A 144,179-nucleotide genomic window follows, 5' to 3' on the forward strand; every position below is an offset into this window, starting at 1 on the left:
GACCCAGGAAACATCAAAAGAAGAATGAAAGAATACACAGAGCACTGCACCAAAAAAGAACTGTTTGATGTTCAACCATTTTAGAAGGTAGCATATATCAAGAACTGATGGTATTGAAGAAAGAAGTCCTAGCTGCGCTAAAGGCATTGCCGAAAAATAAGGCTTCTGGAACTTATGGAATACCAATTGAGATGTTTTGACAAATGGATGCAGCGCTGGAAGTGCTCACTTGTCTATGCCAAGAAATTCGGAAGACAACTACCTGGCCATCTAACTGGACAAGATCCATATTTGTGCTGATCCCAAAGAAAGGTGATCCAAGAGAATGCAGAAATTATTGAATAATATCTTTAACATCACATGCAAGTAAAATTTTGCTGAAGATAATTCAAAAACGGTTGCAGCAGTACATCAACAGGGAGTTGCCTGGAACTCAAGCAGGATTCAGAAGAGGACCTGGAACGAGGGATGTCATTGCTGATGCCAGATGTATCTTGGTTGAAAGCAGAGAATACCAGAAAGATGTTTACCTATGTTTTATTGATTATACAAAGGCATTCAACTGTGCAGATCATAACAAACTATGGTTAACATTGCGAAGAATGGGAATTCCAGAACACTTAATTGTGCTCATACGGAACCTGTACATAGAGAAAGAGGAGTTGTTCAAATACAACAATGAGATACTTTGTGGTTTAAAATCAGGAAAGGTTCCCATCCTTTCACCACATTTATTCAATCTGTATGCTGAGCAAATAATCTGAGAAGCTGGACTATAGGAAGAAGAACAGGGCATCAAGATTGGGGGACTCATTAACAACCTGTGATATGTGGGACACAACCTTTCTTGCTGAAACTGGAAAGAATTTGAAGCACTTACTGATAATGATTTAAGACTATAGCCTTCAGTATGGATTACACCTCAATATAAAGAAAACAAAAATCCTCACAACTGGACCACTGAGCAATATCATGATAAATGTGGAAAATATTGATGTTGTCAAGGATTTCATTTTACTTGGATTCACAATCAATGCCCATGGATGTAGCAGTCATGAAAGCAAATGGTATGTTGCCTTGGGCTCGTCTGCTGCAAAAGACCTCATTAAAGTGTTGAAAAACAAGATGTCACTTTGAGGACTAAGGTGCGCCTGACCCAAGCCATGGTATTTTCAATTGCCTCATATGCGTGCGAAAGCTGGACAATAAATAAAGAAGACTTTAGAATCGATGCTTTTGAATTATGGTGTTACTGAAGAATATTGGAAATCCATGGACCTCCAGAAGAACTAAGAAATCTGCCTTGGAAGAAGTACGGCCAAAATGCTCCTTAGAAGCGAGGATGGTGAGACTTTGTCTCAAGTCCTTTAAACATGTTATCAGGAAGGACCAGTCCCTGAAGAACGACATCACACTTGGTAAAATAGAGGGTCAGTGATAAAGAGGAAGACTCTCAACGAGATGGATTGACACAGTGGTTGCAACAATGGGCTCAAACATAGCAATGATTGTGAGGATGGAGCAGGATTTGGCCGTGTTTTGTTGTGTTGTATGTAGGGTTGCTGTGAGTCAGAACTGACTCGACAGCACCTAACAACAGCAATTAAGTGGCAGAGCTAGAAGGTAAACTCAGGCTGCCCAAGTCCCTAAGTGACAAACTCAAAACCCCCAGTTTCATTATCATCTTTCTTAATTTCTGGCTGAGTAACATCCTTAGCTATTCTCTATTTCTTGAAACTTGAAACTCTTCCCTTGGGTTCTGTAACATTGTGAACTTTTGAATTTGTACTTTTCTCACAGCTCCTCCATCCGTGAGGAATTTTCTAAGCAACTCTTCATGGCTCCTTCTCATCTCTTTCTATACTTTCTCCTTAGGCAAATTCATAGACTTCTACAGATTTGGATATAGTCAGGCTGCATAGTTTCTTAACCTGGGATTCTTTGGCCACCCTCCCCAAGGGATTTATGGACAGAATTTAGGGTGTTTAGGATCTTGAATGGAGCCCTAGTTGCTCAGTGGTTAAGAGCTATCCAAAAGGTCGGCAGTTTGAATCCACCAACCGCTCCTTGGAAACCTTATGGGGCAATTCTACTCTGTCCTATAGGGATACTATGAGTCAGAATTGACTTGACAGCAATGGGTTTGGTTTTGGTTTTAGGATCTTGAATGAGAAAAAAAACTACACCTTTGTGTTTTCACTAAATTCTAAACAAAACGTAATAATTCCTTCAATTACGAATGTAGGCAACAAACCACTGTAATAGCAGCAGAGACTTTGTCACCAACAGACATCACAGGTATTTTCATATTTACAATTACTGCAAATATCTCAAAATTTTATTTTTTTCCCCCCATACTACTTCAAAATCATAGTGGTTATTAAACCCATCACTAGATTTTGGTATTTAATGCATTAATAAAGAAGCATTTATATTACCATATCACAAATTTGCAGGTTTTATATTTTGATAACTGTTTTTCGATATAATTAGTTTCCTTTGTAATTGTATGTTTTTAGTTTTTGAGTTTAAAATATACTTTTCTAAGAAAGGGTCCACAGATTTCACCAGACTGCCAAGTGTCTTTGGCATGTACAAAAAAGACTAAGAACCTCTGCTGTGAGACACTCTGGCCGCATAACCTACCACAGCTTCTAATGGGGATCAAGTCTTGGGCAATACAGGAGCAACTTCCCTAAAGCCTAATGACCTCAGTTCCCTGAGTTAGGTCTTCAAGTTTCAGCCACCCTGCCCTATCTATAAACTTGACTTGTCAGATTGGCATCTAATCTTGTCTATGGTGTGATATCCTGGCGTTGATCTTGGACATCTAGCTCACATCCCAGATTGCTTTTCTGCTCTCGGTCACTCTTCCACTTTGTTTGCTGACTCTGGGTCTCAGCTTTGTACCAGCCTTGGTGGGTTCCTGGACTGTTACCTGCATACTTTGTCCTGCACATAAGTTCTAGAGGTGAACTGTTTTCTCATCCAGCATGGAAAAATGGAGCTAAACACTACCAGAGTAATCTTCTTGAAGTACAATTCTGATCATATCCTTCTTTTCCTCAGAATGCTTAAAAATTACGTACGAACTTCTCAGTGCACTTCTGGATGCAGGAAACAGAAACCCATTTTAGCTGGCTTAAGCAAGATGAGGATTTTGTGATATGGATACAGGGATATCACACAGGCCTCAAGAGCAAGGATGTAGGAACAGGTTTGAACCATGAAGAGGAATCGGCAATTTTTTTCTGTAAAGGGCTAGATACATTAGGCTTTGTGGGCCATATGGTCTCTGTCACTCTGCCATAGACAATAAGTAGAGGCTCCATTCCAATACAACTTTATTTACAAAAAGCCAGCCAGCTGGATTCGGCCTGGTAGGTTATAGCTTGAGGTCCCCTGGCTAAAGCATTACCAGGACTCTATCACTCATTTCTGTCACCCTCCATTTGTCTGCTTTGTTGTTCTTTGCCTACTGACTAGCTTCTTCAGCTTCTCTGGCTCTTATGTTGGAACATAGGCTTCTGAAACCTTCCATGTCTCAAGTTCAGGCCACAGAAAACTTTCTCCTTCTCCAGACGCAAATTTAAATTTTAGGTTTGGCATATTGTTTGGCCTTGGTTGGGTTAGGTGCTTACTCGTAGACCCCTAGCTATGGCCAGGGAACTGGGTCTTGCTGTCTGAACATGGCTGTGGAGCACCACTCTACAACTTTTTGGATCAGAGCAGGAGGAGCAGATCCCAGAAAAGAACAAGGAATTGGGTAGACAACCCACTGAGAGTCCTTTGCTGTATTCATTCAAACCTACTTTCTCAGCATTGTCTCCTACTGGTCCCCTTGTATCCTGAAGCCAAACTGACTCTGTTGTTCTCCTCACATACAGTTTTTTTTTTTTTTTTTTTTACACTGCATCTCCCCTGTCTGCCAACTGAAATATTTAAAGTCCCTTTTAAAAGGTCATCTTTTCCCTCTTTTCCTTTATATCCCCACAGCACTTGATTGGTACAACACGTCTTGTTCTGTCCTTACTTCTGTACCCGTCTTTTTTTTTTTTTTTTGCTGCACAACAGGTGCTCTGCTGGCCAAAACAACAACAACAACAAAAATCTGTTGTCATTAAGTCGATGCCAATTCATAGTGACCCTGTATGAAAGAGTAGAACTACCCACGTAGTTTCCAATGCTGTAATCTTTATGGAAGCAGACTGCCACATCTTTCTCCCATGGAGTGGCCGGTCGGTTCGAACCTCTGACCTTTCGGTTAACAGCTGAGCACTTAACCACTGTGCCACAAGAGCTCCTTCACTCTGCTGGCTGAAGACATGAACTCTTCAATTTTTTATCCAGTACGGTATGTTTCACAGAGTAGGTGCTGAGTACCTATTTGCTGAGTTTACCTGCATTGTCATAGCTGAATAATTCCAAGCTGAAGAAAATGTTGACTTTTATAAAGACTTACATTTATACAAGAAATATGACATCTATCTTTAAGGAAATTATATTTTATAAACATTCATTTCCACATTTCTGGTAACAAAATTAAAGTTCATTTGCAGAGTGAGATTAACTACAGCAAACTTATATTTAAAAATTTTGAATATTAAGAAGAAATAAAGTCCCATAAGGACTGCATCTTCTGTTACTGTACTACATTTAAACAGAAAACTACAGAAATGACTTTTTAAACACAAGCAATAGGAAGATTATAAACGTGAAATATTCAAAATCGCTCTTTAAAAGTACTACTCCAGAACGATTACTATTTGCGCAAGAAATTAACCAAAGGGCCAGAGAGCTCATCAGGTAATTTCTTTCTTTCTAGAATATTAATTAACATTGTTCTCAGAATTCTGCTAAACTCCCTGCTGAAAGGAAAAAAGTAAATACAGTACTGCATGGAAAACTGGTTCATTTCCACGAAACTGTGAAAGGCTTGCGCTTTTGTCAAATATAAAATACCTGCTAAAGAACTATTCCTAAACCATTAGCAACTGCATAAAAGCTTTTAAGAGCAGTCTCTTGGGAGACTGCACTGGAATGTGCAGCAGTTCTGTTTAAAAAGACACAGATTTGGCTCAACTGTAAATATTAGGTGAACAGAGGCGAAGCCATTGTATAGGATGGGGGTGGGGTACTGATTCCTCATGTCGATAAAAAATAGGGATTCTAATTTCACTTGGTATTTTTCTACTACAATTACAAAAAATATCCGATGTGCTCTCATCTGGTTTTTAATTTTCAAGGTCTACAGAAAATCTCTCATTTACCTAAAAGAATCATTTTTTTTGCAATCTCCAGAGCAGCTGGGAAACCAGGAGAGCCCAATCCTCCCACCGCCACCTCCTGAGAACCGGGTCCGCCCTAACCCACCGGCGGCGGATCGCTGGGCTCGCCCTGCGCGCAGGTTGCCCTGAAACGACGGGTCTCTGCGGCACGATACGGGTCTGTTGGGGTTCCTGTGTGGGCATGCTCCAATCCAGTAAACCACAGCACAGAACCCAAGCTTGGACTTTGAACCAGGCTCTTTTGTCTAGTTTTCTTTTTCCTTGTCTCCTCGGGATCTTCGCCGCCCCATTTCACAGCTTCTCCCTGGCCCTCCGACTCCCCTTCAGCCACCTTCGCTCTTAGAGGGTTGACAGGGGGTTGACACACAGAGAAGAGGAGACTGCAGAGAGCTCAAGACACCAGCCACTCCGGGGAGAGACCGAAACTACAACTCCCATCAGGCCCCGCAGCCGGTGTCCTCCTCCTCCTCTCCCTCTACTGGAGGCCGGGCGGAGCTGGGCTTTTATCCGAGGACCCGGCGGGAGGGAGCCAGATCCCCGGGATCTTCCCCGACGGGTGTGCTCTGCCGGGCGGTGGCGGCTCTGAGGCGGGTTCTGCTTCTGTGTCCGCACCAGCCCGAAGCCCCCGGGGGCAGAGGGTCGTCCTGGGCGCGGCAGAAGGATGGTCATCCGCGTGTTCATCGCCTCCTCCTCCGGCTTCGTAGCGGTGAGAGCTGCGGGAGCCGGCGGCGGGCTGGGGTCGGGGCTGCTGGGACTGGGGGCGCTGGGCGCCAAGCGTGCGTCCTGCGGTAGGCGCCCGGCGCTCGCTCCGGCGCGTCCCGGCGCGCAGCTTGTCTGGCCGCAGGAGCTGAGCCGGGCAGGTGATCCACCAGTCTTGGACTACAATGAAAAGGGACAGGAGACGAGGTGGTGGGGGACCCCTGGCTCACCCACATGCCCATCCTGCGTGGCCTGAGAGGGAGAAAGTGGAGCGGGAAAGATGGATTCCGCGGGAGGACGCCAGCTCCTAGCTGTATGGCTTGGGAATTTGGGTAAGGGGTTGTCCGAGAGCTTCGGGGGTCCAGCTTCTCGAAGTGTTAACTCTTCCTGATTTGGGACGTTCAGCCTGATTATTTTCTGTACTGGAGTTTTTTCAGCTGCATGATTTTGCTAACCTAGCTCCAAACGAAACAAGTTTAAGTGGGAAATTGATCTCCACCCTCCCTTCCCCGCCCCTAAATACATTTGTTTAGTTTTATACTTGCTCCAAGAGAAGGGTATACCAGATTTGGCCTGGCGTGGCAGGAGTTTTTGTTTGTCACTTTTTTTTTTTTGCCTACTGTGCTATAAATATTTTTACATCTTTATGTAAATGTGTGTTTTCTTTCCCCCAGTAATACTGTGGTCAGTCTTATCTTGAGGATGTATAAATTGGGGTCAGTTTATTTATTATTATTTTTAGATGTTCTTGAATTTTTTATGAAGAATTTTCTTTTAGAAAGATGAGGAATTAAATAGCCAGAGATTTCAGACTTTAAGGAAAAATTAAGTATATACGTGACAGCCCACTGAGTTAGACATGCAGCACTTCTATATGTTGCATGATTGAGACTTGGTTTCCTTAGCTAAGGAAAATATAGCTTTAAAAGGCCTTTTGGTGACATATGTCATCAAATGCATCAAAAAGTGCAGTATTGTTTGCTTAAAACTTGGGCTGGCCAATTCCCTGCCCAGCGATTCAACCTGATTGTCCCACAGTTTGTTTCTGAAGCAGGGGGGTGGAAGATGGAGTAAAATGTTGTTTGCAAATCCTTAGAACCCATTGAGATTTTCTAATTTAAAAAGAAACCAACATTACAGTACAGAGATCTCCTTCTATATTAGGAACAATAGGCCGGAAATTCCAATTTATCTTTATATACAGGCTGGGCTGGTCCACAGACTCCTGATAGTTTTTGGTGTTTCTAGTTCTTTGTGGTTGCTTAGTCATACCTGCCTTTTGTAGGTTTCCACTAAAGCTACACTTCATCTGTTTGGAAACCCATAATATTTCATGGATAGAAATATTTTTTCAAATGCACTCCTTAAAAGAAAGCTTTTGGCTTCACCACCAACTTGCGTGCTTCCATAATTGTTCCAATAGCACATTATTGATTGTGGAAGAGATGCTTTAAAGTATTAAAAAGCCTAGGCTACGCTGAGCAAGTCAAAGTCAAAGCTTGAGAGAATTACTTGACTTATCCTGTCAGTAGGTAGTATATCAATATAGTTCTGGAACCCTGCATCTCTCTTTCCTGAGTTCCATTAACAAATATTTATTGCCTGCCAGCTATGCGCCTTTTTAATTTTTAAATTTAATGATACGTGCATTGCACATGAAGCTAGAATTAAGGCACCGAAGTTTTAGTGCTGGCTCACTAGTTGTGTAACCTTAGATGAGGTGTTCCATCTCTGCTTGAATTTCTTTTTTGTAAAATGGATTTTGATTCATAAACTCCGAATTACATTCTAGCTTTAAAATGCTTTAATTCATCAGTTGGGTAAATGTGGATGTAAGTCCTTGTTATGGCTTCTTTTCGTTACCAATATAGATATTAGCCTCAAAGTGAATTTTTTCTTTTCCTTGGCATTTTACTGTGATGCCTCAGGTCCCCTCAGTGCCCTGCCTGGCAGTATATGTTTTTACATGGTTTGATTTGAGCTGGAAGGCAAACTCGGTTACCATATACTTAGAGCCCATAAAAACTAATTATCTGTTTTAACGGTCAGCTGCTTGCAGAGCCAGTCTTTTCAGGGCATTCACTGAGTCTCCCCAATTGTGGTATTATCTCCTATAACAATATGCAATGATGTAATATTGGCACATTTGGTGATACTAAGTTTATGCTTATATGCAAAAATTAAGGAATAATAAAGTTTAGGTCACCTGTTGGGCTGGAGAGGTTACTGGGGTTTATAGCATTAAGCTATATTAAGATTCGATGGCAGAGCCATAAAAAATTGGGAAGTCAACTCTTAATATTTTCTCTCCAGCAGTGTTAAGTTGACCATCGGCGCTGCTTTATTTGGTGCCGAACCCTGACCAGCAAGCACATGAGAGAACAAATAATTTGATTCCCAAGTCAGTTTGGTTTGAAGTTTATTAAACCAGCAAGGAAGGAATGTGACTAGACTTAGCTAAGTTAGTGCCCTCTGTCCTATAGGGTCGCTATGAGTCAGAATTGACTCGACGGCACTGGGTTTGGTTTTTTGGTGGAAGTAAGCGTCAGGAATTTCCAAATAGATTCTCTAGCAATATCTATCCAACCAGTGGATTTAAACAAGCAACTCATTTAGACAAAATCCTCCTATCTTTTTCTGATTTCCCTGAGCTCTCAGCTTCAGCTCCTAACAGTAGTAATTGAAATAACTACCACCAAGGTATCATTGTCCTATACTGCCCAGCTCCCTCTGCAGTCTGGTTTTACTAGGAAATGAAAAGGATGTGTCATTATTATGCTGTGGACACCTGAAAATCAGATTTCTTATGCAGCTGATAATATTGCTGTCCTCACCTTGTAGGGAAAGACATTTTGTTTTAGCTCTAGTAGAGTCATATAAATGTCATTTTTAAATTTAATTTATTGTGGGTATTCACCCAAAAGAGGAGATCCTGGTAACTTTGTCCAGGAAAGATATTAATATGACTTTTAACTTAAAAAACATTGAAAGCAGTCAATTAAAGTCATTCATTCATTCATTCAACAAGTATTTTTTTAAGAGTGCTGTTTGCCCAGCTTTGAATAGAGGGTGTGGTCTCTGTGCTCAAGGAACTCATAGACCGGGTGGAGAGATAAGATAGGAAAGGTAAAACCAGCAGTAATAAAGTACAGCCCAAGGACACCTGCCTCTTTCAGGATGGTTCTTACTGGGTTAGAAATAATATAGGTGGCACGGGAGTGCATTGCAGGATGTCAGATAAGGAGGAAATGTGCCAGAAATCATAAAATATGCATGTGGGAGCCTTAGGCAGATGGCAGGGAGAGGGGTTGGGTTAGATTTGAAGTCTGGGAGATGAGGGAAGAGTGATCCCACCTTGCTCAGGTTGGAACGGGAGAAGCTTTGGATGGGAAAGGGCAGACAGCAGAGGTCTCCGTGGACCTCTTTTGAGGACAGGGTAGACTCTAGGTCCCTGACTCCATAATGCCTGGCATCTCAGAGCTTTCTTTAGTATCTGCGGTGTGTCCTCTGCCACCTGGAGTTTTTTGTCCCTCAGAGAACAAGGTGCTGTCTGGCAGGGTGTGTGATTTCAGAAAAATCTACCTCCCTGCTTGCCTTGATGAAAATGTCTCAAAAAGCAAATAAAGTCTTTCACTCTTATTTAAAGTTCTTGGGTTGAGTTGTTAGAGCTGGAAGGAAACCTGAAAGAGATTTTCAAGTGAAGACCAACTATTTTACAGAGAAGGAAATTTGGGCACAGAAATTAAGTGGCTTGCCCCTCGGTCATTTCTGTCAGTCAGTGCCGAGGTGAGATTTGAATTGGAAGACAGATTTCCTGACTCATGAATGCATTAATTCATGCATTCATTCATGTGTTCATCAAGCAGTCATGGAGAACCTGCTATGCACCAGGCTCTGTTAGGTGCTAGGTGTGTATCAGGAGAACAGACATGAACTCTCTTCATAGCACAAATCTGTGCTGACCCTCTCCACATCAAAGACTTAGGATGCAAACCATTTCCTTAAAGAGAATGAGGACTGATGCTGGCTTTGAGGATGTTTCCAGGGGGCAAGGGGAAATGAGCTAGACAGCAGTATATTCCAAGATACTGGAGAAGGGCAGCCACACTGGGAGCAAAGGATAGAAAGAAATGTGAAGCAAAGTTGGAAAACGTAGAACTTTGCCCAGGGCTGAAACTGTGCTTTCAAGAGGGGGTGAAGTGAAGGAGAACACATAGAAATTATGCTGTTTGCCACAGTAGAATGCAGATTCTACTGCCACGGTTTATAACTATTTTAAACATGCAATTACCAGTTAAGGAGTTGCAGCCCTGCAGAACGTAGTCCGTGAAGTTCACTGTGTAAGGTAGCTTCAGAAAAGAGTTCCAAGGGAGTTAAAGTCAGGCTGTGATCATTTAGAAGACTGGGTACTAACTCCTGTGGTAGAGCGAGTGAGGGTAAGCCTGGGATCTTTAGGGTCTTTAACTCATTGATCCTAAGAGCCACATGGTGAGATAGTTATTTATTCACATTTTGTAGATGAAGAAGCTGACGTTAACTGACGTATTTGAGTTCATACTCAGTAGATAGTGGGACCCCAAGTAAAAGCTAGGTGGGTGAGTATCTCCAGAGCTCAAGAGGAGAGGTTCCCCACTGTGGTCATCGTTGCCCCTTGGGGTAGTAGGGGTAGGGGTACCAGGGATGCTAGACAACCTGCACAGAAAACTGCCCATCCAAAATGCCCATGGTACTGTACCGTTTTTGAGAAACAGTGCCGAAGGGCGTTGACAGGAGAGGGTTCATGCGAGGTTAGGAAAGGGGTGGGAGCGTACAAGAAATGATTATGTGAATAGGTTGTGGATGCTGGAACAAGGATGTGATTTAATAGAAAGTAAAGCTGGGAAGGCATGCAAGATGAGGGTTGAAATAAAAAGACAAATTGATGGAAAAGTGTTTTAACTAAAATATTTTTTTCCCTTAATTGGAAAGACTGTGGACAAACTTGAATCTTAAAACTCAGCAACTGGGTATGGAATAATATGGCATTATAGTCTATGTATTGTCTATGCAGGGGCCCTGATGGTGCAGTGGTTAAGTGTTTGGCTCCTAACCAAAAGGTCTGCAGTTCAAATCTCCCTGCTGCTCCTTGGAAGCCCTTTGGGGCAGCTCTACTCTGTCCTATAGGGTCACTATGAGTTGGAATTGACTCTAAGGCAGCAGATTTGGTTTCCTTTTTTTTTTTTTTTTTTTTAAATAGTCTATGTAACAAGGAGCCCTGGCGATGCCGTGGTTAAAGCAGCTGGCTGATAACCAAAAGGTCGGTGGTTCAAACCCACCAGCCTCTATGCGGGAGACAGGTGTGGCAGTCTGCTTCCATACAGATTGATAGCCTTGGAGACCTTATGGGGCATACTGCTGTGTCTCACAGGGCTGCTGTGGGTCGGAATCGACTCAGCAGCAGTGGGTTTTATAGTCTCTCTTTATAAGGTCTATTGCTGAAAAAGTTGATTTATCAACGTCCCAAGTAAAGTTACGTTTTTCTCATTCCACAGTAACATTTTAAGCTTATAAATATAATCAGGGGCATAGAATCCTTTATGAACTTAGGGGCTTTTTATCCATTTGCGTTTTTAGTTGCCACTGAGTCACTTCTGAGTCGTGGTGATCCCATGTGTGTCGGAGTAGAACTGTGGTCCCTAGGGTTTTCAGCGGCTGAATTTTCGGAAGTAGATTGCCAGGACTTTCTTTTGAGGCACCTCTGGGTGGACTTAGACTTCCAACCTGTAGCAGCTGAGTGTGTTAACTGTTTGTACCACCCAGGGTTTCCTCATTTTCATTCAAAACCTAAACCAAACCTGTTGCCATCCAGTAGAACTGCCCCACAGGGTTTCCAAGGCTGTAATTTTTATGCAGCAGAGTGCCACACCTTCCTCCTGTGACCTTTGGACTGGCAGCAGAGTGCTTAACCACTGTACTACCAGGCCCCTGGGGCTGCTGTGATGTGTGTTATCTTGGCTGCGGTGTTACTTAGCTAGAAACTTGAGTTATTGCGATTTAAATCACATTCCTCTATTCATTATTTTTCTGTCCTTAGTTTTATATCATACTATCTAGCCATGATGCAAAAAAGTACCTTAGCTTTCCAGATTGGAAAACCAAAAAAAAACCAAACCCGGTGCCGTCGAGTCGATTCTCCAGATTGGAAATGTAGTGATAAATTTGCTTTTTTTCCTGTGAAATGGTAAATGCTTATTAAGATTTGAGGGAAATTTCCCACTTCTGATTATGTACACTTGTCTTTTTTTTTTTTGGTTATCTTTCTAGTCGAAGCTTTATATTCAGTGTATTTTAAACTAATTATGATCTTTGTACCTTTACCTAGTTCCTCGGGGTGGTTGGGGTTGGCTATGAGAGGTGAGGGTAGGAGGGAAGAGTTGGAGATTGGAAACCTCTACCAAGTAGCAATGGAGTATTTGAATTGAACTCAGTGCAGAGTTTCCCTGCACGCAGCTTTTCTTAATAGGCTTATCTGAGTTTATCTGCCAGCATTGGCTAGTTACTCTGGAACTGCGCTAAGGTAATTTAAAGGGTTAGTGTTTTCATTGCTTTTATGTTTGCTTTTTTTGCCCCCATACTCAAAAGAAATTAACCTAGGAAAAGCACTTAATTGAATGTTTCCCTTCCGGACTCATGACAGCTTTGCAGAGGACAGAAAGCTGAACCTTGGAGCCAACGTGCAGGCAAGTGGGTTCCCACCTACCTGCAAACCTGCTTACTTATAGGCTGGTGCAGTCCCTGGGAGACCCTGGAACAACTTGGTTGGGTCCATCAATCTGGTTTCCTTTGTAACCGTGAACGTGGAAGGCAGGGTGAGGTGTACCTCAGGGAGTGCTAACCTTTTGTGGGATCTTTGCAGGCCCTCTGCCAGCACTGCTTTTGAGCTCCTGAACAGGAAATGGAATGCTGGCTGTGACTGAGAACAGGGGGCTCTACTTCTTCAGGATGCGTTTTCCACTTCCTGCTGATGATGGGCCAAATCGGGAAATAGCCTTTTTCATCTTGGACCTACTGACTTTGGAATAGTGGGCTGAGAGTATGAGAGACCCAATTAGGTGACTTGTTTGACTGGTCAGTTCCGTGGTATTTGGTAAATGCAAATATAGTTAAAAAGTCAGCAGCTCTTGCTGCATACAATCCAATATTAAAACACAAAATAAAACAAAAACCCAAAGCAACAACAAGCAGCTTAGCTTTTGAGTTACATAGTTTGTTTCTTTCCTCTTGGTTACATAAGAACTGGGAATGTGGTCCTGTTTATTCATGACATTCTCATATGGGTTGAAGATTGCTGGTCCTCTGCTTTAGTAATTACCTTCATTGGGACAGTTCTTTTGAATGGAAACTGGCCACCTCTATAAGCCTGGATCCACAACTAAAAGAAGTTTTGAGCTACATTGTTTTTTATGATAAACTACTTACTAGCCGAAGTAGGTGTTTGGGTTAAATATGTGCTGATTTATTGAATTTTGGAGTCAGTTTATATTCAACCCAAACACCATCTGCCCCTGTCCGTGGATTATGTCATTGGAGGGCAGTATAGTATAAGGCTAAGGCAGGGTCTGAGAGTCCACATCCTAGCTCTGCCACTTCGGAGAGGCATGACCTTGGGCAAGTAACCTCAGCCTCTTCCTTTGTAAAAGTGGACCAGGAATGGCACCTTATGTGTAGGATTGCTATGAGCATTGAATCAGTACATTATTCTACGTAAAGTGCTTAGCGGAGTGTCAGGCGTGTAGTACTCAGTGCATATTACTTATTATTACTATTATATCATCATCATCGCAGTCTCTAGGTGGTGCAAATGGTGGGCACGTGACTGCTAGCCTGAAGGTTGGCAGTTCACCCAGCAGTACTGCAGAAGATAGGCCTGGCGATCTGCTTCCATTAACATTACAGCCAAGAAAATCCTATGGAGCAGTTGTAGTCTCTAACACATGGAATCACCATGAATCGAATCAATGGACGGCAACTAACAACAACAGTCATCATCATCAGTACTAAAGGTAATAATAAAAAAATCATGACCGTGGATCATGTGAGCTCTTTAATCATTAAAGAAATGATATAAAATATGTATGACTTAGTAAAGTCAGGAACGTGTGCTAGTATAACTTAGGAGAGTTTTTAGTAAATATAAGTATAAAGGGTTTTCTACTTTAACGTGAATTGATAAGAACATTAGAATTTGAGTAGCTTAGTCCTCAAACATATCGCATAATTAGAGTTCTACTGTAATGTTTGAACATTTTATAGGTACAAGCATGTTGTACATGAGTTAATCAAATATGTTTTCACTTCTTGCAGAGCTCTTAGAAAGATAGCTCCTGTTGAGTCAGCTCTGGCTCATGGCAACCTTATGTACAACATAGTGAAATATTGCCCAGTCCTGCATCATCTTCCCGATCACTGGCATGTTTGAAATCATTGTCATGGTTATCGTGCCAATTCATCTAAGAGAGTCTCCCCTCTGACCCTCTGCTTCACCAAACATGATGTCCTCCTCCAGCAGTTAATCCTTCTGATGACATGTCTGAAGCAAGTGAGCTGGACAGTGTTCTGTTATGACCTATAGGGTTTTCATTGGCTAATTTTTGGAAGTAGATTGCCAGGCCTTTCTTCCTAGTCTGTCATAGTGTGGAAGCTCCACTGAAACTTGTCCACCATGGGTGACCCTGCTCGAATTTGAAATACTGGCCGCATAGTTTTCCAGCATCTAAGTTAACAGGCAAGCTACAACAGTATGACAGACTGACGGACGGATACAGAGTGCTTACTACTATGCAAATGATCACCATTCTTTGCTGTATGTAGTACAAGTTTTAGAGTCTTAGCGTGATTTAAGGCTTTTGAACCTTGGCAAATATTATTTCACCCCAAATGATAGCTCTGTCTGACTAATGGTGGCTGCCTGGAGAGTTGGGAGAGGGGTTTTTTTTTATTTTTTGTTGAGTTACCTAAAACTAAATGTATGATTTGCCTCTAATGTGATTTTTATCCTGTGACAAAGGTGAGTAGAACTGACTTGATGTATGAAACTGGAGGGAGCAGGATGGGATGGAAGGGTGATGGGGAAATATGGGAGAAAGAAAGGTTGGCTGGGGTGGCTGGAACCCAGGGATGGTGTTAACAGCTGAGAGAGAATTATTTTTGACTTTTTGGGCAACATGAAATTTACTGGGGAAAAGTGATGATGGTGGAAGTAGTGCTTTCATCCTTCCTGTTTCGGACCCTGGGTTAGTGGGAAATTTTTCTTCATGAACAAATCGTTCCTTGTTTTCTACTCTGCCCAAAAAAAAAAAGTGTCCTTTCAGGCAGTGCTATGGATTGAATTGTGTCCCCCCCCCCCACCCCCCATATGTGTTGAATTCCTGGCCTTTGTACGTGTGGATGTGATCCTGTGTGGAAATAGGGTTTTCTTTTTTTTATGTTAATGGGGCCATAACAGTGTAGAGTGAATCTTAAACCTAATCACGTCTGAGTGATAAAGAGACACACACATGGGAGGGGGTGAGGTGGGGTGTAGTGAGGTCCTGTGAGGAAGGTCTACAAGCCAAGGAATCAAGGCATGATGCCCAGGGCTACTGACAAAGAAGGAATCAATAGGACTGAAACTCTGATTTAGACTTTTAGCCTCCAGAACTGTGAGAAAATAAATTTCTGTTCTTTAAAGCCACCCATTTGTGGTATTTGTGTTACACTCAGCCCTCAGAAACTCAGACAGGTGGTGGGAGTTCATCGGTATACTTATCAGTGTATTGTAGCCTTCTGTCGGAGTTAAATGCAAGGGAAGGAGCAGAAAGTGAGAGGCGAGAGTCAGGCTGTGGGTGATTGGAGGTCAGGGAAATGAGGGCCTCTGAAGTGCAGACAGCTGTCAAGTGTAAAGGGAAAGCTGCGCTTAAGGTGTGCTGGAAGGCAGAAGATCCGCAGGAGTGGGGCTGCGAAGCTGCAGTTCATAAACTTCATCACCCAGTTTAATTATTCTAAGATCTTTGTGCCTTGTTCATTGCTGGACTTCTCTCATTCTAAAATCAGATTCTTATAATTTACTGAGAGAGCCCCATAAACTTGGTAACAATTGCTGTTGAGTGGATTCCGACTCACGGTGATCCCATGTGTGTCTGTGTACTCCATAGGGTTTTCAGTGCCTGATTTTTCAGAAGTAGGTTGCCGGGGTCGTTCTTCCAGGGCATGTCTGTGTGGACTCGAACCTTCAACCTTTTGTTTAGCAGCCAAGTGCATTAACCGTTTGCAGCACCCAGGGAGGCAGATGAAAACTGACAACGAGCTGTTGAGTGGAAAGAATGTGAACGTAAGGAGCAGGAAGACCTGGGTTGCATGATGGTGCTGGCACCCTCACTGGCATGGTGGCTTTAGCAAGTCCTTTAACTTCTCTCAGTCTCAGGTCCCCACCTGTAAAGTTGTTGGAACTTAATTAAACAGCAGTCATTATTATTATGAGCATTAATTCCCTGATCTTTTATTTTTTCAGCTTTAAATGAGCCATTAAGATTTAATTGAGAAAAAAAACAAAAAAAAACTTTAATCAAACTATTATTCATACCATGGTCAGGAAGTACATTGGGGACTTCGTTATTTTAGTAACTATGGTAGCAATTCCTATTCTCTTTCTCTCTCTCTCTTTTTCTAATAGATGAAGAAACGAAGTTCAGAAACTATAAATAATTTGCCTTGTCATATAACCCAGATCTCTGCCATCCTTCATCCTAAGGACCATGTTCCAGATGAAGGAATCAGGAGTTTAAGGAAAATTAGAATAGGGAGTTCAGACTACCAATGGTAGGTCCTGAGGTAGGTGGAATATTACCCTAGGAAGACCTAACACTGACATTGTTTATTAGGGTTAGTGTAGGCCAGAGGTCACAGTCTAGTTGCGGAGTATGACACCCCTGTCTTTTTTGGGTTGACACAGTGTTTTAAAATTTTTTGAGCAAATGTTTTAAATACTGGGAGATGTCTATCTCTCTCTCTTACACACATACACACACAATATCATTTTCCATTCTTCTTGAGACATCTAAGACCTCTATCTCTCACTCCAGCATGACATTCATCCACCAGAGAGCTGCGTGGTGACAGCCCCTTTAGTCAGAGCATGTATCCTCTGGGATTTTGCAGCCCCCCACCATTCCTACCATCTTCCCAACTCTAAGCCATTTGTTATTGAGCTTGTGCTATTTTTTTTTTTTACAGTAGAAAGTATTTCTGTGTTCTGTGTTTACCAAAAGAAGTCAGTGGTTCAGTGGTAAAATTTTCACTTTCCATGTTAGAGACCCTGGTTGGATTCCCGGCCAACACACATCATGTGCAGCCACCACTCTCCTGTCAGTGGCGGATTGCATGTTGCTGTGATGCTAAACAGGTTTCGATGGAGCTTCTAGGCTTAAGATATACTAGAGATTTACTTCTGAGAACTAGCCAGTGAAAATCGTATGGATCACGATAGTCTGATTCACAACCGGACAGTGTTTTGTTCTGTTGTGCATGGGGTCACCATGAGTCGAAGCTGACTCCGTGGCAGCTAACAACAACACATAACTAATGATGTTGCTGATGTTTTTCCAGAACTGGTTTAGATTATTTTTTAAAATATCTGTTCTAGCTCTTAATTTTTTCTTCTATTCTGTACACAAACCAATACAAATAACACAGTATTTATTTATTAAAAAATTTTTTTATTATGCATTAGGTGAAAGTTTACAGAGCAAATTAGTTTTCCATTTGATAGTTCATGCATAAAATGTTCCACTACATTGGTTGCATTCCCCACAGTGTGTCAGCACTCTCCCCATCTCTGTTCTAGGTTCCCTGTTTCCTTTCATCCTGGTTGTCTGTCCCTTCCTGCCTTCTTGTCTTTGCTTTTGGGTATGTGTTGCCCTTTTGATCTCGCATAATTGATTGTTCTAAGGAGCATGGGTGTTATTGTTTATTTTATGGGCCTGGCTATGTTTAGGCTGAAAGGTGGTCTCCGGGAATGGCTTCAGTTCCAGTTAAGAAGAGTGTCCTAGGGTCATAGTCTCAGGGGTTCCAACAGTTGGCGTCAGACCAGTAAGTCTGATCTTTTTTGTGAATTTGATATTTTATTCTACAATTTTTCTCCCACTCTGTCCAGGACCCTCTGTTGTGATCCCAATCGGTAGTGGTAGCCGGGCACCATCTAGTTTTTCTGGTCTCAGGGCCATGTAGGCTGTGGTTCATGTGGTCAGTTAATCCACTGGACTATTCACTCCCTTGAGTCTTTAGTTTTTTTCACTCTTTTTTGCTCTGGACACTAAGAGACCAATACATGTATCTTAGATGGTCGCCTGCAAGCTTTTAAGACCCCACATGCTGCTCATCAAAGTAGGATGCACAACTTTATATGGTGTTGAAATAGCACCATATTTAATCTTAAGGGGATATATATTTTTACCGTATGTTTATGAGTACCTTTTATTGCCTAGAGCTGTGTCCAGCCATGTTCACGATGCAGAACAAGTATAAGGCATGATCCCTAGCCGTTAATAACTCATGATCTGATTGGGGAAGAAAGATGAACACAGAAAATGGAAAACAACACAGGGTCATACAGACTATAATGCTGAAGCTGCCTAAAACCACTCTACTGCCCACTGCCTATCCTATAGGTAAATCATGAATGAAGGCAAAGACAATCATATTCAGAGATAGAAAAATTACATCTCTTGAGTTGGGGGCAGTGACTCTTTTTAAAGATTCTAGAAAATTTCAGTTAAGTAAAAGGCTCCAGTGGAATGTTAAAAGACTGTTTTCCAGAATATTTTGCACAAGGTTGTGAATGGGAACAGATGTCACCCCAGTTCTTTTTTGTCGAAGAAATGAATTTCATTTGTATATCTGGGCTGCCCTTTGTTTTAGACTAGATGACTCCTTTTCCATTTGTATTTCCTGTGGTGTGACAGTAAGACGAATGGATCCTCTCTAGTTAGTTCCACAACGATGTTTTAATAGTGAACTTAGTTCTAAAAGATAATTAACAGAGATGAGATGATTAATAATTCACTTTTTGAATTCCTTTTCTATTAAAGAACAAAAAAGAATCATCCTTTCACAAGAAGGAGTCTGTGTCTTAGGTTCAGAAAGCCTAGAGATTCTACCTCATTGCCCCTCAGAGCTGACACCCTCAAAGCCTAACTTCTTGGCCCAGTGTTTGGGGTCCTCTGTGAGCTGATTCTGACCTCCCTTTACAGCACTTACTCTCACTACTCTTTTGACTGCTTTATAAATGCACTATGCTTTTCTCCCTTCCTCCTGTGCCTTTTGTCATGCCATTTTCTTTGTCTAGAATATTTGTGCTCCCCCTATACTACAGCTCTTCGGATTCCCTTCTTTTTTTTTGAAGTCCAGTGCCAATGCCCTTTCTCTAAAGCTTTCCCTGATCCCCTCCCTCCTTCCTCTCCCTTCCAATCTGGACAGACTCTGCTTCCACAGCTTTCCGTGGCACTGCCTGTGGCCTCTGTACTGTCCACCCTTAGGTATAATTGTTTCGTATCCAGGTTGTTTCGCTGCAAGTTGTAAATTCTTAGAGGCCAGGGACTGTTTCCTTCACCTTTCTATACCCCCACATTCCCTATTAGAGAACTTGGCATGTAGTACAATTTATTGAATGAATGAAAAAGAAATGTTGTTGCCTCCACATCAAAAATAATCCAGGGTATAAAGCCAGTCAAGAGTTTTTGACCCTGCTGAAGTGGAACAGGAGCGGAGTATGTTGATGGAAGTCTGTTTTGGAAAAATGCTGTGAGGGACACAATGTATTTTACTGCTTCTTAAATAAGTGGCATGGAGAATCCTGTGTTGTTAGAGATAATTTTATTATAGTATCACTTCTTTTATCCGGATATCAGAATTCTCGAATCTCTGCGTAAAATGAAGCTGTAAGCCTGGAACGACACAGAACCACCCGTACAGTGCAGTACATCTTGTAGGCCACAGGGGCTGCCCTGTAGGGCCTCACCCACACAGCTGTGAAGAAAGTAAGGTCCAAGTGAGGGAGTCACAAGGGGAACTTCTGAGAAATAGCTGCCTCCTGAAGGTAGACCTGAAGAGCTCCAGAAGCACAGTTTTGGGCTCTGTTTGATACAGAGTAAAACAATAGGCTTTTTACCTTTAAATGAACTCTGTTGAGTCCACAGCTGAGAATTGACCGAGGCAGAAATGGGAACAAAATATTCCGCAACACTGAGTTGCCAAGCGGCATCTCCGGACATTGATACAGGCACAGCCTTTGGCTGAAGTCTTGTGAGTTTTGCTGGTGGAAACTACTATCCTCAGCAGGATTTCCTCCTTATCACAGCGGATTTTGACTATTAAGCACATTTTGGGGAGTATCTCCTACACAGTATCCTCTAATTAACAGGAAGCGTGTGTATGAGCAGCTGTATATAATTTTCAGAGAGAATCTCATAAAATCATGGCACCCTAAATTCATATTTTATGTTTGGCTGACTTTTTTTCTTTAAGAAAATAAACATGTCATCTTGACAAGGAATGTAAAAACAATAAAATCAAACCACCCACATTTCTCATTCTACGTTTCTGCTAATGCTTTACAACTCTGAGTAACACAGAGTTTATTTATTTATTTATTTTTGGTAATACAGACTAAAAGGAGTTTGTTAATACACGTGTTGACAGAAAAACTAGGTAGAAACATTTGCATTGCGTTAAACAGATGGGAAAGGAAGTAAATCAGCAGACAGGTATATGATGAGCAGCTCCTGTAAAGCTTTTGTATACTAAGCCCCAGAGGCGAAAGAGCGGAGGGGAGAAACAGATGTGATGCAGCTATAGTCTTCATCCACCGGAGAAATTTATGGCTAAGTTGGGAAACAAGGCTTTGAACCAAACAACTGTTGTTAAACATTGCCAGGCTGGGTATCATAAGATGCTAGATTGATGGTGACCATGGGTATAACGGGAACCTGGTGAAGGGGATGATCTGGGAGGGCAGTGGTTTGGGTAAGCCGGGGTTTCTCAGCCTTGGCACTGTTGACATATTGCACAAGATGACTGTTTTTTATGACAGGCTGCCCTGTGCGTTGTAGGATATTTAATAGCATCACTGGCCTCTACACGTTAGATGCCATTAGCACCCCCCATTCCCAGTTGTGACAACCAAAAATACATCTTAGCCAAATGTCCCCAGAGAGGTGGGGTATAAAATCACTATAGCTTTAGAACCTTTGGGTAGGCTTAGTTGAGGATGTGGATTTGGGGCTGAGCTTCGAAATATAAGTAGAACTTGGATAGGAAGTGTGGACAGTATATAGGCAATTTTAGTTTAGAGGAACCACTTAAGTAAAGACCCAGAGGTGAGCTGGAACAGGAGGTGTCTGGAGCAGGGCTATGCAAAGTGTGGTCCATAAACCAAGCTTTGTTGCTGGTGTAAGTACACCAATGGAGGGTAAACATTTAGAAACTTTTTTTTTTTTAATAATTTTTATTGCGCTCTAAGTGAAAGTTTACAAATCAAGTCAGTCTGTCACATATAAGCTTTTACACCTTACTCCATACTCCCACTTACTCTCCCCCTAATAAGTCAGCCCGCTCCCTCCTTCCAGTCTCTCCTTTCGTGACAATTTTGCCAGTCTCTAACCCTCTCTACCTCCTATCTCCCCTCCAGACTGGCGACGCCAACAGTCTCAAGTGTCCACCTGATACAAGTAGCTCACTCTTCATCAGCATCTCTCTCCAACCATTGTCCAGTCCCTTCCATGTCTGATTAGTTGTCTTCGGGAATGGTTCTTGTCCTGGGCCAACAGAAGGTTTGGGGACCATGACCGCCGGGATTCCTCTAGTCTCAGTCAGACCATTAAGTCTGGTCTTTTTATGAGAATTTGGGGTCTGCATCCCACTGATCTCCTGTTCCCTCAGGGGTTCTCTGTTGTGCTCCCTGTCAGGGCAGTCATCGGTTGTGGCCAGGCACCATCTAGTTTTTCTGGTCTCAGGATGATGTAAGTCTCTAGTTCATGTGGCCCTTTCTGTCTCTTGGGCTCATAGTTATCATGTGACCTTGTAGAAACTTTTATAGCAACTTTACAGAGTAATTTTATGTCTATTGAATATAATGATGAAAACTTTGGGCTTCTACTTTATATGTCTTTGTTATTTCATTTTTCTAGATGTCAGTTTTTATTTTATTATATAAAGGTATCAGTCTGTGACAGATTGGAACATCAGTACAACAAGAACAGCCACAGACTGGTCCTTCACTACTGGTACTTCGAGAAGCTTGGAGGCTCTGACTACAGGATTTAGGATGAATGGTAGGGAAATAAGATGGGCTAGATATGGCTAAGGAGCTCTGGTGGTGCAACAACTGTTAAGAACTCAGCTGCTAAAGTAAAGGTTGGTGCTTCAAACCTACCCAGCAACTCCATAGGAGAAAGACCTGGTGATCGTCTTCTGTAAAGATTACAGCCAACAAAACCATATGGGACAGTTCTCCTATGTCATTTGAGGTCAGTATAAGTTGGAATCAACTCGACAGCACCCAACAACAACAACAGATATGACTAAGATGGACCATGATGTCATATTGGCTTCCGAGGTCTGTCAGGGTGCCGAACACCTCATAGGCCTAGTACTCAGGTGTTTTCAGGATAAATGAATGCTTGGAAAGCCTTCAAGCAGAGGAGAATGGACCTAGGAGTATGGAGGAGGGATCCAATGGAAGATGATGTTATGTCATTTTGTCTCTGTCTGTGCTTTTAGTCTTTCAGTCTTCTGATTAACCCCCTTTAGAGACCTTCTCTAATTGGTTGCCCTTTGACCATAATTTTGAAGTGATAGTTGCCCATTGGAAACTGTAATATGTACATGTTAGACCTTATGTGACAAATCATTTGTGTCCCTGCCTCTTGGGATTTGTAAACTTTGATGTCTTTGGCACAAAGTAACTTTTGTGATTATTTGGCAATGCTTATAGCTATCCTGTAAAGAAATAAAAGAGAGTGCGTTTTGGTTCATTTGCGTTTTCTGTGAGTAGAAAAAGGTTTGTGTCCTTGGTACAGTTTTTATAAGGGTGTTGATGGATTTGTTTTGTGCGTCTCTGCTCTTGATTTGGATTCCTGTTTGGACCTGTGGATGCGGTGGTCTGAAGTTGTGAAGGCTGATTGCTTAGAGTTGTGACCATGGGCCTGTGTCTTTGCCTTCTTTGGAAGCTTTGAAGGGTTTAGTGTGCTGAGATTTTACCTGTCACCCCCTTTTCTATAGTCCATCTTTTATTTCTTTGAACATATTGAATTTGCTTATTTTATATTTTGTCTAATAATTTTGGTGTCTAAAGTGTTTGTGGTTCCCTCTGTCCCCCCACCTACTGTTTTTGCAACTGCAACTCATGATGCCTGGTGTCCATCCTAATATCTTGAAACCAACTGCTTCAAATAATACATGAAGCTTAAGCCTTTGTATTTTCATTTAGGATAAAATTTACAAGATAAGAGTTCTTGATTTCCCAACCCTTAAATGCCAATCATTTGGCAGAATGGGGAAGTGGACATTGGACAGACAGCTTGTTAGGTGATCTGCGTCCAGTCCTGACTACTGTTCTCATGTTGAATTCTCATGGGCAAGTTACTTTGCGAACTTCTCTGTATCTCAGATTTTTTACCTTGTTAAAAGAGTGGGTTGATAGGTCATCAAATAGCTTTAGGACAAATGACCGATTTCAGGATCATGGTCTAGGTATTGGCAATTTCATGTCCACTATTTCTGCAGCTTCATCCTTTTCTGAGGTAGTGTGTAAGATACTTAAAAGGCAGAGAGGTACAGCATATATTTTCTGCCCTCCAGGATTTAAGATTACTTAAATAGACAAAAGCCAGTAGTCCTTAGGCAGTAGCTAAATGAATACAGGTGGCTCTTTGTGGGCAGGTAGCAGTGAAAATGGAGAAACATGGACACGTTCAAGAAAAGCAGAAAGGCCAAGACTTGATGATTAACTGCATTATCAGGGAGAGTCAAAGATGAAATCCTAGTACTGGGTTGAGCAGGTGAGTAGGTGGTGGTGCCGTCATTAAGATCTTCTCAATGTTCTGGTTTTTTCATATGAGTGGATAAATCTTCATTACCCATTCATCCCTCTGGAACATACTCTTTCAAGCAACTCCCAGAGACAATGTATTGGTTGACATTTGAGTATATACTACGTGGAACATACTCTTGAGAAGACATGCCACACACAGTTAAAACCATAAGTAACAAAATATTAATGCACGTGTGCACACACTCAACCAGCAGTAACTATACAAAAATAAAGAATGCATAAATATAAATGTTGGAGAAGGTGAAAAATATAGGTGTAGCCAGTGTTTGGACTCAGGTGTGTACGTAAGAAATCTTGTCAGGACTTCCAGTTTAGAAAGAGGAGATGGAGTGTTTTGATCAGAAGAGAGAAGAGATTTGGGGTTGCAGCTGATTCTAAAAGAGCCTATGGTGTGAGCCGAGGTGCAGTGGCTAGAGATGAAGATCCAGTGCACATCAAGATCCTTCGACTCTGAAGGTGAGAAGAAAACGATGCATGGCTGGTGAGAGGAGACTGTGGGGCTGGTGTGGCAGTGGAGTTTTTTGTTTTTTAAATCAAGATTCAATGAGGAGTTGTTGTAAAGTCTTGAAAAGGTGGTGATGTGTGCTTCAGAAGCGCAGCCTTGTCTGCTTTTAGATGGAGTAGGTAGGGCAGTAAAGAAACATATGGGTAGCAGTGGGATGGGAGCTGTAGAGATGGGGAAATTAGGTAAGATATGAGGAATAATAGAATTCCTAGAACTTGGCAAATGAAGAAAAGAGAGTGAAGAAAAAAGGTAAGAAGGAGATGACTTCATGGTTACTAGGAAACTGGAAGAGGGTATGGCTTTTGTAGCTGGTGGTGTGGTGAAGTTGTGGAGAGAGAAGGGCTGTTGGAGACACTAATTTTAGTTTTTTAACATGAACAAGTAATTAAAAAAAATTACATGGAATTAAATATTTAAATGTAGTTTTGAAAATAAAGGTTGTTAAAATTTAAGGTTGCAGATTTGATAGACTTATTTATCTTTTTAATTTTCATTCAGTTTTAGTATTATACTACTTAACTGTCCTTTTCAATTATACAAAAGAATTAGAAGCAAATATTGTTTCAGTAAGTTGTCTATGATATGGAATGTGACAGGAATTCAGTAAGCTATTCTGAAAATATTGTTTCCCAACAGAAAACACATATAAGTAACATTTTTGTTAAAGATAGATTAGATTTGAGTTTACGGGAAGAATCATTGTGCCAGCTGAAAGCCGGTAATAACCTCTCTTCCATCTACTCTGCAATATTCCTTTAAACAGAACAACAGTAGACCATAAATTCTAACACCTGCCCAAGTAACAGGTGAATTTAATTACACATTAACTTCCTGATCTTAATCTCCACTTCCAAAAGAGACACAGCTGACCGTGACCCAAAAAGAATAGATTGTTTAAATTTGTTAGGATCAGTTTAAAAATATACCAGGACAGACTTTAAGTCCTAAGGGGACAATCTTGGAGACCTTTGTTAATTCCTCTTTACTTTGCTGAAATCTCTTGTTCTCCCTGTTCCTCTTTCTAGTTTTAACTTTAATGTCTCTTTTCTCAGCTCCAGTATGCAGCAGAGATGGAAAACCAAAAAGGTTACTCTTGTGAACACACGGAAATGCATACATAGCTCCTGCTTGTTCCTGGGTTTGGCTGTATAGACGTGGCAGTTGATTTCCATTCTACTAATGACAGACCTCTGTGCAAGTCAGTCAGCTCCACACACGGGAGACCCTTTTCTGCCCTCACCTCTTTTCAGTCTGATTTAGCACTGCCTGGGCCAGTGGTTAAGAGCTCAGCTGCTAACCAAAAGGTAGCAGTTTGAATCTACCAGCCATTTCTTGGAAACCATATGGGACAGTTGTACTCTGTCCCATAGGGTTGCTATGACTCAGAACTGAGTTGATGGCAACGGGTTTGGTTTTTTGGTTTGGGCTGGGATGGGAGTGTGGCCAGGTTAGCATAAACCTGGTGGAAAAAACCCCCTAAAAACATGTTCTGCTATTATGCTCATATTTAAGAGGAAACCCATTCTTATAAATTTATATGTCCCAGAGGGTGAATCATCTGTCTATTTAAATCAAGCTTTATACAGTTTTGGCACTGTCGGTACTTGAATATTGACTCGCAGTTTGTAACTCATACTCTCTTGGTGACAAGCTTAAGTAAGACAGTGGCAGGAGTTCTCTGTGCACCCCCTGGTGCCTTGAACAGCATCTGGCACCTGCTAGACCCTCAAAAAATACTTGTGGAATGAATCATTGAGTGAATCCATAATGAATGAAGAGAGGCAAAGTGGCAGTGGATTGATTAATACTGGGCCCAGATATCACCAATTACTACAAGATTATAAACATTGCACAAAGAACTCTCAGTATTACATCATTTAATTTTCATTGCTGCCTTCTGAGCTGAATTACTATATATACTTCACAGATGAAGAAACCAAGGCTTTGACAGAATAAGTAACTTGCCCAAGGTGACACAGATCCATCCTTTCTGACTATGTAGCTTATGATCTTAATGACAGCTCAGTACTAGGACATAAAGCTAACTAGCTTAAATCTAACAGATGTTCTAACCAGCAGAGCAAACTGCTCACAAATGAACAAAGGCCCCACACAGATCTCAGAATAATACTTGCAGTGGTCAGGCTTACCTTCTGTCCAGAGTTAGTCAACCTGCAAAGTTTGAGGGCACGGTCTTCATACAAGACCATCCTCACTTTTGACACAAGCAACAAGGAGTTTTGGCCAACTGTAAAGTTAGAGGGAACAATTCCCGAGACTAACTGTACTGCTGACACCAACTGCAAATTTGAGGGGGTGGGGGTGGGGTGGTTCCCAAAGCCACCTTCAGGTTCAATAATTCACTAGAAGGACCCAACACACTGAAAACTATTATACTCATGGTTATGGTTTATTACAGAAAAGGGTGCAGATTAAAATCAGCCAGAGGAAGAAATACTTAGGACAAACCCTGGAAGGGTTCCAAATTCAAAGCTTCCATTGTCCTCAGGATGCATATCTTCTTAGTAGCAATGTGTGACAATATGCTCAGAGTATTGTCAACCAGGGAAGCTCCCCTAAACTTTTTTTTTTTTAAATAATTTTTATTCAGCTTTAAGTGAATGTTTACAAATCAAGTCAGTCTGTCACATATAAGCTTATATACACCTTACTCCATACTCCCACTAACTCTCCGCCTAATGAGTCAGCCCTTCCAGTCTCTCCTTTCGTGACAATTTTGCAGTTTCTAACCCTCTCTACCCTCCCATCCCCTAAACTTTTGATGTCCAGAGTTTTTATATGAGCTTCAGTACCTAGGCGTGATTGATTGACTGCCCACATGGTTGCTCCAGGTCAACTGATACCCTGTGACCCAAAGCCCTACCCTAAATCATATGGCTGTTCTTTCTGGCAGTGCCAGCCCTCACCCTAAGAATATTAGGTATGGCCAGTGCCATTCGAAGATCCTGTGTTCAGCCCTTGCCCTAAACAAAGATACTGCTATCTTTGGTATGACATAGATCAGTTCCCAGAAACTGAAGGCAAAGGCCAGACCTCTTTCTGGGCAAGGACAAATTCTTTGTTAGACCCCTTTCTGCGTTCTCTACCTTGTCCCTGTTGTAGTGCTGCCAAACTGAGCACAGGAGAGGCCTTCATCCAGATTAATAACCTTTGTGTGTATATGAAGGTTTTCGTTTAGGTAGATTATTTTTGTGATAGTTTTAAGTTTTGAACTTATAGACAGTTCTGTTGTGATGCTGAGTCATGGTGACAACAAAATGGTGGTATTGTTAATAGAAACGGGAAGGTCAGGAGGAGATGGGTTGATGGATTGAGGGTGTGGCAGCAAGGGTTTTTGCTGTTTTACCAGTGAAGTTTGAAATGTTGGTGGAACAGTTAGGCATAAATTTCTAGAAACCTTTGGAACTATGGTATTGGCCCTTGTAAAAGAGGGCAATTTTGAAAGACATATTTTGGATACATCTTTGTAGAGGTGGTAGCTGATGTCCTGGAAGTATGTAATATCTTCAAGGGCAAAAATATTAGTATGAAGAAAAAACAGATTATAAAGTATTTTGGAAGCTATTATGTCTCTAATTTGCCTGATTCGGTACATTAATATGTGCTAACTTTTTTTTTTTTTTTTTTAAACATTATGGTCTTTTCTGCTTCTGGATTTATTACCATGTCTAATTTGTTTTAATTTGTAGAATATACATTAGCATCACAGTATACTTACATATTCACCGGGAAACTCTGGTTAGTTTTCTAGAGTTTCTTAATCAGTTTAGTAATTTCCTCTCTCACAGGTATGCTAGAATACTTCTAAGTAAAGACTATTAAGATTTATGTCATACTTTTAGAAAATATGGGGGTTATCTTTTTTCCTCCATTTTTGCTGGTTTTGCAAACCAGAAATTATAAAAACTGACTTTTAAAGCCTATTATAAGAAAAAAAGCAATGGAAATTAAGGAAAGTGGCATTTAATATCTCGCAAGTGTTTGGAACAGAGATTTGCCTTCTAGCTTGGAAGTAATTTTGACTTTAATATTACAAAGGAAAGTAACATATAATCTTGTGTGTGTGCTCACTGGTTTCTTCCAGCTGCCACAGTTCTCTGGTGTAGTGGTCTTCAAAGTTTTTTTGTTTTGTTTTGTTTTTAATTTTATTATGGTAAAAACATATATAGCAAAAAGTGTGCTCTTTTAACCATTTTTAAGTGTGTAACTCAGTGGCATTAATTATATTCACCGTCTTGTGTACCTACCACCACTATCCATTTCTGAAAATTTTCGGTCATGCTAAACAGAAACTCGGTACACTTTAAGCAGTAACTCTCCATTCACCTCTCCTCCTAGTCCACAGTAACCACTAATAACCATTTGTCTCTATGGATTTGCCTTTTCTAGATATTTCACGTAAGTGGAATCATACAGTATTTGTCCTTTTGTGCCTGACTTATTTCTCTCAGCGTAATGTTTTCAAGATTCATCTGTGTTGTCACATGTATCAAAACTTCATTTCTCTTTATGGTTGAATAATATTCTCTTGTATTTATATAATAGATTTTGTCCATTCATCTGCTGATGGTCAGTTGGGTTGTTTGTAACCTTTGGCTATTGTGAAGAGTGATGTAATGAACATTGGTGAACAAGTATCTGTTTTAGTTCCTCCTTTCAATTGTTTTGGGTATATACCAAGGAGTGAAATTGCTGGGTCATAAGGTAAAAATTTTCTAATTGCATACTTAATCAGTAAGTAAAAAAAAAATCTTTGTGCATATGTCCCAAATATATATGTATATTTTAAATAAATTTTATACATATGTCACTGTTCTAATATGTGCATTATAAAATATATACGAAATAAAAATTAAGATGATAAGTTGAAACAATATTCTTAAGTAATACAAAATTCCTTTTTTTTTCCCTTCACCAAAACCATTAATTTTCTTAGTGAGAACCATGAGATCTAACATTTCACAACACCATCCCTTGCCGTCCAGTGGATTCTGACTCACAGTGACCCTATAGGACAGAGCAGAACTGCCCCATAGGGTTTCCAGGAAGCAGCTGGCGGATTTGAACTGCTGTCCTTTTTTTGGTTTGCAGCCGAGCTCTTAACCACTGTGCCGCCAGGGCTCCATACACAACATAGCTGTGGAAAATAGCAATCAACATTTGTAGGTTTCATTTTAACAGTTGCCATTGCTGCAAAAAGTACTTCACAAAAATGCATACAAATGAAGAAAGAGGATTGTTAACAGTTACAGAATAAGGGTAATCATTTTTCTGATCTCATTCATCAGTTTTGGAAAAGTTTTCATTAAAATTTTGATAGTTAAAATCATGCTGTCTTCCCTGATATTAATTAGTTCTTGAAAATAGAGCAAAGATATTATATTTTCATATTTTAAAAAATCACTGAAATTCTTCATTTGAAAGATTTAGAAAATTGTTTCTAGGTATTTTGGATTGAATTATGTTCCCCCAAAATATGTGTTATAAATTCTAACCTCTATGCCTGTGTTTATAATCCCATTTGGGAATGGGTCGTCTTTGTTATGTTAATGAGGCAGGATTAGTATAGGGTGTATCTTGAGGCTCTCTCTTGAGATACAAAAGAGATTAAATAAGCAAGCAAGAGAAGCAAAGATATGGGGAAAGAGATGCCAGGCCACATGATGATTGTCCAGGAGCAGAAGCTATAAGAGATAAAGACCTTCCTTCAGAGCTGACAGAAAAGGAAAGCCTTTCCTTAGAGCCGGCACCCTGAATTCAGACTTCTAGCCTCCTAAGCTGTGAGAAAATAAATTTGTTAAAGCCATCCATTTGTGGTATTTCTGTTATAGCAGTACTAGATAACTAAGACAGAATTTGGCACCAAGAAGTGGGGGTGCTGCTCTAACAAATACCTACAGTGTGGAAGTGGTTTTGGAATTAAGTAGTCGGTAGAGGCTGGAAAAATTTTAAGGTGCCTAATTTTTTTTAATAGTAAGAGCCCTGGTGGCGTAGTGGTTAAGTGCTATGGCTGCTAACCAAAAGGTCGGCAGTTCGAATCCGCCAGGTGCTCCTTGGAAACTCTATGGGGCAGTTCTACTCTGTCCTATAGAGTTGCTATGAGTCGGAATCAACTCGACTGCAATGGGTTTGGTTTTTTTTTTGGTAATAGTAAAAGCCTATATTGCTTTGAAGAGACTGTCAGTAGAATTATGGACGTCAAAGGCAATTCTGATGAGGGCTCAGAAGAAAGTGAGGAGAGCTTATAGAGAAAGTCTCGTTCGTGTTAGAGAATACATATGGCATCAGCAACAGAATGTTGTTAGAAATGTGGACATTAAATGTGCTTCTGGTGAGGCTTTAAAAGAAGATGAATATGTGATTGGACAATGCAGGAAGGATAGTGCTTTTTATGCAGTGGCAAAGAACTTATCTGAATTATGTTAAAAAATGTTTGATGGAAGGTAGAACTTGTAAGTGATGAGATTTCTAAGCAGGAGCTTAAAAGGGTTGCAAGATTTCTCCTTGCCACTTAAAGTAAAATGCGAAAGGAAAGAGATGGACTTAAAAATGAGCTATACAAAATGAAAACAGAACTTAAAAGATATGGAAAACCTGGTAGTACAAACTAAGGACATGTGTCATAGAGTGTTCACCAAGGACATGGCTACACAATCGTTTGTTAAAGAGATTAAGCCTGTGACTGCTGGATCTAACCAACTACCACAGCAGAAAACCCATCAGCTTAGATTGAAGAGGACAGAGAAAGAATGAAAAGAAAGAACATAGTCTCCCTCTTGGAATTCTACAGGCAGGAAACAAGCCAAAGGAGCTACATCTTTTGGCCTTCAAGAAAAGAAAAGGACCATCCCTGGAGCAACTCAGAGGTCAGCAAAACTATTGGAAGGAGCAAGGGAATCAGGGCCTTCTTGGTATCAAAGGATGGGGCCATGATCTCCAGAATCTCAAGGGGTAGGTCCATAGCCTTCTACGTTTCAAAGAGCCAGATCTTCACTAACTTGATTCTGGAGTGTGAGGCTGCTGTTAAGCTGTGCCAGGGGGAAGGGGCAACTGCCCAAAGCTGAGGGAGCAGGGCTGCCATGCCCAGGGGGGCAGGGGCCTGCCAGGATGTTAAGGGGTGGGGTGGCCTCTCAGATGGACTAGTCTCCCTCCAGTCTCTTCCATTGGTAATGGAAATCCCTTCTTTGCCTCCAGTCTCTACTTTGTGTCTCTTCTACCATTGTACTCAGAAGCAGATAACTTGTATTCTAAATTTCATAGGTTCACAGATGAAGAATTTTGCCCCAGGATGGAATATTCCTAAAGTCTCACCCATATTTGATTTAGATGATTCAGAAGATGAGATTTTGGACTTGGAGTTGATTTAAGACTTTTGAGATGATGTGTTGGGATGAATATGTTTTGCATGTGGCAAGGACATGAGTTTGGGGGGGGCAAAGGGTGGAACGTTATGGATTGAATTATGTCCCCCCAGAACATGTGTTGTAGATCCTAACCTCTGTGCCTATGGTTATAATCTCATTTGGGAATGGGTTGTCTGTGTTGTGTTAATGAGACAGGATTAGTGTAGGGTGTATCCTGAGTCAGTCTCTTTTGAGCTTTAAAAGAGATTAACACAAGCAAGTGAGAGAAGCAGAGATGGGTGAAGAGAGATGCCAAGCCACATGAAGATTGCCCAGGCCGGAAGCTCAGAATCTGACCAAGAGAGAAAGCTTTCGCCTAGAGCCAGCACTCTGAATTCAGACTTCTAGCCTCCTAAACTGTGAGAAAATAAATCTCCGTTTGTTACGAAGCCATCCACTTGTGGTATTTCTGTTATAGCAGCACTAAATAACTAAGGTACTAGGTTTTTGTAATGACAGTTTTTCTAGACAACAAACATTGTTTTTAGTAACAAAATAATAGCAAATGTTTCCTAAATCATATTTCTAGATGCTTACCTTTAAAAATATAGAAAAAATAAAGAAAGGTACCTTTAAAAATATCATCTTTAGCTTAAAGGGGCAGATCAAGAAGCAAGACAGTCTGTGTATGTGTGTGTGTGCAATTGATTGATAGCCTATTACTGATAACCATTTGTCATCATGAAAAAAAGACTGTAAATTTGAAAACGTTTTCTTTTTTTAATAAAATAAAAATCTTCAGAATGCATCTAAATTTCCAATGTTAAGATGTTTTAGTTCACTAGAGTCAGTACTCACACAGTGATAAAATACATAGATGAAAAACACAGCTTTTCCCGTTATTAAAATTTTATTGTTTCAATTTACAACGTATGACAATGATTTTTTCAAAAATTGTCTTTTATAACTCATCTTTCTGGTACACTGATTCCCTAAGTCCCAAGCTTCAATCTGTTGAAAGACAGCCTCTTCTTTTGTTATCTTTGGCTTGGTAACTTGGTATTTGCTTTCTAGTAAGATAAACTGAAATAGAAACCAGAAACACAGCACTTTACGTGTGTAATCTCATGTTTAGTTAAACAGCATTAGAATGTTGACAGTTAGCAGATGGTTTCTTGGGGTTTATTGTACACTTGTGCCCTGCCCCCCAACATAATACATATACAGTAAATGTTTCCGTTAGGAGTGTGTTCATCTGCAGGTAACAGAGAACCTGACTAAAGTGAGCTTAAACAAAGAGAATTGTTTTGTCTCTCTTGGTAAGTCTGGAGGTGTGTGGCTGCTCTTGATTGTAAAGCCAGACTTGTTCCTTTGGCCTTTCCCTCATGCCTGTTGCCTCATGATGGGAAGGCTGCTGCTACCTCTAGAAAGGAGCCCTGCTGGCTCAGTAGTTAAGCACTTGGTTGTTTACTGAAAGGTCAGTAGTTCAAACCCACCAGCTGCTCTGCGGGATAAAGATGTGGCAGTCTTCTCCTGTAAAGATTACGGCCCGTAAAGAAACTCTACTGGGCAGTTGTACTGTGTCCTCTAGAGTCTCTATGAGTTAGAGTTGACTCGATGGCAGTGGTTTTATACTTCTAGGCCTCACATCTATATTCCAAGCAAGAAGAATGAGGAAGAGGCCCTTTGTGTTAGTTGCCGTCGAGCCGACTCATGGTGATCCGAGCCGACTCATGGTGATCCTATGTGTGCAGAGTAGAACTACTCCATAGGGTTTTCAAGGCTGTGACCTTTCAGATGCAGATCACCAGACTTGTCTTCTGAGGTACCCCTGAGTGGGTTCAGACAGCCAACCTTTTGTCTAGTTGGTTGAGTACTTAACCGTTTTCGCCATCCAGGGACTCCATCCACAGACTCTGCTCGCAACTCACTGGCCAAAAGCCAGAAGCTGCCTGCCACATCTTTCTCCTGCTGAGAAGCTGGTGGGTTTCAACTGCCAACGTTTTGGTTAGCAGTCAGTCACTTAACCACTGCACCACCGAGACACCCCGTAAGGATTATAGCCCAGGAAACCCTATGGGGGCAGTTCTAGTCTGTCATATAGTGTCTCTTATGAGTTGGAGTTGATTTGATGGCATACAACATTTTCTTGTTTAATCCTCCCAGCGAACCTGTGAAAAAAGATACTGGATCCATTTCACAGATTTGGAACCTGAGGCTGAGGGAGAAACTAAGTAGTTTCTCCAAGGCTACCGAACTGACAGTATCAAGATTAAAACGAGGACAGTCAAATATTTTTTCAATCTTTCTTATTGTCTTCCATCTGTGTCTCATTTGTCTTTAAACTTGCTTTCCCACCATTACTCACATTAAGTCTCACTTAAAAAACAAACAAACAAACAAACAAACCTGTCTTATTCAACTTGGTTATGTCTCTTAATTTACTAGTGAGTCCCAGGGTCCCAACATCAGCTATGTACAGCCCAGAATTCAGACGTGACTATGTTGCTGGGTGAAAACCCCAGGTGTTGTTTGGTGTGACTTGTTACAGCCAATAAACAAGAGGCTGAGGTGGGAGGTCAGAAAGATGCCTTTATTTCCTTGAAAGGAGTAACCAGGGCTGCTGCCTCCAAGAGTGCATACAGGCAGCTTGGGGAGAAGGACTTTTACAGAGAGCAGACAAGGAAATGCAAATTCATCATGAATATTCAGGATTGACCTTCATGCAAGCAGTCAGAGCTTGGGGATGACTATACATTTTCTTTAGACAAGGGTTTGACACCCCCCCCCACCCATGGAGGAAGAGATGAATTTTTCATCATTAGGATGTTAAGTCTCCACCCAGACGCAGGTTGAGGCCATCTATGACCTGTTCTGTGGTTATCTTGTTAAGGACAATTTCAGAAGAAAAGGCAGCTTATTTTGTAGGAGGATAAGTCAGAGCAGGTGTCTCTTAGAAGGGTCGGGCTCTGAAGCTGTCCGTCTCAACTAGACATGACGGGAAGCCTATGGAAAGAATCTGGCAGCAGCTGTTTAGTTACATAACTGGCAGCCTCACCTACTAAAGGACTAATCCTAAAAGGAGAGAGCATGGAGGCATACAAGTTTACTTAGAGGTCACTGCTACAGAGTAGAGCCCTGGTGGTGCAGTGCTTAAAGCGCTTGGCTGCTTGCTAATGAAGTGTCAGCGATTTGAACCCACCAGCTGCTCTGCAAGGGAAAGGTGTAGCATTCTGCTCTGTAAAGATTACAGCCTTGGAAACCCTATGGGGGCAGTTCTGACCTGTCCTATAGGGTTATGAGTTGTAATGGACTCCCTGGCAGTAGGTTTTGTGTTTGCTGCAGAGTAAGGTGTAGGTCTGAGTCAAGTGCTGTCCTCTAATCCAATCCCTAGGGAGACCTGGAGCCAAGAGCTTGCCAGTGAAAGCAGTATGCATTCTTCATTAAGATTTCCACGGGTCACTGAGTGTTCAAGCTGTGTCAGCAGACAGCGCATCAGCCCAGACAGCTGCCGCCTGGGCTCCTGTAGGGGTGGGTCACCAGTGCTTGGGTGCAGGCATTGGGGTCCTCTGCAGATTCAGGTTCTGTATAGTCTGGAGTAAAAGGGTAAAAGGCTTATCCACACGGTGGCCAAGAAAACAGCTTGGAAGCACATCTGAAGAACTTGCTTCAGAGTTCCTGGAGGTGTTTGGGGAAAGTGGTTGAGGGTGATAGAGCCTTACAGTAGCAATTAGAAGCAGAGTCAGAGAAATACCAACATATTTGCTTAATTCTAAATTGCCATCACTTGCAAATATAGCAACAATTTAATAACATTTGGGCAAGATAACACTACATTACGGTTGAGATTTTTAAAATTGACTGACAACAGAATTTATTTAAACATACAATCACAACTTTTCTTTTTCAGTATCATTACTGCATCATAATATAGTAATTCTGAAGACAGTTTAAGTGGCAGTTAAGAATTTTATCAGATAGCATTACATTTGTAAGAAAACTTGATAATGAGTGGCATAACTAGGGAGTCTGTTTGTCTCACACAGAAAGGTTTTGAGTAACCTCTACAAGACTGGTGTGGCAGCTGCAAAATGTCACTAAGGACTTAGGCTCCTGTCTTTCTGCTAGACCATTTTAAGCATATGGTGCTTGTTTTCAGATTTGGAAAATGGTTGCTGTACCTCCAGGTATCACCTCTGCATCTCTACAAGGAAGGAAGGAGAAGGGCCAAGGGCCAAAGGGGCTTTGCCTTTTCAGGAAGTAGAGCCTTCCCCAGGAATGTCTGCCTACAGTCTCATTGCCAGAACTCTGTCCTGTGATCATCTCTAACTGCAGTGGAGTTTGGGTAAACATGAAGGGAGTATGGGTAAACAAGTTTTTGCAGCTGAGCACGTTGGTTTCCTAATGTGTCTGCCACAGCTTCTAAGTTTGTTAAAAAAAAAAAAAGAAAAGAAGATGAGTTGCGGGTACCATCTAAAAACAAAAACCATCTACCTGTGGATAAATTGACATGGGTGAAAGCAGCAACTGTTGCTCCACAATTCGCTACTTCTATTTGCTTTTTTTTATTTGCTTAGCAAATTTCTGTTGTTATTGGTTGTATGACACATTTCTTTTCAGAAAAGGTGAAACATGGGAAGAAGGAAGCTTTTATGTCAAAGAACTAATTGCGTTATGTTATTGTATTTGGAACCTGGATTTGTGCCCAACATCTGATGTGCCCTTGAGGGCTTCCTGTTGCCACATGGGAAACTTTTTTTACCTGGGAACCCACCCATCCAAGTCCCTACCTTCTGAGCTGGCCTGTCCCCCTGCCACTCCCACAGTTCCAGTCTCACCTTAGCAGGTCTTATGAAGCACCTGGTGGCGTGACTCATCTTCCTTCCTGATGGTAATGTCATAAACGTCCACTTGAAAACTTCCTTCTTTGGGTTAAATTTCTCTGACCTTGTTTATATGGGTGATTTGCTATAAAAAAAAAAAAAATAGTATTAGCTAATTTTGTGAGCATTATTAGAGTGGCAATGATTCACATGAATTTTAATATTTTAATTTTCAAATACTGGCTTTGTGGAAGGGTTGGACACAGATACTTTGAGACACTGTTAATGGGAGTGTAAATTGATGTGGCCTTGCTGAAAAGCGATTCAGCCTGTGTCCATTAGAAGCCTGAACAATGCCTGTGCCCTTTGAAATAGGGTTTCCTTCATACAGGTTTGTCCTAAAGCGGTATTGAGAGATGCAGTCAAAATAGAGATGTTTACTACACAGTGTTATTTCTAGTGGTGAAATTTAGAAGTATCCTAAATATCCAACAATAGATGGAATTGGCCAGGAAGCTACTAAAATCTACGCTTTTGAAAAATTTTTAACGATGGGGACAAATATGGTACTTTTTTTAGTAAAGGGGGCAAGATACCTGTTATTTTTACCGAGTGTGATCCTCTGAAAGGAAAGACCAGTTAACTCTTCCTAATACACAGTGAAGTTCATGTCTCCAGTTGAGCTGTAAGAGATTGTAGTCCAGTCATAAATGTTATAGGTGGTGTGCATATGTGTGTGTGCACACAGAGCGAGGGAGTGGGGAAGTAAGGAGGCTGTGTATGTATTTTTGATCAAATCCTAACATTGAGAATGTATGAGTTTTTAAGTAGTCGTATTTTGGAATAGGAGTGCATGTTATGTGTAATTAAATTAAGGTTTGCCTATAGACCAGTTTCATTTTTTATCACTGTAATGAGCATTTGAAATGCGTTAAGTACCACAGAGTTCTACATATGGATGGAAAATCTAGATGCTTCTCGCTAATTAAATTTCGACAGTGGTTATCTGGGCAGAGTAATTGTAGGTACTTTTTTTTTTTTTTAAACAATTTCTGATATTTAAAAAATGCAAATGAACTGCTTTTATAATGAAAGGGGCTGGATCATGAAGAACACTGAGGTGTGCTGAGGAATGTTTGTGCTCTCCCAAGGGCAATGGGGAGCCACAAAAAAAAGATTGTAAACTGAAAAATGACGTGATTGATTTGACAAGAACACACACTAGCTGTAGTGTAGGACCTTGATCAAAATAGGTAACCACTTTCGACCTTCTCAGTTTCATATTCTGTAAAATAGGAACAATAAAATCTACCTTGCTTTAAGGGGAAACTAAGTAGGATGGTACTTTTTAGTATGCTGTAGTTTCAAAATATTACCACATTTCTGAAATTGTATATCAGTGAGGAAAAAACGTTAACTTCTTCAGGCATGAGAAATGACTTAATTCAAGAAATTGAAGTAATGCCAATATCAAATCAATTACTGTAGCATAACCATGTAGTAATAGTCTCATTTGGAAATATTACTCAGTTTACGAATGTCCAATTTTGCTAGCTTTTCATTTCTGGCCATACTAACCACACCATCTCTGAAGGCATTCATAGACATCAACCCATCTATCAGGTCTCTTGTCGAATACCGTGTATCAGATTTCCAGTCCCAGAGACACATCTCATTGAGGCTTTTCCAGGGAAGGGAGAGGGATTGATGGGGAAAGTCAGTTAGGTAAAAGTGTTCTTCCAGCACTGCATTTTTTTCTTTGGGCCACCTGACCTCAAAGTGATTCTTTTCTCTGGACATTGTCAGATTTACTTCACCATTTAAGTTTGTTCTTTAAGCAAATTTCCAAGAATTAAAAAAAGCAAACCTGTTTTCTCACGTTTTACGTACTGTGTTTAAGACATTGGATATTGTCACCCACTTAAGTTATATGTACCATTAAGTGCTCAGCAGCTAACCAAAATGTCTGCAGTTCGAACCCATCAGTCGCTCCACGGGAGAAAGATAGCGCAGTCTGGTTCCATAAAGATTTGTAGCCTTGGAAGCCCTATGGGGCAATTCTGCTCTGTCCTGTAGGGTCACTGTGAGTCAGAATTGACTCAATGGCAATGGCTTTGCTTTTGGTGTCAATATGTACCATTAAATTAATAAGATAGGTAAAATTTTGAAAACCTAGTTTTTTTTGCAGCTCTAGAAGAGCATACCTGACCCCTAGTGCCTGAAGAATGGAAGGTGATAGATCAGAGGAATGAAAAGGGCTAAGAAATACAGAGTGCAAAGTAAGATGGTGTGTGTTGCTTACTCTTACCTGAGAAGTGGAGAACATTTTTCTCTTGTGAATTGATGAAAGGATGTTTTCGTGACATTGGCTACAGCTGTGGAAATGTCTCAAAGAGGCTGCTGATGGGAATAAAGATGTTGCTGCTCCTGCGAATCAATGAACTGTTGACATCTCAGATGGGCTATACCTGGTTTTCAAAGGGTTTGGAGCGGAGGAAGCTTTCATAATTGTAAATGTCAGCTTTTTGGGAGTGGGGGGAGGCATGAGTTATGGCCCTCTGAGAACCAAATAAATCTCACCTCGTGGTCTGTTCTTTTTAGGCAATCTGAGTTAATCCCAGAGTTCTGGGGAGTCCAGGTGAAGAAATCACTGTGCAGGACTTCCTTAGTTCTCTTTTGGAGATCTAGTGAGTGGGCAGTGCATGTTGCCTGAGCATACATCACCTCTTTTTGTATCAGTGACCTCTGACAATGAGAAATTAAATGTAATTCAATTTGGAAATATAGACATACTATTTCTGATGAGCATTTCTCCTGATTGGTTGTCTTCTCTCTTCAGATAAAGAAGAAGCAGCAGGATGTGGTTAGGTTTCTGGAAGCCAACAAGATAGAGTTTGAGGAGGTGGACATCACAATGTCAGAAGAACAGAGGCAATGGATGTACAAAAATATCCCCCCAGAAAAGAAACCTGCTCAGGGCAACCCTCTGCCCCCTCAGATATTTAATGGTGACCGATACTGTGGCGTGAGTAGCTCAATTTTTATAACAATGTTTGCATTACTTGAAACACATAGTCACCTGGGGTATATTTGGGTTTTTTCAGTGAGGACTGTGACCTCTTCACCCAGTGTCTGTTCAGTCCTCAAATCCAACAGAGGGTGAAGTTGAGAGGGGATGTGAGTCCAATGTCCAAACAGTGTGCATGAGCGTGAGTGGTTGTGTGGTGAGTGCCTGTGCATGTTTGCCTATCAGTCTACCTGTCTCTCTGTTTGCTTTAGAAAAGGGGGTAGGAAGGGAAGCTGTGTATATGTTTTTATTGCATTCTAAAATTTTAAAGCATATATATATTAATATTTTCAAAGTTTATCTCATTTATTAAGCAATAGGAATGTGACCCCAGATACTACTTCTAAATATTTCAGTATATAAACTACAGATCATAATGTTAGCAACAACGTTTATGTAGATTCTACTGTTGACTTTTGCTTGTTCATCCAGCCTCCATCATGTTACCTATAGGTAACTTCCAAACGAGAGATCAGTTTATTTTCAAATATGAAATCAGGTCGATATTTTAATTAATATGTTTTGGAAGACAGAGTAGAAGGGATAATTATTCTTTTTTTTAAATAATTTTTATTGTGCTTTAAGTGAAAGTTTACAAATCAAGTCAGCCTCTCACACAAAAACCCATATACACCTTGCTACACACTCCCTTTTTTTGGTTTTCGGGTCTAACGAGACAGCCCACTTTATCCCTCCACTCTCTCTTTTCGTGTCCATTTCGCCAGCTTCTAACCCCCTCCACCCTCTCATCTCCCCTCCAGGCAGGAGATGCCATCATAGTCTCAAGTGTCCACCTGATCCAAGAAGCTCACTCCTCACCAGCATCCCTCTCCAACCCATTGTCCAGTCCAATCCATGTCTGATGAGTTGGTTTCAGGAATGGTTCCTGTCCTGGGCCATCAGAAGGTCTGGGGGCCATGATCACCGGGGTCCTTCCAGTCTCAGTCAGACCATTAAGTCTGGCCTTATGAGAATTTGGGGTCTGCATCCCACTGCTCTCCTGCTCCCTAAGGGGTTCTCTGTTGTGTTCCCTGTCAGGGCAGTCATCGGTTGTAGCTGGGCACCATCTAGTTCTTCTGGTCTCAGGATGATGTAGTCTCTGGTTCATGTGGCCCTTTCTGTCTCTTGGGCTCGTAATCATCTTGTGTCCTTGGTGTTGTTCATTCTCCTTTGATCCAGGTGGGTTGAGACCAGTTGATGCATCTTAGATGGCTTCTTGCTAGCATTTAAGACCCCAGACACCACTCTTCAAAGTGGGATGCAGAATGTTTTGTTAATAGATTTTATTATGCCAATTGACTTAGATGTCCCCTGAAACCATGGTTCCCAGACCCCTGCCCCTGATACTCTGGCCTTTAAAGCATTCAGTTTATTCAGGAAACTTCTTTGCTTTTGGTCTAGTCCAATTGTGCTGACCTCCCCTGTATTGTGTGCTGTCTTTCTCTTCACCTAAATTAGTTCTTATCTACTATCTAATTAGTGAATACCCCTCCCCTGTCTTCCCTCCCTCCCTCCCTCCACCCTCTCGTAACTGCAAAAGAATGTTTTCTTCTCAGTTTAAACTATTTCTCAAGTTCTTATAACACTTGCTGGTCTTATACAATATTTGTCCTTTTGCAACTGACTGATTTCACTCAGCCTAATGCCTTCCAGGTTCCTCCATGTTGTGAAATGTTTCACAGGTTCCTCACTGTTCTTTATCGATGCGTAGTATTCCATTGTGTGGATACAGCATAATTTATTTATCCATTTATCCGTTGATGGGCACCTTGGTTGCTTCCATCTTTTTGCTATTGTAAACAGTGCTGCAGTAAACATGGATGTGCATATATCTGTTCGTGTAAAGGCTCTTATTTCTCTAGGATATATTCCAAGGAATGGAATTGCTGGATTGTATGGTAGTTCTATTTCTAGCTTTTTAAGGAAGCGCCAAATCGATTTCCAAAGTGGTTATACCATTTGACATTCCCACCAGCAGTGTAGAAGTTTTCCAGTCTCTCCACAGGCTCTCTAACATTCATTATTTTGTGTTTTTTGGATTAATGCCAGCCTTGTTGGAGAGAGATGAAATCTCATTGTAGTTTTGATCTGCATTTCTCTAATGGCTAATGATTGTGAACATTTCCTCATATATCTGTTAGCTACCTGAATGTCTTCTTTAGTGAAGTGTCTATTCATATCTTTCGCCCATATTTGTCTTTTTGCAGGTGAGTTTTTGCAGTATCATGTAGATTTTAGAGATCAGGCGCTGACCAGAAAAGTTATAGCTAAAAAATTTTTCCCAGTCTGTAGGTAGTCTTTTTAATCTTTTGGTGAAGCATAAGTGTTTGATTTTTAGGAGCTCCCAGTTATCTAGTTTTTCTTCTGCATTCTTTATAATGTTTTGTATACTGTTTATGCCATGTATTCGGGCTCCTAACGTTGCCCCTATTTTTTCTTCCATGATCTTTATTGTTTTAGATTTTATGTATAGGTCTTTGATCCATTTTGAGTTAGTTTTGTGCATAGAGTGAGGTATGGGTCTTGTTTCATTTTTTTGCAGATGGATCTCCGGTTATGCCAGCACCATTTGTTAAAAAGACTGTCTTTTCCCCCATTTAGCTGTTTTGGGGCCTCTGTCAAATATCAACTGCTCGTATGTGGATGGATTTATGTCTGGATTCTCAGTTCTGTTCTATTGGTCCATGTATCTGCTGTTGTACCAGTACCAGGCTGTTTTGACTACTGTGGCAGTATAATAGGTTCTAAAATCAGGTAAAGTAAGGCCTCCCACTTTGTTCTTCTTTTTCATTAATGCCTTATTTATCTGGGGCCTCTTTCCCTTTGATATGAAGTTGGTGATTTGTTTCTCCATCTCATTAAAGAATGTCCTTGGAATTTGGATTGGAATTGCTTTAAATGTATAGATGGCTTTTGGTAGAACAGACATTTTCACAATGTTAAGTCTTCCTATCCACAAGCAAGGTGTGTTCTTCCACTTATGTAAGTCTCTTTAGGTTTCTTGCAGAAGTGTACTGTAGTTTTCTTTGGGTATAATTACAATTGAATCTTTATCCATGAATAGTATAAATAACTTCTAAGAGATGATTCTAAACCACACTTTCATTTTTTTAGGAGACTGATAGATCATTATGAACATCTAAACTATATTAGTTGCCTTCCTAGTATGTGTAGCATACAAGAAAATGAAGTTACTTTTCTATCTTCTTTTTCTCTCCTTATGTTAAAAAAAAATCGAGGAGCTTCTTTCTAATGTGTACTTTAAGACTTGCCTTTGACATAGCTCTAGTCTATAAGTTAGTGTTCATTTGGGGGACCTGTACTATAGTTCTTTAAGGATGGCCTGGAAGGGATTGTGGTGCTGAGATTCTCAAGAGGAAATTAATACCTGGGTTGTCATTGTTGTTGTTAGTTGCTGTCAGGTTGGTCCCGACCCTACATACAACAGAATGAAACACTGCCTGGTCCTGTGCCATCCTCACAATTGTTGTTATGCTTGAGCCCATTGTTGCAGCCACTGTATTATTTCATCTCATTGAGGGTCTTCCTCTCTTTTGCTGACCCTATAGTTTACAAAGCATGATGATCTTCTCCAGGGACTGATCCCTCCTGATAACATGTCCCATATGTGAGACAATGTCTTATCATCCTTTGTCATTAGGGTGGACAAAAGGGAGAACAGAGTGCTTTTGGTGGCATGAAGGGGAACAGTTCCCTTTCCGTGTGTGTTTAAAGGGAAATGAAATGTTGAAACATGAAGCCATGAATAGATTGTGCTGACTTCTTACCTACACGTCATGAAGAGAACCCTGAATGTGGTACTAGGCATCACTTTGAGTTCTAGTACTACCTTGTGTTGGCTGTGACATCTTTGGAGTCATTTATCTCTTTAAGCCTCAGTTTTCTCATCTTTAAGCAAGGGATGAAAATATCTGTCTTCACAGGATGTTTGTGAGTGTTTCTAAAGCACTGCTAAAATACATGGATTATACAAAAATAAAGATTATTTTTGTGGAGTTTTTTACTATCACAATGTCATGTTTCATTAGAGAAAGTATGTAGTAACCAAGGGTGTATCCCATGCGTGATTACAGAGGATAGAAAAAGTACTTTTGTGTCTGCAAACCAAAATGTGGTAGTAGTTGAAAATGTTTGTACACTGCAGTTCAAAATGAAGGGGAGATAGTAGTAAAATAAAGGTCCCTGGGTGGTACAAACAGTGTGTACTTGGCTAGTGACTGTAAGGTTGGCAGTTTGAACCCACCCGGTGGCACCACAGAAGAAAAGGCCTGATGATCTGCTTCCATAAAGATTACAGCCAAGAAAACCCTATGGAGCAGCTCTACTCTGTAACACATATGGTCATCATGAGTTGATACTGACGTCATGGCACAAGACAACAACAATAGTAAAATAGTGCTAGAAGGCTTAAAACAAAAATCTAGCAGTTTTCTGTCCCTTAGACTTTGCAGGTGTGGAAAATGCTTTATTTTGGCTTCATAGTTGAGTGATAGTTTGGCTGGGTATAGAAGTCTAGGTTAGAAAGAATTTTGATGGAATTGCTTCATTATTCAGTTTCTAAAACAGCTGTTCAGAAGTCTAATGTCATTATCCTTGACCTTTTGTATGTGATAAGTTTCTTCTGTGTAAGATTTTAGGATCTCTTTTTCATATGTGTGTCCTAAAATTTCACTGTGCTGAGTGTTCAGTGGGCCTTTTTTGAGCTAAGAATTATATGACTGAGTTATTAAATATGTTATTTCTTTGGAAGTTTTCTTCCCAACTTTTTCCTTGTTCTCTGAAGTGCCTATTAATTCAATATTGGACTTTACATTAATCCTCTAAATTTCTTATCTCCTCCCCACCCCTCCTGGTCTGCCTCTTTGACTTTTTATTCTACTTTCTGGGAGATTTTAGCTTTACCTAATAATTCTTTGAGTTTTTTTATGTAACCTTTTCCTCCCTTTCTTAGTCTCTGATTTTCTTCATTGTAATAATTTGTGTTTTTATGATACAAATGTAAAATCTTTGCTCAGTGGAGATATTAAATGCTATTTCTTTGAATTTTTCCTCTGTTACCAATATTGCTTCTGTATCTACTGATTTTCTTTTTTTCCCCTTTGTTTGTTTTGCTCTTTTCTTTCAAGACTGAAGGGCTTTCCTCACATGTCCAGTGATCCTTGTCTTTTATTCATTTAAGACATGAGGCGTAGAAAGCTGACTAGAAACTGTGTGTGTCCCTGGTGAGCTTCACTGTGGGATGACTGGGTCACCTGTTAGCTTCGTTGCAGATGCTGATGGTAGTATTGTAGGTCTTTTCTCTGATAATGGTTTAATTTTTCCAGAGAATGGTCTTTTAATCTCTAACTTTGGAGATATCAGCCTGGTACTGGAGTTCTGGACCTGTAGGGTGAGGGAGCTGGAGGGTCTCACATTCTAATATGCACATTTTCACTTGGCCTTCCTGTTTTCACTCCCAAGCTCTTCAGTACTGGTGTTTATAAGTTTGTTGCTTCCCTGAATACATGTCTATTAATAATATATTTTTTAGCTCCTTTTACAGGGGGAGGGAGGTACCCTGGGAGTCTACCTTTTTAAATGGAGTTTCAAGTAATCTATTTCTACCTTTCCTCACTCACCTCACCTTCGCAATGCCCGATGCCTCTAATTCCTGGCCTTTTCTGGGCCCTACAGCTTGCTTTTTGTTGATGCTCCCTCTGCAGATTTGAGGTTTGACCACTTTGCTGTCTAATGTCCCTCAACATTTCTCCACCCATTTTCTGCAAAAGTGTGGTTTAGAGCATAGATGTCTCTTAGTTTTATGAGGGGTGGAGTTTCTTTTTTTCATTCTCCTTTGTAGTTTTGTTGACTTTTCAAGTGAGAGGGGGTAGAGACATCTTTGCTCTATTGCCATAAAAGCAGAAACCTTTAGAGCCCTTTGAGTAGAAGATTGTGTTCAAGAATGTAATGTAAAATGAAGTTAACACCTTATTTTCCCCTCTTTATGACTTTCTAAATCCCTATGTATCTTTGCCCTGCAGAGTCTATGGAAATTTTTCAGGTAGACTGTCTGGGAGCTGGCTAGAGGCTTACCTATTGATTAAACTGTTTCCAGTAAGTAGCATCTTCTCTGCTTGAGCAGTGTTAGTCCCATGGTGGTGATGACAGCAGCTGCTGGTGTATGTACTATGTCATTATATCCTGTTCTGGCAGGGGATTTGAAGGCCATGTCTGTTCTTATTAAAGTCAAGTAAATTTCACTTTGACAAAAGCATTAGAGAGCAACTAACCATAGACCTCATTCATCCCACTTGCCCCATGTACCTTGCTTTACCCAGTGATAGTTTGTGAGTGGTCTCATCAGCTTGGTTAACCTGTGGGAACCTACGACATTTCAAGTGACAAGATTCAGAAAGTCCTGCAGAGTCTCCTATTTCTGGTAACTGGCTGGAAATTTACTACTTTATTTTAAACTGGATGAGTTAGGCTTGTGAGACAAAGAGTAAGCAGCTGCTAAACTACTTTATAACCAATGTGGACAATTGCTTTCTCTCTAACCCCCGATGCTGTCGAGTCGATTCCAACTCATTTAGGATTTAAATATCCTGCCTTTCAGGAGGAATTCCCTGCTGCATGGAAGCTCTGTGGCATGACCAATCTGTTGTTCCCACCCCAGAATTTGAGCATTGAGGGCGGGTGATACAGAAACAGGGTCAGTTGGAGGTTATTAGTGGCAGTGAGTATCCAGAGATGTGCTGGGGTCAGTGGAAGCAGTGGCTGGTGTCCTGATGAGGTTGATCCTGGGGTGGGCTAGAGTTTGTTCTTGGCCACTTAGGCACTGAGGCTCCTGTCTGTTTTCAAAACTGGTTCTCCAGCGTAATCGTGGATTCTGTGAGTATCTCAGTATCCCTCCAGCAAATTCCTTTTATCTTAAGTTGTTAGTGTCTCTTGTCACCTGTTTTCAGTCAAGAACCTGGACTGACTCGTCTTGTTCATTCCGTGGAGTGACCCATCATGAGTAAGACTCTCCTCTTAGAATGGGCTGATGAGGTCCTAAAGGTCAACACCCCAACACCTAGGCTTTTCTGATTTGGATTTTAGAAAGCTTAGGACCTCATGTTCAAGGTTTTACAACTTTATTCTCTCTTCGAAGGATCCCTGGTAAGACTTTTGAAAAGATTGTTTGAGATCATAAATTTTAAATGTTTGGGAGTCTTTTTTTTTTTTTTTTGAGCATGGAAAAACTACCCCCTTAATTATCAGCTTCTACAAATCACCCTGATACATAAGGTTTCATTCAAAAACAAAAGATTATACACCTACTTCTCACTTATTGCTTACTTTGTATCCGACCTTTTGCATTTATGACAGTAGAAAAAAAATCTGACTATTGTGCTTATTAATGAGGAGCCAGAATGAGTGGAGGCAGTGAGGTTTGTGAGAGGGAGCGAGGCTGCATGGGCCATCACATCGTCAGTATCACCCAAGTCAGGTGAAGGAACTGGACCGGGCCCAGAGTGCAGGGTGGGCGGCTGTGAGGAGGCAGCGGGAGCTAGGGTTGCAGGAGGTGGGTGGGGGGCTCAGTAGTCTCTTCTTCCAAAGAGGCCTCTCTGCCACTTCCAGGGCTGGGGAGCAGGATGGTAGAAAGGCAAGGGGTAGGGGTCTGCACAGAGGCCTGGAGCACAACCAGGTAATGGTGGGCCCCTGCTATTCTAGAGGAAGCAGGCATCCCACAACTATAACCAGCACCACCCTCAACCTCCCACCCAGGTGGTGGGGAAGGGGGCTTATCGCACCACATGCATCACCAGCCGCACCGGTGGCTCCTGACATGGAATAAGCAACTGGGGGGACCCCACCACTGAAGACCGGGCATGGTCCCGACTGGCAGGATGCTGATTTTCCCATAATGACCTGGTCTTTGGAACCTAACCATGTTGATAAGTGAGGAGTAGGTGTACATATGTTCTTGTAGTCAAGAACCTGGACTGATTGCTCTTGTTGTGTTTTTTTGTAAGTGCTCACACACAAACATAAGAAACAGTCTTCAGTCAAAGGCCTCACAAGAAGTTGGAAAGAGATGGTTAACGGTTTTCATACTGAATTAATTGATCGTCAGCAGTATTTTATTATTAATGTTTCTTTTTTCCAATATTAAAACAAATACACTAAGTAGAGAAAATTTGAGAATGAGAATAGGAAAGAAGGGGGAACACTCGGTTTTGCTTTTCAAATAAGGTTGCCAACATTTGGTATATACCCTTTCTTTTTCTTATAAGTAGCTTTAAATTTTTTAAATCAGTTTTTGATCTACTATATATAGCACTTGGTGCCCTGCTTTATTTTTTAACAAAATTAGTTTCCATGTCATTGTAAACTTATTTTTTAGAGGTTGCATATTATTCCCTTGAGTGAATTATCATAATTAACTTAATCTTCTCCCTACTGTGGTCTATTTAGTTTGTTTCCAGTCACTGGAAACAAAGCAAGCTGTTCTGTAGAGTGACTAAAATGAATGCTATTTTAGGAAGTGCATTCTCATTACAGGCTATTCCCACTCCTCTTCCTGTCCTTAGGGCCCTCTGTCAACAAAAATGTTTTGGGGTATACTGTTATTGAGATACAAAGGGCTACTACTGGCAGCCATGGAATTTGGGTTCAAGGTCAAGAAAAAGTTAGTGAGATGAAAACTAGTAAAAATTAAAACAAGATGATTATATGTGTCTCTGGTAAAACCAGGTTTTTCAGTGTCTGCGAATGCCCAAAGTCATAGAATAAAGACGCCTGTCTTCCCAGAGTATCCATTTGAAGATTTGTGTGAAATGATCACACCTACGAAATACAATATTTTTAATAGCAAAACACTGTATTGTGGGGTGAGATGCAACTTTTCCATAGATAAAATAGAAGGCTTCAAAGAAACTTGATATTTGCAGGGGCTGCTTCAAAATATATTCTCCAATCCTGTAGATCAGGGGGTCAGGCCACCTAGTAAATATTTTAAGTTTTGTGGGTTATGTACTTCTCTGTCACATATATTCTTTGTTTTTTGTTTCACTCTTTGCTGTTGTCGTTGTTAGGTGCCTTCCAGTCGATTTTTGACTTACAGCAGCCTCATGTGACAGAATAGAACTGCCCTGTAGGGTTTTCTTGGCTGTAATCAACCCTATAAAAATCTTAAAACTATTCTTAGCACTTGGGCCCTATACTTTTTCCCCTGTTCTAGACAGTCCTTTTCTATTTTCTTTTGTCTCTGGGGGCTCTTTGGTAGCAACATTTGAGAAACGCTGGATTAGCTGTTTCCCATATCTCCTTCATGAAAATGAGGCATATCTTCTGGGAGAATAGAGTAGAACATAATGATGGACAGAAACTTTGACATAAGTTGTAGCCCGACAGTCTATAGTCATTATGTGTTAATAGAACATTCGTGGTACATTTAGAATCAAGAATAAAAAAAGGGAAACTAAAGTGTCAAATTTTCCTCTTTGTCCACATGATACTTTACATGGGCCTTGAGGCAGAGCCTTGAAAATCACCCCCACACCCATTTTCCTCACCTCATACACCCAGCTGGTTATCAGAATTTTGACCTCTTACATAATTCTGGCCTATTTTTCTCTCAAAACTCAATTCAGACATGCCTTGTTATTAAAAAAAAAAACTGGGCCATCACCCACCTGTCAGTTTATCATACTGTTGTAGCTTGCATTTTGCTATGATGCTGGAAACTATGGTACCAGTATTTCAAATGCTAGCGGGGTCACCCATGGTAGATTGGTTTCAGCATAGCTTCTGGACTAAGACAGACAGGAAGAAGGGCCTGGTAATCTACTTTCGTAAGTTAACCATTGCAACCTTACGAATTACAACAGAATGTTGTCTGACTTGCTTGCTTTGGACCTGTCATCAGTAAGGATCAATCACTAGAGGAGGACATCATGTTTGGTGAAGTAGAAGGCCAGCGAGGGTGAGGGACACCCTTGGTGAGATGGATTGGCACAGTAGCCACAACAATGGGATTGAACATGCTGGCAATTGTGAGGGTGACACAGGACCAGTCAACATTTTGTTCTATTGTACGCAGGTCACCATGAGTTGGAGTCCACTCAATGGCAGCTATCTCTCTCTCTCATATCACCCTCCCCCAGTTCCAATACACCTGTGCATTTTTTACTGCTATTATGATTTTTATCTTCATGTACTGGAATTTATTTGTTTTTACATGTCTTTGTCTTCATCTGGTCTCTGAATGCCTCGTGCTCACCTTCAGCAAGTTCTGTGGCCTATTTCATCTTCCTATCTTCAGTACCCAGAAGAATACTGGAACATGGAACTTGCTTCACAAACCTCGGTTATGTGAATGGGTGAATACACACACAAATATTTTCACCTGAGCAGATGGCTAGCCCATTCTATTAGGTCGTGCCTTGTCAAAGTTCTGAGCATTTAAAGCCTGTTAGACCTGACCATGCTGCATTCCTGTTTTATTAATAAAGGTCAAAACTGAATGTGTTAAAAGCAAGGTTATTGAACTGCCTTCTAAACGTAGATACAGTGAAACCTATTTGGGAAACTACCCGTTAGAAGCTCATCTATCTGTCCCACAGGTAGAATTTTCTTTGGAAACTTTTGACCTGAATTTAAAAATCTATATTTCAAGGCCTTCTGTCTAAAAGATCATTTATCTAATCAAGGAGAATCTTCTTCAGGTGTCTTCCGTGAATGGCATATACAGTGAAACCTGTGAGAGCTGGAACTTGATGGGACTCATTGTTTTTCCTGGTCTCACACGTTTTCTGCCCTTGAGATGGTAGTCTTACTACTTTTCTATCACTTGCTTTAGTGGAAAATATTTGCTTTTTCCTTCTCTGACTGGTATGTGGCTTTCGTAGGTTTTATTACATAGCCTTATATGGCATCCTCACAGATACCAGAAAGGGACATATAGGGTGGTAGGAAAGGTGGCTGGGTGGCGTGAACGGTTAAGCGCTCAACTACTAGCTGGAAGGTTTGTTATTCAAACCCATCCAGAGGTGCCTCAGAAGACAGGCCTGGCAATCTGCTTCTGAAAGGTCACAGCCTTGAAGATCCTGTGGAGCAGTTCTGCACACATGGGGTTACCTTGAGTCAGAATTGACTCAGTAGCAACTAAGCACAGCCACAGGAAAGGGTTGGTGTAGATTCCGGTTTGTCTCTGATTGCTGATAAGCTATGTGCCTGAAAGCATAACAGTTTAATTAGATATTCTTTGCAGTTGTGTCTCTTCTGTATAACCCTGGGTTTTATTCTTTTGTCTGTAATGTTTAATGTCTCACTTTCACCTTTACAGAGATGTTTGTCTGTATATTCTTTAGTGATGAATCACCAAAGTGTGTGTGACTTTTTCTAAAAATTATGGCTCGTGCTGTGAATATTGAAAACCTTCAGCCAGACAGTTTGCGGCTACCCCAATTCCATGCTTAGCAGTATAACTTAATACCTAAATTTGCCAGTTTTCTTTTTGTTAAAATTTTTCTGTCTCAGCCTTATGCAGTTAAAGTTAATGAGAAAATAGCAAACATCTGTTAAGACAGTAGAACCCTGGTGGTTAAGAGCTCTGCTGCTAACCAAAAAGTCAACAGTTCCAATCTACCAGCTGCTCCTTGGAGACCTGTGAGGCAGTTTTCCTTTGTCCTGTAGGGTCGCTATGAGTCAGGATCGACTTGACAACAGTGGTTTTTTAGATTAAGACAGTAAGGCCTGTTTGACACAAAGCTAGTGAGAAACGGTTTTAGATTTCTCAGCGCTATTGTTAGGAAATAACAGACCTTATGCTAATATTTGCTTACATTAAGCTTCAACTTGGTATAAAAGACAGAATAATTACAGAAGTTTTTCCTCACAGGATTAAATAAAAATAGAGGAAAGACATGTGCTTGTCTTGAAATGCATGTGCATTATTACAGTATGATATTTTCTTTCTTCTTGGGATACTTTCTTGATAGAATAATGGAATAGTGTTAGAAATTATTTTTTTTCTATTAAAAAAGCTTCCATTCAAGACTTTAAAAAAAGGAGCACAATAATAAAACTAAGCATTGCAGTGTTTTTGTTTTGTTTTATAACACTTTAAAAATGTAAAAACCATTCTTAGTTTGCAGGCTAAGGTGGCAGGTCATGAACTTTTTTTTTTTTTTTACTCTTACAAGTTAAAAAATGTACTGGTTTTATTTGTTTTAATTACAGTGATACCTTCTCATGGGAAAAAGAAAAACAAATTTAAATCCTGTAAGAGGGTCAGAAACCCTGGTCGCGTAGTGTTTAAGAGCTATGGCTGCTAACCAAAAGGTCAGCAGTTCGAATCTATTAGGCGCTCCTTGGAAACCCTGTTGGGCAGTTCTGCTCTTACTGTAGGGTTGCTATGAGTCAGCATTGATTTGACGGCACTGGGTGGTTTGGTTTTGTAGGAGGGTCAAAAGCGAAAAGTCAGTTTCCTTCTGCTCTATATATATGGCCTCTCTTTCAAGAGGTTCTGTTTTGTATTTTTCTAGTTATTACCATTCTGTGTTTCATATATTAACATCTGTATTTCTTGATTTTAAAATTTGTATTTATTTACTTTTTTCTTTAAAGGGTGAAGAAAAATTGGCATTTTTAAAGCTTCTCTTATTTCTCCCCTATTTTGATATAAACACACACATGATAGTTTATAACAGCCACATTCTCTTCTGTCACTGTAATAAGTTGTCCATGCTTCACTTACAAAAAGCTTTTCAGATTTTTAAACTCAATAAAATCAGCATTTACACTGTTACATAAATACCATTCCCTAAGAACTAGTTAATAATGTGAGCCCTTGGAGGAGGACATATAATCCTATTATACTAAACCCCTGTGGCTTACAGGAGAATGACACAAGTGTCAACATCCAAGGGATTCTCTTAATTCATATTACCCTTTTTTACTTACTCCACATCATACTCATTTGGCAAAGATATAAGAGACATATCTTCCCTTTCTTATATTTCTTGCTTATTTGCTTGGACTACATCCTGGAGGGAAAAACTAACATAGTGTGCCTATGCGCTAAACGTTCTGAATGCTTCCATTAAAAAAAAAAAAAGTCATTATTTTGCCGTCATTCTCAATGGATAATTTTGCTAGATATAAAACTACATTTAAAATTAGTTCCCTTAGGAAACATTACTCTTCTGTATTGGTGGTATTGATCTAACAACTTAAAGTCTACTTGATTCTTATAGGTAGATTATTTTATTTTTTCTTTCTGGAAGGTGTTATAATTTTCTTGGAGTTCTGGAATTTCATCAGGTTTTTTTTTTTTAGTTATTCTGCCAAAAAAATCCGTGGGATATTTCAATCTAGAAACTTTTTTTTTTTTTTTTTTCAGTTTAGAGAAATTTTATTCTGTTATTTCTTAGAATTTTTCCCCTCTTTTCCATTTATCTTTCTGTAGGATTTTTTTTAATGAACTTTTTGCTGTCATGTTCTGACTTCCGTTACTCTTAACTTGTCTTAATTTCCACTTCTTGGTCTTGATGCTCTAGGTTCTGGGAGGCATTCTCAACTTTTATGTTCTAGATCACCAGCTTGGTTTAAAGCCCTATTCCATTCTGTTATTTAATCTACTTACTAAAATTTTCGCAGTCAAATTTAATTTCCAGGATCTCTTGTTGTTTGGTTTCTTGCCACCCCTTTCAAGATAGGCTTGTTCTTGTTTTGTGGATGCAGTGTCTTTAATCTCTCCAAGGAGAGTAGTAATTAAAAGCAGTTTTTAAAGTTTATTAAGTTCTTTGAATTGTTTCTTTGCTTCCCAGAATCAGTTTTTTTTTTTTAAATGTATTTATTGTGCTTTAGGTGAAAGTTTCAATCAAGTCAGTCTCTCATACAAAAAGCCATACCTATCCTGCAGTGCACTCCCAGCTGCTCTCTCCGTAATGAGGCATCACACTCCTCTCTACCCTGTATTCCCCATGTCCATTCAACCAGCTTCTGAGCCCTCTTCTCATCTCGCCTCCAGACAGGAGTCGCCCACATAGTCTCATGTGTCTACTTGAGCCACAAAGTTCACTACTTATCAGCATAGTTGTCTGTCTTATAGTCCAGGCCAATCCCTGTCTGTAGAGTTGGTTTTGGAAATGGTTCCAATCTTGGGCTATCAAAGGGTCCAGGGACCATGACCGTCAGGGTCCCTCTGGTCTCAGTCAGACCATTAAGCCTGGTCTTTTTACAAGAATTTGAGATCTGCATCCCACTATTCTCCTGCTCCATCAGGGATTCCCTGTTGTGTTCCCTGTCAGGGCAGTGATCGGTGGTAGCCAGGCACCATCTAGTTCTTCAAGTCTCAGGCTGATGTAGTCTCTGGTTTATGTGGCCCTTTCTGTCTCTTGGGCTTGTATTTACCTTGTGTCTTTGGTGTTCTTCATTTGCTCCAGGTAGGTTGAGACCAATTTATGCATCTTAGATGGTCGCTTGCTAGTGTTTAAGACCCCGGACACCTCTCACCAAAGTGGAATGCAAACTGTTTCCAGAATCACTTTTGTTGTTGGTTTTTTTCTTCCTCTTTTTGGACTCTGGGTTAGGTTTTCTCCAAAGTTGTGCTGGCGTGTTACCCTTTGAGTATACACATATACCCATTGCTGTCGAGTCGATTCTGACTTATAGGGACCCTATAGACAGAGTAGAACTTCCCCGTAGGGTTTCCAGGGAGCACCTGGTGGATTCGAGCTACTGACCTTTTGGTTACCAGGCTGTCTCTTTACCACTGCACCATCAGGGCTCTACCCTTTGAATAACAAAACAAAACAAGGAACCCTGGCTGCTAGGCTGCTAACAATAAGGTTGGCAGTTCGAATCCACCAGCTGCTCCTTGGAAACCCTGTGGGCTAAATAAGACTGTGTAAGTGGGTGAATGGTAGCAGAGAAGCAGGCTCAAACCCCTCGGTGCTAAAGAAAGGAGAACCTTAGACAGCAAAAGACTTCGATGTGTGTCCCTCTAGGATCAGTTTTCTTTCCATCTTTTCCCCTTCTGTATCTGATGTGAAGGAGCTCTGGTGGCTCAGTGCTTAGGTGCTTGGCTGCTCATGGAAAGGTTGGCAGTTCTAACCGACCAGCTGTTCCATAGGAGAAAGATGTGGCACTCTGCTTCTGTAAAGATTACAACCATGGAAACTGTGGGGCAGTTCTGTTCTGTCCTGTAGGGTTGCTATGAATTGGAATCGACGGCAATGGGTTTGGTTTTTTTTGGGTGTCTTTTGTGGGGCCCAGAGTGATCACAGGCTCTTGTCTTCTCTCAGACCCCTAGAGCTTCTTGGGGAGTTTTCAGCAGGTAGGCAGTCAACATTCTTTTGAGAGCATTTCTTGGAAGCTCTGTCTACACTGGGGAAAGGACTGACTGGTGTAGCCATTACATTATACTTCTTTATCACTTTGATGATTCCCCCATCACAGCTGCTCCAGTTCACTGTACTTATTATCTCAGATTTGCAGTTTCTTTGGGGATTCCTTGAGAAGGTTGCTCTTCTCTTACTTTGGGCTGTGGTTTTCCCCTGCTTTTTTCTCTATTGGTCTAGTCCTGTTTGTTTTATGTATTCCAGGTATTAAAAATTTTTATTGCTTGTTCCATTTCCTGTGTTTAGCACAAAAAATTTCTCCACTCTAGTATCAATTGATGCTTGGGTGGGAGGGGAAGTAGATGATTTGATTACTCTGCCATCTCGAACCAGTATAGTCAGAAATACTAAACATGAGTTCCAAAAAAATAAAAAAACAAACCCGTTGCTGTCAAGTCGATTCCGACTCATAGTGACCCTATAGGACAGAGTAGAACTGTCTCCCACAGGGTTTCCAAGGAGCAGCTGGTGGTTTCGAACTGCGGTTTTGGTTTGCAGCCAAACACTTAAACCACTGCTCCACCAGGGCTCCTAAACATGAGTTAGGAATTTAAAATCCTCAGCTTTCAGCTTGCTCATATTTTTGCCATTTGGCAGAAAAATTGCTGAGCGAAGCTGACAACTACATCTTACCTTTCCTGCCAGGATTGGAACTGTCAACTATTTTTTCCTTCAGTATCAAGATTTCATAAAATAGAATATAGCATTAATGATCCTTAACCACTAAATCAAGAAATTCTGTTCAGAGGCTACCCTCAGGCTTGAAAGAAAACTAAGAAAGAACTTCTGCCCATTTTAAGCAGCAGCAGCAACTCTTACAGGCTTCAAAAAAAATTTTTTTTTAGGTTTTCATCTCTTAGGTAAACCCAGTTTACCTTGGCCCATTTAGAACTGATTGCTGCCACCTTTCCTGGTAAGCCACGTGTTGTTTTTGTTCCCCGCAGCCTTCTGTTTGGTTATGCCTTTGCCTTGTGGGAATAATATGGTCTGTCACTTAATTGTCATCAACTTAGCCGTGGGAAGCAGTGCAGCTTTTCAGAGTGACTACTGTGGGTTTTCCTCACTGTTCTTAGGGAATAGTAAAAGGGCAAAGAGCTTTTAAGGTCTTTGTCTCAAATGCTCGTCTAGTCCATAATAGTCTAATCGGAGTGCAGGAATAATGTCCTTAAGTGAGTTTTGTGGAAGAATGAGACTATTGTTAACTGTACCTGTTATAGATCTTAGGATAAGCTTATGAATGTCTCTAACATTGGTTTGCACTGGAATACAAACAGGAGTATAGGTGATAGAAGCTTTTTTTCCCCTTGTTTTAATTTATTTTTTAAACAGCTCTTTAGCTTGCTTTGACCTTAATATTACAGTATTCAGATGAGTATTACCTTGGTGAGTAAGTGCTGGGTTATATTAATATCTGTACAGCTCGTAAAATTTTTCTTTTCTAAAGTTGGCACTAGAAACAGTATATTTTTCGCCCTTGGTCTTAAATGTAGTGAAAATATCCCAGCTTCTGAAACTGGGTATTTTTTCTTGAATATGATTTGTATATTTGTACCCTTCTCCAAGAGTCCCTGGGTGGCATATACAGTTAAGTGCTTAACTACTAACAGAAAGGTTGGAGGTTTAAATCCACCCAGAGGCACCTTAGAAGACAGGCTTGTGATTTGCTTCTGAAAAGGTATAGCCTTGAAAACCCTATGGAGCCGTTCTGTTCTGCACACGTGAGGTCGCCATGAGTCAGGATCAATTCAGTGGCAACTGGTTCAGGTTTTTTTTTCCCCTTTTCCAAAGGAGATATTAACTATTCACATTATATTCTATAGTTACAGACAGTTGATTGTCCTGAAATGTGTAATTTGCAGACCTGTATTTACAAACACTTCAGAGTGCCTTTGACTAGAAGGAATTCAGCAAACTTATTTAGAAACTTTATAGTGAGTTTTTAATATGCAATGCTTTTATCCTTTTGGTAGGAACCCGATGTATTTAAAAAAATATAAACCTGACAAGTGAAACAAATTTGATAAGAAAGCAGAATATATTTTTTAATTGGAGAATGTCTAAAGCTATAAGAACTTACATTAACAATTTTAAAACTCCTAACACTACATTGCTTTTAAATTGTTTCACATCATACAATTTATTGTCTCTGAAAGGAGCTATTAACGATTAAGAAGTCATAGATTTTAAGTTACCAATCACCTACTCATTGCCTAAACATTACAAAGGAAATAACTTCTTCTCTTGCATTCTTTAGGATTCATCAGGCCAATCAAAGCTTTTGATTGGACCAAAGCTTTTTTTTTTAAACACAATTCTTTAAAACCAGTAGGTAATAAAGTAAAAATAGGATTCACTCAAATTTATGTTACTAGACGGCACTGGGTTTTCTGGGAGCATACTATTACCTAAAACATTGGCATTAAAAAAAACAAAAACAAAAAACTAAACCTGTTGCCATTGAGTCGATTCTGACTCATAGCGACCGTATAGGACAGAATAGAACTGCCTCACAGGGTTTCCAAAGAGCACCTGGTGGATTCGAACTGCCAGCCTTTTGGTTAGCAGTCGTAGCACTTAACCATTATGCCACCAGGGTTTCCAAACATTGGCATGTTAGTCATTAATTAGCAAGCACATCTCATTCATCTACTTCACAAATATTTGTATCTTTGTATGTACCAGGTGGAAACCCTGGTGGTGTAGCGGTTAAGTGCTACCGCTGCTAACCAAAAGGTTGGCAGTTCGAACCCGCCAGGTGCTCCTTGGAAACTCTACGGGGCAGTTCTACTCTGTCCTGTAGGGTCACTATGAGTCCGAATCGACTCCACGGCAGTGGGTTATGTGCTAGGTATTGTTCTAACATTGACTTTTAAGAATGATATTCTTTAAATCGCTCTGCTTTTAGAGTTAATTACTAAATTTTTCTATTTGTAACTTTGGAAGGAGTTGGTTACCTTAAATAAAAATTTCTAAACTGACGAGTGGATCCATTTCAAACATGCAGGTAAGAAGCCCCCATACCAGTGGTGATGTGACACTGAGTTAAAGACTTATAGAGTAAGAGCAGTTTTTATAAGTAAGAAATGTTGCCATTCTGAGATTACTAAGTATCTGAAATTTCAAAATATCTTTGTTGGTGACTTAAACTTATGAGAATAGTTTTGTTCAATGTGGATAAGTGCATTACTGATAGTGTTACATATTTTCTCTATATATTATACATATATATACACACACATATATGAAACTTGCTCATGAGAGTTCATCTTATTTTCAATTTTGTGATTTGAAGATGCAGTGCGATGGATCACTTTTATGTGGCCTTTCTTGCCAGGGTTTTGTAACTTCCTCCAAAGTGATAGGGCGGGACAGTGTGATAGGGTAATTGTGGCCCACCAAAGGGATAGGTCAGCTTTGCTACCCTGCCGGGCTTGAAATGAGCCACCCCAAAGGTGGTAAAGAGAGGCTCCCACCACCACCAAGGAAGAATAGCCAGAAGTGGAGAATGTGTCCTTTGGACCTGGATCTCTGTGCTGAGAAGCCCCTGGAACCAGAGATCCAGAGAGAGCAAACTGTAACCCTGAGGACAGTGAGAAGCAGTGGCAGGAGAGTCTGGCAGGAGACCACACAGTGGGCTTCCTGGCCCACAGAGTGAGAAAGCGGAGTGCCTCTGGGGACTTATTGGCAGGGGCTAAAGAAGTTTTTAAGACTTGCCCGAGCAGGGCATAGGCCTAGGGCCAGAGAGAGGCGTACCTGCGAGCACAGCTGAAAAGAGGCTGTCGTGTTGGAAGAACTGTATCCTGAGTGTTGCTGAGCCTGAATTTTAACCTGTAATTTTTCTAATAAGCCGTATAATTGTGAGAATTATCTGTGAGTTCTGTGTGGACATTGCAATGAATTATCCAGCCCAGCAGAGGTAGTAGAGGGTGGGAAGGACGGTTGGTGTCAGATTTGGTAAAGACAGTGGAGAGAGGAGGCATGTCTGACTTCTGCCTTATAGGAATCAGCCTTCGGCTGTTGGTCTTGATTCTCCTTCCCCCTTATGAAGTCAGAGGAGGTCAGACACGTCCCCCACACTGTTTTTACAGAGGAATTGTTATTATTTTAAGATTGAGATTTTTAATATAAACATTGAAACCTGAAATACAAAAGCTAAGCTTCATTGTAACTTGCCTTTTGCGCTTTCATATGTATGTTATTTTCACTTTACCACTTCAGTCTTTTGAAAGTAAAATTCAGACTTATTGAATGAGCCCATGTTTCCCATTTTTTATTTCTTACATTATTAGTTTTTTCATTCCTGCATGTCAGACTGACATCAGAGATTATTAATCAAGTTGAGATACATAAAGGCCTTTCAAAACTCAAGAACAGGACCAGCATTTTAATGACTAAGTCACTAGTCTCAGTTTTTTCCTCTCATGTTATCTCTTCCCTTTCCTGTTCAGTTAAACAGGAGAGGGATAAACTTTTCACACAGGTATCTCTAATAACAGGAATACCTAGGCTGGCCTTCACACCTGAGCATAGCTAACAGTCAGTTTCAGAGCACCTCCACTGGATGTCCATTATTTCATAGTACTCTGGAGCTTCATGGGACTTTGGTGATATCTGATACAGAGGGGAAGAAACTGAGTCTGAGGAGGTTAAATAAGTTGATCCAGGTCATATAATTCATGTAGCAGACTGGTGGACATCACATTCACAGTTGACCGAGCATGTACACCACTCGGTTTCCCGGAAATGAATCTGGATGAGACAATGTGTGGTACAGGTAGAGGTATAAGATCCCACTTCTCCTCGATCCTGATGAGTTAGTCAGGGCCACATCATCTAAGGCCTTTGATACTACAATAAGGGTTTTAATCTGTATTATAAGAGTAATGAAAAGTCTTAAAGGGATTTAAGCAGAGGGCGATGTGATCAAATTTGCCTTTTAATAAGATCTCTCTGTCCTTTCTTAGGATAATGATTTGGAAATACATGCGATTTGACCAGGGCTGAGAAGTTGGAGTACCCCTGTGGAGGTGTAGCCTGTATTAGGGTGATGGAGACAGATGTAGAAAAATGGAGAGGTTAAAAGGATATGTAAGATAGTTAGGTCTCTGGTAGCATAAATGCTTAATGTGCTTGGCAGCTAGCCGGAAGGTTGGAGGTTCCAGTCCACCCAGAGGTACCTCAGAAGAAAGGCCTGGTGATCTACTTTGGAGAAATCAGCTATTGGAAACCCTGTGGAGCACAGTTCTACTCTGGCACGTGTGGGGTTGCCATGAGTTGGAAGTTGATAGCAATTGTTTTTTAAGATATTAGCAGTTGAGGAAAGAGAGGAGACCTGTGATGCCTTGGTTTCTGGCCTATATAGTCGGTTAGATGGTGGTGCCATTCTCTGAGAGATCGAGCTGGTGGGGTGGAAGATCATGAATTATGGTTTAAAGTTATATTTAAGAGTCTATCAGCAGATGCTTCTATGGAACCAGAGCTCAGAGGAGAGGTGAGAACTAGAGATACGAATTTATTTTGAACCGTGGCTGTGAATAAGATTTCAAAAAAGTATTTAGTGAATACTAAATTCTGAATGGAGACAGAATATGTTACAGAGAGGAACAAGCACACTAATTTTCATATATAAAAAGATGGAATAAATGTAGCTGGAGTTTAGCTCTCTTCTGTTACCACATTCAATACAAACAGCAAATCACCAGGTAGAGAAAGTATGTATTGAACAGGATTATTCTTGAACCCAGATCACTGAGATGTAACTCAAGTATTTGGAAATAGCTTTGTAACAAAAAAATGCTTGTAACGGTATTTTCAGTTCAAGGGATTTTGCCTATACTGTACATCAAACAAGCTCTGGTGACACAGTGATTAAGTGCTCAGCTGCTAACCGAAAGGTCGGCAGTTTAAACCCACCAGCCACTCCGCAGGAGAAAGATGTCGCAGTCTTCTTCTGTGAAGACTGGAGTCATGGAAACCCTCTGGGGCAGTTCTACTCTGTCCTATAGGCTTGCTATGAGACGGAATCAACTTGACAGCAGTGGGTTTGGTTTTGTTTTTTTCCGCTGACCTTTCGGTTAGCAGCCAAGCACTTAACTGTTGTGCTACCAGGGCTCCTAACATCAAACTTAGACCTGTATGATTTGTGACATAGTTAGGATCATAGTTTTTCTTTTCTGTCTGTTGCTGTTGAGTCGACTCCAACTCCTAGTGACCCTGTAGGACAGAGCAGAATTGCCTCTTGGGGTTTCCAAGGAATGGCTAGTGGGTTTGAACTAACAACCCTTTGTTTGGCAGCTGTAGCACTTAACCACTGCGTCACCAGGGGTCCCTTTTTCTTGTCGTTGTTGTTAGGTGTTGTCAAATCAGTTCTGACTCATAGCAACCCTATGTACAACAGAACGCAACACTGCCTGGTCCTGTGCCATCCTCACAACTGTCATGTTTGAGCCCATTGTTGTAGACACTGTGTCAGTCCATCTTGTTAAGGGTCTTCCTCTTTTTTGCCGACCCTCTACTAAGTATGATGTCCTTCTTTAGGGACTGATCCCTCCTGATAACATGTCCAAAGTATGTGAGACATAGTCTCGCCATCCTTGCTTCTAAGGAGCATTCTGGCTGTACTTCCAAGACAGATTTGTTTGTTCTTCTGGCAGTCCGTAGCATATTCAATATTCTTTGCCAACACCATAATTCAAAGGCATCAATTCTTCTCCTGTCTTTCTTATTCATTGCCCACCTTTTGCAAGCTTATGAGACAACTGAAAATACCATGGCTTGGATCAGGCACACCTAGTTTTCAAGCTGACATCTTTGCTTTTCAACACCTGAAAGAGGTCTTTTGTAATAGATTTGCCCAGTGCAATGTATCTTTTGATTTCTTGACTGCTGCTTCCGTGAGTATTGATGGTGGATCCAAGTAAGATGAAATTCTTGACAACTTCAATCTTTTCTCCACTTACCATGATGTTGCTTTTTGGTCCAGTTGTGAGGACTTTTGTTTTCTTTATGTTGAGGTGTAATCCATACTCCAGGCTGTAATCTTTGATCTTCAAGTCCTCTTCACTTTCAGCAAGCAAGGTTGTGTCATCTGCATATTGTAGGTTGTTAATGAGTCTTCCTCCTTTTCTTATACTTGATATAAAATGATATGAGACTCTACTATCCTAGATCACATGCCTAATTAGAAGCCTCCAACTGTCCAGTTGATATCTTCTCCAGTCAGATGTCTCATACAATTTCTCAGACTTGTCCAAACTCAACTCCAATCTTCCCCTCAAACTTGCTTCTTCTCTGGTCTTTTCCATAAAGTCAGTAAGCTCAGGGCTATTTTAATTCTTTCTTCCTAGCTTCCCACACCAAATCCATAACCAAGTATGATTAATTGTACCTTCAGAATATATTTCAATCTGTCCACTTTCTCTCTGCTTCCCTCCTTGCCCTCCACCTCCCCAAACCATTCTCCACACAGTTGACTTAAGTATTTTCTTAAAGGAAACTAGACCATGGTGTTCCCTTGCTCAAAATCCTTACATGATTTTCTTTTGTACTTAAGATAAAATTCAAAATCTTTTTCTTGGCTGACATATGCCAATCCTTGGTAAACCTGCCAGCTTTGGTCTCCACCAGGGCTGAGCCCCGCCCTGAATGACCTTGTCTAAACCCTTGACTTGGGTCACTCTACTCATCCTTCAGATATTAACTTAAATGCCATTTTTCATAGAGATCTTTACTGAGCCTCCCTCTTCAAATGCATTGTTCCTTCTTGGCATGGTCACGGAAGGCCTCTCTGCAGGGGTGACTGGCATTAGGGCTTATCCTGAGTGACAGAAGGAGGGAACCATGTGAAGATCTGTAGAAGGAGCAGCCAGTGCAAAGCCTCAGGCTGAGGTGACTGTGACTTAAAATCACAGTGGCATTCAAAACCACATGAGACTCAATGTTCTAAAACTTTTGGACAAGAGAATCTCTACACCAAATCAAATAATTCAAACATTTTTAATCAAATGGGGCATGCTTTGCAAGAAGCAAATCTTCACATGGCAGGTGTTGACTCCTATACAGAATTCAACTTGTGATGCTTTTGGCTTGGTTCAGCAATGGATTCTTAGGGCTCAATGATTCTGGCATACAAATAGATCAATGAATGGTTGGATGGGTGGATGGATAGATGGATCCTAAAAGCAGTAATGGGAATAAAATGTTAATTACACAAGGGAAGGAGATAAAAGAAGTGTTTCTGGTCATTTGAAATATATATAGAGAGGTAGAGTCAAACAGACTGAATGTGGATTGGTTGTTACATGTGCCCTTTGTATCAGTGATTGCCCATGGTAACTCCTTTTACTACGGAACTAGAGAAATACCGGGACAGTGGCAGACCTGAAGAGTGCTGTTTCTATAAAGGAGTGAGTGGCCATGGATAAGGAGGAGTTGATAACACAGGCAAGGTTTATTTTCTGATTTTTCCACAGAAATTTTTTTCTCAGGTCTGCCATCTTCTTGTCATCATGGCCTCTTGACCGAGGCACGTGATAGAACCTCGATCAGAGATGCTGGAGTACCACCCCAAGGGCGCTTTTGCATCTCAGCAACAAGGAAGCAGAAGCTTCTGCCAATGTTTTCATTAAAACACCATCAAAAATGAACAGAGAGGAACACACCATTTTGTACAGATTCTGTTTATACAACCATAAAGTTATAAAATGAATTAATACAAATACCATCTTTGCACTACAGAAGAGTCATTCACTCATTCAGTTATTTGTGCACTATTTATATTTACGTGCCAACTATGCATCTAACTCTGTGCTACGTGCTGGTATTGACAGCTAGAAATGGACCCTGCTCTTATGGAGCACATGTTGGTAGGTCAGAAACACAAATTGTTGCAGTAGGTGCTACAGTAGTAACAATACTACACACACCTGTGACACAAAGGATGAGGTAATTAGCTGTATCAGAAATTATAAAAATAGGCGTAGCAATGTAGGGAAATGTCACTAATTTGGTACTTTCATTGTGTATAAAATATATGCTATATACTTTTATCATATTCATATGCTTCAGTTATTTTAATGACTCAAATAATGAAGCATTACAATTTATGCAGAGGCTGAGAAGATTTATATTGAAAAAATTATATCCTTAAGTATTGTGAGCTTTTAAAATTTATACATCTATTATAGTTTCTAAGTGCCCTGCATATACGAACAATGTTACAAGCAAATTTCGGGAAATTTAAGTTTAAATGCAATTGTAAAAATTTACAATTTTATTTCAACTTTAAGAAATATTCTGTACTGTCCCCAGTTGAGTATAGCTCAGTAATATGGTATTTTAACTTTCGATATAAAGGACTTTCTTCAAATCTGGGTGTCCAATACCTTGTTTCCTCTTGGGCAGTATCGTAGAGTTCAAAAAAGCATGAATTTTGAAGTCAGTGAGACTTGAGCCCAAATCTTGACTTTCCCACTTATTGACTGTGAAACTTGGGCAGCGTATTTCTTTGCTGTGAGCTCACCTGCAAACCTGGTCAGCTGTGGCGGAAATTAAATGATGTAATGTTTATGAAGCACCTGGCACAGAGCAAGTGCCTAATAAGTGCCTGTGATTGTTGTCTGTTTACGATATTCAGCTTTAGAATGAAGTTGTCCAAAGGACTTCCAAGAAATTTTAAGGCTGCTCTCTGTCAGCTTAGAAACTGTGCAATATTATACATGCAAACTTTAAAAGAAGAAACATTTGATGAACCAGAATTCATTCATTGCTTATTTTATGAAAGTAGGAAGAGGGAGGAAAAAAAAAAAAATTCCCTGTTTGACCCAAAGGTAAATGTTATATAATAAAATCTATTAAAAAAAATTCTGCATCCTACTTTGGAGAGTGGTATCTGGGGTCTTAAACACTGGCAAGTATCCGTCTAAGGTGCATCAATTGGTCTCAACCCACCTGGAGCAAAGGAGAATGAACGCCAAAGACACAAGGTAATTATGAGCCCAGGAGACAGAAAGGGTTGCATAAATCAGAGACTACATCAGCCTGAGACCAAAAGAACTAGATGGTGCCCTGCTACAACCGATCACTGCCCTGACAGGGTACACAACAGAGAACCCCTGAGGGAGCAGGAGAGCAGTGGGATGCAGACCTCAAATTCTTGTAAAAAGACCAGACTTAATGGTATGACTGAGAGTAGAAGAACCCTGGAAGTCATGTTCCCCAGACCTTCTGTTAGCCCAAGACTGGAACCATTCCCAAAGCTAACACTTCAGACAGGAATTGGACTGGATAAGATAGAAAATGATAACTGGTGAGGAGTGAGCTTCTTGGATCAAGTAGACAAGTGAAACCATGTGGGCAGCTCCTGTCTGGAGGAGAGATGAGAAGGCAGAGGGGGTCAGAAGCTGGCTGAATGGACATGGAAATACAGGGTGGAGAAAAGGAGTGAGCTGCCTCATTAGGGGGAGAGCAACCGGGAGCATAGCAAGGTATATATAAATTTTTGTGTGAGAGACTGACTTGTAAACTTTCACTTAAAGTACAATAAAAAAAATTTTTTAAAAAGATAAATATTATAGGGACTATAGTTTCCTCTAGTTTTATTTGCTGTTTTTTATTCTCTCTGAAGACATAGTCTAAAAGAATGTAGAAAACTTCAAAAGCAGAAGAGATACATTGACACGTGGAGACCTTACGGCTTTCTGTTTATCTAGTAATTTTTTTTTTTTTTTTTTAAAGCCCTAGATAACAACATCAAGAGTGGACTTGGGAGGCAGCCTTCCATATTGAAATCCTAGAGTAAAATAATAGGTGATTCCACATAGATAAATGTTAGTTTGGCACACAAAGGGAAAGGAATGTGTTTCTATTTCATTTCTGTTGTCCAGTGTTTTACATTTTAATCCTGTCACAAACCTTGCATTAAAAACATGTTACATTCATCATCATACTCAAAACAATTTTTAAGCTCAAGTAGAGTAAACCCAAGATGTATGTAGCTCTTCCCTAGTCTGGGCAGAGCAATGGTAAATTTTTTTAATTTCCAGCAAGAATTTGTTGAAAACTCTAAAGATAATTGTTTGCTTTTGTTTATTGATTTTATTTTCTCCTCCCCATTTTTTAGGATTATGACACTTTTTTTGAATCAAAGGAAAGCAACACAGTCTTCTCGTTCTTAGGCCTGAAACCTCGGTTGGCATCTACGGTAAGTAAATGTTTTCTTATTCTCATTTTAGGATTCATCTTTCTTGAATTGTTCTTAGGGTTGAACATGTCAATGCGATGCATTTATAGTCTCCTAAATTTTTAGCTTTAACTTTCTGAAATGTATAATTAGAGACTGTCTAATGTGAGTCCTGATGGTGCAATAGTTAAGTGCTTGGCTGCTAACTGAAATGTTGACAGGTCAAACCCGCCTGGTGGCTCCATGGGGGAGAGACCTGGCGATCTGCTTTCATGAAGATTACAGCCAAGAAAACCCTATGGGGCAGTTCTTCTCTGTCACAAAAGGTCCCTGTGAGTCGGAATCAACTCAGTGGCAAATGCCAATAGTGTTAAAACACACAAAGAAGCCTGTTTTTTCCTTCACTCTTGCCATTTTTTAATTGTTGCTGCATATTTGAATATTAGTTTATTTATGATTTATACCCCACTCTTTGAAGAAGAATTTAAGGTAGCAAAAAGCAGTAGGTACTTTCTGTTTAAAATCCTAAGTTTACATTACTTTACATTTTTTTTAAGTAGCAGAATCAAAGCCATATTTTTAGAGTCTTTTGCATGTTTAACTTATTTACATTGAAGGGGAGATGGTCTGCAATAACTTTGAAAAAAAAATGCTGCAATTCATAAGCTAATCAACACGTTTTTGAAGCCAAATAATTATGTCACATGTTTTTTTTGTAGAAAACATAGAAGACCCATACCTTTCTAATGTTCAGTTCTAGAAATGATGTCAATTATCAGAACTTTGTGGAGCATATGGGATCACTTTCAAAATAAGAAAACATGTTTCTTTATTAAATAAGCTAATATGATTATTATTCCCTTCTAAAATGCTAATTTTTTTCTGATTATGAAAGTAACTTAGTCTCATTTAGAAAAATTGGGGAAATACAGAAAGTATAAAATAAAAATCACCCTATCCCAGTACTGAGAGATAACCATGTTAACATTTTTGATGTGTTTTCTTGTAGTCTTTAAATACATAGTAATCGAGGTTTTGACTGTATTTCAAATCAAGACTAAATTCTAAAGGATCTGTTTTTAACACTGAATTGAAATGAAAGTACACTGCTAGGAACTTTGATGTCCGTGAGTAATAGGTTCTTCTGAGGCTACTAAGGATTTGTACCACCTCTGGAATACCTGTGGGAGGAAGGCAGGGACCGTTGATAATATAAATTACACAGCAGCACCTGCAGTACATAGGCGATGTGAAATCTTGCTTTGTTTTTACATCAGCAAGTCCACAGATGGTTGTGGGTGGTTTCCATGCATATGGTTTAAGCAGAGGCAAAACCCACACATGTAGTATTTAAAGGTTCTTAAAACTCTTTTCATAAAGATGGAACATTCGAGTACTTGTTATATGTAAATTGTGGTATTTTTATAACACTTTTCATCGAAAGATATTAAACAGTCCACAATTATCTTCAAAAAACTGGGTTAGGGATGGTCTAACGGATGCATTATATCCAGTGGACAAAGTTGTGTAAAAACCTTAAAAATTATGTTGTTCTTGCCATCTTTGTTCTTATTTTCCCGAAAGGTGTAGATTCCTTGGCGACTCTGCAGGCTGATATTTTTATTCTTTTAAAGAATTTATTCTCTCAAAATTCCTCAGGAAACCTATAATCTATAAAATATGCATTCTCATGTGGCATGTGGTCGCAAATCTAAAATTAGTTTTGATGCCAGTGAAGTTTACTTGATTTCAGTAGACCATTCCAAAGACAATAAGGGCCCTGGCACGTTCCCCACCCATTCAGCCCTTTCAGGTGCCTGATTCAGCAGGACTTGGGCAGGAGCACATGGAACCAGAGTGACTATAGTGTAGGGTCTGTGTGGCTATCTCTCAGGAACCATTCAGGGCCTGCGGAGTTCATAGCAACTCCTATCTTATCTTCACTTGAGAAAAACAAGAATATCTCTAAGAAGAATTCAGCATTTCCCCCCAAATCTGATCATTTATCTTTCACATTGGTGGATCGATTAACGTTTTAAGTTTTGCATTCTGTTTACAGTTTGAAAACTAAGCCTCAACAATCTTCTTTAAATGTAAAATATAAAGGGGACATTATATATTCTTTTATTTAGCTTACTGTCATGTGATGGATAGAATATTCTTTAGGTACTCATGCTCCTTCAGAATGATTTAATGGTCAACAGAGTTGACTTCTTTGGGAATTATCCTTTTGGGAAATCTTTTTTTTTTTTTTTTATGGAGATACTTTGGGCAGGCATAGGGCCCCTAGGACAAAGGCCAATGCTTAAAAAATGAAGCTGGGAGCTGGATTTGTGTGTGTACAGGTGCGCCTTGCGTAAGTTTAGTATTACACTGCCTGTTTGAAGGTTGTAAACCTGATTACTTTTAGACAGTCATAAATGAGCTTACTTCAGACATAATAATGTGTCTTCAGGAAGATTATTGGTTTAAAAATAGGAAATTCTAATTATACAATACTAATAATCTACAGTCTAAGGCCTTGACAGAGCATTCACAGGGTGGAATGCATTCAAAGACAGAAAGCCTCCTTGACTCTTCTTTCTTACTCCCTCTGCAGTGCACACACATAAAAGGTAGGACTAGAACCCCTACCAGAGAACACATAAAGACATAATTAGTACCTTTAATTGCTCTTACATGGTGATGAGTGAGGAGAGAGACAGGTAGGAAAAGGAGGTTCACGGACCCAGTAGGCACAGGTTCAGTGTAGACCCTGAATGGGCTGCTTTCAGAAGTGGTCAGGGCACCCAAAGAATTGAAGGCAGGAACAAAAACAGAGATGTGTACACCAGTGGTCATTGTAGCACTATTCACAACAGCCAAAGGGTGGAAACAACCCAAGTGTTCATCAACAGATGAGTAGATAAACAAAATGTGGCATATACCTACAATGGAACATATTACTTAGCCATAAAGAGAAATTAAGACCTGGTACATGTTGCAAGATAGATGAACCTTGAAAATACGGTCAATGAAATACATCAGTCACAAAAGGACAAATATTTTGTGATTCCACTTATATGAAATATCTAGAGTAGAAAAATATATAGAGACCAAAGTCTTATTAGTGATTACCAGGGGTGGGGGGGCAGGGGAGAGGGTCATTGCTTAGGGACCCTGAGCTGCTGATAAGAGCGATGGGAAAATTTAGAAACAGATAAGGGATGATGGTTGTACAGCATGATGAACACAATGTCACTGAATTGTGTGTGTGAAAAATGTGGAAATGGCAATTTTTTTTTGGTATATGTTTTTGTTATATATCTGCTCACCACAATTTTAAAAAAAAAGTGGAACAGGGCAGAGAAAGGTCAGAGGTCACGGCATGGTGGCCTGCAGGCCACGTTAGCTCTAGATGTGTTGTTTGTTCTGCATAGAATTAAGAAAAAAAAATTAAATCAGTTGCTGTTATTTAAAATACGGACTTTGAGCTTCTCTGGAGAAGCAGGAAGGTGTGGGATTCCCAGGTGGGCCCACTCTCCCCTCTGGTGGCTGGAGCAGCAGCGGCTGCCCCACGGGATGGGCACTTTTTCCCCAGAGCCTTGCACCTGACCCACCATGGTACCTACCTAACCCTGAGAAAAGAAGGCCTTCTTTCCAGTAGTCTTCAGGTAGAAAACCATCAAGTGTGTTATATTGGCCTGTAGTAGAAATTTCTGCTTTCACATCCCTGCCATTCAGAGTGATAATTCAAAATGTGTAACAATGAGTGAAGCCTAGGATCTGACCAGTCAGAGCTGGAGTGGGTCACGGAGTCCCCCTCTGCCAGGTGTGGCGGGATCCTACTTGGGGGACAGGAGTGGTGCTTGGAGGATCTTGTGGCCTCTGTCCTTTGACTTGGGTTGCTGTTAACCAGCACAGCCCCCCTGAGCGAAGTAACCCTACCCATACCCCACTTACCCAGGCATGAGTAGCACAGTACCACTGAAGGAGCCTCAGCAGGTTGTTGAAAATATGTGGTGTTCTTTACACTTGTATATTTGGTAGGCCAAATGGGTGTGATTTAAATCTGGACCCTGATTTGAAGCCCAGGGTTTGCTTTTATCAATCACATGGGGGTGATTTACCGTGATTTCCAATGTCTGCTCCTAACATAAAAAAAAAAAAAAAATCACTACCAGGGGTTAATTTGCATGTCAAAGCAATAACTGCCTTTTTTTTTTTTTTTTTTTTTAATAAAATAGGCAGAACCTTAGGGAGGAAAATAGAAGATGAGGAAGATGCATTGTGAAGCGCCTCCTGGTACACAGCACATACCTGCTTGCGTAATGCATCACTGATAAGAGCCACATGTATCATGCGGAACTTTGCTTGCCACTGAAAAGGTGTTTTTGGAAGACATGGGTGTAACGGGGATTGCACGATTGCTTTAAACCAAATCAGGACTGTGGTGGGTTTTTTTTTCTTATTTTCCGATTTGCCTGCAGTTGCCTCAGTCACCTGGAGGCACTGTCCCCTGTTATGGATGTGCTTCCTTAATGACTGAGAAGAGAAGTGGGTGGTACCATCAGAGAGAAAATGCTGGATCTGCGCTGGGTAATAAACAGTAGATGCCAGTGTTGATCAAACCCATTTGTCCAAACTGCCTGGGTTGCATCCTTATCCTTGAAATAGTCTGTCAGGCTATTAGAATCTTCTGGTCAGAACAACAACAGAAAAGCAATATTGGTTGATAAAGGGCATCGAAGATTTTTACTGTAGAATCACAAACGTCACTGTTCGAGTGCTTTGTAATAACATCTATGGGAAAAGTTAGATGCTTTAGCTTTCTTTTTATAACGGAAACTCTTACCCCTATAAATCTTCCAAGCTCCTATAGATGTTTCCAGAAATCTCTGTTGCAACAACGTGTGAGCAGAACCAAGTTACAGGGATGAAAATAATTGCTATTTTGGAAAATGTATGCTTCCTTATCCCTTTGCAAGGAAAAAGTTTCACCTAAATGCATAAGACTGCTTGGAAGATATATTTTAAGAGGTGCACTAATTACGTAGTAAATTTATACAAAAATTGCCTGACTAGCATCCGTAGGCTTTTTAGCTCTAGCAAAATTATATGTAAGTGCACATATATTTTTACATGCAGCTCCCCTAACAGCAGCTGCTAATTCTATTTTGTAAAGGGATTATATTTTTTTTGAGAAAGGACGACCTCAGTTATATATATTTTGTGAACACTTGTTGGGGCATATTAAAAGATACCAATATTGCTATACAATTTAAATTTTTTCCTGTGTGACTTTTCCTCATTCTTCTAACTTTGCTTTCATCATATTTCTGGCCCAAGCATAGTCTCAGCTTTGTCCAGAGTATTGTAGGCAAATGCTGTCATTCCAGATATGAACACTTGAGTTTTCAGAGCAGCATATTCAGGAAAGGGCCAGTGGGCTGTCTAGAGAGTAACTGAATTGTATTTGGCATGCAAAACCTCTACTGCCACTGGAGTGGATGCTCATCAAAACAGAATATGTTGACTTCATTAGGGCAGAGGCTATTTTTCTGCATTTTTGTCCCCACACCAGGGAAGCTTGCATATTTTAGACTATTTAATTGCCAAATGTGAGAACAGCCTTGGCTAGGATAAGCTCTCAAAGGGCTGCCTAAAATATTCTGCTATTCCCAGCACCCTGGTGCTGGACCCGATGCTAAGATTTTGAGCAGGAAGTTAATAAGAAATTGAAAGAGCAGAAGAATTAAAGCCCTGTCTCCTCCCCTGTGACTTGCTAAATGTGGACTATTCTAAAGAACTTGTTGAATGATGAAGCTGAAATCCCAACCTGGGATTTGTAGCCCAAGACCACAGCCAGAAGAAAACCACAACACAGATTTCTACTCAGCTGGACCAGGCACATGCTCCATGATCCAGGATTTTCTCTCCAAGGAAAGCTCTTGTCAAATATGGGTATTACTGGTGAATTGGCATTAAATAAGACCCAGGTCAAATCCCATCTGATAAATCCCAGGGACTAATCGGGAATGACTGTGTTTTTGAACTAGATGTTGTGTTTAGTATGTGGGTTCTCTGATAAGGCTTAGAATTTTTTTTTTTAAGATACAGCCTTTTTTTTTTTTTTTTTTTTTTAATGTTACAATTAAACAACATATTTAATCTACTCTTTTTTTTTTTTTTTTGCCAAGAACCATGTTGGTAGGGTTGAGACTTTGTGAGTTAAATTCTGGGGCTGTAGGATCAACCCCAACCCCACACATTTGCTAAAGTATCCAGATAAGTTTGTCTTATAACTTTTGAATTAACCATGCTATACCCAGCATGATTTTGCTAAACAAACTAAATGAATAAACCAAAAAACCAAACCTGCTGTCATTGAGTCAGTTCCAACTCATAGCAACCCTATAGGACAGAATAGAACTGCTCCATAGGGTTTCTAAGACTGTAAGTCTTTAGGGAAGCAGACTGCCACATCTTTCTTCTGTGAAACAGCTGGTGGGTTTGAACTACTGACCTTTGGGTTAGCAGCCAACTGCTTTAACCACTGTGCCACCAGGGCTCCAACTAAATTGATAGTAGTGCTAAATTACTACCACAGTTAACACGCTGTCCACTCTCTACTCTGCTTTTATCTTTAATCAGCAAAGAAATACTAGAGACCAGGTCCAGCCAGTACTGTACTTATTGTGTGCTAGAAGCAGTACGTGACATTTACCCAGTGCCCAGGCTGTGCAGAGTGCACAAGTATTATCCTTGGGACCCCGCTATGTTCAGAGAATATTGTCTTTATTTGTACTATTTTACAGCCAAATTCCAAACATGTAAAAATGATTGTCTTGTTCTTTAACTAGCTGACTTTAGATTTTGATAATCTCAGTCTTAAAAACCTAAGAAAGAAGTGGATGGGAATTGTAGGCGTAGATGTTAAGATCAAGGACATTTCAAGGCAGAATTTTATTTCCTGTGGTATGTTGTTGGGGCAAAGGAAATGTGCTGCTAAAAATCAAATTCTGCCGTTTTAAAATTGGATAAAATACAGAGTGCCATCCTGCTAAGTATATGCAGACCAGAAGAACATTTAGTTTAGGAAATACTTGTTTTTCCAAATTCTTGTGTTCTATTAAAATCAAAAAGGAAAAAAAGAAACCCCCCCCGAGTCTAATATATTTAGATTTGTTTCTGTGTCAAAGATTTAATTCAACACAGCTACATAGATGTTTTTGTACCACATGAATAATGAACTAAACTTATTTTTGTCTTCTGTTACTGAAAGGTACCAAAGCCTCTTGGTTTTGTTGGATTTTGCTATGTAGTTTTGTGTTTTTTTAAGAAATACTTTTCATTTAACAGCTTTTCTCAAGTGTTAGGGAGTCATTATTTTTAGATTTCAATTTATATGCATTTGTCTCTAAAGACACTGGTGAAATCATGGGATTTTATATTCAGCATTAAAGGGGAATAAATTCCAGAAAACAGATATTCTGAAAATGGAGTGTTTGTTTCCTGCCATTTCTCACACCTTTTCTAATTTCAGTTCTGTGTCTGACTGAAATCTTTCTGCTTAGCTGGGATACTGTGTTTCCATCCTTCACTCCTGCTGCTGGTGCATCAGGGACCCCAGGCATGAAAGCTACAGAGTGAGTTGTAAAAATACAGGCAGATCCTTGGACCATTTGAGGGGCCATGAATGTGGTACTGCATGCGTGTGTATGTATGTGCGTGCGTGCGTGTGTGCATTTTGGGAGGAGACCACAGAATCATCTCAGATGGTAACCAGGACCTAGGAGAGAGTTAAACCACTCAGCAACTTGTTTGGTTCAAATGGATGGCTGTTTCGAAGACAGACTGGTGAATATGTGCCCCTAATTGGGTACAGAAAACAAGGACAATGTAGCAACAACCCTATTAGCAGGGCTACCTTTGAGGCAACCACCTCTGGAAGCAGAAGGAAACATTTCTGAAGGTAGTGTCTGAGGTCGAGCTCATGGCTCAAATATTTCCAACCTTAAACACCAGAACAGGGAGGGCGAGGGAAGGGATAAAAGGGAACAGGTTGTAAGTTTGCAGAAATGCAGTAAATCATGAAACCAAATGAGCAAAGTTTATCTCTGCCCACTTGTGACCCAGATTTTCAAAGTTTTCATCATTCTTCTAGAAATGTGGGTCCAGGTGGGTTGGTTATTCTTTCAGTCAGCCTGTATTGAGCCCCTAGAATGTGATGGGTACTGTCTGAGATGCTGCAAGAATAAGACAATAGTCTCCACCCCCAGGGATGAGGAAGACAGAGAAGCAAAAACAGCAGTTACAACCACGTGGTAAATGATATACTTGAGGTAAGTACATAGTGCTGTAGGTGATAGTTCCATCATCTGAAACATAATGTATAATCTTTTTGTCTGTTACAAACATCCCATTTTATTATTTCATACATGTGATGGAATATATATATGCAATATATATCACACACATATAAATATATATTAAAGTATCAAGAATAATCAGACAAACCCCTGCGTATCTGCCTCCTACCTATCACTTTTCATTTGAGGCACCACGTGCTGTTTCCTGATCTCATCCCCCTCCCTGTTGGATAAAGGGATCCTCTGTCCTGAACCTTGTGTTGATCATCCCCTTACTGTCCATCATTTTACCTCTATGTATGGATCCTAAAAGTATAATAAATGGAATTAAACTATGTATTCTTCTGTCACTTCTTTTTTATGTTCATTACAATAGGAGTTACCCATTTTGAAACAAGTTGCATAGTTTATGGAGTCCCTGAGTGGTGCAAACCATTAAGCGCTTGAGTACTACCTGAAAGGTTGGCAGTTCAAACACACCCAGAGGTGCCTTGGAAGAAAGGCCTGGCAGTCTGCTTCCGAAAGGTCACAGCCTTGAAAACCCTATGGAGCGCAGTTGTACTCTGCACTCGTGGGCTTGCCATGAGTTGAAATTGACCTGAGTAACTGCAACAACCCTCATTCATATGTTATCACTGCTAGGTGTTATTCCATTGTATGAATATATCACGATTTTTTCATTTCCTCCTGCTTTTTATTGAGCTGCTTCCTTGTTTAAAATAGAAAAATGAAGTGTTGCTCCGAACATTCTTTTATGTGACACAAAAGTAGGTGTATACCCTGAATGGGATTGCTGGGTTGAACAATAAGCTCATCATCAACTTTAATAGATAAGATAAATTGTTTTCCAGTGTAATTGTACCCATTTACACTTCCACCACTATTCCAGATCCTTGCCAGTGTTTGGGGTCATGAAACTCTTAAATTTTTGCCAGCCTGGGGAATATAAAAATCTCATTGTGGTTTCATTTTGCATTTTCTTGATTACTATTAAGTTGAGCACATTTTATTATGGGGATTCCTGTATCTTCTTCTGGGAAATACCCTCATGCCTTCTACCCTTCTTCTTTTTTTTTTTTCCTATTAAGTTGTGTTTTTAATTACTGTTTTTTGGAAGTTCTTTAGACTTACCCTGTATCAGTTAACACTTAACTATTAAAGCGAAGAGAAACTAGATTTAGAAAATCCTCTGAAGCTATTTCCAGAAGTATGAAAAGCATGTTAAACTTCATCTTACAGGAAGAAAACAAGGTTAAATGCATGCGTTTTTATTATGTGCTAATTTTTAGCTTGTCAGCATATCAGCCAAGAGATGTACTTTGGAAATCTGTTCAAGAAGGGTTCCTTCCCTTGCGGCTATTTTAAGGCTCATCAATTCCAGTTACTTGGTAGAAAATTAATGTCATTAATGTTATGCTTTGGTTTTTTGCTACAGAATTTCACCTAAAGGAAATCTTTATACAGGCTAGTTTATATATGTATATTTCCTTAGTTTATGTAGGTATATTTATATATAGTATATGTGGTTGTAATTGTAGGCCAACATGGTGTGATTCCTAAAAGAGAGTTTAAACAAATATTTAAGTCATAGGAGTTTGTATTGAACCTATGACCAAACCAAACCTGTTGCCACTGAGTCAATTCCCACTCGTAGCAACCCTGTACTCATAATTAAATAATCTTTAAGCTGAGGGAGGTACGGCAGTGTTATGCTGAATTTAATTCAGTGTATCGTAGCAGCAGGATGTGTAGTGTGTGTAGACCAATTGGTAGATATAAAAGCTGAACCAGATGGCAGTCATCTTCTGAGGCTCCTGCTAACTCAGGGAACAGCGTTTTCAATAGATTAAAGACCCCGGTATTTGAAAGCATATTAACGGAAAACTTGGTATTGGTATAATGAATGAATCAAAAATTTAGACCTTTTTATAAAAATAATGCAAAATATACATCATTTTGGCCCTATAATGATAAAGTTTACTATAACCAAAGTTTCCACTGAAAAAGCTCCATTGCACAAAAAACAAATATCTATCATCAGTAATGTTATACAAATAAAAGCCCTATACTATAGAACAGCGCTGTCCAGTATGGTACCCACGAGCCGCATGTGGCTACTGAACACTCAAAATGTGCCTAGTTGAATTTGTGATATGGTGTAAGTGTAAAATATATGCCGGATTCTGAAGACTTAGTATGAAGAAAAGGATGTGAAATAGCTCATTAATAATTTTTATAATAAATACATGTTACCATGATCATATTTTGGATATAGCCATTAAAATATTAAAATTTCACCTGTTCCTTTTTCCTTTTTATTAATGTGGCCACTAGAAAATTTTAAATGATGTACGTCGCTTGCATGATATTTCTACTAGGCAGTGCTGTTCTGTACCAACTGCTGTACCTGAATTTACAGTAGAAAATAAATACCTTTAAAAGATTTTTTTCGTTTTGACGAAATATCTTTTCTTCATTTGTAATACCGAAGGGGAATGTTAACATCTGGAATATAATTTTCTAATGCTGCTGCCAAGATAAAGGCTTTTCTCGTTTTGCTTTCTTTGCCTCTCTAGCTTGAAGCATTTTTTTCAGTGATGGGACAGGTTTTTTTTTTAATTCTTGGAATAAAGGAATAATGCATGAGTATTGTAATATGCAACATCTCTCCATATATCCAGTCTCTTATTCGTACATTGTTTTAAAAAGCTGTCCCCTGTTGAATTGATACATATCTGTAAACCAAATCATGGCGGTACTTTTGTACTTTTTTTTTCTCCAAGAGGGAGTTTAATGAACCACACAGATATCTATAATCTGCAGACCAGTGCTGAATATTAATAGGATTTAGTCCTAGATTTTCTAAAATGTTAATTCTCCATACACTCATTTGAACTTATAAGAATATATAATTTGCCTTGCTTTCTGGTCTCATTGCCAAAGATTAAAACAGTATGAATATTAAAGGAAAATTTCTTCCTTTCCCTGCTCAGCATTTTAAACCATTTCCATTTTGCTGTTGTCTTAGCAAAGTAGTTTTTCAGGAAACATGTATTTTTTTTTTTTTTTGTCATTAAAATAATTGATTGTAACAGTGCTCCTTAATTAGAAGAATGATTTTGTTGGATTATTTTGTTTGGGATCCTTCCTTGACGTAAGAGAGTGGTTGTATAGCCTTTGCAAGCCAAGAGTTGCCAAATGATCAGGGCTTCATGTAGCTAAGTTTGAATATTGCTTTGGTTCTCATTTCTAATTCAAATGAACTACGTCACATATGTAGGATCTACCCTTTGGGAGTGAGTGGAACAACTTGTCCAGGATAAATATAGACAAACTTGTTCATGCTAATTTTATTGGCATTTGTATCCTATTAAATTCTTGTCTTTTTCTCCCTGTCAATCCATTTTATGTCACATATCTCACTGGGTTAAAATAGATTTGCCCTCAGATTGTGGCCTCTGGGACAGCCCATGGCTCGCTAAAAGGCCGACTCTCAGATCAATTAACCAAACAAACTGGCTGCCGTTGAGTCAATTCCGACTCATAGTGACCCTGTAGGACAGATTAGACCTGGCCCATAGGATTTCCCAAGAGCTGCTGGTGGATTTGAACTGCTGACCTTTTGGTTAGCAACCGAGCTCTTAACCGCTGTACCACCAGGACTCCTTCAGATCTGTAGCTGGGCCTAAAAGACCGGCAGTTTGGCGTTGACTCTGTTATCCTAGACCAGGCTTACCCTTTCCTCTCTCTCTTCCTGTATGTATTGGTAAACCCCTCTTAACACAATCTGCTCCTCGCCATGTCCTAACTAACTAGTAGTGGTAGCAGAAGTGATGACAACAGCAATATTTTCATTCCCCAGATGGAACCAGAAGGAATGTCTCCCAACTGCAGCTTCCCTGACGGTTTCACATGCCTAATAAATATTTATCATTATTACTGTATCCCAGTCATAAATGAGAAACTGAACACTGGCAGGTTTTCCATCCTAGTCTTAAATCGGCAGAATTTTAGCAGTTACAGATTTAGGAAGTAAAATAACTATAGCATTCAAACCATGGATGGCCTTTGAACAGGAGCAGAAAACCCGTTCCCTGTAATTACCTCATTGAGGGCCACGGACTACCTCCAGGTGAAACCATTCCAGCCAGATGGGCCCACAGGGATAGCTTTACCAGAACCCCAGAATACGTAAACCGCTACATCTGCAGGGAGGATAGACAGAGGTATTGCTGGAATCAGATGCAAGTAAGATGAAAAGTGGGTAATAGGGGAAATGGTGTGGTGATGGTGCCTGTTATAATCAAGAAACAGCCGCCTTCCTGGAACAGATTGTTTTAGCAGAGCATGTATTTTAAGTGTTGTTGAAGATCTGTTTTCTCTGATGTTTGCATCATCACTGAAAACTGTTTATTAGTCATCCTCATGCAAAAGGGTAGTGTTTTCAATATGTTGTTATTTACATCCTAATATTCTACTGATTGAAATAGCATCCCCTGCATGATTTGTGGTAGAGAAAGGAGTCAGCAAATATGCTTTCTAGGCAAAGTCTGAGAACTCTGAGCCAATAAGTTGTATTTTTCTTTGTACCATGGTTTGTCTTTTTTACCTGGTGAAAATCTGAGGAAGGAGAGATTAAGCTCTTTACGATTTCAGTTGGGGCATAGTCACCAATCACCAATTTAAGCCCAAATAATATTGTCACGATAACTAAATCCATTATCTGTTAGCTTGTATTAAGACCATTATATGCAGTTTGTTGTTACCCACGTATTGTTATTTATATGTGTATGATGATAATGAACGTGTAGTGCTCTTTGTAACTTACCTGTGAGCATAAATGTTTGCTGTCTAGTATCAGAAGCTGCTTTCTGGGTGTTTCTTATTTTATACTCTTTGGTCTGGGTCAGCTTTACACTGAGGGAGGAGTTACCTGTATGTCCTCTTTTTACTTGTATACAACAAAGTTATTATGGAAAAGCTGACCATACAGTCAAATGAAATATGTGGTTTATTAGTATGTGTTCCGCAGTCTTTTTGATAATTAAATATATAGTCATGTACTGCAAAGCCTGGTTTTAAAGTGTATTGTATCCATCTGTGACCAATCGGGATAAACACCAGTGATTTAAACGGGAGAAGTTTAATATAAACAATTATTAAACTCTGATAAATGAGGGAGTGTAACATACAAGAAAACTATTGTACCCTAAGACTGAGGTGGGGGAGTGCCAGGGGCAGATAAGGAGGTTTGGGACTATTTATTATTTTACTGAATTATTAGTTAACTAAATATTCTAATTTCTCTCAAAACCAAATGGAAGGGTCACTGCTGGCTTACAGTGAAACCAGACCAAACTCTGGTACTTTTATTTAACTACTGGCTTTTTCAAGTTGATTGCTATTCTTTTATATTCAAATGCTTTTTTGTTTTGTTTTGTTTATCCTTAACTAGCACAGTCAGTTCAGTCACTAACATAACCTTTGGGTGGTTTCTCTGTTCCCAGAAAAACCCTGGCCTTAGTGGGTTCAATATGAATTTTAGCTCTAAAATTAGGAATCAATACAAATTGCTTTTAGAAGCCTGACAAAAGTCTGACAGTTCAGCAGTTACTAGATATAGCCCTTAATATGAGCTAACTGCTGTTCAGTATTTTTCTTGGGTACAGCAAGTGGGTGGATGATAAAAACAGCATGTTCTCTTGTCTTGTTCCTAACCTTGATTATAGTCAAAGTGCTTTGCCTGATGACTTTGGTTATATTCAAATCTGTTAACAAAAAATTCCTTATACGGTACTATAAAGTTGGCATAACTATTAAATGTAAAATTTGGAAAGCTCTCATTTTGGGATGTGTGTGTGTGTGTGTGTGTATCTTAGTGGAGATTTGTCTCAATTTATAGTTCTATCGAAGTTGAAAAAAAGAAAAATAGAGGCAATGAGCTGGTGAGTGAATAAAACAGTATGTTCTTTTCAGTTCTTCAAGTTAAGTCTTGGCTTATGAAGTGTGACCTATAGAAACTAATGCTATCAGAAGTCAAATGCTGTAATCACAAAGTCCTTAAAAAGAAGAATTATAGAAAGAGAGTGGTAAATAGAATTGCAGAAGTGGTAGCAGTACCACAGCATGAATAGGGATACTGCTCAAAGGAGGCAAGTCTAGCACAAAGAGAAAAAGTAGAAAACTGAACTGATGGTTTTTGTACAAGTTCGTGGCACGTTTCAATTCCTCTAAATTTGGCAACGTAGAGTAAAACTGTTCATAAAATCTAAAGGTGCTGGAGCACAGGTTTTCCCCCTTCTAAGTTCTCCCACCCAGCATTCTTACTTGATATTCAAAATACTATGTATTTACTTTTATAAGTTGAAAATTTTTAGGATGGGAAAGGACCAAATGTTAGCACCAAACTAGTGAGCTTTCACAGTATGTCCAGGACTCTTATCCGCGCTTTGATGTTTGCTGCGTTCCACTTGCTTTGAAAACCAATCAACTCACCTTTCCCCAAAAAACCCCATTGCGGTTGAATCAGTTCCAACATATAGTGACCTTATCCCAGTGCCATTGAGTCATAGGACAGAGTAAAACTTTTCCATAGGGTTTTCAAGGAGTGGCTGGTGAATTCAAACTGCTGACTTTTTGGTTAGCACCCAAACACTTAACCGCCGCACCACCAGGGCTCCAAAATCAACTCACAGTAGCCTCCAAAAATGTATGCAAATCTAAAGAAAAGAAAAATACTGAAATGGTTTTGTATAAGAAAAACTATTTTTTATGTGTTTATGGAACTGGGTGCACCCTTAGTGAATGTTCTGATAATCAAACACAATCCAGGATGTTACTAGTACTAATGTGGAAAATAGAACAAAAGAATAAAATTGAAAAGTAACTAGGCACATTTACTCTCTTACTCAGTTTGAACTTTGCGCAAACTAAAGCTAGAATAGAGGAAAATGGCAGTGTTCTGTGATTTAAAAAGAAGCACACACACAAAAACATTTTGCTGGTAACTTGAAAAAATACTAAATGCTTAGCTCGCATGTTCAAGCAAGGCCGGGCACTGTTACAGGACTTGTGTGGTGGCGACACCTAGAGGACTGATGACTAAGTACAGGATACAGAGTGGGCTTTGTGTTTCATTTTAGCCATCACCAAATAAAAAGATCTGTGAATACAGCTGTGAGAAGGAAATTCTGCCTTTTTTAAAAAGTCTTTTACACTTTATGATATTTCTTTACTTTAAATTGAAATGAAGGCCTGGGGGAAGAGACGTTTTGCAGTATTTCAGAATGTTGCCTAAGTGGGTCAGGAAACCTGGGTTCTCAAAGGAAGTGGGTGTTTCTGTCTTCTTGGTGGTTGGCAGGAAGGGTGGGAGGTCTGGTGAAGGGCAGAAGCATAGTTCCCAAATTTACCTTACTGAGACGCTCATGCTCAAGGAGTTCTAGAGAATTTTAAAGTAAACTATGTGCAAATGGTTAAGGCATTGGGCTGCTAACAATGATTGGAAGTTTGAGTCGACCTAGAGGCACCTCAGAAGAAAGGCCTGGCAGCCTACTTCAGAAAAATCAGCCACTGAAAACTCTTTGGAACACTGCTCCTCTCTGAAACACATGGAGTCACCATGAGCCAGAATCAGTTCAACAGCAAATAGTTTTTTAGACCAACTAAGATTTCCATAGCCCCAACCACAGACTCTTCCACCAGTAGGTGTTACCAACCAACCAACCTGTTGCCGTTGAGTTGATTCTGACTTATAGCGACTCTACAGGACAGAGTAGAACTGCCCCATAGGGTTTCCAAGGAGCGGATGGTGGATTAGAACTGCTGACCTTCTGGTTAGCAGCCAAGCTCTTAACCACTACACCACCAGGCTCCTGGGCATCTTAAAAACAACAACAACAGCAAAACCAAACCAGTTGCCGTTGAGTCAATTCTGACTCCTAGTGACCCTATAGGACATAGTAGAACTACGCCATAGGGTTTCCAAGGAGTAGCTGGTGGATTAGAACTGCTAACTTTTTGGTTAGCAGCCAAACGCTTAACCACTGCTGTACCAGGGACCCACTGTTACTCTGCCTACCACAAGCACTTTCTACTTTAAGGCAACAGAGGCACAGATGATATAAAGCCCCTGCCCCTAATGTAGAGGTAGGGGGCTCAGGCCATGCTAAAGGCTGGTATAGGTGACTCAGTAAGACAAGGTAGCTCAACTGAGGTGATCAGTTCAGCCTTGCCAGTCGAGGTTTGAAAGTTCAGGAAGAGTTAACTAGATAGATGAGAAAGGGAGTTTTAAGCAGAGCAAATAACATATGCAGAGTACAGAGATGTGTAAAATTGCTCAACAGTTCCCGTCACTAATAAGATGTTGTGCTGGGTCGCTAGAAGTGGTGGGAGATGAGGCTGAACCTAATGGCTCAACTATGTTAGGAAAGATTGTTTTTCCGATGATAATATCTGTTCTGGGCTCAAAAGAGAGCAAATTAATAAACGTTGCTTCTCAGTGTTCCTGGTCTAGGAAATCATGTTCAACCCTGATCAAATAGTCAAATGTATTTTAATTTACCTTTTTATTAGCCACTTCTAGGGATAAAAGAAAAAGGATCTATAAAGCTGGAAATAAGATAAGCAATTGATAATCTAATGAAAATATTAAAAGATACAACTTCTAGAGAAAGATATATAATATATTTTTCATAAGGCTCTTAATATATTTCTGTTCTCTTACCACTGGCCTCATGAAAATTTTAAAGAGATTTTTATTAAGAAAAAAGAAAAATCACCATGGTGAAGACTGAGAGATGAGTTGTTAAGAAATGTGAAATAAGTGTGATATTATTGAACCATTTCACACTAAAGAGCGTGTAAAACATGTACTGTATTTCCCTGCTATTATGGAAATTTTATTTGATTTTTATCTTTTGAATGTAGACTAATCCATATCTGGCATTCATTTTGATGGCGGGCAAAAGACATGAGGTATGTGGCTAGAAGACCGTGAAGTCCACTGAACTGAGTCTCCTGGCCTATTAAATCCCTTCCCTGCAAAGCTTATGGAGAAGAAGTCTTCGATAAGGAAAATATGAAGATTAAAAAGTATCTGAAAATTCACTCTATGCCAGGCAATGAATCACTCCTGTAAGAAACAGAATAAGACAGAATTTGCCCTCAGGGAGTCACAGACCAGCTTCAGGGCAGAGGTGTGGAGACAAACATGTAAGCAGTTATGGTGGTTTATATGAGAAATGCTATATTTGAAATATGTTCGAAATGAAAGTGCTACAAAAACACAATGGAAGGACATCTAAACTAATTCTGTCTTGGAGAGTCTACTGGGAATGCCTTGTCATAGGAGGTGATGCTGTAGCTTAATCTTAATAAGTAAGAATAGAAGCTTCCAGAGAAAGGCGACTGGAAGGAAATAACATCTGCTAGAGGGTACGCAAGGTATGGAGGCGGAATATAGTTTAAAACTACTGCGAGATTGCCTGTATATTCCATTCCGGGTAATGTCAGGAATCACCACTAGAAAGTTAAGCAGGGACCAGAGACATTCTGGTATTCTATGCTATGGGATTTGGAAATTAACTTGTTAGCCCCTGCTACTCAAAGTGTGGTCCAAGTACCAGCATCATCATGGGGAGCTTTCTAGACATGCACTAGACCCCAGCCCAAACCACATTTTCACAAGACCCCCAGGTGATTCAGAATCACATTAAAGTTTGGGAAGCTGTGCTTTAGGCATTCAAAGACATTGAAGGATTTAAAGTAAGGATGCCAAATAATCCTATCTGCATTTTTAGAAAATGACAGAGCTGACAATGAGAGGAAAGGATGAGGCATTGGAGGTGATACAGGGAAGAATACAGACTGGGATACCCATTAGAAAAGTTCAGGGAGGACAAGGGCTTGAACTAGCATTGTGGTCATGGAGATGTTGTAATAGCTGTTGGGGAGATGGAGGGGTAAAAGATAAGTCCCAAATTTTCTGACTTAGTTGATGGATGAAATTAACTGAAATAGGGGAGATAAAACCAAAACCCAAACCAAACCCATTGCCATCAAGTTGATTCCAACTAATGGTGACTCTGTAGGACAGAGTAGAACTGTGCCACAGGGTTTCCAAGGCTGTAAATGTTTACGGAAGCTGACTGCTACATCTTTCTCTTGTGGAACAGCTGGTGGGTTGGAATCACCGACCTTTCAGTTAGCAGCCAAGAGCTTAACCACTGTGCTACTAGGACTCCTAGGGGAGATGAGACCACTTTTGGACACCCTGAGTTTGAAGTGCAAGTGGGACACCCAGGTGGAGAAATTCACCTTTGGACAGCACAGTGTCAGGGAGCCCTGGAGAACAGAAGACAACGGAGCAGCTTGAGAAGTAGGAAAACCAGTAAAAAGTATTGTATGGAAAGCCAAGGGAATAAACTGTGTCAAAGAGAGGTCAGGTTAAACAAAGACTAGAACACATCCTTTGGATGTGACATTCTGGATGTTGTGGGTAAGCCTTTAATTATTTATATGCCAAAAAATGAAGGAAAGAAATGCTGAAATTGGGAGAGAGTGAATAGAAATGGAATAGGGCCAGTGATGCGTGTAGAAAGTCACTAAAAACAAAACTCAAATTGGGGCAAGTACAATTCTGGTAGCAGTTGGAATTTTAAGGACTGTCACAGAAGGAAGCAAGCAAGCCACTTGAAAGGGAGGATATTTCAGCAAAAGCATGAAGAGCCCAGAAACAAGAAGGTCAAAATTGAGAAAATGGAGGTCAGAGACATTAGAGGCTCTATAAAGGTTTTTACAGAAGGAAGACAGAGAAGAGGGGTGGCTTTCCTTTTTAAACTGTGGTCATTAAGAACATCTTAAATCTCATGCTGTCTTATTAAAAGCAGGTGTATGGAGTTAAACCTGCCCATTGTCTCACATAGTTAATAGTTTCTGTCTCTGCTGTTCATACTATACAATGCGTTCAAAGCTTTCCACTCAAGAGACCTATTACTTCTCTGCATTTTCCTCCTAGATGAAATACTTTAGTGCATTAGAAAACTGGGTGGACTTCATCAAGTTCTTGTATTTTCTTAATTCATCATAGCCTGTGGACTACAGAGATCTGGATCTTATCACAGTAATATATTTTCGAGTATATTTTTTTTTTAAATGCATGCTTCTAGGGATCTGTTCTAGCCAGGAAGCAAAGCCCAAAGAAAGGCTTCCATATAGGTGAATGGCAAAACCTCACAGACACTTGGGTGACTAGTTATGTCTAATTTTACCTCTTCCCATTTTAGAACAACTCACTGGAACTCGATTTGAAGATATCCTTTTTTTTTGTTTGTTTCTATAGATTTTTTGTGTTCCTTGCTTTTTAAGAAATTAAAACTAAAAGAGATTAATTACTATACTTGTAGGGATCTGTATTTTTACTCAGTCACTACATACAATAATTCCATTCTTTAAACTAAATCTGAAGAATTTTTTAATTGCCTGTTAATTGGCTTATTTCAGTTTTTGGCCCTAAAGAGAAGCCTCTAATACATGTTGTCTTAGTTACCTAGTGCTGGCATAACAGAAATATCACAAGAGGGTGGCTTTGAAGAACAGAAATTCATTTTCTCACAGCTCAGGAGGCTAGAAGTCTGAGGGCATGCCTCTAGGGGAAGGTCCTTCCTTGCTTGTTTCAGTTTCTAGTAGCTGCCAGCAGTCCTTGGTGGGCTTGGGCTTGTAGATGCATCTGTCTCCGTAATCTGTCTTTCTCTTCCTCTTGTGAGTGTTTCTGTGTCTATTCTGCTCTTTTTATAACTCAGAAATGATTAGGCTTAGGACCCATCCCATACTAGGACGACTCATTAACATAACAAAAGAAAACTGCTGTTTCCAAACAGGGTCATATTTATAGTTACAGGGGTTAGAATTTCAACACATATTTTGCAGGGACACAATTCAATCTATAACATGGTTTTCTTTCATTTGACATTGTTTACTGTCATTGTTCTCAGTTTTCACGCCTCCCTTACCCTGGCACAATGTACATAACTGGCACTGAATTTTCCTGGTACTGAATCCAGCTTCCAGCCTGTTAACCCCACCCCATTTTCCATACCAATACTCACTGGGCAGCCTGGTGTCCATCATCAGCTCATATAACCAGCACTTGTCCCCAGCTGTGACCCAAGGATAACTTTGGATGTGAGGCAAGTGAAACCAATCCCTTTTGTTAAATTCAAACAATGACAACAGAGAATACTGATTTGAAAACTGAAGTCAACACTTCAGGCATGGGTGGATCTAGGAGCTTCAGCCATGTTACCAGGACTCTTTCTCTGTAGCTCTTAGCTTCATTTGAGGGCTTACCATGCTGAAGGAAAAAAATAGCTTCAGGTTTCCATGGCCCTTAAAACTAAGACCACATGTCAAATATCAGAGAAGACTTTGGACAGCCTGGGCCAGATGGCTGCCCTACAGGATAGCATGCCAGAACCACATGGAGTAGGGAAGGGTGGCTCCGCAAAGGCAAAGTGAAGGGCAATTGCCAGATGACAAGAGAAGTGATGCTGAAACCAAACTAGTTGCCACCTAGTCAATTCCAACTCATGGCACTCCGTAGGATTTTCAACGGCAGTGATCTTTCAGAAGTAGATTGCCAGGCCTTTCTTTAGAGAAGCCTCTGGTGGATTCAAACTGCCAAATTTTCAGTTAGCAGCTGAGTGCTTAACTGTATCACCCAAGGACTCCCTGAAGTGCTGCTAGTCAGAGGAAATAGCAGATGTCTACCACACTCCAGGTAATGAAGAAAATGAGCCGCAGGTGATCAGAAGCCACACAAATCAAAATAAGACCTTGTGAAAGAAGCAGAACCTGAGTTAAAGCAGAGTCAGGGACATGACAATATAAAAGAGAATCATGGCCTAATTGATCACAATATCTTCCCAGACAGAGCAGAAATCCATGAATAAGCCCCAGAAGAGACCTTGGTAGGACAATGCAAGCATCACGTAGCAGACACATTGAGCACCTACTGTATTCTAAGCCACTGGCTTTCAAATCATATTACAAAATACTTTTCATATGAGGTGATCAAAAAACCATACAGTCCAAAACTCAGTATGTGGTATCATAGAGATGCATCGACATTTAATTTTAAGAAATGTGTTTTTGTTTTTCCTGAATATTGTTATTTGTCAACTTTTTGAAGTTTGTAATTTGATGTGATATCTTTTCTCATTCTTAGGAATATTTACTTTCATACCTAATTTTGTATTTTTCCTTAAAGAAGTTTCCCCAAGTTACATAAACTCCAGGCCCCATAAAACTTGAAACCACCCCTGAACACTAGACGAAAATCTTGATCAGTTCAGCTAAATAAGAACAGCTCTTCTTTCAGAATAGCAAGGCTTTATGTTAGGGCATAACTATGACACTAGCACTTGAAAAGGTCGCTTACTGGACCTTTGAATACATTTCTCCCAAAACAGTAGGATGTAAGGTCCCCAAGCTCTGTGGCAAGTGTGTATCTTGGGATAGCTACTGAGGAGCATCATTTTGGTAAAATTTTGGTGAGGACAGCTAATAAGGACTTTTCTTATTGTTAACTGCCTTTAAGCCAGTCCCTGACTCAGGGCAACCCCATGCACAATTGAACGAAACCCTGCCTGGTCTTGCCCCATCTTCATTACCACTTGGGATCAGACCATTGTGATCCATAGACTTTTCATTGACTGATTTCCAGAAGTAGATCACCTGACCTTTCTTCTTTGTCCATCTTAACCTGGAAACTCCACTGAAACTTGTTCAGCGTAACAGCAACATGTAGGCCTCCTCTGATAGAGAGGTAGTGGCTGTGTATGAGATGCACTGGCTGGGAATGAAGCCCAGGTCTTTGGCATGGAAGGTGCCAACTCTACCACTGAACCATTATTGCCCAGGGACTTTTCTCTGTTAAATTCCACATTCTGTCAGAGTGAGCACAGATCTTAAGACAGGTCCACAGTCAGCCACCTCAGTGGCCTATACCTGCTGGCCAGAAGTGTACACAACCCTGTGTTGATGTGGGCTGTGTCTAGCTGTTGTGCCATCTGCCGTGGTTATCTGTGTTCACAATTTGTGTTCAAAACACTCTTTACTTGAAAAGAAAGCTGCTGCTTTTTTTTTTTTCCCTAGCCAAAAACCAACAGTTAAATAAATTATTTTTATTTTTGGTTTAAATTCCATCTGCAAGCATATTTCCACCCTGTAAACTATGAACTTTGCTGTGTCTACCTTCATTTTTCTGATTACCTGCTTTAAGATAAACATTTACCTCAGAGCAATTCAATTTTAAGTGGAGAAGAGAGAGACATTTAATAATCAAGAATAACCATTACCCAAAATAAGTTTTCCGTTTCATTTAAATGTATCTTCCCTGGATGGTATCCCAACTCCAAATATGTTAGGTTGGTTAGCAAGAAAATGTTTTATGCATTGTCATCTAATTAGGGTTCAGGAAGTGGTATTCCCAGCAGATGCATAAATGTATCCCTTTATTTTGACATTCTACCATTGTTGAATTCAAAGGGTTGGAGAAAGTACCAGAATAACTATTCACCACTTATTAGTATTCACTGCAGGAACTGACCTGAGCTTCATGATTTCAAAAATAATCTTAAGTGGCTGGACATTTAAATGTGTTTCCTTTTTTTCTGAGGATGCACAAATACTTTTTTCCAAACCAACAATTTGTCTTTTCTTTCGAAGTTTTGCTTATTCTTTTGGAAGCGTTTCCTAGAGTTTTTATAATCTAACTCTAATTGCCTAAAGAACACATCAAAATCTAACAGAAAAATTTAATTGAGAAGTTCTTTTTAAAATATAAAATGAAAAAGCTTTTAGATTTACTCTCTAAAATAAACCAGTTACATTTTATTTTTAGGTTTAACTATTTGTCTTCCCTCTCTGGTGGCAGAAATGAATCCTGGGACGTTAGATCATTGTATGCTTTATTTACCGTTTTCTACAGAAATGAGTTTAGAAACATTTCAATTTCAGTGTCTTCAATGCCTGTCCTTTCTAGTTACTCATGTACTATGGATTGATTAGCAAAAGGTTTAGATATCTTGGATGTCTTCTTAAATATAAAACTGTATGGTCCATGTTGTCTCACTATCTACACTAAGTCTAAAAACGTCTACTTATACGTAAAGACAATATATTCTGTTCACCAAGAAATAGTAGTTTGTTTTTTGCTAACTTTTTTTTTCCCTCATAGTGAGCCTGTTTCTTCGAGCATGCAAGGCTACTCTGATAGTGGGTTATCTTCTATTGCATCTTACAGGAAGCCATTTTAAGCATAAAATAGTTTTAATTTATGGCTCTTGTTCTCCAGTCATACAAACTACAGGTGCATTTCCGGTCAGTGTTGACAGGAACCTCCACCTAAGGTGAACTTGACCTCAGGGTCATTCATTCCAAGGCCAGTCTGATCAGGGGCCACTGATGTGCAGGAAACATCTTCTTCAATGACTCCTAGAAAAACCATAGGCAATGCTATATCTACTGTTAAACTAACAAAGTTATTCTTTGTTTTATAAAAGATGATTTCGTTTTATTGTATGAGCCAAAGTTTTTACCACTGGTCATCAACCTAAGAGATAAAAATCTTGGTTCTCAAAGATGGTATACAAATATCAGCATCTGCTCTTAGCTATGTTAGTGAAATCTCTGAAATGGCAGTCTTGAGGCTCCTTTTATCACCAAGAATGTGGTCAGGGACCTTCGTATATACACTTAACAACCCTTATGATGGTCTTTTCCATCCCTCGTGGCATTTTTTCTCCCCTTATTTTCCATTGCCACCCTGAGGTGTGGTTGCAGTCCCCGCTTCTCAGCATTATCACTGGGGATGTGGCCCCTGTCAGCCTGAGGTCAGTGGTTTTAGCCACTAAAAAAAAAAAAAAAAAACCACTATTTCACTCTAATTGTTGCCACAGTGAGGTGGGCAACACATTTTTAGGTCAAGAAAGACAGTGACTGGATATTCCCTGGATGGTATCCCAACTCCAAATGTGTTAGATTGGTTAGGAAGAAAATGTCTTATGCATTGTCTTCTAATTAGCGTTCAGGAAGTGGTATTCCCAGCAGATGTGTAAGTGTGTTCCTTTATTTTGACATTCTACCATTGTTGAATTTAAGGGATTGTGCTCTGTGTTTTCAGCAGCGTCCCTATTAGGATATTATATTTGGTTCACTCTTGAGCATTATACTTCCTCCACCCCTTCTCTCCAGGAATTTGGAGAGAATCTTTGGATAGGCTGTGCCAGGAAATAGTAAAAATGATATTACCCAGGGTTCCACTCAAAAAAGCCCCCTTCCCCATCCAGGGTTGATGGCCTTACCAAGTGTCCTTTGAATCTCTCCCTTCTCAGACCACTTTCCCTTTTACTCTAGTCCTGTGTCCAGTAGGGTAAGGAGCATCTGTTTTCCCAAGTTGTTTTGGACACTTTTTCCAAGGAGCCAGTTTTGTGTGCCAGTGCTTTGAAAACTCATCATGTTTTCAAAGAAGTTTATCAGATCCTTTTGTAAACAAAGCCATTGGCAATCAAGTCATGTAGTGATGTGCTTGAATTCACAGCACTGAGCAATTTCCATCTTTATTCCTGACTTCTTGCTATATTTTGTACTCAGAAGCTGTATGTGATGTGTTTATCTGTTAGGACTATTTCTTTTCCCTCTCTTAAGGACTAAATACACCTCTCTCCTACTAGCATATCATCAGACTTTTCTGTTTCTTTTGTACTTACATAACTCTTCCCTGTGCCATTATTATGGGGGGTACCTACCAATTTCTTATCCCTCCTTTTTACATATACATGCTAGCTTTTTCCATTGTCAACCCAACAAATTCTTCTTCCTGGATTTCCAGAATCTTCTAAAACTCCCTTCCCTGCCTTATCTCCATCTCCAGTTTTTCTCCATTATGGCAGCCTACTTCAGCCAGGCTGATCTTTCCTCTTCCTGAGGGAAACCTGAACCACATCATTGCTCCTTGTATCCCCATTCTGAATGCCTTTCTCCCCCTCACCCCTTCCTAGTCAGTCTTCAAGCTTTCTTTCTTTCCTCTTTTTGGAGCCCCTTCTTGAATACTTCTGCTGACTTTCATTTCATTGTTTTCTGAATAGTGCTATAAACTATTTCTGGAACTTTTCATTTGCTACTTTATCATCAGCAATTCTGTATTTATCTCCCCTAGGAAATTATACATTTTGGAGAATAGGGACCATAATCTAGGCTTCTATTTTCTCTCCCACAGGCAAGGCCTTTCTGTCTTCTTGTTGTGGTTGTCAGGTGCTGTTGAGCTGCTTCTGATTCATAGCGACCCCGTGTACAACAGAATGAAACACTGCCCAGTCCTGTGCCGGCCTCATGATCATTGTTATGTTTAAGCCCATTGTGGCAGCCACTGTGTCAATCCATCTTGTTGAGGGTCTTCCCCTTTTTCACTTACCCTCTACTTTACCAAGCATGATGTCCTTCTCCAGGGAGTGATCCCTGTTGATAACATGTCCAAAGTATGTGAAACATAGTCTCGCCATCCTTGCTACTAAGGAGCATTCTGGTTGTACTTCTTCCAAGACAGATTTGTTCATTCATTTGGCAGTGCATGGTATATTAAGTATTCTTCACCAGCACCACAGTTCAAGGTCTTCCTTATTCATTGACCAGTTTTCAAATGCATATGAGGCTATTGAAAACACCATGGCTTGAGTCAGGTGCTCTTTAGTCCTCAAGGTGACATCTTTGCTTCTTAACACTTTAAAGAGGTCTTTTGCAGGAGGTTTGCCCAATGCAATGCATCTTTTGATTTCTTGGCTGCTGCTTCCACGGGTGCTGATTGTGGAGCCAAGTAGAACGAAATCCTTGATAACTTCAATCTTTTCAACGTTTATCATGGTGTTGCTTCTTGGTCCAGTTGTGAGGATTTTTGTTTTCTTTATATTGTGGTATAATCCATACTGAAGGTTGTGGTCTTTGATCTTCAAAAGTAAATGCTTCAAGTCCTCTTCACTTTCAGCAAGCAAGGTTGTGTCATCTGCATATTGCAGGTTGTCAATGAGTCTTCCTCTAATCTTGATGCCCCATTCTTCATATAGTCCAGCTTCTCAGATTATTTGCTCAGCATACAGATTGAATAGGTATAGTGAAAGGATACAATTCTGACACACACCTTTCCTGACTTTAAAACACTCAGTATACCCTTGTTCTGTTCAAATGACTGCCTGTTAATCAACGTACAGTTTTCTCATGAGCACAATTAAGTGTTCTAGAATTCTCGTTCTTTGCAATGTTATCCATAATTTGTTATGATCCACACAGTTGAATGCCTTTGCATAGTCAAATAAAACACAGTAAACATCTTTCTGGTATTCACTGTTTTCAGCCAGGATCCCTCTGACATCAGCAATGATATCCCTGGTTCCATGTCCTCTTCTGAATCCAGCTTGAATTTCTGGCAGTTCTCTGTCTATATACTGCTGCACCTGCTTTTCAATGATCTTCAGCAAAATTTTGCTTGTGTATGATATTAATGATATTGTTCAATAATTGGATCACCTTTCTTGGGAATAGGCATAAATATGGATCACTTCATGTCAGTGGGACAGGTAGCTAGCTGTCTTCCAAATTTCTTGGCATAGATGAGTGAGCACCTCCAGCACTACATCTGTTTGTTGAAACATCTCAATTGGTATTCCGTTAATTCCTGGAGCCTTGTTTTTCACCAATGCCTTCAGAGCAGCTTGGACTTCTTCCTTCAGTACTGTTAGTTCCTGATTCATATGCCACCTCCTGAAAAGTTTGAATGTCGACCAGCTCTTTTTGGTACAGTGACTCTGTGTATTCCTTCCATCTTTCCAAGGGTCTTTCCATAGAAAGCACTAAATAGGCATGTGTTGCACAAATGACCCGCAGTATCTGGAGCTGAACTACTCAACATCACAAATGGACATTTTCCTGATGTCCAAAGGGCAACTTTCACTTTTCTCTAGGCTAGAGGGGGTGGGGCAGCTTGTGAGCAACAGTTGCTGATTCAGTTGAATGCTTGGCATACTTGGAATTTGCCTGCTGTGGGGCAGTCTCCCTGTCCTGGCTGCAGCTCAATGAAATTCTCGTTAGGTATTTTGGAACAATTTATATGTCTACCAACTCTCCTGTGAAGTATTGTTCATCATCTTATCTGTCTCCAACACATATTCAAAGTCAGCTTTTTTAACCATACACTATATCAATAAGAACTATACCTTACTCTTGTATGACATATGTTACAGAGCTTTTACATATATTCTTGCATTTGGTCCTCAAAATTTACCCTATGAAGTACAAAGACCAAGTGATATTGAACTGATCCTCGGAAACGTTAACTGAATTAATTGCTGAGGTCATAAAGCTTTATTTGCTTAATTTCCTGCTATCATTATCAGTAAAACTTTAGCAGTTTACATTTGATGTAGAGTTTTGTTGTGTTTGTGTGTTTGCTTTTTTCCGCTACGCAATTCTCTACTCCTTCCATCATCTCCCCAAAACCTTCTGTTTTGCTCTGGCCCCTCATGAGGCAGCCATCCCTAGCCTTAATGTTTTGTGATACCTAATAAGTAGACCGTTTTTCCCATTATTGATAATATAGCACAGGAGTTGGCAAACGTTTTCTCTGAAGGGCTAGATAGTAAACGTTTTTTGCTTCGTGGGCCATGCAGTCTCTGTTGCAAGCACTCAACTCCACCATTGTAGTGTGAAAGCAGCCATAGATAATATGTACATAAATGAGAGTGCTTCCATTCCAACAAAACTTTTATGGATGTTGAAATTTGAATTTCATACAACTTTCATATAATATGTCATGAAATATTGTTTCTATTTTTTTCAATCATTTAAAAATGTAAAATTATTCTTATCTTACAGGCTTTAAAAAAAATAGGTGTTGGGCCAGATTTGGGCCATAGACTATTGTTTGCTGACCCCTGATGCAGCAGATTATCAGTGCCACACAGATATCAACTAGTGTGCTTTAATTGAAGGTAAAATTGGCTTAATCCCAGTTCCATGACTTGTGGAATTTCAGAGCTGCCCCTAAGGTTCCTGCCTGTTCTTGGTGGGAATGTGCTCTCATGGCCTCCTCAGCCTGACTCCTCCTTCCTGTGTCTAGCCTCTGTTCTATACCATGCTGACCCTCTTATAAAATACAATCCCTTCACTAAGCTTCTTGGAAAGTCTCCATTCAACAAGACTTCCTGAATAAAACAGACTTCACTGAAGATTTTAGAGGAAGTTTTTCATAGAAATATAAGCAATGACGAATGAAACTATGACATTACTGTTCTTTAAAGGTCCTCTATCACCTACCACTGGGCTTTTTTTCCCCCCAAAATAAAAATTAAATCCTCTTTAAAAGGATTGGCACAACTTGTTATCAAAGCAGTATCTTTCCTCCCCTTTCTAATGGTGGGAATTCATTCATTCATCTTTTTCTAACATGTATTTATTGAACATCTAATACAGTGCTGCCCAAAGAAATTTTCTACAATGATGGAAATTTTTTATATTTGTATAACCCAATGTGATAGCCGTCAACCACATATGGCTATTGAGCACTTAAAATGTGGCTAGTAAGACTGAGGAACTGAATTTTAAATTTTATTAACTAATTTAAATTTAAATAGCCACACACAGCTACTGTTACCATAGTGGACAGCACAGGTGAAAATGTGCAGGGTACTGATAAGCCCTAAAAGTCTCTGTTAATACTCCATTCCTAAAACTCAGGACAAGGTTGGGGCTGAGTCTTCACTGTGCAGGATTTAATTAAAACCCCATGGTTTATCATGGCTGAGTTGTAATCAGTAACTCTCAAAACTTTCACTGCTATCAAGTAACTGAAGATAGTCCCTGGCTTTTAAGGTTCTCTCCTATTTTTCCATTCCAGTTGCACACAAATGCAAAGGTTCTTTTTCCCCAAGGGTGCATTCCTCACACAAAGCACATCGTCATCCATGTCTCCAAATGCTATATGGATTCCAGCTGCTTCTTCACTAAGTATATAGATGCAACAGCTGGTCTTTGTTCTTAATGCCTCCCCATTTAAGCTAAATATTTAATCTTAAATACTGTTTTAATGTGTTAACATGGAGATCATCCATATGGAAATATGTATGGTTTATACTCAAGAGGATTGATCTAGCTGGATTAGGAAGACTGTGACATAGTGCTAGGGCATTTCTCAGAAATGTTGATGGATAGTTTCCTTAATCACTATAGACAAATACAGTCCCTTCAGTTGTGAAATCAAACTTTTGGCATTGTTGCAGGGATATAATTAACGTGTATTATAACAAAGCTAGAATCATTGTTGCCAGGCCACTTGGTAATCCTCCCAGAAAATATGATATTCAAATGTGTGTGGATCTTGAGAAAGCCTGGATCTACAACCCCAAAGGCTAAATTAGTTTTGGGATTCACTTCAAATTATGAGTAAAAAACAAAATGGTGTCTAAGAGAGCCAACATATTCAGGAGAACAATTAGCTTTAGGCTTCGCTAGTTGTTTAGGCCTGCTTAGCAAGTGGTAGGGGTGTAGGGTTCTTAGAACCTTCAAATATGAGATAATGATAGCTACTTTCTGGGTTTGTTGGAAAGACTAAAAGATAGATTTAATATAAAATGAGATAGAAAATATTTTAAAGGGTATAGTAAGGAGGTCTAACTATATTCAATTCAGAGTTTCAGAAGAAAATAATTGAGGGAGTGGAGGAAAATCAATATCCAAGAATACACTAAAAATTCTCCAAAATTCATGCAAGTATCAGATTCTCAGATTTAGGAAACCAAAACAAATCTCAAACTAGATAAATAAAAAATAATTTTTATTTAGACACATTGATGTCAAGAGATAAAGAGGATTCAAGAAAAAAAATTTTTTTAAGTGTATGCTACAATTAGACTGACAAGTGATTTCTTAACAGCATCAATAGAAGCTAGAAAACAGTGGAATTATAGCTTCAAAGTCCTGAGAGAAAATAATATCAGCTTAGAATTCTATGCTCACAGAAATTATCTTTTAAGAATGAAGGGAAAAATAATTTTTCAAACAAAAGCCAAGAATGTTTATTATAAATACTTTACATAGTCTAAAAATAACAGGTAATGTCTAATTTTATAGAGTAATTTACAGATCATCCTCAATGAACACATACTACTTATGTAATTAGAAAGCAAAACTGTAAAATTTATTTAATGAAACTACCCACTCATGTATGTAACACTATGAGTAAATTAAGCTTTGGAGTAGTAAGAAGTTACTCTCCCATTTTAAAATCCTATGACCAGTGCCTAGTTTAGGGCCTGGTACAGGTTAAATAGTCAATAAATATTTGTTGAATGGCTGAATATTTGGCACAATTTAGTGTTTTTCCATCCATTTGATTCTTCCCATTTGGCCATACATTAACATGTCATTTTCTAAAGTCACCAAATATATTAGGGTTCTGTTGTATCTGCTAACGGCTAAATTAGCTTAGCTCAAGCTAGAGAACGAATAAGAACTCTCCTAGACAAACTGGTGTCATTCTGTATTGAAAGTTATTTTAGAGTAATAATGCAGTGGTTCTCTACTGTAGAGAAATTTCAAATCCCACCCATATAGGTAGCAGCTAATTTCTAATTTCACGAGGGTCTATAGACATCCTTGGCAATGTAGTATCTGGGGCACTAGTTTGCCTCACAGAACAAAAAGATTACTTTTAGCCAGATTTTGGCATGTAAGATCAAACAAATCTTTGAAGAACAAGGGACAGTGTGGTCGAAAGAACACTGCCTGGTAATTAGGAGAAATGCATTCTAGTTCTACCTGTATGTCTCTGAACTGATCACTTTGACACTGAGTCTTCATTTGTGAACTATGGATCTTGAACTAGTGGTCTCAAGGCATTCTGATACCCTTGTCATTCTGTAATATTTTACTACAAGAATGATTTTGGTAGCAGCTCAGTTATTCCAATTAACAGAAGAGCTACAGCAATATCTTTAGCTGTGGTTTCAGAAATAAAGGGGGATCTTTGAATCTCATGGTTTCAGAGCACAAGCAGGGCAATTTATCCTTTAGACACAGTAGGCACTAGCCCATGAAAAAAATTAATTTTAATTTCTTTCAAAATCAGAAGAAAAATAAACAATAATACTGGATATGTAATAATAAATCCAGCTTGGATTACATTTGTCTTTATACCAACTCAGTCATAAAATTTTTAATATTTTTTTATGGTGGAAGGGACCCACGACTCATGAGCCTTTCCACTGTAGTTCCTGATGTACAGACTATAAAACTTCAGATTAGATGAGACCTAGGAGAGACTATAAAGATCTGTGCATTTGAGGTCCAGTAGTCAATACTTGGTGATGATCTTAGAAATAAAGTTACATTTTGAGAGGAATTAGGAAAATCAACATAACTAACAAGATCAATCATTTACAAAAACTTCCTTAAAATACAGGCAGCCTCCCAGATTAAAGCCAGGAAGAGCAAGGTTGGAATATCTTTGATAGTCATTATATTCGTAATTATGATCATTATTGAGTATTTATGGCATGCCAGGTACTATACTAAATGTGTTATGTGCATTATCTCACTTAATCCTCACAACTTTATGAAGCAAGTATTATTATTAACCCCATTTTATAGAGGTGGAAGCTAAGGCTTACAGAGAGTAGGTTAACTTGCTGAATGTCACATATTTAGTAAGTCATAGAAATAGGACTTGAACATAGAGTTTGATTTGGGAGAGCTCAATAATGCTACCAACAAAAGTCCCTCACCTTGTGAAAGAATGCTAGAGCCTGCACGGTATTAGCAGAGCTGGGCAAAGACAGAGTGTACATGAAGCATAAGAAAGAAGAGCGTAGAGAGAAGGAGAGACAGAAAGCTTATAGTGAGTGACCTTACATACAATAGAATGAAATGTTGCCTGGTCCTGCATCTTCCTCATGATCACAGACATGTTCAAGTCCATTGCCACAGCTGATGTGCCAGTCTGTCCCACTGATGTGCCACTCACTCACTTGCCCTCATTGGCCCTCTGCTTCACCAAACATGATATCCTTCTCTAGCAATTGATCCTTCCTGATGACATATTCAAAGCAAGCAAGTCAGACAATGGTCTTTTGTGAAAGATTTTCATTGGCTAAAGTTTGGAAGTAGATCCCCAGGCCTTTCTTCATACTTTGTCTTAGTCTGGGAGCTCTGCTTAAACCTTTCCACCATGGGTGTCCCTGCTGTTTTTTGAAATGCTAGTGGCATAGCTTCCAGCATCACAAGAACATGAAAACCACCACAGTGCGACAAACTGACAGATGGGCAGTGGGAGAAGAGCATAGACAAGGTGACCTCCAAATGAATTAAACTCTTTTTATGTGAGGTAAAACTCTAAGGCTAATAGAAGAAAATGTAACCTATCTCATGATTAAGTGTTAGATAAAAACATCTTAAACAAGACACAAATGAGTGGAATTCTGTGACTCTGCAAATCAGCATGATTCCCAGGTGAAAAGTAATTGTCAATGGGCCTTTCATGAGGAACTCCTGAAATTTTTTAAAAGTTAATAACAGATTGACGAAGTTGGAGAAATACAATTGTGGACGATTTTACATTCATAAAATGTAAGTTTTTAATGGTTACTTATTAAAAGAACTGAAAAAATTGAAATTAGTTATAAGGAATATAAAGAAATGGCCAGTTCAATAGACTGGTGGCAATAAAAGAATCAGCAGATGATGAGATATCTGGATAGACCAAAAAAACCAAACCCAGTGCCGTCGAGTCAATTCCGACTCATAGCGACCCTATAGGACAGAGTAGAACTGACCCACAGAGTTTCCAAGGAGCACCTGGTAGATTTGAACTGCCGACCCTTTGGTAAGCAGCCATAGCACCACCAGGGTTTCCGAAAGGTTGTCTTGTCAGGAGCGGGATTCGAACCCATGCCTCCAGGGGAGACTGCGGCCTTAATGCAGTGCCTTAGACCGCTCGGCCATCCTGACGATAGGCGTATCTGGATAGAAGGAGAGAAAACAACAAAATTCCTTTAACTATGCCATGCTAAGGGCTTTTAGTAAATCTTAGTGAGATGACCTTGGGAGTTACTATAAATATCACTCTGCATAGAGTTTATAATTTACAGTAAGTAACTATGCTCAAGTTAATTTAGAGTAATTTGTTTATACTTCTTATTCCATATGGTCCCCATTAAGTTATTCTCAATTACTCTTTTTATGATCTTTATTAAGGGTTGAATTTAATGAGATTCCCTAATATGAATAAGTGTGTATATCAGATTGACCTCAAATAGTAATTATCTTTTAGATTCTGGCAACCTGGGTTGGCAAGCAAGATTAGAAACTGTCTTCACCAGCACCACCCTAGCCAGGTTTATTCTTGTCTGGGTGTATGATGCACATTACCGAAGAACTTCACAGTGTTTTTTTCCACACTATGCAAAGAAGGAAGACGTGATCTGGAAAATGTTAATATTTTGGTCACTAGATGAAGTAAAGATGTTTACCTGTGTTTTATTGACTATGCAAAGGCATTTGACTGTGTGGGTCATAACAAATTATGGATAACATAGATCAAGATGCAGTCGTTTGAACAGAACAAGGAGATACTACATGGTTTAAAGTCAGGAAAGTTGTGTGTCAGGGTTGTCTCCTTTCACCATACTTATTCAGTTTGTATGCTGAAAAAATAATCAGAGAAGCTGGATTATATGAAGAAGAATGTGGCATCAGAACTGGAGGAAGACTTATTAACAACCTGCATTATGCAGATGACACAACCTTGCTTGCTGAAAGTGAAGATGACTTGAAGTACCTGATGAAGATAAAAGATCACAGCCTTCAGTATGGATTATACCACAACATAAAGAAAACAAAAATCCTCACAACTGGACCAATAAACATCATGATAAATGTAGAAAAGGTTGAAGTTGTCAAGGATTTCATTTTACTAGGATCCACAATCAACACCCATGGAAGCAGCAGTCAAGAAATCAAAAGACGCATTGCCTTGGGCAAATCTGCTGCAAAGGTCCTCTTTAAAGTGTTGAAAAGCAAAGATGTCACCTTGAAGACTAAGGTATGTGCCAGACCCAAGCCATGGTGTTTGCAATTGCCTCATATGCATGGGAGTTAGACAATGAATAAAGAAGACCAAAGAATGAATTGACACCTTTGAATTATGGTGTTGGTGAAGAATATTGAATATACCATGGACTGCCAAAAGAACAAACAAATCTGTCTTGGAGGAAGCACAGCCAGAATGCTCCTTAGAAGTAAGGATGGCGAGACTACATCTCACATGCTTTGGACATGTTATCAGGAGGGATCAGTCCCTGGAGAAGGACATCACGCTTGATAAAGTAGAGGGTCAGGGAAAAAGAGGAATACTCTTAATGAGATGGATTGACATAGCGTCTGCACCAATGGGCTCAAGCACAACGATTGTGGGGATGGCACAGGACTGGGCAGTGTTTCATTCTGTTGTCACTATGAGTCCAGCTAGCAAGGAACCAACTTGACAGTACCTAACAACAACAAGATAAAGTACCTTTTTGGCTGGGTGAAATTGTGACATATAATTGTATCCAGTCCTCTTCTGTAGCCATGGCAATTGTGCTTTGGGCACAACCCCTTTCACTGCTGGCTAATGAGGGAAAGTTTAAGGGTGTGCTACAGAGAAGTAAGGATGGGCATATGCTCAATGAATTCAAGTCAGGATTATTAGTTGACATAAAATAAGAGAAAAATATTTTAAATAAGAGGAATATGAATCACTCTCACGGGCCAGATAAAGATTAAGAGAGTGGGGAAGAAATAGTTACATTTCATGGTGGATGTGTGTTTGATTTTGGATATTTTAGAAGAGAATGAGGCCGAAGTTGGGTTGGATGATACCACCGGTCCTCCTTCCTTCTGCTTCATGGAACCTAAGTTCACTTTTCCCTCCAGTCCCCACTGACCCCCAGATCAGTGGTTTCCCAGAACAGTTTACTCACCTCTCCTCTGTACACCAGGAGTAAACCCAGAGAAGGAGCAAAGCCTGACACAATGAAATGGGAAATTCACAAGACCTCTCAGGGGACATGAACCTTCCTCAATTATGTAGGGAGGCACAATGTCTCAGTTTCCTCATCTGTAAAATGATGATAATAATAGCACTCACCTCTGGATGAATGGGTAAATAAATTATGGTATAGTCACACAGTGGAACTCTACACAATAATAAAGAACAATGATGAATCCATGAAACATTTCATAACTTGGAGGAATCTGGAAGGGCCTTATGCTGAGTGAAATTAGTTGCAAAAGGACAAATATTGTATGAGACCACTGTTATAAGAACTCAAGAAATAGTTTAAACACAGAAGAAAATACTTTGATGGTTACAGGGTGGGGAGGGAGGAAGACAGATATTCACTAATTAGATAGTAGACAAGAACTATTTTAGGTGAAGGGAAGCACAACACACAATACGAGAGAGGTCCGCACAACTGGACTAAGCCAAAAGCAAAGAAGTTTCCTGAATACAACTGGACACTTCAAAGGCCAGAGTAGCAGGGGCAGGGGTCTGGGGACCTGGTTTCAGGGGACATCTAGGTCAATTGGTTTAACAAAATGTGTTAAGAAAACATGCCAAATCCCACTTCGATGAGCGGCATCTGGGGTCTTAAATGCTAGAAAGCAGCCATCTAAGATGCATCAATTTGTCTCAACCCACCTGGACCAAAGGGAAATGAAGAACACCAAAGACACAAGGTAATTATGAGCCCAAGAGACAGGAAGGGCCACATAAACCAGAGACTACATCAGCCTGAGACCAGAAGAACAAGATGGTGCCTGGCTACAACCGATGACTGCCCTAACAGGGAACACAACAGAGAATCTCTGATAGAGCAGAACAGTGGGATGCAGACCTCAAATTCTCGTAAAAAGACCAGACTTAATGGTCTGATTGAAACAAGAAGGACCCCAGAGGTCATGGTCTCCAGAGCTTCTGTTATCCCAAGACTGGAACCATTCCCAAAGCCGACTCTTCAGACAGGGATTGGTCTGGACTATAAGCCAGAAGATAATACCGGTGAGAAATGAGTTTCTTGGCTCAAGTAGACACGTGAGACTATGTGGGCAGCTCCTATTTGGAAGCGAGATGAGAAGGCAGAGGGGGACAGGAGCTGGCTGAACGGACATGGGGAATACAGGGTGGAGAGGAGGAGTGTGCTGTCTCATTAGGGGAAAGCACTAGGAGTGCATAGCAAGGTTTATATAAGTTTTCATATGAGAGACTGACTTGATTTATAAACTTTCACTTAAAACACAATGCAAAAAAGAAAAAAAAATAGCGTTCACCTCTCGGGGCTGTTGTCAGTTGAGTTATGCATATAAAGCTGTGGGCACACAGCCTGGTACATTTTGGCTGCTCATTTAGGGTTGTTGTTGTGTGCTATTGAGTTGATTTCAATTTATAGTGACTCTGTATGACAGAGTAGAACTGCCCCTTAGGGTTTCCTAGGTTGTAATCTTTACAAGATCAGATTGCCAGATCTTTTCTCCCATGCAACTGCTGCTGGTGGGTTCTAACCATTGATGTTTTGGTTAGCAGCCAAGTGCTTAACCATTGTGCAACCAGGGCTCCTTCATTTAGGGTTAGCTTTGCTATTACCGAGGTCTCTGTGTGGCACAAATAGTTTGCAATCTGCTGCCACAGAGTGGTACCAAGGAAAAAAAGGCCTGGTAATCTGCTGGCTGTTAAGATTACAGCCAGTAAAGACTAATTTAATTACAGTTAAGATTAAAGCCAAGAAAACCCTATGGAACAGTTCTACTCTGTAACACATGGGGTTGCCATGAGTCGGAATCACCTCCATGGCAACCAACAATAACATTGCTATTACCTACATAATATTTTATAGAAACTGTGGATTCAAGAGAGATTATGTAACTGTCTGGAGGACATATAGTTGGGCCAGGCTTAAACTAGGACAAAGCTTCTTTGTTCGAACTTCAGGTTGAACTGATCCCAAAATCCACATATTCAATACTATGCTGCTATATTTCTATTTTGTGGGCTCACTGGGACCTTCATGATTTAGCTTTAGAACCCCCACCTTCCTTTGCTCCATTTCCATGCTCACCAAGCAACCTTATGCCTTCCCAGGATCCTGGCATCAGAGCAGGTACTAGCCTTTGGAAGGAATGTACGACTAGCCATTGGAAGGAATATTCTTAACCACGATTAATGAATTGACATTGTGGTTAATATATTAGAGGTTTTGCTTTTACTTTTGGCTTCTTTTTGTTTTGTTTTTTGGATCACTCAAGCCTGATAACTCTGGGAACAGTGCCAACATTGAGTATCAGGTTCTGCAAAGCTGGTGCACAGAGCCTGGCTGTGGTAACTGTAACAAGAAAGCACCATACCTGCACCCCCTCTGGTCTAGTCAGCCTTTCTACTTCATCCCTCTCAAGCGGTCTCAGGCACCATGGAATTCTTCTGGCAAGGTTCCAATTTATTTTGCTGTCTATGTCATCCAGTGTCTTCAGTGTGGGTCAGTGTTAATACCCCGTTGACACTGAAATAATTTTCCATCTAGACAGCTGTTCTCTTCACTCCAATGAAGAGTTTTAAATCTGGTCATTATTCTTGATTTTTCACAATTTAAAACTTTCCTGCATTATTTATAGGAAACTAGGGCATGCCTTTTACTCTCCTGGGCACCTAATGATGCAGGGGTTGCGGTGTCCCACTTGGGCCACTGCCCTGATCTACTTGTGGAATAAAAACCCAAAAAAACAAACCTGTTGTTGTCAAGTTGATTCCAACTCACAGCAGCCCTATGGGACAGAGTAGAACTACCCCACGGGGTTTTCAAGGAGCAGCTAGTGGATTTGAACTGCTGGCTTTTTGGTTAGCAGCTGAGCATTTAACCACTACACCACCAGGGTTCCATGTGGAATATCAGGTACAAAGAGGCCACTTGGAAAACTGGTCTTCAAATACTAAATTCTTTTGATTTTTGCCTGTTGTGTCCATTTTCTTTTCTTTTATCATTAAGCTTTCTCTCAATCAATGTAACTGCCAACCAACTTTCTTGAGCTGTTTTCTCATAGGAGCTAATTCTCCTTTGATTGAAGGAAATGGTGCTTTCCAATTGTTTCTCCAGGTCTTCAGCTGTCTTCCTTCAGGTGTTGATGCATAAGGTCCACCTCTGTTGATTTTCTGTGAAGCTGCAGTTCGTGTTCTTCATGTAGTTCAGGCAGTACCTGGAGTTTCAGCTGAAACATTTGAATCTCGTGTTCCAACTATGCTTTGTTACGCTATAAAGACACTTGCTCTGGTAGAAGACTTTTCACTTGAACTGTAAGATCTTCCATCAGGTTGAAGTTTTCAAGCACTGTTTCCTGTTCCTTCAGCTCTTGCACTCTTTCCTTTCATTCAGCATCTTCTTGAACAAGCAGCTGTAGGCTTTCTTGAAGCTGAACATTTTCATCAAAACCATTAACTGTTTTTCTCTGACATTGTTCTACATGCTTCTGAGATAAATTTAAGATGTTTTTGGCTTAGGCGCTTGGGATAGGAGGGATTTCAATGTCTCTACAAGTAATCATGTGTGTCCTTCAAGACAAGCCATCATTGCTCTATGAAGTGAATTTTTAGGGGAATTGCTTTTCTGTTCTGTTGAGAAAGTCTACTGTATCCCCCAATGAGACGGTGGACCTGTTTGCATCTTTATTAAGTGCTGCCAAACACAGAGTTTGTCAGTTCAGAGGATTGGTCTCCACTGCAGGTGACTTGAGAGCTTTGACGGCTTCTGTTATCAGTCTAATCTTCTCACAGATTTTACAATACTCTTCAAGTTGGGCAGAAAATAACTTAGCTACCTTTTTTTTTCCCCTTCAGAGTGCATTGGCTTTTTACTGTAGCACATCCAAACAGCACATACCAAGATTTCCAAAGGAAACTCAAGCAGACTTGAGCCTTGTGTCCACATTTCAGACAACACAATCAAAGCACCACACAGATGCCACAGAGCTAGCTGGAAAGACATTTTTGTGGTTGTCCACAGGCCATCAATGGCTCCAAAGGACACCACAGCTCTGTCTCTGGCCAGTAGTTTGTGGGCTACAACAGCCTGCCTAGAACCTTGAGTATTCTTTCTCTAACCCAAACAAGTGCTGGCAACCAGGACAGACCATTAGTGGGGCTGAAGAAGAGGAGCCAGAAAAGCTCTGGTCACTGCACAAGTAGAAAGGGCTATAATTTGTACAGTACACTGAGGAAATAGAAAAGGCTGAGCAGACCAGCCTGTGAGCTGTGACCACTCAAGACCGTACCTGGCTCCACAGGAACCTAGGGGATCTAACCAGTGCCAGGCCTTAACAAAACTTTCAGAACTAAGAGTGAATACACCTGGCCTTCCAGTCCTGGTTCTGCCTCCTCAATATATGTCCTCATAATGTCATAAACCGGGGCTTAAAAATTATAAGCAATTGTTTTTTGCCTTTTGAAAAATTTTATTGTAGTAAAATATATATAACACAAAAGTTGCCACACTAACCATTTTTAAGTGTATGGTTCAGTGACATTAATTACATTCACAGTGTTGTGCAACCACCACCACCATCCACCTACAAAAGTTTTTCATCACCCCAAACAGAAACTTAGTATCCATTAAGCAATAACTCCCATTCCTCTCTCCCCTCACCCCTGGTAACCACAGATCCACTTTAGTCTTTTGCATTCACTGTGAGATCATACAATATTTGTCCTTTTGTGTCTGACTTATTTCCCTTAGCACAGTGTTTTCTAGGTTCACCCATGTCATAAATGAATCAGAATTTCATTTCTCTTTATGGTGGAATAATATCTCCTTGTATGTTGTCTTAGGCTGGGTTCTCTAGAGAAGCAAATCAGTAAAGCACATAAATATAGAGAGATTTATGTCAAGAAAACAGCTCATGCAATTGTAGAGGCTGGAATGTCCCAAGTCTGTGAATCAGGATAGAAGCTTCTCTCGATTCACATAGCCACAATGGCTGGTGAACCCAGGATTGGCAGGTTGGAGAGCAGGGCTCTTGCTCACATGCTATGAAGACTAACAAATCCCAAGGTTGGCAGGCAAGACCACAAGGCTTCTCTTGATTCACATAGCTGCAGGGGCTGGTGAACCCAAGATCGGCAGGTCAGAGGGCAGGGCTCCTGCTTATAGGCTGTGAAGATCTACGAATCCAAAGATCAGCAATTAAGCCAATAGCTCAAGTCCCAAGAACCAGAGGTCACGTGAACAGGAGGCAGCGGCAGGATCCAGAGTGAGCAAAATGGCAGAACGTGGGCTTATATTTGGATGCAGGCCACACCCTCAAGGAAACTTACCTTTAATTGATCGGCTACTTACAGCAGATTCCATCATGGGAGTTATCACATATAAACACTGAGAATTGTGGCCCAGCCAAGCTGACACACAATCTTAACCATCACACATGTATAGTAGTTGCTAATAAGGAAGAATTCGCTTCTGCCAATTTGATATTTCCTGTATCTCATACTTTTTTTTGTCACTTATTTCTTCCCATACTGCCTTCTTTTGTGTTTAGCCCTTTTTTTTTTTTAATCAAACCGTTTTGATTATCTTCTTATTCCCTTTTGTGTAAAATTTTAAGATATTTTCATTGTGGTTACTATGAGGATAACACTTAACATCCTAAATTTATAACAAACTTGAATAAATAGATGCCAATTTCACTTCAACAGCATACAAAAATCTTGCTCCTATACAGCTCTGTCCCCCTCCCTTTATGTGGTTTTGTCACAAATTACATCTTTATACCTTGTATGTCCAATGTCACACATTTATAATTATTTTATGCATTCATCTTTTATATCATGTAGGACATAACAGGTAGAATTACAAACCAAAGCCAGATTAAAAAAAAAAAAAAAACCCGAAAAGCCAAACCCATTCCTGTCAAGTTGATTCCGATTCATAGCAACCCTATAGGACAGAGTATAACTGCTCCATAGGGTTTTCCAGGAGCGCCTGGTGGATTCTAGCTGCTGATCTTTTTGTTAGCAGCTGTAGCTCTTAACCACTATGCCACCAGGGTTTCCAGATTAATACAAAGCCTTAGGAAATAAATAAATTGCTGAATTTGAACGTATAAATCAATAAAACACCCCTAACATTTTCACTTCACAAAAATTGATACTAAATGCTAAGGCCCTTGAAGAAATTGTTTCCTAAACAATATTCCTATGGGTCAAAAGTTCTCAACGCCTCCCAAAGTAAATATCTTTATGATAATACGATAATATTTAAATTTAAACCCAGTGTAACATAAATCTCTCTGGATTCTGTGGGAAAACGTGTTCATGCAAGAACCAAACGCTCTTCATTATACCTCCAATTAAATCTGTAGTGGCAAAGTGAGTTTTTAACCAGTAGAGGCTACCTAAGCACGGAAGATGTGACATGTTCCTCTACATTCTTTACATATCCTAAAAAAGTCCTTATTAATATCTGTTGAATGGAGAAAGAATTAGACCCTCAGCACAATCACATGATGGAATTTTCTATTTCCACAGCAGCGAAAATTCCTCTTATAATGTAGCATGGTGTATTCAGGTCCAGTGTGAAAAACAGTGCTTTTATATTTGCCTCTCGTTGAATATTTGCTAATATTTCTCCTTCCTTGCCTGGTTACAAAACCAGCAAAGAGGTATGATTTTCTGTAGCATGGCTTTGGCAATGTAACAGAATGCCTGGCATCCATTGCTCCTTAGAGCTTATTAAGACACAGGTACATCGTTCCTTGAATCAAGACTCTATGAAACAGCCGTTCTGTCGTTTATGGCTCTGATGTCTTCCTAGTGCTGTCCTTATCCTGAATATTTTCTGTTGCATGTGGCTGATATTTTATATATGTAGTAAAATCACTGAACTAAGGAAGATCTGCCTGCCTGCTGCTCCCGCAAAGCAAACAGCATCCGGAGGAGCAACTCGTCATGGATCTGATATTTCAGTCACACTGTGGCGGTGCATGCAGGGTTTAATCAACTACGCCACGGACGTAATTCACAGTGGAGCCCTTTGTTTTACTTTTCATCAGAATGAATACACACAGGAAGCTCATTTAGCCCCCATCATTAATCTTCGGCTGCCATGTTAAACATTGATTTTATTTTCCCAGGTCAGAAATGATGAAATCAATATCTAACCTGGCAAATTATATTTGCTCATACCTTTCATTCAGATTCCTTGACAAGTTTTAAACATTTTATGTTGCATTTGTTTTAGGAATTAAGTCTGTGAACTTACAGATTTAAATACAGTCAAGGTAAGAGCTAATTGCACATGAAATTGACTGCTTTAAGTTTTAAAGCAAGAGTAGTTATTATTAAACCCTGCACATAGAGGTACTGCATTCATCAGCTAATTTGTTTATTATTCATTTGACATATATTAATGGAGAATTAGGAGTCCTGGGTGGCACAAATGTTAAGTGCTAGACTGTTAACCTAAAGGTTGGTGATTCGAATCCACTCAGAGATGCCTTGGAAGTTAAGTCCTGGCGATATGCTTCTGAAAGTTCACAGCCTTGAAAACTCCATGGAGTGTAGTTCTACTCTGCACAGTTGGGGCCACCATGAGTCAGAATCAACTCAACAGCAACAACAACCACAAAGGAAAATTTAATATTTTTCCAAGAGTTTCAAAGTAAAAGTTTAGGTACTGACATAGAAAAATGTTTTAAAACTGTAAAACTCTATAAAAACATCACATCTGAAAGTACTTTTTGTTTTCATTTATTCATTCCCCAACTTGCACTCATGTTTCACATTTGACATAGTCTATATTTGAACCTTGGTTGCGCAGCAGTTAAGAGGTCAGCTGTTAACTAAAAGGTGGGGATTCGAAAAACTCTTATAAATTCATAAAATGTCAGAACTGGACAAGAAAGGTGTTAAAGACATTTTGTCCAATGAGCCATTTTAACAAATAAAGAAATTAGTTCAAAAGGCTAAGTAAATTATTGAAGGTCACACAACCAGTAAATGGTAGCATCAGGACTAAAATTCAAACTCACTTGACTTTTGACTGTTGAAAATTTGGCATATAATCCATTGTATATTTTAAAAGTTTGTATGAACATGGATGGTGGATAGTAGGATGTGCAAACATAGTTTGACTATCCTGCCTTCTCTGGGGTGTTCTTTCATATCTTTCAAGTTAAAAGAAAACCAATATACTTGAAAAATCAGGTAAATACTGAATGTTTCATAGTTTTTAGTGATTATATTTCCTGAAGGAATAAAAAAAATCTATACAAGAGAAAGTTCTTACTTCTAATATAATTTCTTAATGTACTTTCTCAATGAAACTCCTCACTATTTTCTACTATTTAAATCAAACCTAAAAAGAAAATAAATGTTTTTCAGGTTATAGGTGCAATCATTAAGTGCCAGGTTGACCGCCCAAGCTGAGTAGAGCAGAGATGCAAACTTAATGCATCAAAAGCAGGAAGCCTAGGGAAAGATTATGTCAAAATACGAGCTTTCAAATGAAGAAGAAAAAAAAAGAATTAGTTACCAATTTCTAATTTAAGAAGTGTGAGGACTAGTCTTAAAAATAAGCAATGTGTGACCCCTGAGATGATGGCCGTAAGTCACCCCTCTGACTTGGAACCACAGTCGTTCCCGGAAACCGCCTTCTAGTCAAGCAATAATAAAAAAGGCAGGCCTATAAAATAAAAAAATAACGCTTGTAAAGAATGTGTACCATAGAAGGGCCAAAAGGGCAACATTTGCCCAAAAGTAAAGATAAGAAGGCAGGAAGGGGTAGGAAAACCAGACAAAAGGAAACACAGAACCCAGGGGAAAAACGGGGTGAGTATTGACACAGTGTGGGGATTGCAACCAACGTCATGGAACACTTTGTGTACAATTTCTTGAATGGGAGGCTAATTGCTCTGTAAACTTTCAGTTAAAACACAATAAAATACTAAAAAAAAAAAAAAAGGCATTGTAAACTTGTGGTATCGGCCAAAAAGGAATAGTCTGTTTCTCACCGATTATAACTAAAAATTCTGAACACAGAATAAAAGCAATTGCTTGAAGTCTCTGAAAAGTAAATAATAGCAGGCAGACTGGAGGGATAAGTGGTACCTGAAATACAACTCACCAGTACAATGGTGAGTTTTCTGTATTTCCTTCCCTCATTAGCTCCCAGGTTTGACCAGAGACTAATATCTCCCATGACAAAGACACAAAAATCCTCAACAAATTATTAGCAAATAGAATCCAGCAATACGCAAAAAGGATAATACACCATGACACAAAGCTGGTTCAACATCAGAAAATCAATGTATTTTGCCATATTAAGAGACAAAAGAAGAAACCACATGATCATCTCAATAGATGCTGAAAAAGCATTTGACAAAATTCAAACTCTCATCAAACTAGGAATAGAGGGGAACTCCCTCAACCTGATAAAAAGCATGTACAAAAGACTTAGAGCTACCACACTCGGTGGTAAGAGACTAGCTGCTTTCCCATTAAGATGGGAAACAAAGCAAGGATGTTCTGTCACTACTCCTTTTTAATTATATTGGAAATTTTAAACAGTGAAATAAGGTAAGAAAAAAGAAATAAAAATCATAGACATTGGAAAAGAAATAATAAAACTGTCTTTGTTCACAGATGACATGATTGTCTATGCAGAAAAACCCCCAAAACCAAAATTAAACCCATTGATGTTGAGTCCATTCTGACTCATAGTGACCCTAAAGGACAGAGTAGAACTTCCCTACAGGGTTTCCAAGGAGCAGCTGGTGGATTCAAACCACCGACTTTTTGGTTAGCAGCCGAGCTTTTAACCACTGAACCACCAGGGCTCCAGAAAAATCCCAAGGAGTCTACAAATAAGTTCTTAGAACTGTCGCTGTTGTTAGGTGCTGTAGAGTCGGTTCTGACTCATAGAACTAATGAGTTTAACAATGTCGCAGAATACAAAGTTGGTATATAGAAGTCCACTGTATTTGTATATAAAAGTGATGAACAGTTAAAAATTGAAATTATAGAAAATTATCATTATCAAAAAATACAGAAGTATAAATCTAAAAAAATTACAGATTCTCTATGTCAAGAACTATAAAACACTAATGAATAAAATAAAAGAAGCCCTAACAAAATGGAGAGATGTGTTCTGTTCACGGACTAGAAGGCTTAATATTGTTAAGTCAATTCTTCCCAAATTGATCTACACATTCAACACAATCCGAATCAAAATCTCAGAAAGACTATTTTGTAGATAATGACAAGTTGAGTCTAAAATGGATGTAAGAAAGCAAAAAAACTTGAATAGCCAAAATACTTTTGAAAAAGAACACAGTTGGAGGAACACATTATCTGATTTCAAGACTCACCATAGAGTTACTATAACAAAAACAGTGTGATGTTGGCATAAGAAGAGACACACAGATCCACAAAACAAAACAGAAGGCCCAGAAATAGACTAACTGAAATATGGTCAATTGATTTTTGGCAATGATGCAAAGGCAGTTCAACAGAGAAAGGATGGTCTTTTCAGTTGGAACAACTGGATATCCATATGGAAAAAAAAATAAACTTTGACCTATTTTTTTTTTTAAACATACAAAATCAACCCAAAATAGATTATAAACCTAGATGAAAAATATGAAACTATAAAACTTTCAGAAGAAAACATAGAAAAAAATCCTTGTGGGCTGGGCACAAAGTTCTTAGACATGACACCAAAAGTATGACTTATAAAATTAAAAATTGGTAAATTGGACTTTTGTCAAGATTAAAAAAATTTTTTTTGCTTAGTGAAAAGCAATGTTAAAAGAATGGAAAGACAAGCCACAGACTGAGAGAAAATATTTACAAATCACGCATCTGACAAAAAACCTGTATTCAGAATATATGAGGAAAATCTCAAAACTCGACAAAAAAAAAAAAAAGCAAATAGCCCAATAAAAAAGTGAGCAAAAATTTGAACAGAAACTTCATCAAAGAACACAGATGGGTAGCAAATAGGCACCTGAAAAGATGCTCAACATCATTAGTCATTAGGGAAATACAATTAAAAACACAATGAGATGCTGTTACTATCATACTAGAATGATCAAAAAAAAAAAAAGAAAATGACAATAGGAAGTGCTAGTGAAGCAGGTGGAACTGTCATATATTGCTGGTAGGAATTAAAAATACACAGCCACTCTGGAAAACAGACAGTTTCTTTTAAAACTAAACATGTAACTACTATATAGCCCATCAACCTCACTTCTGAGTATTCTACCCAAGGAAAATGAAATTTAAGTTTATACAAAAACCTGTGCACATATGTTGGTAGCAGTTTTATTTCCAATCACCAAAAACTGGAAACAACCCAAATGTCTTTCAACTGTTAAATGGAAAATACTTTGTTACATCCATACAGTGGGGTACTACGCAGCAATCAAAAGGAACAAACTATTAATTCAGCAAACAACATGGATGAATATCAAAAGCATTATGCTAAATCAGAGATTAGAAAATTGTGGCCTTCAGGCCAAATCTGGCTACAACTACTCGTTTTCATATTGTCTACGGCTGCTTAGGCAGAGCTAAGTAGTTATAACAGAGACCTTATGACCCTCAAAGCTGAAAATATTTACTATTTGGCCCTTTATAGAAAAAATTTCCCTAAGAAACATGCTCACTTGGAGCCCTGGTGGCACAGTGGCTAACAGCTTGGCTGTTAATCAAAAGATCAGCAGTTCAAATCCACCAGCTGCTCTTTGGAAACCTTATAGGGCAGTTCTACTCTGTCTTATAGGGTTGCTATGAGTTGGAATCGAATTGACGGCAACGGGCTGTGCTAAGAAATGGAAGCCAGACATAAAAGGCTACATGTTGTATGATTCCATTTATATGATGTTCTAGAAATGGCAAAACTATAGGCATGGAGAACAGGTCACTGCCAGGAGATGGGCTTGAGGGCAGGAGTTGACTACAAAGAAGCATTTTTTGGTGTGATGGAATTGTTCTTTCTAAATTTTCACCATGGTGGTTGTTATATGAGTCTATGCATTTGTCAAAGCTAAAGAATTTATATAACAGCAAATCCCCTCCAAAAAGTTAATCTTCCCTAAGTAAATGAAAAATTAAGTTTAAAAACCAAGGGAAAAATTCTAAATTTAGAGAGCATCTCAAGAAGAGATTTGACACATGAAACACTAATGACAAAAGACCAGACGAGTTGTGGAATGACATCAAGGACATCATACATGAAGAAAGCAAGAGGTCATTAAAAAGGCAGGAAAGAAAGAAAAAACCAAAAAGGATGTCAGAAGAGACTCTGAAACTTGCTCTTGAACATCTAGTAGCTAAACCAAAAGGAAGAAATGATGAAGTAAAAGAGTGGAACAGAAGATTTCAAAAGGCAGCTTGAGAAGACAAGATAAAAGACCTGGAGAACACATTTGGCATTTCTTAAGCTGAAAGAACTGAAGAAAAAATTCAAGCCCTGAGGTGCAATACTGAAGGATTCTACGGGGAAAATATTAGATGACGCAGGAAGCATCAAAAGAAGATGGAAGCAATACACAGAGCACTATACCAAAAAGAATTTGTTGATGTTCAATCATTTCAGGAGGTAGTATATCATCAAGAATCCATGGTGTTGAAGGAAGAGGTCTAAGCTGCACAGAAGGCGTTGGAGAAAAACAAGGCTCCAGGAATATCAATTGAGATGTTTCAGCAAAGAGATGCAACGCCATAGGTGCTCACTCATCTATATGAAGAAATTTGGAATACAGCTACCTGGCCAACTGACTGGAGGAGATCCATATTTGTACCCATTACAAAGAAAGGCGATCCAATAGAATGCAGAAATTATTGAACAATATCATTAATATCACACACAAGAAAAATTTTGCTGGAGATCATTCAAAAGCAGTTGCAGCAGTATATCAACAGGGAACTGCCAGCAATTCAAGCCAGATTCAGAAGAGGACCTGGAACCAGAGATACCATAGCTGATGTAAGATGGATCATGGCTAAAAGCAGAGAATACCAGAAAGATGTTTACCTGTGTTTTATTGACTAGGCAAATGCATTCAACTATGTCAATCATAACAAATTATGAATAACATTGTGAAGAATGGAAATTTCAGAACACTTAATTCTGCTCATGAGGAGCCTGTATTTAGATCAAGAAGCAGTCATTCAAACAGAACAAGGGAATACTGCTTGGTTTAAAGTTAAGAAAGGTATGTGTGAGGGTTCTATCCGTTCACCGTACTTACTCTATCTGTATGCTGAACAAATAATCAGAGAAGCTGGGCTATATGATGAAGAACGTGGCATCAGGATTGGAGGAAGACTCATTAACAGCTTGCCATATGCAGATGACACAACCATGTTTGCTGAAAGTAAAGAGGACTTGAAGCACTTATCGATGAAAATCAAAGACCACAGCCTTCAGTATGGATTAAACCTCAACATAAAGAAAACAAAAATCCTCACAACTGGACCAATGAGCAACATCATGATAAACGGAGAAAAGATTGAAGTTGTCAAGGATTTCATTTTACTTGGATCCACAATGAATACCCATGGAAACAGCAGTCAAGAAATGAAATGACGCATTGCATTAGGCCAATCTGCTACTAGAGGTCTCTTCAAAGTGTTAAAAAGCAAAATATCACTTTAAGGACTAAGGTGCGCCTGACCCAAGCCATGGTGTTTCCAATAGCCTCATATGCATACAAAAGCTGGACGATGAATAAGGAAGACAGAAGAAGAATTGATGCCTTTGAACAATGGCGTTGGTGAAGAATATTGAATATACCATAAAAAAAAAAAAATTTTTTTTTTTTTTTTTAGACTGCCAGAAAAACAAATAAACCTGTCTTGGAAGAAATACAGCTAAAATGCTCATTAGAAGCAAGACTTCATCTCACATACTTTGGACATGTTTTCAGGAGGGACCAGTCCCTGAAGAAGGACATCATGCTTGGTAAAGTAGAGGGGCATTGAAAAAAAGGAAGACCTTCAAAAAGATGGATTGACACAGTGGCTGCAAAAATTGGCTCAAACAGCGACAACTGTGAGGATGGCACAGGACCAGACAGTGTTTCATTCTGTTGTACATGGGGTCACTATGAGTCAGAGCCAACTTGATGGCAGCTAACAACAACATTAATCTGAACTTTTTTTTTTTTGCCTGTAAATGGCAGAGCTCAAATGATTTTAAACAGAAAAAAAGAGAGATGATTCATTGCTTATGTAGCTGGAAGAGATATTGTGCTGGATTACAAAACTAAAAGAGTTTCAGGAACCAGGGCTGAGGGATGGAACCTAGAGGTCAGTGGTACCAGGATTTTTTCTCCCCACCTAAATCTCTCAAATCATATGTGCTTGGTTTCTCTCTCCTACTGTAGACTGGACTCCTGTGGCAGGGAACCTGGAAGTCCCAATTTAGCAACCCAAGAGAAAAGAGAATGTGTTTTTCCTCTTAGTATTCATTTATCAACTCCAAGAGGGGACTACGATTGGCCCCACTAGGTCACATACTCACGTCCTGGATCAATCACTGGCCAATAGGGAGGAAGTGCTGGGATTACCTCATCCCACCTCTGAGGTCAAATCTCTGCTTTGAGAATTGGATGGGAAAGCTTGTTGGGCAGACAAAACCCAGCAGCAGGCATATTCAACTTCATTAACCATAGACTAGTAAAATAAATGGAATGAGTATTTTATTTCTAGTCTACTCTTATTCATTTTACATTTTTTCCCCCCATACTAAGTAAATGCTTATTTGAAAGGCGGGTTTAAGGGATTAAAAAAAAAAAAAAGGTTTTGAGCCACTTAACCCAAGAGGCCTCTGACTTACAGAATAGGGAGCCAGTTCTAATTAAGTGTGAAAATTTTTCTTTCGGGCCCCAGCATATTTCATTGAAGTATTGATATTTCAAAGAATAATAAAAAGGAAATGGCATAACAGTGGTGGTGTAACGCAAATTCAAAGACCTTATTATGTAGATCAAGACCACACTGCATCACCTTTATGATTAAGCCTTTTTCCTTCGAAGTATCAATCTCTAAACATTGTTTTAATTCTTTTTTAAAAAATCACATCTAGGTAGACTGCCTTGTATAAAGATAAAAGATGCATGATTTTAAATATTTTCTGAGGAAGCCAGCAATCATGATGATTGAATTCGGCTTACTAGTTTTCCTGCCTCAGTGAAGGAGAACCAGTGTTCTCTGTTAATGGAGAGCAGACATAGAAAAACTTTAATTTTCCCTTTTCATGTAATGTATGTTATGAAGAAATCATTAAACACAATGTAAATTCCCTTCCAAATCAAAAGACACATAAGCTCCATTTTCTTGTTTTTCCTCTTTCTCAATGTTATTGCAAGGGCTCCACCTTATGGGTTAGCTTATGCAGAGAAAATCAAATACACACTGATCTCAAGTCCCTACATTACCAGCCAGTAACAGGAGGGGGAAAAAAAAAAAAGCTGGCTTCCATTTGCCCGGCCTTCTGGCTCATCGACCAGACATCACAGTGACGGCTGCTCTATTTGCCTGGCTGTATCGATGGCTTCTCCCCAGGAGGGAACCACAAAGAGAATCATTCACCCTTGAACTCTCACGCTTCTGGCCCTGGGAAATATGACTTGCCCGAGAGCGAACTTGAACGATTTCAGAGAGGATTTATGTCATGGAGTCTCAAGTTTTTAAACCTAATTTAATAAATATACATCTTTGCAAAATAGCACTGTGCATATCAGAACCATTTTTATCTATTTCAACTGGAAATAGAAGCAAAGTTGCCCACTACTGGTAAATACTGTCGTTGTTGAAACAGCTAGAAAGAAGTCAATGCCTGAAAAGAAGAGCTAATGCATACTACTTTTTTCTCCTGTGCATTCAAGTTATAACGTATTTCAAAACTCTCTGCCATTCTATTTTAAACCTACAAATTTAAGTGAATTAAGATACAGTTAAAGCTGGGAATTAAAAATATAGGTACTATTAGGAAAGTCTTATACTTACCCCATTAAACCAAAATCATCAGAAGCAATGCCAATGTTGTACAATCAAGTTCAGCAGAAGAAGCGATTCAAGAACTGATTTCTTCGTCGTTCTAAAATGTGCAGTGCTATGCGGGGCTGAACAAAATCTGCTATTTTCCTAGAATTGGGGACAAGGGCCAATTCTGAGAACAAAATGTACTCAGTACCCCACATTCTAATAGCTGCAACAATGGACTCAAACATATCAAAGATCATGAAGATGACACAGGACCAGGCAACATTTTGTTCTGTTGTACATCAGGTGGCTGTGAGTAGGAGCTGACTTGACAGCAAGTAACAATACCCCACACTCTAGTTCAAAGAATAGATAGTGGTGTGTCTCAAGGTTTGTTGAGGAACCTCTTTGGGGCAGAGCCTGTATGTTAATCTCAGCTTCCCCGAGTGAAATAAGATGGGTCAGAGGGAAAAGGGAGAAGCCGGGAGAAAGTCAAGTTTGTGAAGAGAGGTTGTGGGGGAAGGGCTCCTGTGGCTGCACATCCAGAGGCTCACTTAAGGTATTTCACACCCGGAGCAGATAATTTTTTAATATCTCCTCCTCTACCTGACAAAATTATTTTCTGTGAATATCACAAAATGAAACAAATAATAGGCAGGAAAGAAATGCAGTGAACAATGTTCTATGGAAATATAATCATGCCAGCAAAAAGATAGTAAATAAAAAAAATTATAATATACTACAGTAGAATAAAGGAAAGGTAAAGGACTAATATATTTTAATTATATTAATGTGTTTTTTTTTAAGGGGCAAAAGTTTTGCTTATAGGTTGGTCTGTCACAGTAATGAATAACATTACAATTTCTGTTTTCAAGCCTTAGTTTTGTCAAAATGGATCTTCACATAGTCATGTTTAATGATTACACAGCCAGGTTTGTCAATCTATTTTCCCTTGTGTTTGACTGAATAACATGTTTTATTAACTTCAACGTTGAAAGCTTTTTTCACACGAAGCAATGTATTTACAAATAGTAAGGAAAAATCTTAACCATAAGGGTAAGTTCTGCAGACCAAAAAAAAAAAACCAAGCCCAGTGCTGTTGAGTCGATTCCAACTCATAGCAACCCTATAGGACAGAGTAGAACTGCCCCATAGAGTTTCCAAGGAGCACCTGGCAGATTCAAACTGCTGACCCTTTGGTTAGCGGCTGTAGCACTTAACCACTACGCCACCAGGGTTTAAGTTCTGCAGAGAGTCACAAAAATCCCATTTCACAGTAAATTCCAGAAATTGCAATACTGCTCTCGTATTTGTTTCTTTGGGACTGATTCTGGTGGCGTTCAAATGTTCCCCATCAAAAAAAAAAAAAAATCACTAAAATATCTTTACCAGTAAATTAATTGTAAATTCGTGTTGTATTTGGTAAAAAAAATTTCTAAGTTTTTCCTCTGCAAAAATCAGAGATATTGTTTGATCCCTTGTTTTGAACCGAGTTTAGAATTCTTGGAAAGAACAATCAAGTGGTTCAACTATAGCTCTTTGGATATCTCCTAGCCACGTACAACCAGCATCTCTTATTAATTCTTCTGGTATTCCTTTTTAAGATTTGATCATTTTTTTCTATGTAAATATCCATTATTTATATGTTATGTGGCATCATAAACAGACTTCTGCACAATTTCTGTGTGCTGACCTTTCAACAACAATTTTAAAACCTTGCTGTTTCACTGGACATTGTTCAAGGCTGATTTTGATGGGTTGTAGATATTTGTGGGTCTGATAAACCACATTTAGAAACCTCACACCAGAAAAAAAGATAACTCCGAAAAGTTTTAAAGAAAAATTTTAAGCTAACCCTCTTGGGTCCATATTTCCTTTCAGATTTCACAGAATTTTGAAGGCTGAGATTAACTTTTCAAATTTGTTTTGGCTTTGCAGCTTCATAAAGAGCGTGCCATCTTATCTGGGAAGGTCTTTTCACTGTTTTCAAAGTTCCAAGAGTTTCGCTTAAAGCAACATTTCCAAAAATGTGAACTCTGCAGAGGTTCAGAGAATGATTTACACAAGACACACACAAGGATTACAATTAATTTCTTTGATTTTTATACCACACCACTGCATTCGTTATCGGTCATAATTGCAGCTTTGTCACATCCGTGACCACGACAGATGTTTATGTTCATCTAAAGTGTTTTCCTAACTGGACTCTTTACTGGTTGTTCTTTGTTCCTAGAAGCTGTGCTGGTTGCATGAATTGTTTCTAGAAACTCTGTTGGTTACATGAATTCAACGCGATTGCATGAATCATGGCAACTTGTCCTTCTTCAAATGATATGACTTCCCTTTTTTGTCTTTCAAATTTTTACTACGTTCTATTTCTATTTCTTCTCTGTATTTCCCAGAAGATTACCTCCCAATTTTCTTTTGGACTGGATAATTATAAAGTTCAAATTATTTTTTTATGTAAACGTCTCCTAAATTGTTAGCATACTTAAGTCTTTCATTTAAATAATGACTAGAAATTGATAAATTTGAGTTATACATGCCTAAAACATTCCATCATCGGAATACCAGAAAATATTTTGAGGCTATTGATTATATTGAACTATGAAATTGCTTTTCTTCTCTGTGTTTACAGAAAAAAAAAAAAATCAAGCTATTTGAATTATCTTTGGGTCTATTTTTCTCTGAATATGTAACTATTGAGCGTTGTATCTTTTGTAATGATTTTTTTTTTTTTTTTAAATTCTGGGCAAATTTTACCACAGCCATTATTAACTTGTTGTTGTTGTTAGGTGTTACTGAGTCTGTTCCAACTCACAGTGACCCTATGTACAACAGAAAGAAACATTGCTGTTCCTGTGCCACCCTCACAGTCGTTGTTATGCTTGAGCCCATTGTTGTAGCCACTGTGTCAACCCACCTCTTTGAGGGTCTTCCTCTTTTTTGTTGACCCCCTACTTTACCAAGCATGATGCCCTTCTCCAGGAACTGATCCCTCCTGATAACATGTCCAAAGCATGTAAGACGTAATCTCAACATCCTGGCTTCTTAGGAGCATTCTGGTTGTACTTCTTCCAAGACGTATTTGTTCTTTTGGCAGTTCATGGTCTATTCAATATTCTACGCCAACACCACAATCCAAAGCCATCAATTCTTCTTAGCTCTTCCTTATTCATTGTCTAGCTTCCACATACGTATGAGGTGATTGACAACATCGTGGCTTGGGTCAGGTACACTTTAGTCTTCAAGGTGACATCTTTGGTTTTTAACATTTTAAAAAGGTCTTTTGCAGCAGATGCAAATGCAATGCATCGTCTGACTTCTCGACTGCTACTTCCATGGGTGTTGATTGAGGATCCAATTAAAATGAAATCCTTGACAACTTCAATCTTTTCTCCGTTTATCATGATGTTGCTTATTGGTCCAGTTGTGAAGGTTTTTGTTTTCTTTATGTTGAGGTGTAATCCATACTGAAGGCTGTGGTCTTTGATCTTCATCAGTAAGTGCTTCAAGTTCTATTCACTCTCAACAAGCAAAGTTGTATCATCTGCATAACGCAGGTTGTTAATGAGTCTTCCTCTAATCTTGATCCCCCGTTCTTCATATAGTCCAGCTTTTTGGATTATTTGCTCAGCATACAGATTGAATAGGTATGGTTGGTGAAAGGATACAACCCTGACACACACCTTTCCTGACTTTAAACCATGCAGCATCTCCTTGTTCTGTCGGAATAACTGCCTCTTGATCTATGCACACAATAAAGTGTTCTGGAATTCCCATTCTTCACAAAGTTATCCATAATTTGTTATGATCCACACAGTCAAATGCCTTTGCATAGTCAACAAAACACAGGTAAATATCTTTCTGGTATTCTCTGCTTTCAGCCAGGATCCATCTGACATCAGCAATGATATCCCTGGTTCCCCATTCTCTTCCAAATCTGGCTTGAATTTCTGACAGTTCCCTGTCGATATACTGCTTCAGCCGCTTTTGAATGATCTTACAGCAAAATTGTTAACTTAGAAGACAGTAAATATGGTTGCTAAATTTCAGATAGTCAAGATAATATATATTTACTGTGGAGGTAAAGGAGGTAGATTTACTGTAGTTAGGAATAATAGAGAGAGATCCAAGGAAGACAGAGATTATAATTCATTTGCCATCATAGGTCATGGAAAAGCCCATAAAAGCTTTTAAGTTTCTGGTGTATGTGTGTTCCTGATTTAAATGCCTATCTGAAAGCCCCTCCTGGATTATGTCAAATTTATGTTTTCCTAAATGCTCCCAGACCTCAGCTGAACTAGGTCACATAATACAGTTTATAAGAATGGGAGTCCTTCTTACAAACAGGAGATTAGGTGGCTGTTTACAGGATGAGACTTGAGGTTGATAGGGCCAAATGGGTTTGTAGTACCTTTCATGAGTCCTGGGATTGAAACAACTTCTAGGAAACATATTACCTATGTTACCCAGAACCCCAAATAAAATGATAATGATAGAATTACACTTGTAAAACCCTTTAGAGTTTACAACATATTTTCATATAATTTTTTACATTTACTCCTCCTTATGGCAAGCTTTAAGTAGTTGTTGTCTTCATTTCACAAGATAATAGTTTACTTTCTTAATATCATGGGTTTAAATGTCTTTTGGAGGCCTAGTAACCCAGTGGTTAAAGCAATTGACTGCTAACTGAAAGGTCAGTGGTTTTTTTACCCCAGATCAGTCGGCACTTTTCTACTCAACCCCAGCTTTGGTTCTGCCTCCTGGGGATGAATCCTCCGTGGAGGAGGCTGAGGGGAACCTCCCAGAAAGACTCCCCTGCCCCCCAACATACAGAAACCTCCTCTGCAGGACTTCTGTAGGCCCGGTGAAGTAGAGGCAGGGAGCGCCCATGTTTTTATCTCTCCTGGCATCACTGCAGTGGCCTAGAGACAGTTCCAACATTAATGGGGAGATTTTTCCTCCAGAAGTGACTCCATCTCCTATAGGATCCCCTGTGATACAGCTTATGGGGTTCACCAGTTTCTATAGTTCATACACTTAAGAAAAACAAAGGAATCTCAATATTTTATGCTCATAAAACCTTTTATAGTCTACAACGTATTTTCACGTAAGTTTTAAAATTTACTTCTCTTGGCAACTCTGTTATGTGATATTATCTTTTTTTCACAAGATAATAGTTTACTTTCTTAATATCATGGGCCTAAAATCTTCTAACTTAGCTATCTAATGCTGCTATCACAGAAATATCACAAGTGGATGGCTTTAACAAAGAGAAATTAATTTTCTTACAGTCTAGTAGGCTAGAAATTCATATTCAGGGCGTCAGCTCCAGGGGAATGCTTTCTCTCTCTGTCTCCTCTGGAGGAAGGTCCTTCTTGTCAATCTTCCCCTGGACTAGGAGCTTCTCTGAGCTCTGCTCCTGGCACTGCTTTCTTGGTTATATGAGGTCCCCAACTCTCTGCTTGCTTCCCTTTCCTTTTTATCTCTTGTAAGACAAAAGGTGGTGCAGGCCACACTCCAGGGAAAGCCCCTTTACATTGGATCAGGGATGTGACCTGAGCAAGGGTGTTACATCCCACCTTAACCCTCTTTAACCACAGGCAGAGATTATGATTTATAACACACAGGAAAATCGCAAAACAGAGGACAACCACACAATACTGGGAATCATGGTCTAACCAAGTTGACACGTATTTTGGGGGGACACAGTTTAATCCATTACACCTGTGTCTACTCACTCACTGTTACATCTGTCTTCCAGCTTCCTTCCATAGCCCTGGCTGTGGTTTTAATTCATCCTGTTGCCCCCTGGAAGCTGAGTCCCTCAAGTCCCTAGATAAGTGGGGACCTTTTTTTTCTGTTTAGGTCCCAGGACTCCTGCTGAGATCTTCAGAGTAACTATTCTCTGTCATCTGGCCTCTGACTTAGCACCATCAACTCAGTCAGGGAAATTCCCAGAACTGGCCAGCCTCTTTCTCAGCACTGTTCCTGTCAGGCAGCCCCTAGTGCTAGGCCAGGAATTCCTAGCCTAGCACTAGGAATTCCTGGCCTAGCACTCCATCTTGTTCATCTTTACTGTTTAAGTAATACAGTGCCTGGCACACACTCTGAACCCATTGCTGTTAAGTCGATTCTGACTCATAGCAACCCTATAGGACATAGTAGAACTGCCCCATAAGATTTCCAAGGAGGCTGGTAGATTCGAACTGTTTAGCAGCTGAGCTTTTAACTACTGTGCCACCAGGGCTCCATGGCATACTGGAGGTTCAATAAGCATTTATTGCAGGAATTGATAAGAAATTTGTGTCTCCTCACTTTATGGAGGAAAAAAACTGCAGTGATAGAGTTAAATGAATTGGTCAAAACATGTGGTTGCTAGTGACAGAGCCAGGACTTGAATCAGATTGACTAACTTCCATTCCAATTTGTTTCCTCTGTACACATACCATGCAGTCCTTTGGGTACTAGTCTCAGCTCCTCTTAAATGCATTGCTAGAGAGCAGATTTCTTTCAGTTTTCCTACACTCAGTTAGGTCCCTCTATGGGTCCTATAACTTCTCTAAAAGTTTTGCTGCTTTCATCATAATTCACTACAGCCCCTCCAACCCCATTTCACCTGGGCAGCATGGTATGATGCCAAGGAAAAACTTTTTAACCCACATGTAACTACAAAACCCTTTGCCTTTGAGTTAATTCCCACTCATGGCAACCCCATGTGTTAGAGTATAATTGCTCATAGGGTTTTCTTGGCTGTAATCTTTACGGAAGCAGATCGCCAGGCCTTTCTTCCAAGGTGCCACAAGGTGGGCTCAAGGTGTCGACCTTTAGATTAGCAGGTGAGTGTAATATGTTTGGGCCACCCCAGGACTTTGGTTTAACCCATGTGACCTGCCATAATGTGTTCATATTCCTAGCCACATAAACAAGGTTAAATTTTTATTTCTTTAAACTGGAGTACTTTATTATAAAAATAACAAGTATAGCAAAATTTCAAACACTTCAGAGGATGTAAAGTGAAAAGTAAAAGTCCTACCTCCCCCCATGTTTCCCCATGCTCTTCTTCAGATGTGAATACTATTAATTTCTTGTGTGTGCCACCAGAAAACTGTCATGCAGAAACAAGCATATACACATATCCTTTTAACAAAAAACACAATTGACATTCACACTCTCAAAAACAAAATGTCAAATGAAGAAAGCAAGCTTCAGAGCGACAGAGAAATCAGGAAGCAAGTTGAAGAGGTCATAACATTTATGCAAATTTTAAAAGGCACTCAAAACAATAGTGTTCCTGTTATATATGCATGAAAAGGTATAAAAATGGACTAGTCAGACACACACTAAACTCATGAATAGTAGGGATTTCTAAGAGGTGGCGGTGGTGAATGGGACAGGGGATGAAGGACAAAGGAACGTCAGATTTATCCTGAATTTTCACAGACATGCACACTTACATGCACACTTGAAGGAAATATGACCGAAGTTAAGAATTGCCAATATCAGGTGTAGGCTCATCAGTGAGGCATTCTTCTTCTTTGTACATTATTTACTTCAGAAGTTTTTCAAATAAAATTTTAAAGGCAAGAGGAAAAACAGCAGATTAATTTGATAATACTATTCTGCACTGTTGTTTCCACTTAACAAATATATCTTGTAGAGTTTTGTCATTTTAGTATATGTAGATCAATCTCATTTAAAAACGATTGCATGACATTTCATTAAATTTCAATCATTTTACTGCTTCCTATGGATGGGCATTTATAGTGCTTCTTTTTTGCTATTACAAATATTGCTTTAATAAATCTAAAGACACAACTATATTTTATCACATGCACGCCAGCTGTGAATAAAGAAATTTTTCCAAAATGGATTTGGCTCACCATAGAATTTTGATATTAATTTTAAAATGACTAGTCAAAGCAAAACTTTTGGATATATTCATTAATAAATATAGAATTTAGCCAAAGTATTTCATTCATGGAAATATGTTTATGCTTGGGGGAAAACCACCAGTCTAATATTTTTCAGTTTGGGATTTAGTTAAAATGATTTTTGGCTCAAATTCCACTATCAGAATTTTTTTAGTGTTGGCTTAAGGCTTAACCCCAAAGAGTCAAATTCTAGCCATTTTTATGTTACCATGATCAAATTTATCAACTCCTTTTTTTTTTTCAAAGATTAGATTTTCGTAAGGAAGTAGATAAAGCTTAAAGACAAAAGACATCACAGGGGTGCAGAGAAAAACTCAGCAAAAGCAGAGGCTGGAGTCCCATAAGGTACACTTATCTCCAGAATTTTTTGTAGGGCAGACCCACATATTTCATGAATGTTTTTAGTATATTGACACCAACTTTTCACTCTCGATCTTCAAAGTAAATTGAAAAAATTAAAGCAGTGAAGATATTAAAGTCTGTGTCAACTGAGTGTAAAACTTTAAGATCTCAATTTTACTCCAAAATTGCCCTATATATTTTCATTCTAAAAATTTTCCTGGAATCTGTCATTAGAGTCATTACATGAAAATTGTTTATTGACTTCCATCTTTAGGCTTTCGCATTTCTTAAGTGTTGTAAGTTATGGGAACAAACATTTACCTGGAAATTTGGGTCGATGCACCGTATCAGGTGAGGCCGATCCTGTGGCAATGCCCATAAACAGAAAGGTGTGACTGACATTGCCACAATATAGACTCCTCTGTGCGTGTGTGTGTGTGTGTTGTTGTTGTTGTTGGTTGCCAGTGGTTCGATTCTAACTCATAACGATCTCATGTGACAGAGTAGAACTGTAATCCTTCGGGGAGTTTTTTTCTCCCGAGGAGCAGCTGGGTGGGTTCAAACTGCCAACTTTTCAGTTAGCATCTGAGCTCTTAACCGTTGTGCCACCAGGGCACGGTCTTTCTCTCTCTTCCTTCTTTCCCAATCTCTCCCTTTCTTTCCCTTCCTGCCTCCCCATACCATCTCCCTGCTTCTACACATACACACACACCAGGAGGGAACACTGGCCAGCATTTTTTTTCTTTCTACATTTGTAAGCATTCTTATATTGTTTTATTAAAAATGGTGTGTGGGTGTATGCATTTTTTTAAACAGAATAGAAGAGAGGAAAAAAAAAAAAAAAACCTCATTCTTGAGATGTCTATTATCTTAATGTCAGTTAGCTCTCCCATCCAAGCTTCCTGTGCAGGGAGCTTGCCTTCACTTCCAGACTCCTGCCTACCTTGCTTTTTTGTTTTTGTCTGAGTCTTTGGGAGTCCACACATCTGTTATGTGGCTGTGCTCAGCTGCCCTTGTTAGCCGTGACAGAAGCTGGACGTCAGCACTGATGAAGAGAGAAAATGGAAAAAGAATTGTACATATTAACATCCTTTTCCTGGCATCTCGGCCTGAGGGAGGGATGGTGGTGGAGATGGCGTTCTGCTATTTGGAGACGGATACACAGCTTGGTATCAGAAATGCAGATGATTTAATTAACAGTCACGTTGTTTGTACATCACTTCAAGGATTTGCATGCTATTGTCACTTGGCTATTGAATAAATAGCTTTAAATTCAGGCTCTGATATAGTATTAAAGAGTATAAGAAGACATTTTAAATCCTGTACCAAATGGATTTTTTAAAAAACTGGGTACATGTACTATTTGCATATAAATAACTCACCTCCCATGCAGGTATGTACACATCCGTATATAATTTTAAACGACAGGCACCAATTTAATGGAGTAGCTAGGGCTCATTAGTTCCCTGAGCAGGATTGATTCTCCATAGCTGGAATGGCACATACAGCTCCCAGATAATTTGTAATGAATTGAATTTTTCCTTCAGCACACCTAATTAGTGACTCTTTCTTTTGCTGCTTAAAAGGATAAAGGCATTTAAAAGATAAATGTTTGGAAATTCTGTTAAAATGCATAAGGCTTCATGCGCCTGGGCTCTGTGGAAAATAGCATGGGAAAGAACTCTTCATTCTTGGAAAATAAAGTAGGTCAGGGTTTTGCTTATAAAAGCATCATACGTTTTTTGGCCCATTTGCAGAATTATTTGGCAAATTCTACACGATGTATGTCAGCTTGTATGTTCTAGGCGGCTCTTAGCCGTACACGCTAGGTGACTGGCTCATCAGTGCCCCTGGTGGTAAAGCCTGGGAATCACCAGAGGACGTTTACTTTCCTCAGGTTTGTACACAGAAAGATTTGTTTTTTATTACAATGACATGTAAACAAATCCAGTCCAAAGAGAGATGCTGGTCTATGAAATGGAAGTGGACTAAGATTTAGAAATAAGTTTCTACTGTATTTATAATTATGTTGCATTCGCTGATCCCAAAACCTGAAATGGTCATTTCTGGCAACCCTGTGAAAATGGATGTTATGATAACTCAGGCTTCCGTCTAAAATTTTCTTAGAATTATTGATCATTTAAAAAATGACATGGCATATATTATAAATTAGGATAACAGCCTAGTTCTTTTAGTTACACTCCCTCTTGAGGTGAATTCTAACTCTGCCCTGTTTTCTATTGCAATATATTTATTAAACTTTGCCAAATATCAACAAATAGTAAGTCACTGCCCAGGAAATGAAGAGGAAGTCAAGAAAAGTAGAGATAATTCAGTGGGTAGATAGAAGTTCAGTGTCTATTGTCCTTCAGAGAATAATGAATTCAATTATATATTCCCACACCAGATGGAGATTAAATGCTTCGGCCAAGGATGAAGAGTTTGAGGATTGTTCATCAGTTGGTAACAGGTTAAGGGACCTTGTCTTTCCACATTAAAATGACTTGAGTCTGTGGTAAGCAAGTCAACCAGCCCTAGGATAGAACAGGAATTGACCATCTCTTAAAGTAGGATACTTAAGAAAAAATTTTTTTGATCTGAACTGTGTTTTCAGATTTGAAAGACTTAAAAGAGCGCCTATGATAATTGTTGCTAGAACTGTCTACTTATTAAGTGAGGCAAGACTCTAACAAATATACATTCCCAAAAGGATGAAACATGCAAAGCCAACAGAGATAAGTCAGTGTGGATAAAAGTGAAGCAGAGGTTAGCTACATGATGGAAGAGACTGACCTAATATACACCTTACCAGGCTTTATTCTGTTGAGCAGAATAAAGTAAGTAAGTCTACCAGCCCTGGGATAGAATAGAAATTGACCATCTCTGAAGACAGGACATTTAAGGAAAAAGAATTTTATGATCTGAACTGAGATGACATTTGCCCTGTCTCTGAATTTACCAGGATACCAAATCCAACAACAACAAAAATATTCAGACTGGATTTGTTTACGTGTCATCACAATAAAAATGTCAAGCATCCTAGCATACTGAGAATCTTTCCCAGACCTCTGCAAAGTCAGCAGTAGCATTTCATTTCACTGAAATGCAATCAATAATCTGATGCAAAGGATTATTTTGCATGAGCTTACCAAAGAGTGAACATCAGGGTTATGGATGCCCAGAGAAGTACTGGTACTCCAAATCCGCACTCAAAAAAAAAAAAAAAAAAGTCTTAATTTGTAGCATTTGCCAGTTTTCATGGTATAAATACTCCTACCGTAGCTGATCTCAAGCTATCAATATGACATGATGGAATATGGATTTGGGAAATGATGATAACAGTTGGGTCTTGCAAGTTGATACAAGCCAGCTCCAGCACACCACTGCCATCCCTTCTTAAGCCTTAAAGCTGTTCTTTGATTTCTGTGTATGACAAACTCTGTAAATACTGGCCATATTTCCAATCCTGTGTTGAGCAAGACACAGAAATGATACTGTGCAGATGACAATTTTTTAATGCTTATGAGTGTATCTTTGTATGCTGATGTTACTTTCCTGAATTATTCTAAAGAGAGAACAATTCTAGGAAAAAAGCTTGGAGTTGACAACATGTGCTGTTGTCACTGATGTCTCTTTTGAGCTGGGAGTTTTTCCTATTATTTTCTGTGAGGCTGAGACAATTTCTATTCTCAAACTACAGCTATAATAATTTAAGCTAATTCTGCTTACTCAGGTTTCCTATCATTTGCTGACCACAGTCAGGGAACAACTGTAGTCCTGGTTCCCCCTTGTCTGATGGTTTTTAACTCTGGCTTCTCGTTGGAATCAACAGGGGAAATTTGTACAAATGCTGATTCACGGGCCCCACTGCAGAGCATTTGAATCACAATTTCTGGCGTGAGTCTAGGATCTGGCATTTTTCAAAGTGCTCTAGATGATTCTAATGCTTGATCAGGTCTGAGAAACTCTGGCCTATAATCTAGTTGGCTGTGGTTTCTTCTTCAGTGATTTCTTGTCCTGTGTTTCTCATTTTCAGTAATAAGTACACGAAAGAGACAAGAGGGTGAATTATTCTCTTCAGATCAGTCTCACCCTTGAGTGCTGAAATTGCCTTAGGGATTCTGGACAGAGGCCTGCTTCTTCCTTCCTCAGCTTTGTCTTCTTGGTTCCCAGACCCTTTGCCTACTTTTGTCATAGGTAAGGATTGCCCTATTGTAGAATGGGTGACATCACAATAGCTAGAACAGGTTGTCTAGATAAGCTTGTGGGAAGGAAAAGACCAAGGATTTTATTAAGGCCAAGAGCATTAATCAAAGGCATTCACAAGATGATGTTAAGACACTTGAGATCAGGAGATCAATCAGGTTTAAAAGGAATATGGTACAAGCTGAGGTTGAAGGAGCAATGAAGATTCAGAATTTGCATCCAGTCAGGGCAAAGGCTGTCTGTCAGGATAGGCTCTCATGGCCAAGTGTCCTCCACCACAATGCAGTGAGACCAGAACACGATCCAGAGGAGTCCTGGGGACTGATGCCAATGGAACAGGATGCTTACAACCAGGTGGAGGTCTGGGCAGGGTTGGAGTCAAAGCCAAGGAGAAACCATGCTAAGAGCCAAGTAGAGCAGAGCTGGGATTCAAAGTCATGGCTTCCAGTCAAATTGTTTTGCCCCCAAACGGAGCAAAACAGCACGGTAGCTGGAGATAAGAAGGTTGTGGAGTTAACACAGTTGCACTGAAGCTTGGGGGCGGGGAGAATGGTGACAATGCCTTTGCAGGCTCAAGGCTGTTTTCAGAGTTGGGTCTGAACCTTTTGGGTTATGTTAAAGACCATCTTAAAATGGTATGATCGTAGGGAATTAGCATTAAAGAAATCCAACTACAGATATCAAAAGTCCATTCATTTGACCCACAGGTAGTATTATAGCAATGGTGAAAGACAGAAAGCTTTCTCTCTAAGATTAGGGAAAAGACAAGGATGCTCACTTTTGTCACTTCTATAAAAAAAAAACAAACTACTCTTTATTCAACATTGTTGACTCGACAGCAGTGGGTTATTCAACATTGTACTGGAGGTTTTAGCCGGAGCAATTAGGCAAGAAAAACAATAAAAGGAGTCCAAACTGGAAAGGAAGGAGTAAAATTATTTTTATTCTGTTGTCACAGATGACAACATCTTATATATAGTAAATACTAAAGAATACTCACGCACACACAACTATTAGATCTAATAAAGAAATTCAGCAAAGTTGCAGGATACAAGATCAACACACAAAATCATAAAAAGGAATGAATTACTGATAGGTACTATAACATGAATTTTCTATAACATGAATGAGCCTCAAAAACATCACATTAAGTGAAAGGAGCCAGACGCAAGAAGTCACATATTGTATGGCTCCATGTATATGAAATATCCAGAATAGGTAAATTCATAGAAACAGAAAGCAGACTAGTGGTTGCCAAGGGATGCTTAATGGAGTGGCTGCTTAATGGACACAGGGCTTACTTTTGAGGTTAAGAAAAGGCTTTGAAAGTAGGTAGAATGATGTTTTCATAACATGTGAATGGACTGAATGCCATTGATTGTACTCTGGTACAATGGTTGATTTTATGTTATGTGAACTTTCCCTTAATTGAAAAAAAAGCTGAAAAAATTCATCCCTTCACTTAGAAATGTGGCAGCAGAATCAAGACTCAGGCATTGAGAATCCAGGCAAAAGGTCAGGTACCACGTGAGATCGATAAAGGACAACTATTGTTGGACAAAGGATGTACCTCAAGGTCAGAGCAGCAAGGACTGACTCAGTGCTGAGCTGCAGAACTATTAACACAAGTCTCCAAAGTCAGCACTTGAGCTTTGGAGAATGGCTGCTTATGCAAAAGCAATAAGTAGAAACCAGATAGTGATACTTAGTCTTTTGGGGTCATGAAAACATTTAGGGATCTGATAATTTTCTCAGCGGCTGAGAAAATTACGAATGCAATTTGTACATATGCAAAATTTTGCACATGATTCCTGGGAAATAAGTGTGGGCGATCCTTGACATTAATAGGCCTTGTCCTGCTAGGTTAAATGTTAATGTAATAAAGTGGAAAGTACATGGGCTTTGAAATCAAGCAAAGCTGAGTGTATTAATGTGTGACCTTTATTACCATTCAATCCAAAGAACATTATGGAGCATCCATTATGTATGGCTATACAAAGAGAGACAAGATGCTGTGTCTGCATAGATCTGGTAGGGGAAATTGGCCTAAAAGCAAATCAATTGTGCAAGAGTCAAGGTAGCATAGAGTTAACCAACCTCAGGATTCTGTCATAACAACGGACTGTTTTAAACTGGGGTTTCCGTAGTGTATTTCTGTGAGGCTGAGAAAATTTCTATTCTCATACTGCAGCTATAGTCAGCACTACTTCTAGTTAATTTATCTCTGTTTTCTTGCTAGCCAAGCAGAAGTGTTCTGCCTTCTAATCTACACATCACATTGACAATGGGAATCAATTTGGAAGGCAAAATGGAGTCCATTCCATGAATGGCCTAATTTTTAAAAAATATTTGAGAATAATATATGGATATGTATGTCCATATATGATATTTTGTTCACCAATTAAGCTTCCAAGAATTGGTGATGCCTGGGTTAGACTTGTCATTTAATCTTTCAGAGTCTCAGTTCTTTCACCTGACAAGAAGCCAAATCCTAAAGTTGTGCAGTGTACAACTTGTGTCACTTAATGGGATGGCCCTGCAAGTAGGATTACCATAAGGATTAAAAGGTTTCGTTTATGCAAAGTTCCTAGTGCAGACAATAGCAGCGGCCAAGATAGTGAAGAGGAATGGAGAGTGAAGTTGAGAAATAGGTCATTTTAGCTCCCAACAAGTAATAATGTGTTACCTCCTTGCAATGCTCTAGTATTTTTAAATCCTTTAGGCTGTTCAGGTAGTTTGAGGAGAAGTCAGAGGTGCATGTCCTTGGAGTTCCTTGGAGGGGCAGCTTCAGAGGTGGGGAGTCTCCCCTAAGCACTGGCTACCATAAGACTCCAAACCCACTGCCATTGAGTCGATTCTGACTTATAGCAACCCTATAGGACAGACTAGAACTGCTGTGTAGGGTTTCCAAGGAGCACCTGGTGGATTTGAACGGCCTACCTTTTGGTTAACAGCCATAGCTCTTAACCACTATACCACCAGGGTTTCCAACCACAAGACTATAACCTCTGAAAGCCAGGTCCTTTCCCCAGCAGCCACAATGACAGGCAAGGCCATCATGTAATGAGTGGACACCATTACTGGAAATAGCTGACTTTTAAACCAAAAACCAGTTACCCTCCAGTTGAGTCCAACTTATGGCGATCCCATGTGTGTAAGAATAGAATTGTGCTCTATAGGGTTTTTTTTTTTTATTAAAAAAAATTTTTTTAATTGAACTTTAGATGAGTGTTTACAGAACAAACTAGCCTCTCATCAAACAGACAGTGCACACACTATTTCATGACACTGGCTAACAACCTCATGACATGTCAACAGCCCCCTCTCTTGATCTTGGGTTCCCCATTACCAACTTTCCTGTCCCCTCCTGCACCCCAGTGCCCACCCCTGGGCTGCGTGCCCCAGCAATCTCATTTTGTCCTATGGGTTGTCCAATCCCTGGATAAAGGGTGAACCCCAGGAGTGATTCCATCACTGAGCCAAAAGGGTGTCCAGGGGCCACACCCCCAAGGCTTCCCTAGTCCCTCCAGGCCAGCAAGTCTGGTCCTCCTCTGTGAGTTAGAATTTTGTTTCACATTCCTCCCCAGCTCTGTTCGGGACCCTCTACTGTGATCCCTGTCAGAGTAGACAGTGGCTGGCACCATCTAGTTGTACTGGATTCAGTCTGGTAGAGGCCGTGGTAGTTTTTTAATGGCTGATATTTTGGAAGTACACTGCCAGGCTTTCTTCTAAGCTGCCTCTGGGTAGACTCAAACCTCTAACCTTCTGGTTAGCAGACAAGTGCGTTAACCATTTGCACCACCCAGGGACTCCAAGTTAACTTTTACTGAGCACATATTCCTTGCCAGGCTCTGTGTTAAGAGCTTTGCATGGTTATCTCATCTAATTCCCACAACAGCCCTATAATGTGGAGACTGAGGGATTAGCAGCCAGGATTAGGACCTGTTTCTCTTATCTTTCCTTCTCATTCCAAATCTTGTTCTTTTGTTTAGTGTGATTGAGACTCTGATCTCGTTTGTTGATTCTGATGATCAGTTGGATCTTGAGAGAGTGTTTACATCTTTTACACTTAAATGGAGATATAGATCTATGTCTACTCCTCTCTATATGCATAATTATACCTATAATTATAGAGATGTGTATCTTAAATATACAAATGTCTAACATAGCAACTATCAGATAATAGCAGCTTAACTGATGAGAAAATACCATATTTGAACATACATGCCCATATATTGTTCTTAAATATATTTAAAAATTGGGCTGTTCATGGAATAGACTCCATTTTGCTTTTTGAATTGGTCCCCATTATCACTGTTATGTGTAGATTAGAAGGTAGAAGAGTTCTGACTTGGTGTGATTATTAAGGTTGTATGTCAACTTGGCTGGGCCATGATTCTCAGTGGTTTGGCAGTTATCATGTAGTTTGGCAGTTGTATAATGATGTAATCACGTCCATGATATGATGTAATGTGATCACCTCTATAATGGGTTCTGCTCTGAGTGGCCAATCAGTTGAAAGGGAGTTTCTTTGAGGGTGTGGCCTGCATTCCATATAGGTGGTCTTTCTGGCAAGACTTGCAGGGTTTTGCTTGCTCTGGATCCTGCAGTTGGCTCCTGTTCATCTGACCTCCAGTTCTTGGGATTTGAGCTAGCAGCTTACCTGCCATCCTACCTGCAGATCTCGGGATTCATCAGCCTCTGCAGTCAGTGAGCTGGTGGCCTGCCAGCTTACCTGCTGATCTTGGGATTTATTGGCCTCTGCAGCCTGTGAGCCAGAGGTCTTTCGTCTGAATTGCTGATTTTGGGTTCAGCAGCCCTTGCAGCTATGTGAATCAGGAGAAGCCTCCAGCCTGCCTCAAGACTTGTGAATTTCCAGGATCTACAACCCTGTTTCCTTGATATAAATCCTCTTTCTCTTTCTCTACATCTCACTGAGGGTCTCCTTCACCCTCATTGGCCCTCAGCTTCACCAAACCTGATGTTCTCCTCCAGCAATTCATCCCGTCTGATGACCTGACCAAAGCAAGCAAGTTAGGCAATGTTCTGTTGTGATCCCTAAAGTTTTCATTGGCTAATTTTCAGAAATAGATCTCCAGGCCTTTCTTCCTAGTCTGCCTCAGTCTGGAAGCTCCACTGAAACCTGTCCACCATGAGTCACCTTGTTGGTGTTTGAAATATCAGTGGGATAGCTTCCAGCATCACAGCAACATGCAAGCCACCACAGTATGAAGAACTGACGGTTGGCAGGGTATCAAGAAAGGGGGTTTTAAAGATGGGAGATTCTAGAGCATGTTTGTTGCTTCAGTAGACAGGAGAAATGAAGGATTCAAGAAAAAGAAAACTGCAGGACTGGCACCCTGGAGTACAGTTACTCTGACACAGATGGGATTGCTATGAATCAACAACTGTTTTTGTTTTATTCAGCTGCTCAGATGCAGGCACAGAAGTCAGCTGGCTGGATTTAAATTGGGGTTGGAGTTAGCAAGATGAATATTAAGACAAAGAGGTAGGGCAAGGGAATCCAAGCTGGCTAAGGTGAGAAGAGAAGCCCAAAGGGATCTGCTTAGTCACAAAAGATGTAGGCGGTCAGTGGGCTGGAGGTCTTGGCACAACTGGGGAATCACTGCAGCAGGTATAAAAACAAGCAAGCTGGAAGAGCTTGAGATAGTGGTCAAAGAGGGCAGTACTTGAGAGAGAATTTCAGAAATGGTGATAACAGAATCTGGAATAAGACTCAGATATTGACGTGGGGGAAACCCTAGTGGTGTAGTGGTTAAGAGCTATGGCTGCTAACCAAAAAAGTCGGTAGTTTGAATCCACCAGGTACTCCTTGGAAACCCTATGGGACAGTTCTATTCTGTCCTATAGGGTCACTCTGAGTCAGAATCGACGGCAATGGGTTCTTTTTTTTTTTTTTTTTAATCGATGTTGGGGGAGATGTGGCTGAGATGAAGCAGAGGAGAAGAATGTAAGATGTGAGGAAATCAAGGAACTGAGAGCCAGGGGGTGTGAATTACTCACCAGTAATGATGGTTAAAGGAGTCCCTAGGTGGTGCAAAAGGTTAAGCGCTCAACTATTAACCTAAAGGTTGACAGTTCAAACCCATTCAGAGGCACCTCAGAAGAGGCTGGGGCAATCTTCTTTTCCAAAAGGTAGGGAGAGTCTATATTAGTTTTATGTACTGGCAAGCAGGGAGGTTCATAATTACAAATGGAGTGGGACTGCAAAAGGATGCTGGGATGTTTGAGGGAAGAGGTAAAGGGTAGGTAAGTAATTTAGAAGGGAAATGCTGTGAGAGTGCCAGGCAGCTTTGATGCCCACACATTTCTAGGCATGATTTTAAAACCCTATGGAGCAGTTCTACTTGCATACATGGGGTCACCATGAGTTGGAATCAACTTGAAGGCAACTAACAACAATAATGATGGTAAAGAAGGAGACTTGCCAAGGGGCAAGTTTCCAGTCAACGAGTACATGTGTCCAAGGTTTTCAAAGATGTCACAATGTCATTGGCATGGTCAGAGCTAGGGATTTTGGAGGAAGACTTGGAAACAGTAATGGTGAATGTGGCTCAAGTATGTGAGAGAGAAAACAGCCCTGAACTGAGAGGCCACAGTTGTCAATTAAGGAAAGGAGGTGAAAAATATATTCGAAGTACTTCAGTTTGGGAGATTTGCTAATCTCAGTTTAGTTCCAGAGAGCAAATTATTTGGAAGGGGAGAAAAGCAGGGGGTTGACAGAATTAAACGATCTTCAGAGCAGTGTGGAAATGAGAGTATGTCCATCTGATGGTGACAGAGGACATAGGAGGCACGATGTCATGTAGTCCTGACAGTGTCTTAGAAAAATGTGGACAACCAGTTTAAGCTGTAGCCCAGAATGCTCAGCCTGTGGTATGGAAGTATCAGGGCAATTTTATTCCCCCGAATCTCCTGAAATGAGAGGTGTTGGGGTGGGGGTGGCTCAAGATGGGTATCTCTCATTTGGCCAAGGCAGCTACCCTCCTTCAGCTCAGTCAGGAGTGGTGGTTGAGCAAGGGACCATGCACTTCTGCTGAAAACAGGAAAAAACAAAAACAAACAAATAAACACAATCATATTGCCTTTGAGTCTATTCCAATTAATGGTGACCCCATGTGTTACAGAGTAGAGCTGAGCTCTATAGGGTTTTCTTAGTAATCTTGTACAGAAGCAGATCTCCAGGCCTTTCTTCTGAGGTGCCACTGGGTGGGTTTGAACCACCAACCTTTCATTAGTAGTTGAGTGCAAACCATTTGTGCCACCCTTCTCTAAAATTCTCCACTGTTCCCAAAAGGTGATGGCTCCATTCTATGCTGTACCAGTGGATCATTCATAAGCAACTGTTTTGGCATCAGGGCTTCACACTTTAAGAGTCAGGTAAACAAAATTCAGAGAAGAGTGACTAAGATTGAGAAGGTTTGAAATTATGTTTTATGAAGGACTTATTGAAGTGGCTATGGATGTGTAGCTGGGAAATAAAAAGTTTTAGGGGAATAGGATAGCTGCCTAAGAACATTTGAAGAATTCTCTCGTGGAAAAGAAGTATAGGCCAGTGTTTCCCAACCTTTTTTCATTATCACCTCCCTAAGGACATTTTTATCCTAATAGCTTCATCCCCCCGCCCCGCCCCATGAAATCTTAATACCACATATACACTAGAGATTTGTTTACATATTGTATTATGTATATCCATGCATGATACATAGAGTAAGATTGTTCGCCCTCCCAAGAACTAATTTTCATCCCCTTGGGGGCGATATTGCTCCGTTGACAATGCATGGTATAGGCTGAGGTGATTAAAGTAGTTCCTGGATAGAAGCCTCAGAGGGACAGGTTTTTGGATCAATATAAAGAACTTTCTAAGAGTCAGAATTTTCTAAAGATGGTTGATGTTGCTGGGCAATGGGTTTATTCAAGCATCTACTGACTGACCGTTTGATAGGGACTCTGTCAAGGTAAGTCATACAACACAGGTTGATTCAAGAGAGGGACTGAAAGGCTCGTCTGAACCTGGAGTTCTGTGGCTTTAAGAGCACAAGATACTGAGAACGTAACCACTTTGGAAAATACTTCGGGCATTGCCTTACAAATAGAATTCTTCAACAAGTTTAACCTCAAGTAATAAGAGTGCAACACTGTTTAGAGACTCCCCTGCCCTGTGAGGGCTGGCCCTGCCCACAGATTCAAGAAGGAAACAGAGAATTCTCATCCAAATCATCCGGAAACCCTAAAAACTAAAGGAGAAAACAGTGGAAACATAAGCATGTAAACTGAGTCCTAAATTCAAGAGGGAGCTCTGAAGGGCTGGGGTAGACCTCGGAATCTGAGGGAGGGAGAAAAGGGCAACCACAAATGAGTTAAAAGCAAATAGGTGGTTGGTGGGGGAGAAGTTGTGAACACTTGCCTACAACTCCTGCTCCCTTTAAGAGTGTTCCCAGGTGGGCCAGTGAAGTTTTAAGGGAAATACTAAAAAAAACAAACCCAACTCATTGCCATGGAGTCCATCCCAACTCATAGCGCCCTATAGGACAGAGTAGAACTGCCCTATAGGGTTTCCAAGGAGCTGCTGGTAGATTCAAAGGTACAAGACATGGATTGAATTATGTCCCCCCAAAATGTGACTATCAACTTGGTTAGTCCATGCTTCCCAGTATTGAGTGGTTGTCCTCCATTTTGTGATTGTAATTTTATGTTAAAAGGATTAGGGTGGGATTGTAACACCACCCTCACTCAGGTTACCCCCAATTCAAGGTAAAGGTAGTTTCCCTGGAGTGTGTGTGGCCTGCACCACCTTTTATCTCTCAACAGATTAAATGAAAGGGAAGCAAGTAGACAGCTGGAGACCTTATACCACCAAGAAAACAGTGTCAGGAGCAGAGCCTGTCCTTTGGACCTGGGGTCCCTGCGCCTGAGAAGCTCCTCGACCAAGGGAAGACTGAGGACAAGGACCTTCTTCCTCCAGAGCAGACAGAGAGGGAAAGCCTTCCCCTGAAGCCGACACCCTGAATTTGGACTTGTAACCTAGTAGACCGTGAGAAAATAAATTTCTCTTTGTTAAAGCCATCCACTTGTGGTATTTCTGTTATGGCAGGACTAGATGACTAAAACAGTACAATTTATACCTTTTAAGTCTAGTCTTTCAGCTGATACCCTTGGGCAGAGTACTTAATTTCTTCTTCCAGACCTCTAGGTCTTCAACTGTCAAATGCCCTAGAAGGGACGAGATGTTCTGGAAAGTACCCTTCAGCTCTAAAATGCTAGAGGCTTTGGATTCTCTCAAGTCTGCCTAATTCTTTTAGATTCTTATTTTCAAAGAACACCAGCTGTCACTGAGTTTGAAATGAAGCCTCAGAAATAAATTAGGATTTACATGTCCTGTTTCTCACTTCTTTAGTGAGGTCTTCTTTTACTTGGATTATCCAGAATCTTGAATAATTGTAGTTTCTTTTATTTTATGAGTCGGAATCGACTCAACAGCAGTGGTGGGTTTTTTATTTTTCTTAATTGAAAGAAATTCTGTGAACTGCATAGCATTTTTTTTGCCAGTTAATTATGTTTGGATCTAATGTCAATAAAATAGTAAATTATTGAAAATCCCAATTTAATGTTTGTCATCCAATAAATTTGAACATGTTCTGTTTAGTTTCCAGGGAACGAACTCAGAAAGAAAATACCTCCTTTACTTTCTAAGATGTGTTCAAGTGAGATACTGAATTTTAATTAAATATGGAATTTAGCTTCATAGCATGCATAAAGAGATAAAGCCATGTTGTGGGAAATTAAAGGCACAATTTAGAAAAAAAATTAGCTCAAACTGTTTTACTTAAAACCTTCAACCCTGGACTAAATGACTGCTTAATTCCTTTTAGATAACCAAAGAACACTTAAATAGCATTTAAGAAAATTGTTTTTAGGAGTTTGCAGTTTGAGGAATCTACTAAATGGATTCCATTGATCTTCCTTGAGGAAACACAGACTATTTTAAATCTTATACATTAATTAGCGTATTAATTTCTTAGGGCAGCTGTAACAAAATACCACAAAGTGGGTGACTTTAAATAAAAGGAATTTATTGTCCCACAGTTTGGAAGGCTAGGCATCGAAATCAGGGTATTGATGTTGAGTCCTTCTAAGGGCTCTGAGAGGGAAACTGTTCCATACCTTTCTCCTGGCTTTGGTGGTTCCTGGCTACCTTTCCTCCTTGTCCCTGTCTCTTCTTCTCTTTTGTATCTTCTCCACTATTATAAGGACATCAGTCATAGAGGATTAGGACCCACCTTACTCAAGTATGACCTTATGTTAACCTAACTGATAACATCTTCAAAGACCTTATTTCCAAACAGGGTCACATTCACAAATATGGGGTTAGGACTTCAACATACGTTTTTGAGGGACACAATTCGATCCCTAACTAGTTAATTCAAACTATGGGACCCTATGATATGTCAGACTGGTGCTAAGCATACAACAGTGAATATAGCATGGCCTGTGCTCTCAAGGAACTTAATTCCCTTCTGCTCCAAGGAGGCAGCAGGGCAAAGTGACTCAGCTGATTGATTCTAGGCTCTGATTACATGGGTTAAACTCCAGGGCCACCATTTACTAGCTGCAAAATCTTAGGCAAGTTGTTTACTCTTTCTAAGCTTTATTTTCTTCCTCTGTAATAGGTGGATAACAACAGAACTTCAAAGCAGTGTCATGGCTTAAATGTTTAGAATATGTTAAATATTGAGAATATGTTTATAATGGTCTTTTCGATGTGGCAACTTGGCTAGGTTATAGTCCTCAGTTATTCAATCAAATGCTAATCTAGGTATTGCTGTGAAGATATTATGTAGATGTCATTATAGTCAATAACCAGTTGATTTTATGTAAGGGAGATTATCCTAGATTATCAGGGTGAGTGGGCCTGATTCAATCACTTTTTCAGGCTTCCCTGAAAAAGAAGAAATTCCACCTATAGACAGGAACTTCAGCCTAGAGAGTTCCAGCCTGCGCTTCCTGACAACCAGTCCTATCGATTTTGGATTTACCTGGTTGGCTCCCACAAATCTGTGAGCCAATTGCTTGCAATAAATCCCTTAATATACATCTTCTATTTGTTTTGCTTCCCTCATTAGACCCTAACTGAAACAGATGTTAAATTTTAGAATAATGAATGTAAAGTGCTTGGCAAAAAAATAGTTATAAAATTAAAAAACAGCAACCAAACAAGAACAATACAATGTGGCAAGTGCTGGATTTGCAACCCTAAAGAAAAAGAGGAGACAAAGAAAGTGTTTTCTAAACTAAGGCTTGAGACAAGGGAAAAGAATCCAGGTAGAGGGAAATGCAGGAACAAACTGTGGGTTTCTCTCAAGGGTAGGTTGTGTCACTAGAAGGATATAAGAGCTTCTGGAAAAAAATCTCTTCTGTCATATTTTTAGATACAACATGGATTCTTGCAAAATCTTCAACTTCTACTTATAAGGAACAATTATACAGAATCAAAGTTGGAAACAGGTGACCCAAGAGCTAAATCCTGTGCATCAGGGTTTAGTTTGGCTTGAGCTATGGTTTTTAAAAAGCATTAAAAAAAATTTTTTTTTGAAGACAGCTTACAATTTTTGAAGAATTAAGAGATTTCACATAAAACATAGAATTCTGGCTTTTTTTTTTTTTAATTTGGTAGTTCTGGTCACACTGAGCACATATTCTCTCTGGGTAATATACGGCTGGCCCTCATCCCTTCCATATAGTCCCCACAATCTGTATCACACACAGCTGCATCCCTTATTTATGTCATCTGCCTTCACCCTGCCACATCTGGTCAACCCTGTCCTAGACAATCCTCCTAAGATGTGGCCTCAAAATTTTCTTGCTTTCCTTTAGTCCAACAAATTTCCATCCTCACTTAGGCAAACTGTTTCCATGATCATGCCCTGGACCTTATTCCCTGGAAATTTCATTTGTTTTTCTAATTAGTCTCCATAACTAAATCCCTGGATTTTCTTGTTAATCTTTCTTGCAAGTTACATAATCCCTGAATACATTTTTCTGAAATGTAGTTATAATAAAATAAAAAAATAGTGACAGTAATTAGTTTTTAAATAAATCTTAAAATAAGAGAATATTTAAACACCCCCAGTGCAGTGAATTCATGTCTATGTCCTTAGGCTTATGGCAGTCAGGCTTCTGTTCTCTGGGCAGAAGAAGGCTTTATCCCTGACTTAGCCACTAACACTATTACACAGTCTTTTTTTTTTTTTTACAATTTTGAACTTTGGGCTCATACCTCCAGTTTAAAGTTTGTTTCACCAACTGCCTTCTTTGCCATGAGACTAGAAGAACTGGATGATGCCTGGCTACCATTACTGAACATTTTGATCAAAGATTCTGTAGAAGAATTCTAATCAAAAGGGGGAAAATGAGAAACAGAAATTAAAAATTCCATGGACTTGACTTCCTGGAGCCATGGGGGCTAGATGAATCCCTAAAACTATCTCCCTGGGATAATCGTTAAACCTTATGCCAAAAATATCCCAAGAAGCCTTCTTAAAATCAAACGATAGATTAGCTTACCTATTAAAAATGTATGCCTTGAGCATTATGCTCTTTTAAGAACTATCTACATGAGATCAAAGTGACAACTGCAACTTGAAAGATTAGATAGGAACCTTAGGAGGCAATGAGTTTATGCTAATGGAGGAGGAACAACTCAGAAAAGGAGGGTGAGAATGGTTGCTTGAAGAATGTAATCAATGTCACTGAATGGTACAGGTAGAAATGGTTGAATTGGTTGTATGTTTGCTGTGTATATGCTCAACAACAACAAAATAAATTTTTAAAGAAGATTTGTTCTTCACCCATTTAAACACCTATTATAAGCGCTTATGTATGCATCTTAATGGAGATAACCTGGTAGAATTGTTTTGAGGATTAAATGTAAAGTATTTAGCATAGGGAAACCCTGGTGGCATAGTGGTTAAGTGCTATGACTGCTAACCGAAAGGTCGGCAGTTCAAATCCACCAGGCACTCCTTGGAAACTCTATGGGGCAGCTCTACTCTGTCCTATAAGGTCGCTATGAGTCCGAATCAACTCAACAGCAACAGGGTTTGGTTTATTTAGCATAGGGCCTGACATACAGTAGTTACTCAATAAATGTTACTCTTGTTACAAGGAATTCCAGTGTGTACCCCGGGAGACTTCCTGGAGGAGATAAATTTTAACAAATACAGATCACCTCCAATAAACAAAAATGCCTAGTTATTCTGGTTGGTTGTCTTTATGAAGATGAAGTGGAAGCTTTGTTCACAGTGGTCTGTCTATCCCTTGCTTTTAGCTTCTACAGGGCAAAGTATTACTCTTCCTGCCGACCCCTCTCCTAATTAGGAAAGCCAGGTTGTTCAGGTTACTAAACTACCCCTGAGCTTTAGCTTTTGTTCCCCAACAGCATGTCAAAACCTCCTCAGAAATCTTAAACTGATAAAGACAACTTGTGACGATAAGTTTGCAGCTGCCATCATTGTTCTCACTAGCCCTCACCAAATTGTGGCCTGTAGACAGAACTTCCCTCTTTCCCAGCCTGTCACCTCTTCCCTACCTTTCCTTCTTTTCTATCATAATGGGCTCCATGTGGCATCTCTTCATTCATGCCCCTTTGAATAACCTTTACATGGATATTAGTTTATTAGTTATCTATTGCTGTATTGGAACCCTGGAGATGTAGTGGTTAAGTACTATGGCTGCTAACCAAAAGGTCAGCAGTTCGAATCCACCAGAGCTCCT

The 144,179-nt window shown here is 39.7% G+C and overlaps 1 protein-coding gene and 1 non-coding gene across 2 annotated transcripts; one reads left to right on the forward strand and one right to left on the reverse strand.

Moving 5' to 3' along the window:
• Nucleotides 1-5,786: 5,786 nt before the first annotated feature.
• SH3BGRL2 (SH3 domain binding glutamate rich protein like 2) lies at nucleotides 5,787-72,564 on the forward strand. The gene is made up of 4 exons (XM_049896160.1): nucleotides 5,787-5,994; nucleotides 39,643-39,828; nucleotides 66,382-66,462; nucleotides 70,668-72,564. Exons 1-4 carry the CDS (start codon nucleotides 5,950-5,952, stop codon nucleotides 70,677-70,679), a joined length of 324 nt encoding a protein of 107 aa, XP_049752117.1. The 5' UTR covers nucleotides 5,787-5,949; the 3' UTR covers nucleotides 70,680-72,564.
• A 27,192-nt stretch (nucleotides 72,565-99,756) lies between these two features.
• Nucleotides 99,757-99,839, reverse strand: TRNAL-AAG (transfer RNA leucine (anticodon AAG)). Its single transcript has one exon. It is a non-coding gene; the product is annotated as a tRNA-Leu (tRNA).
• Nucleotides 99,840-144,179: the final 44,340 nt, after the last annotated feature.

Source organism: Elephas maximus, chromosome 1, assembly GCF_024166365.1.
Source record: "Elephas maximus indicus isolate mEleMax1 chromosome 1, mEleMax1 primary haplotype, whole genome shotgun sequence".
NCBI classification, from domain to species: Eukaryota; Metazoa; Chordata; class Mammalia; order Proboscidea; family Elephantidae; genus Elephas; species Elephas maximus.

Coding starts and splice junctions, on each gene's coding strand:
- SH3BGRL2 (XM_049896160.1), top strand. CDS start 5,950: ATGGTCATCCGCGTGTTCATCGCCTCCTCCTCCGGCTTCGTAGCG. Junction 5,995..39,642: donor CCTCCTCCGGCTTCGTAGCG/GTGAGAGCTGCG, acceptor TTCTCTCTTCAG/ATAAAGAAGAAGCAGCAGGA. Junction 39,829..66,381: donor ATGGTGACCGATACTGTGGC/GTGAGTAGCTCA, acceptor CCCATTTTTTAG/GATTATGACACTTTTTTTGA.